The sequence below is a fragment of the Dermacentor albipictus genome, chromosome 1, assembly GCF_038994185.2.
Source record: "Dermacentor albipictus isolate Rhodes 1998 colony chromosome 1, USDA_Dalb.pri_finalv2, whole genome shotgun sequence".
Taxonomy (NCBI): Eukaryota; Metazoa; Arthropoda; class Arachnida; order Ixodida; family Ixodidae; genus Dermacentor; species Dermacentor albipictus.
Genome location: NC_091821.1, coordinates 434,703,170 through 434,847,348, shown reverse-complemented (window position 1 = coordinate 434,847,348; position 144,179 = coordinate 434,703,170). Strand labels below are relative to the sequence as shown.

General features: G+C 47.3%; 2 protein-coding genes across 4 annotated transcripts; one reads left to right on the top strand and one right to left on the bottom strand.

The window, feature by feature from the left end:
* Positions 1–63,187: 63,187 nt before the first annotated feature.
* LOC135908172 (putative ATP-dependent RNA helicase Pl10) lies at positions 63,188–139,310 on the top strand. Of its 3 annotated transcripts, XR_011511470.1 has the most exons (15): positions 63,188–63,346; positions 64,851–64,896; positions 66,009–66,158; positions 66,965–67,067; positions 70,955–71,158; positions 75,985–76,220; positions 81,513–81,592; positions 81,985–82,224; positions 95,528–95,692; positions 97,373–97,535; positions 102,511–102,701; positions 118,867–118,984; positions 129,821–129,992; positions 130,753–131,255; positions 134,464–139,310. XR_011511470.1 is itself a non-coding variant. In XM_065439936.2 (14 exons), the coding sequence occupies exons 1-14, from the start codon at positions 63,302–63,304 to the stop codon at positions 130,997–130,999; spliced, it is 2,160 nt and encodes a 719-aa protein (XP_065296008.1). In that variant the 5' UTR covers positions 63,188–63,301; the 3' UTR covers positions 131,000–139,310. The 3 variants fall into 3 exon arrangements, 2 of the variants coding, with proteins under 2 accessions (XP_065296008.1, XP_065295999.1); XM_065439936.2 differs by having other exon boundaries at positions 130,753–139,310; XM_065439927.2 differs by lacking the exon at positions 63,188–63,346 and adding an exon at positions 63,373–63,552 and having other exon boundaries at positions 130,753–139,310.
* LOC135908193 (semaphorin-1A-like) lies at positions 139,205–143,405 on the bottom strand. The gene is made up of 2 exons (XM_065439947.2): positions 143,034–143,405; positions 139,205–140,905 (listed from the first exon to the last, which is right to left on the bottom strand). Exons 1-2 carry the CDS (start codon positions 143,292–143,294, stop codon positions 139,349–139,351), a joined length of 1,818 nt encoding a protein of 605 aa, XP_065296019.1. The 5' UTR covers positions 143,295–143,405; the 3' UTR covers positions 139,205–139,348.
* Between the last annotated feature and the right edge of the window lie 774 nt (positions 143,406–144,179).

Sequence of the window (144,179 nt, the reverse complement as noted above, 5' to 3'; positions counted from 1 at the left end):
ATCATTCGCCAGTAATTACTTACTGATGCTAACAGAAACGGGGCTTACAAACGAAATCAGTGACGCAGAAGTCCTGGCCGATCTTCCCATCTTCGACGCCTATTGATGCGATTGGAGAAACGCACGTGGAGGAGGTGTTCTAATTGCCATGGAGCAAGAATTCTCATGCACACGAATTACCGTTGACAGCCACTTTGAAACACTGTGATTAAAATGTCAATGTTCCCCACACACAGTACTGTTGGGTGTTTGTTACAGGCCCCCTCACCATCAACCGGACTTTTCTCATATCTTAAACAAGATATTAAACGAAATTCCTTCAAAGCACCCCAATGCTATTATTCTCCTTTTTGGGGACTTTAATTTTCCCGGAAATAACTTGTACAATGGCGCTTCTTTACTTACAAGTAAAACTGAGGTGAGCGACTTAACAGAAGTGTGCTTATATCACAATTTAACGAAGCGACTACTGGAGCCAACCCGTGTGTCGGGGACCTCTGTCAATATTTTAGATATTGTACTAACCAGTCATCCTGAAAGCTTAACATCCCTTTATTCATGGTGCTTTCACTTACGCTCTCCCATCACACGACATGCTCTAGAAGACAATTTATTTATATGAAAAAGGCAACGATGAGGCTATAAATACTGAATTAAACGCATTCTTTTCTATCTTGGCAGATGAATTGCATAACCATCCGATTTACGATAACTGGCTGTTGTTTAAAAACAACCGATGTGAACTAAAGAACCAATTTATGCCCAAGATAACCTTCCCATGCATCCAATCAACAAAAACCATGGTTGACGACATCCTTAAAACGACTAACGTTAAGACAAGCTCAGTTGCGTAGGAGAAATATTACGCTTCGGAAACTGCGTACCTAATTGGAATTCGCGATGCCAAGCGAACCTTTTTTCACTATGACCTGCCACACATTTTACCTACTAATCCAAGGAAACGCTGGCAGGTGATAAACCCCAAAGAAGCGCCTATCAACGCTCTTGCTAACGATCCGGGTAAATCGGTGACAGATTTACCCTGCGCTAACATGTTCAACAACGCGTTTTCTTCAGTCTTCATTAGTGAAATGAAAACACTTCCTCCTCCGCCAACCACAAATAAACAATGCAACATATCAGCCATCACATTCACAGTACGTGGGCTTTGATCTGCGACAGAAAATATTAAGTTATCTTCATCATCTGGCATCGATGGCTTTAACTCTAACCTACTAAAAAACACGAAACGCATTTCTGCAGAGTTTCCCTATTTATTATTTTCGCAGTCGCTTTCCAGAGGCACCATGCCAGACGAGCGGAAGATGGGGTAGGTTATTCCTGTCTACAAATCGCGAAACGAAAATTATCCTCAAAATTAAGGCCCCATCTCATTTACAAGTGTTGCCTGCAATATCATGGAGCATGTAATCTCCTCTCATATTATGAACTTTCTAGACGCTAACAACTTCTTTCATCCTTCGCAGCACGGGTTCCGCAGGGACCGTTCTTGCGAAACCGAGCTTGCACTATTTCTTCATGACGCTCGTGCTAATCTTGACAGTTACATACAAATAGACGCCATATTTTTGGATTACGCGAAAGCGTTTGACAAAATATCTATCCGACGCCTATTACTAAAACTTTCTTGTTTGCACTTGCATCCTGATATCCTAAAATGGCTTGAGCAATTTTTAACCAACCGCTCCAAGTATGTCTCATTTAATAACCACGCTTCAAACATTGCAATCGTCACATCATGCGTACCACAAGGGTCTATCCTTCGCCCCCTTCTTTTCTTCATTTATATTAACGACTTACCCTTGCATGTGTCCTGCCATATCCGTATGTTTGCCGATGACTGCGTTATTTACCGCACCGTCTGTACCATCACTGACCAAACTACCCTTCGATCCGACCTTAACCGGGTACAATAATGGTGTTGATGACACTCAACTCTAATAAATGCAAACTTGTCTCATTTAGCCGTCGTCATCACCCGCTTCGGTTTTCTTATCGAATTGGTGATGTCACCGTGAAATTAGTAGACTCCTACAAATACTTAGGTATCACCTTGGCTAAGGATCTAACCTGGAATGCGCATGTCACTAATGTTACTTCATCGGCTAACAAAACATGGGGATTTTTAAGACGTCACCATCGTCTTGCTCCATTGCATGTACAGTGAAAGCTCGTTAATTCGAACTTCAATAATTCGAATTTATGGGTAATTCGAACTGTACGATTTGGTCCGGCCAAGCTCCACAGAAGTCTATGTATTAAAAAGTCCGTTAATTCGAACGCGAGAAGGTTCCCTCACGGATAATTCGAACTACACTCGCCTGGAACACGGCCAGAGAAACGCGCCTACTGCCTACACACAAGGCTGTATTGCCTCCGAAACGGAGAGAACGGAGAGAGAAGGCAAAATCGGAAAAAAATCTAACCGACGCGGGGTCAGCCAGAAGGCAGCGGCGGCTGCCGCCTCTCCGTTCTACGTAACCTCCGAGACTTCTTGCCCGTTGCAAATCTCGGAGGCTTTGCAAATCTTTTACACCTGCTAATGTTGTGCGGAGATGGCACTGCAAGCTCCAAAACACAGCGAATCAAGTACGTCGCAGCTGCGCTTGCAATCAAGAACCAACGAATCAGGGCTTTCGCCACCTTCACATGTTCAGCGTCTTTGTCTCGGCAGTCTTCATCGGTTGTGCACCTCTGTTTTCAGCGTAGGAGGTATCGGCCGTCGCGATTCATTGTGATGGTGTTAAGCCTCGGCTAACGTTCGTTTCGGTGGACATCGGTGGTGTGGCACAGTCGGACCCAGAGCTTCGACTCGAAGATGGCGTGTGCCGCAGGCACACGCCTTCATTTTCTGACACGCCAAATTTCTGACATGCCCTACTGCTTCCAAATCGCAGTGTACTGTTGCCCTCCTTCACTTTCGTTAGTTCGAACTTTCGTTAATTCGAATTGAAGCGGCTTCCCCTCGCGGTTCGAATTAACGAGCTTTTACTGTAGAACTGTTACCCTGTAGATCACTGGTAAAAAGGAAACTCGAATACGCATCTGCCATCTGGGATCCGCATCAAGCATATCTCGCCAGTGCCCTTGAGGCAGTTCAGAATCGCGCCACCAGGTATATTCATTCCACATACTCTACAAAATCAGCTTATCACCTTTAAAAAAATATTCTTCCTTATCGCTTCTATCCATTCGTCGCCGCATTGCCACCCTATCCCTCGTGCACAGGGTCTACTATGACGTAGTAGTTCTGCGGAAACCCGCAAGGTGGAGAGAAGTAATGAATAAAGGGAAAATGAGACATCCACCCGTTCGTAGCAATTGCTACAAAGGAAACCCATTCGGGTTCCTCGAAAGAAAAACCTCATAGTTGAAGAAAAATTCGTCCTAGTCCGGGACTCGACCACGGGACCACCGCCTTTCCGGGGCAGCCGCTCTACCATCTGAGCTAACCAGGCGGCTAGCAACAGCGGCTGCCCCGGAAAGGCGGTTGTCCCGGGGTCGAGTCCCGGACCAGGACGAATTTTTCTTCAACTATGAGGCCTTTCTTTCGAGGAACCCGAATGGGTTTCCTTTGTAGCAATTGCTACGAACGGGTGGATGTCTGATTTTCCCTTTATTCAGGATCTACTAAGCAACGCTTAATCGACCACCATACATTATTCCCCCAACACGCCTGTCACAACGCATTGGCCATCCCCAGCAAATAGCACAACCACAAATACATTTTCTGCCTCATTTTTGTACCGAGCATCTAAATACTGGAATGGCCTTCATCATCAAATCGCTGCCATCACCTGCTCTTCTAAATTTCTTCAACATGTAACAACTTTTTATTTACAGAATTGAATGCATTATAACACTGGTTTGTATATGTTGTATCCCCACCCCTTATGCAATACCCCTACTACTGGGTCTTTAAAGAAATGAAATGAAATGAAATGGATAAGGCGCTAAAGAGCGATGAAGGCTTATAGCGATGCGAACGTCATCAGCGCACCTGGCGCCTCCACATGCAGAACATCGCTTACGTCATCAATGACCCTTGCCCCGCCGTCGGCCCCAGTTCGTGTCGCCACTACGCTATTGTTAGGGCTGGCCTAATCCAGTTACATAACATTGGTAATGACACCAGGCTGCGTGGAGATGAGCAAGTGGCACAATGCTTACGCATACTTAGTCTAACTCCCAGAGGAGTTTCTGCATGATTTTCCTTTTCTTGTTTGTTCCTGGACTTCGCACGATAGTTTGTTTAGTATGCGCGTCGTGTGTGGCGCCTGTGCCTTGCTACTGTTTCGGTTGGAAGAGAGATAGTGACGTAAAGAAGGAAAGCACCTTTCATTACAGCGATGATATCGCTCGCGGCACGAGAAAACCTCCATGCCCCACGAATATCCCAGCTTAAATTTGTAAATCTAAGCGCCTCGCAAACCACGACCAACTTCTTATCATTCCCAGGTCTTATCCAGACTGAAGAAAATTCGTCCAGTGTTACTTCAACTTCCGCACACAACATTTATTTCGAAATAGCCTAAACGGCGTGTTAACATATTTTCTCCTAGCGACCGCTGGCTGTGCATATCGTGCGCCCAGGCATAAGACCTCCCTAGTCCCACGAAGTACCTAGGAAGATCTAGGGCGCTCACGTAGTACGTAGAAACGTAGTGCATGCGAGCGGCGCCTGACAGCGCAACGGTCGAGCATTGGATAAAGCTTTAGCACTGGGCTTGGGCGTAAATAGAAACGCGCGTCCCGGCTATACCCAGCCCTGACGTCATGCGAGCTCACTCACAGTGCCTCTAGCCGCGCTGTAAAGGAAGTTATGGACGTGCAAAGGCCTTTCCCAGAATGTTTACGTCCTTCCCCCACCTCGCCCTTTTACTGAATCCTGCATTGCACTTGTTCTCTTTTGCATCGTTTTGTCAGTGCTTCACTCAATATCTCTTTTCGAGGTGGTCATGTACACTCTCTCGTGCAATAGATAGATAGATAGATAGATAGATACATAGATAGATAGATAGATAGATAGATAGATAGATAGATAGATAGATAGATAGATAGATAGATAGATAGATAGATAGATAGATAGATAGATAGATAGATAGATAGATAGATAGATAGATAGATAGATAGATAGATAGATAGATAGATAGATAGATAGATAGATGGATGGATGGATGGATGGATGGATGGATGGATGGATGGATGGATGGATGGATGGATGGATGGATGGATGGATGGATGGATAGATAGATAGATAGATAGATAGATAGATAGATAGATAGATAGATAGATAGATAGATAGATAGATAGATAGATAGATAGATAGATAGATAGATAGATAGATAGATAGATAGATAGATAGATAGATAGATAGATAGATAGATAGATAGATAGATAGATAGATAGATAGATAGATAGATAGATAGATAGATAGATAGATAGAAATTTGATTTAACCGCTCTTTCTACGCACTCGTGAGGAGCAGTGGTTGCGAGAAGGAAATGTAGGGACTTCAGACCCTTGAGATTTGTCTTCACCTAAGTACTACGAAGGAGAATGCTGTTAGCTCCGTTCGTCCCTAGCCGAGCACAGAATGGACAGAAAGGTGGCTGGCGCGGCAAGGACGCCGTGTCCGAGGTGAGTTTGTTGCGTTTTGTTGCGATGCTAGCATATTAAATTCTGATAGTCGTAGGGGAATACGTTTGGAAGTGAGGAGCCTTCTCGGACAAATTTAATGGCACAGCATACATCGTGCTGATGCCTTGTTAATTGCGTCCTTGAGCATGCCGCATACTTCAGAAGATTTGCGCGGGAAGGGAGACAGTTTATGAGTTCAACTGCTTGTATGTGAAAGTACGAAGACTTCACGTCGCTAAGCACCTTAATATCCCTAGGTCATTCTCTCAGCTGTGTAGCAACACCGGCAAAGCTATAAGCCGCGCCGACTATTCGTGGAATTGGAACACATTTCGTATCTGTATGTTAAAATGCAAAAAAAATGGACGGCACCATGCGATGTTTTATAGCCGTATAAAGACCCTTGTCAATAATAATAATAATATTTGGGGTTTTACGTGCCAAAACCACTTTCTGATTATGAGGCACGCCGTAGTGGAGGACTCCGGAAATTTTGACCACCTGGGGTTCTTTAACGTGCACCTAAATCTAAGCACACGGGTGTTTTCGCATTTCGCCCCCATCGAAATGCGGCCGCCGTGGCCGGGATTCGATCCCGCGACCTCGTGCTCAGCAGCCCAACACCATAGCCACTGAGCAACCACGGCGGGTGACCCTTGTCAAAGCTGTAAAGCAACAATGATCGACTACATGGCACAGATTCATAGTTATGTTGAGGTGCGTGGTTGCTTGTATATCATTAAGGAGCGCGTACCGAATTCATGTTACTATATTGTGTACAGAGTGCGCTAGGCTGGCGAAACAAGCGCTCACATCACCACAGCTACGTTCGAAATATCTCTGAAAGTCTGCCAGTATATTTATTGGGCGCCTCTGTGTTTTTACTATCACAGGTGACGTGACGGCGTGCGCCTCGAGTATCACGCTATCCGCCGACAGTGGCCCTTTTACACAATTGGTATCATCATCATCATCATCATCATCATCATCATCAGCCTGGTTACGCCCACTGCAGGGCAAAGCCTCTCCCATATTTCTCCAACAACCCCGGTTATGTGCTAATTGTGGCCATGCTGTCCCTGCAAACTTCTTAATCTCATCCGCCCACCTAACTTTCTGCCGTCCCCTACTACGCTTCCCTTCCCTTGCAATCCAGTCCGTAACCCTTAATGACCATCGGTTATCTTCCCTCCTCATTACATGTCCTGCCCATGCCCGTTTGTTTTTCTTGATTTCAACTGAGATGTCATTAACTCGCGTTTGTTCCCTCACCCAATCTGCTCTTTTCTTATCCCTTAACGTTACACCTATCATTCTTCTTTCCATAGCTCGTTGCGTCGTCCTCAATTTGAGTAGAACCCTTTTCGTAAGCCTCCAGGTTTCTGCCCCGTAGGTGAGTACTGGTAAGACACAGCTATTATACACTTTCCTCTTGAGGGATAATGACAACCTGCTGTTCATGATCTGAGAATGCCTGCCAAACGCACCCCAGCCCATTCTTATTCTTCTGATTATTTCCGTCTCATGATCCGGATCCGCCGTCACTACCTGCCCTAAGTAGATGTATTCTCTTACCACTTCCAGTGCCTCGCTACCTATTGTAAATTGCTGTTCTCTTCCGAGACTGTTAAACATTACTTTAGTTTTCTGCAGATTTATTTTTAGACCCACTCTTCTGCTTTGCCTCTCCAGGTCATTGAGCATGCATTGCAATTGGTCCCCTGAGTTAATAAGCAAGGCAATATCATCGTCGAATCGCAAGTTACTAAGGTATTCTCCATTAACTTTTATCCCCAATTCTTCCCAATCCAGGTCTCTGAATACCTCCTGTAAACACGCTGTGAATAGCATTGGAGAGATCGTATCTCCCTGCCTGACGCCTTTCTTTATTGGGATTTTGTGGCTTTTCTTATGGAGGACAATGGTGGCTGTGGAGCCGCTATAGATATCTTTCAGTATTTTTACGTACGGCTCATCTACACCCTGGTTCCGTAATGCCTCCATGACTGCTAAGGTTTCGACAGAATCAAACGCTTTCTCGTAATCAATGAAAGCTATATATAGGGGTTGGTTATATTCCGCACATTTCTCTATTACCTGATTGATAGTGTGAATATGATCTATTGTTGAGTAGCCTTTACGGAAACCTGCCTGGTCCTTTGGTTGACAGAAGTCTAAGGTGTTCCTGATTCTATTTGCGATTACCTTAGTAAATAGTTTGTAGGCAACGGACAGTAAGCTGATCGGCCTATAATTTTTCAAGTCTTTGGCGTCCCCGTTCTTATGGATTAGGATTATGTTAGCGTTTTTCCAAGATTCCGGAACGCTCATGGTCATGAGGCATTGCGTACACACGGTGAACAGTTTCTCTAGAACAATCTGCCCACCATCCTTCAACAAATCTGCTGTTACCTGATCCTTCCCAGCTGCCTTCCCCCTTTGCATATCTCCCAAGGCTTTCTTCACTTCTTCCGGCGTTACCTGTGGGATTTCGGATTCCTCAAGACTATTCTCTCTTCCATTATCGTCGTGGGTGCCACTGGTACTGTATAAATCTCTATAGAACTCCTCAGCCACTTGCACTATCTCATCCATATTAGTAATGATATTGCCGGCTTTGTCTCTTAACGCATACATCTGATTCTTGCCAATTCCTAGTTTCTTCTTCACTGTTTTGAGGCTTCCTCCGTTCCTGAGAGCATGTTCAATTCTATCCATATTATACTTCCTTATGTAAGCTGTCTTACGCTTGTTGATTAACTTCGAAAGTTCTGCCAGTTATATTCTAGCTGTAGGGTTAGAGGCTTTCATACATTGGCGCTTCTTGATCAGATCTTTCGTCTCCTGTGATAGTTTACTGGTATCCTGCCTAACGGAGTTACCACCGACTTCCACTGCACACTCCTTAATGATGCCCGCAAGATGGTCGTTCATTGCTTCAGCACTAAGGTCCTCTTCCTGAGTTAAAGCCGAATACCTGTTCTGTAGCTTGATCAGGAATTCCTCTATTTTCCCTCTTACCGCTAACTCATTGATCGGCTTCCTACGTGCCAGTTTCTTCCTTTCCCTTCTCAGGTCTACGCTAATTCGAGTTCTTACCATCCTGTGGTCACTGCAGCGCACCTTGCAGAGCACGTCCACATCTTGTATTATTCCAGGGTTAGCGCAGAGTATGAGGCCTATTTCATTTCTAGTCTCGCCGTTCGGGCTCCTCCACGTCCACTTTTGGCTATCCCGCTTGCGGAAGAAGGTATTCATTATCCTCATATTACTCTCTTCCGCAAACTTCACTAATGACTCTCCTCTGCTATTCCTAGTGCCTATGCCATATTCCCCTACTGCCTTGTCTCCAGCATGCTTCTTGCCTACCTTGGCATTGAAATCGCCCATCAGTATAGAGTATTTTGTTTTCACTCTACCCATCGCCGATTCCACGTCTTCATAGAAGCTTTCGACTTCCTGGTCATCATGACTGGATGTAGGGGCGTAGACCTGTACAATCTTCATTTTGTATCTCTTATTAAGTTTCACAACAAGACCTGCCACCCTCTCGTTAATGCTATAGAATTCCTGTATGTTACCAGCTATATTCTTATTAATCAGGAATCCGACGCCTAGTTCTCTTCTCTCCGCTAAGCCCCGGTAGCACAGGACGTGCCCGCTTTTTAGCACTGTATATGCTTCTTTTGGCCTCCTAACTTCACTGAGCCCTATTATATCCCATTTAATGCCCTCTAAGTCCTCCAATAGCACTGCTAGACTCGCCTCACTAGATAACGTTCTAGCGTTAAACGTTGCCAGGTTCATATTCCAATGGCGGCCTGTCCGGAGCCAGTGATTCTTAGCACCCTCTGCTGCGTCGCAGGTCTGACCGCCGCCGTGGTCAGCTGCTTCACAGCTGCTGGGGACTGAGGGCCGGGGTTTGATTGTTTGTTCATATAGGAGGTTGTGGCCAAGTACTGCACCAAGGTGGCCAATCCTGCTCTGTTGAGGGAGTGCGTTACCGGTTCTGGTCACCGGGATCAGGCCACACTCCAGGCCTGCTTATGCAATTTTATCAACACGCGGATTTTATTTTTTTTTTTATTCCGGTGGAAAATTGCCGGTACCGGGATTCGACACACCGGCACCGGCGGATTCAGCACCGACACACCGACACACCGGCGGATTCGGCACCGGCACACAATTAGTATGCTTCACTGCAATACACTGCGTCTTGTTGAGTGCGTAACACCGATGTGCTGCGACGAAGGGAAACGGCATTATGCAGGGTTCGAGCATTCTCAGTGTCCGCGGATAGAAAACACAAACAAGTTTAATAGCTTTTCGTCGATCTTTACACCTCTTTATTTAATGAATAGGATAACGTACGCCTCCTGTGTCCGTGAGTTAGAAGATGAATAAAAACTGGGCCCTTGCAGTGTGTAAAAAATGGGAAACTTTATTTACGCAGACGTCCATGCCCCTGTAAAAAACTGCAGCTCAATTGACCCTATGGCGCTGGATACGGCCCAACGGAAACACATACGGGTCATGAGTCGCGAAGTAGGAGCCGAAGAATACAATCTAATGCTGATATATAGACTTCTTTATTAGATAGCCAGTGACAAAGGCACTGCACTAAACATTGAGACTATGTCTTAATACATAGCGTTTATGCGGTGAATAGGAGAGCAAAAAGTAAGAACGATATCTTGAGATGTGCCAGCATTGCCTTCATCTGTGCAGTGCAATCGCGTTTATTACTCATGTATAACGTCAGAGCACGGGCTTTCTTAACTCTAGCGTTTACTACAGCTCACAGCTTTTGTCAGTGCAGGTGCTTCTTTACTGGGAACAAGCTTTGATTTATCAAATAATGTTACCATTTTGTAGGTTTACAAACTTTCCTCTGGTCATTTTAGCCTTTTCTGAATCTGGAATATCTGGCAGAATGCATATGTGTCGGGATTTGTCTTCCATGAGATCCAATGTTACATTAACCACGAGGTAGCCAACACACTTTCAGCACCACACAATAATACACAAGGTTCAGTGCAGGTGAGTACTGCGAATTCAACTATTATTATTAGACACTTAACTCTTCCTTCTGCTCACTTGCCGTCTGCTGTCAATACATGGGCCTATATAAGGGAGGGAAATGGACACTCTTATAATTGTCCGCTAGAATGAAACTCTAGTCATTCCAAGTACCATTGATCTTTATACGTTTACAACCTATTTAACCACGCTAGTTTTCGTGAATGATTGCATGGACCTTGCATCATTGTCTTTCTATTAGCGCATGAAACTCTTCGGTCTGCATGACTTCCTGTCAGTATTTCTTTCGTTCACGTTGCGTTTTCTTCAAACATTATATACCCATATCACAGACGTCGCCGACCGCCTCGATGAACACTTATTGCCACATGCGAATGGTATCGGCAAATACATTTTCTTCATTTCCCAATGCACCGTACTGTCGAGCTTATTTATAGATCACATCACTCTGCCTTGCTTCCCGCTTCGGCGATGACACCAACGCAAATCATATAAGGTAGCCGAAACCCTACACTTACACCCTTCGGGGTAACGCAGTGGCTTGAGGGTTACGCGACTGTGTTGCAGTGGGACGGGTTCGAAGCCCGGCCCCGAAGGCTGCGTGTATATGGAGGATATACGCGAAAACCCTCGTTCACACACCCTGCAGACCTCCACTGTAGGGCTGTATATATTGTATATAGTGTTGAACCGTTGATAAAGTGTGTTGTTATTGTGTGTTGTTAAGTTTCTGTTTGAGGGAAGAGGTTGGGTCGGGACAAACGGACAGACAACGAACTTAATTTAATCCTGAGGAGCTACTGCCAGGACCTCCTAACGAGAGGCCATTGTAGCTGCTGGATTTTTTTTTCTTTCTGAGCTTTTGTCCTTCTTCTACGGACTTTCCCAATGCAGCTCCACGTTACAACTTGCACTATATGTGCCACTAGCTGTGTACACGAAAAGATAACTTGGGTAACTGGGTATTTAGATTTAGGCACGTGCAGTAGAATCCGCCGGCGGGCAAGGAAGTTGGGCCCCTCATCGTGCCCAATTGAGGGAACAAATTGCCTCCACAGGCACTGTTTCGGGCACTTTTTCACCGAATTGCCACAGCACACGCCCTAAATTTTTCTAGGTGTTTGGCTTTGCGTTCCTGGCTGTACCTGGGCGCGCAAACTGCTCGGCCAGCCCGCATTCGCAGAGTTAGGGCGCTGTAGATAATCTTAATTTTAAATGGGTAAGCATTTGTCTGCATATCCAACGCGAAAACCGGTCTTAAGTTATTTGCACGCATATTTGCGTGCAATCTGCGTGCACTTTTCCCCTGCGACGACTGCGTGTTTGTGACCACATGCAGAAAAAGTAAGCGATGAATTCAGCAATCGCAGGATGCGCAAATTGCTCGCGAAATCCGTTAGATTTTAAATACAGGTTCAAAGGAAATTCTGCATGAAGCAAGTTCTCCCCCCCAGTCTACCACCCTTCCCCTCAGCCACTATTAGATTTTTCATGGCAGCAGTTTAAAAAACCGTCATCGCAGTACAAATACTGCGATTTGAAAGTACTGTTCAACGTGGCCTGGCATTACCTTAAATCAGGGGAGAGTGAATTTCATTTTATTTCTAACAATAGCTTAAAGTGAGCCTTTCTTTGCGATCCCTCCCAGGATTGGCAGACCATGGCAGCGGTTCTTTTCTTGGCTACTAGCTTACACATAAAAAATAAAAGAACTGCGTCTTCGATGGTAGGATCGAAGATAGTTCTCTCAGTAGCATTAACAGCCCGATGCTATGACCATTACGCCAGAACGTTATTTATTTTTTCTTTATTGCCGGGAAATTTACAACTCAATAGACATAACTATAGACGCAAGTAGAATCGTCAAAATAAGTTCCACAATCTTCAAATGCCAGCCCTAACGCAGGATCACTTTTCTTTGATTAAAAATCATGTATCACAGTGTGTATGCACGTGGCGCAAACTCTGGAAAACACACTTCTTAGGCATTTCCTGAAAGAATATTACAGCCCAGCTCGCAGACATGGCTTTGCATCAACATCATTCTCGAAAATAGCCTTCCGAGACCTCCATATGCTGAATTTAAGACCAGTAGGACAAACACGTGAAATGGTGCACCACCCTCATTTTCCTATTGCAAAAGAAATGGGCAGGAATCATGCCCGATGATTGTCAATGTATGAGAATAGCTGAAAGCTTCTGGAGACCGTTTCGCATTTTTAAAGAAATGACGTGGTTCTACTTTTGAGTATTTAGACGCGGATGGGTTAGTACGTGTAGCACGCACTAAAGCTTGCTTGCAAGGAACACTGATAGATAACAGCCCCTCCAATTTAATATATACAGGGTGTCCCAACTATCCTGCACCTCTTAAACGGCGTCGTGACTTTGTAAAGCAATCATTTGTTACCGAGAAATTATCGAGTTATAAATAATTAAGTGAGCATTATAAAAAAAATGGCCGGACTGCAGGATTCGAACATACTACCTCTAGCGCAGAATCCCGATATCGAAACCGTTACGCTATGGACGGATTTTTTTTTTGTTTATTTCGTCGCTTGACACAGAGTTTACGAGCTCAGAAGAACAGAATAGCAAGATCATAGTATCGAGAACCATCAGCTGCTTGCTGACTACAAGTCATCAGTATTTCGGCATGTGCAACAACATTTCCAATCTTGGAACCCACTCTGGTACAAACGTCTGCACCTTCTGCACTTCGACAAAATGGGACAGAGATTCGCAAAACTATTCGCGAACTGGTCTAGCGTCGATATACGCATTGTGTACAGCAGTCCGAGTTCGCCATACACTGTGCAGGCCCAGGAGCATAACCAGATCAAAAGGCACACCATCGTCGTTTTCGACCATGAGATAACGTATTCCACGCGACCTTAACGGCAGCTCATAGCAACTCGGCTAGCAGGCATTAGTCTATGAAAGGTGCAATAAATGCCCTTGTGATTGTTTGCACTACTGTGTTTTCGTTCCTTTGTCCCAAGAGCACGGGCAAGAACCCCACAAAGTATACAACGAGGCTTACGTGAACAAATATCTACCGCCGTCCTTTTTGTCTGAAAAAAGGTCCCAATAACAAAAACTGAAGACCCAATCAAATAACGTATTGTCACATCGTATAGACCGATTAGTCTGACAAACATAGACTATAAAGTATTAATGAAAGTATTGTCCTACAGGTAGCAGACAGTAATGAAAGATTTTGTCGGTCCACATCAAACGTGCGGAATAAAAGGAAGGACAATTATGACAAATCTACACTTAACACGATCATTCCTTGAATGCTGTCTCGCAATGAAACTCAGTGTCGCCATGCTGCAAGTTGACTTTGAGAAGGCATTCGACCGCGTGTCGCACGATCTGCTTCTACTTATACTTGAACATGTCAATGTAGGCAATGTGATAAGCGAAGGTGTGCGGATGGCTCACGCCTGATGTACGACGAGGTTGATAATAAACAAATCAGTTGGTGAGTACATTCCAGTACAGCGCTCAGTCAGAGAAGGGTGCCCGTTATCACCGCTTCTTTTTTGCACATACATTGAACTTTTTTGTCTAAGCGTAATTAGGAACAACGCGATACGAGGGGATTTCACTTAAATCATGCCGAGGCAAGCCTTCTTGCTTACGCTGATGACATTGCAGTTTTCTGTGTTGAGTATGAAAGTATATGCATACATTCAATGCTGTAAAAAGTTTTTGTCAAGCAAGTGCTAGTGCAGTCAATGAGGTACTCATTGTTTGTCATGCAAAAAGCAAGAGACGATTAAGCATGTGTTTTTATGTTGTTGGGTGGAATATTTTTCTGGGACATCTTATAGAGAACCTTGAAAAAACGTACTGTCACGCGAACGCTGGCGCGTTCAAACGAGGCCTCGTGAGACGGTCTCACAGAAGCACAGATCGGCGCACACGCGGAACGTCTGTGCAGCTTCCCGAAGCCGAACCAATGAGGCAGCTTCGTCTTCTCCTTCCCGCGCCCAAGTAACCACGCCGTTAGGTGGCGTTAGCAGCGCAACACTCGCGCCATCTCTCGCACTGCGCTTCAACCATACCGACTGCCGCGGGCATCATGCAACGCGGCGAAGCCGGATTACAGGAGACGGGAGCTATGCGGGAAAACAACATATCAGGGGACGCGTGGGAGTCGCGCATCCCCACATCCCCCTTACCTTAAATCACTACATATACCGGCGAAACATTTCACACGGTCTAACATCAACGTGTGCTACGCGAACAAGGTAGTACATGCAACAGTGGCGGCGCCGAGGAAATGTCCACACGCTCTTCATAACATGCGAGCCGACATTGTCCTTGGGGTACACCACTGGCGCCCACTGGACACAGCAGCAGCTCTGCAGACTCGACGGCACGATTTCAGGCCAGGACTCCGAAAACGGCGACGCAGTGATAGGTACGAGAAAGCATCGCTCGCGCCGAAGCACCTTGCTGGCGAGAGTCGCAGTAGCTGTTGATTCCCGCCGGCTCCTTTCTCCGCCGCCGAGGGTTGCGAGCCGGACACAGGCGGCCGCCGAGGGTTGCGAGCCGGACATAGGCGGTCGCCGAAGTCGCTGCACCGAACTGGCCACAGCATCAGTATTGCCTGGGGTGGCTCGATCGTAGTCCGGGGCAGCAGCGCAAACGATGTGCAGGTGACAGCAAACCAGGGGCAAAGCTCCACTCCACTCACGCTGCGTGCACTCAACGCACTCGGCAAACACTAAAGTAGTGCAAGGGAGAGGAATTCTGCATGCGCATCGCCCACGTCGTACGATGTTCAACTCGGCTAGCACAAGATCGGGCGGCTACTCAGGGGCTAAGTTCACGCGAACGAAGCCCGCTTCCTTGAGTCTAACGAGTAATCTCAATTCGTGCGAGGCTAACTAGAATGAGGGAAGCAAAGTGCAACACCTCAACGCCACCATCCACCACGCTGTGTCCTTCCACGTGCGACAGGCAGGTTCGTAAAACCTTAGGCCTAAAGCGTCGCTACCCTGACAACAATCGGCATCCATAAATACAACACCCAAAATAGGCGCAGAACAGGCAGCCGCGAGGAGACGTCATCTTAAGCTGTTAGGTGGTCCTACCCCGCTCGGTGCACACAGCATCCGAGTTGACGGCGCCCACCATTCCAAACCGTGTCGGAGCACCTGGTGCCAGGCCGCAATATCAGTCAACCCGTAGGGGCACCCGTGGCCCGCGGCTACCCGGCTCCCAGAGCCGCGACTTCATCAGCGTCAAAGACATAGAAGCTATTTACATAAGAAATTCGGACCACCCACGAGGCTTCCCTACTCACTCGCTTAAGGCTTGCCAATGCTCCGCGGGCGCTAAGCCTCGCTCTCGCAGGATGTAGACCACGTGGCTCTCGCACCGACAAATGCGATTCTAAAGAAAAAGCACTTGCAAAAACGCTTAGCATGTTGGGAAGTTCAAACGCACTACAGCCACCGTCGCCTCGCTCAAGAAAGGACGCCGCCAACGCTAACGGTGAAAATCCACGCTAGCCCTACGCTTCGGTTAAAACGTCTCGAACGAAACAAAACTGTTAAAAATATCGTCCGATGCCCCAAGAGGTCCACGTTGGGCAGCCAGATGTGGGGTTCTTGCGCGTGCTCTTGGGACAAAGGTACGACAGCACAGTAGCGCAAACAATCACAAGGGCATTTATTGCACCTTTAATAGACTAATGCCTGCTAGCCGAGTTGCTATCTACAAAACATGCCGACGGGCGCTCGAAAAATCGCGGAAGTCTCACCGTGACCGCGAAGACTCAGCGCGATCGGATAGCTAGCGAATATGTTCGCGCCATGCCGGACACCAACGCCAAGTCTTTCGCGCGTACGGTCGCGCGAAGGCTGGCGCGTTCAAACGAGGCCTCGTCAGACGGTCTCACAAAAGCATGGATAGGCGCACGCGCGGAACGTCCCCGCACCGAACCCGAACCAAAGAGCCTTCTCCTTCCCACGCCCAAGTAACCCCGCCGTTAGGTGGCGTTAGCAGCGCAACACTCGCGCCATCTCTCGTATTGCGCTTCAACCAGACCGACTGTCGCGGGCATCCGGCCACGCGGCGAAGCCGGATTACAGGAAACGGGAGTTATGCGGGAAAACAGCATATCAAGGGACGCGTGAGAGTCGCGTTTCCCCACAACTTCAATCAAAAGAGGCGCGATAACACCCTTAAACGCCTTGTACAGGCTCGTCCACTCTTAGGGTGAACACGGCTCACCGTGGCCGCGCTCCGCGGGGCGCCAGTGCATCTGGCGCGGCGGCGCATCGAAGCGAAGCGGCGCAGGCGCACACGGACCCGGGGAGAGGCGCTTCGCGTCGTCTGCTACAGCGCTGGAGCGCGCCGCTCCGGCTTTGCTGCAAAGTAGACTTCGCTAGACCCAGTTGACTGAGCGACCGAGGCGACGTTGCGGGAAGGCGCACTTCACTAACTGGAGCATTTTCCAGCTGGTTCGGTCTACAGCTTGCGAACAGCCTGCTTAATGAATATGCATTAACAGAAACAAGCTTCTCACCACATAAATCACTTAGCATGTTTTTATAAGTGATGAGGGTAAAAATACAGTCATTTTTTCGCGCTCTTTATTAGGCTGGGGCGTAGTGGCGACGCTTGATAGTCGTGCTAGAGACGTCACCCAGCCAGAGGTTATTCTTAATTTCCCGAGCGATGGAGGTCGGGTTTGCAGCAGCCGCCGCAACAATGGTCATGTATTCAGCTTCAGTGGTCACTGTTTGCCGGGCTTTACGGGAAGCCTCCGCAATTCTTCCATCCTTCTTGTAAGCCTGGACGATTCGATTCACAGTTTTCAGTGGCTTTATTGCTATCTACGATGTAACGCGTTGAGAATAGTTTTGTAGGCACAGATCTACAATGTGTCGTCTTTATTTTTCCGGTACCCGCAACATGGCTAGTTTCCGGAAGTGCACCGGGGAAATAAAATCCTGCACTGTTTCAGCGTTTTTATCGCCGAAGTTCCACGGCAACCGGCAACCGAACAAAATGCAATTCATCATGCAAGTCGACAGAAATGCGTGTAATGGAGACACCTCCCGTGTCTTTCGATTTGACGAGTCATCCCAGAATCTTTAACTTGCGAGCGGCCAGTCACTCACTTGAGCAGCCGTTGGCTGCACCGCATCACCATATTAAGCTAAAATGGAGTAGCATGACCTAAGCAAAAAAAAAAAGAAAGATAGAAAAGGTTCGGGGGGGGGGGGGGGGGGGGGCTCGTCGGTAGATCCGACTGACGCCCATGGTCAGTTTAAAGGTAGACTGGCCCGAACATAGCAATCTGGCTTGGGCCGGGCTTGGCTTTTACAAATGTCGAGCCCGTTGGCCGACCACCGGCATGCTGTCGGCAGACGACACCGGGCCGGCCTCATGACCGCCGGTTTAATTATCGTGGCCGCGTTCGTCCTACACACGGACCGGCCACTTCCCCACGAAGACAGCAGCATGGCTTGGTCAAGGCAAGGGTTCCTGTGCTGTATTCATATTTGGGTTTTACCCACTCAGCCTCGCCATCCCCATAACCCCTAAAAAAAACGACAAACCAATTCCTCCTTTTCTCCAAATTTATCCGATGCCCACCTATATGCCGTAACGCAGAGACCATGTGCCGCTTCGGGACGCATACCACGCAATTATATGCTAGTGAGAATATGCATATGACCTATTCTGAGGAAGTACTGAAATGAAATACAAGCGAGTAACGATTTACTTACATGGCAAGACGTAATTTAAGCTAGAAAACAGACATGTAGATTATAGATTTTCCACTTCAATTACCTGTTCAAAACGGACAGAAAGGGCATTCGCATGCGGCGTGCATCGACTCCAAGGAGAAAAAACAAACAACCAGAAAAACGACGGCGCCGCATGTTTCACTTAACGCATGTTTCACGCATGTTCCACGCATGTTAACGCATGTTTCACTTAACTCACAATTAACGTAATCAAATAACTGGCCGACGATTCCTCTAAATAAGAATGCGACTTCTCGCGTCAGGTAGCCGTCAAAGGACCGGCACCACTTCGGCGATTTTAACCAGTCTGTGACAACAAAAATGAAGTTTTTTAATATGATGTAGAATGATGAAAAGGGTGAGTAAAATTGCCGCCAAATCAGTTGCTATGCCGGGGAGAGCCCTTTCCTACATCGCGTAAAGCGCTCCATGCACCCCTACCAGCGAGATTAACGCGTCAATAAGAAAGTCACGAAGTAGCGGATGTCACTTCTTAGTTGCTGTCGAAATAATATTATTGCCCTCCTTGATGGTAAAATCGATGGCAAACATGATGACGCATGCTTCAACAATCGCTCTCTAACTTTCTGTGGAATTTATTGCGGGTTTCGGTCGCTTTCTTAAGTCAATTAAGCAAATTCGTTCTAGCATCAAGACATGCGCGAAATGGCGAAAAAGGCTCATCACATGATGACTCCAACGAAGAAGAGCGCGCCTAATAGGTTTCTCGGTATAGACTACCCAAGCACCGCGAGCGGCGCCACTGCTCCTGACGGGTAGCGCCATCTGTGGCAGAAAAAGTCGAAACTGGGAATATCTACTGCGCATTTCTGCTGCGCCGCGCTGCAGCCGCTCGCTTCTTGTGCACGTGCAGGGCCCTCTCCTCGCTTTGCACGTGCGGCGCGTCACAATGTATCGCCTTCAGCGCGGCTTCAAAAAGATCGGCCAGCTATTTTAGGAAAGCGAACTTGTTAAAAGGAGAAAAGCTCATCAGTCACGTAAACTCTGTGGAGCAGACGATCAACGGCAACGATGCACAGCTCAATGCAAAACGTATTTCCCAAGTGAGCGACAACATCGTGTACGACGTGTGCCTCGAGATGAGTGTCATTCTGTGATATGTTAAAAATACTGATTGTCTATACACACTGCGAAATGAAGCCGCGTACTCTCGATGTTCTTCCTTGTTGAATATGAAACATATGTTTTAGTTGTTTTGATATGGCAGCCTTACAGTTGTTGTCGTCTACTGTCGGGGACGAACGTTTACGGCGTGCGAAAAAAAAATAATTTTACGGCCATGGCATCCCACTGAAAAGCCTGCGAAAATGCACTTTTGCTTCGCCGGTCGGAGCATCACCCACTGACTTGGCGGCGAGGCAGCTGAAATTTAAGCACTGGGAAGCCGGTTGAACTGATCACCTCGTTGATTTCGGCGGTCGCGTCATGCCTGCACTCGAGTTTTGTGAAAGTATCGGCTTTACAGGTGCATAAAACCTGCTGCGCGAAGGCGGTTCAATGTGAGTGGTGCAGAATTAAAGGCGTGATATGGTATCGTGCGCGTGATGCGCTCGCGTAATTAGCACGCTAGTGAACGCACACTCGGAACAGTGTGCTAGTGTTTATATTAGTAAACGTAAGCATATTATGGTGCCTTTATTTTCGCTTTATAGGGCAGCCTGGATTATTGTGGCAGAGCTGCAAACTTGGAGTTAGCTTTGGAAATGCGCACCATGCCATGTTGCTGAATATTTGGGGAGGCAAGTTTGGAAGGCAGCTGCATTTGAAAAGTAGTGACAAATGGCTTCACTGTCACGCCCTTATTTTTTTTCTTTCATAGCTGCAGTGGTCGTGCCATGAAAAGCGGAATTCTTGCGTTCGAGAAGGCAGATGCGCCTGCAAAGCTGGCATTACGGCTCAGTGCAAGCACACAGATACGGTGTGCATTTACGTCAACAATAAAGAAGTAAATTCATGCACCAGCCAGCCCTAGAAATGGGGCAAGCCAAGCGGAAAGCCAAAGAGACGCTTAGAACAAGATGTCTCGGACCTTTTCCCAAATGAGTTAGAAAAACATTCATGCTGTAGAATGCACTGCTTCAGTGAAGTAACTGCACTAGTACTGAAGGTACGAGAATCAGGGGCTCGTTACGACACAGCAGCCCACGACACCGCAATACTTCGGACCGCGCTTTTCCGTTCGGCGGGGCCGCTTTTGCCATAGCGGAAACTCAACTTCGCGCAAGAAGCCTTTTGACAACATTCCCAGCTGGCGACGCGATGCCCCATTGCCTTGGCTCGACTGAATAGCACGGGCGCGCACGTGCAGTGGCCGCCTGCAAACTGGTTGCGCCTGGCTGCGCGGGCGCCATCTATCCCCAGTTTTGCACCGCTCGCTCGCTAGAGCAGCAGTGCGCGCTGTCGTCGCGCGCCCAAACTTGAGCTTGGGTTCCCTATGCACCAACGTTACTAGACTAGCTTCAGTTGTAAAACTCTCCGCCCGCGCGCTTACAGCCGGTGTCGCCACTTCTGTGACAGCCGCCAGATGGCAGCGCCGTTCCATCGGGCTCCACTGCAGACGCCTCGCCGCAGCCTTCAGCCCGTGCGGACGGGCAGTTTGCGCGTGTTTCACGCTCGCTGGCGTTCTCCCTTGTCCGAATTAGTTATACCATAAGAAAGCGGTATCCACCTACAGCAATAAGATTTATCGGGCCAGTTGGTTCATACTGTAATAAGGGTAAACTGCACGAAAGAAAGAAACGCATACAGCGAAGCTCGGAAGCTGTGTTTTTTCCTGCCGTCTTAACGTTTCGCGCAGTTTAGGCTCAGAAGCCTGACTGAACATTTGGCCAAAGTGTATGATTAGGATGATCTTCATCCCCACCGAGGCTTCTCGCCACGCCAAAGAAGCGCAACAAAAAGAAAGATGAGGTCAGTCTTTGAACACACAAGCCACACACACACACACAAAAATATCATCTGCTCTTCCACTCCGTGAAGATGGTTAACCAGCAAAGCTGAAACGTGCGGCCCGTGTTTATCACTGGGTCAATCTAGAGGATTCATTAAAGTATTTCTGAATTATGCGGTAACACACACAATCGGCTGCGACTGAGAGAACGACGTCACTGACGATATGCCCGTAGTCCGCCGTTGTCGCTTGCGTTCGATGTCTCGAGTTTGCTCGGAGGCGTGATTAGCTGCTTTCGCCCGATTTGCGATTATTCAAAATTAAGTTTCTTCAGAAATTAAATCTATCCGTTACGTAAGACAATGAGTGGCTCATACTGCCTTAAGCAATGGCCCCTCCCACCGTAAACGCGGCCTCCCCATTACGATGACAGAAGTGAAATTCTACGCTGGAATGATGAACGGCAACGCAGCCAGCTGTGGAAGACGACGATGAACGTAGGAGCAGTGGCACGAGCGCGTGTGCCGGTCGGCACAAGGAATAGCCGAATTCATGGCCGTGGTGCTAGCATTACGCAAATTAGGACCATCAATTACGTCAGCCGTGATAGTAACTGATTCTTTATCATTGTGCTCATCCCTTACTGCTTCTAGTGATTCTCGCGTGATGAGGACATTTCAATCATTGGTACCTGGTTACTTGAGAAGCGTGCGTTTGATTTGGGTGCCCGGCCATAAAGGACTAATCATTAATGAAATTGCAGACTCTCTAGCCAAGGCATCGATAAGTGGCCCGATTCTTCCTTGCTGCCCTTTGACTACTTATGTAATTGCAGCTAGATTTCGCAGGAGTATCATTATACAGTCAGTATCAGGCTCCGAAATTACTAACTCTGTGGAGTACGGACATCTCCTGCACCCTTGGAACAGAGATTTTTGCCGAACACGGAAAATTGAAGTGTCCATCACGAAGCTGCGCTGCCGTATACCTGCATTGAACTTCTACCTCCACAGGTCTGGTCTGGTCCCCTCACCACTATGCTCATTCTGTGGCGAAGCGGAGACAATCGACCATTTCTTGTAGTCTTGCAGACGTTTTTCTATTATAAGAAAACGACTACTCGAAATCCCGCTTCGCTCTATTGGTCTGACTTTATCAGTGCCTGTGATCCTATCTTTTGGAGCCTCCATTGTTGGGTTCAGCAACAGAAATGTTTGCTTGGCGATCCAAAATTACCTCATTGAAACCAATCGATTTCCATGTTAGATTGATCGTTCTCCCTCCCAACCATAGCTTTCTTTTGTTTCTTATCTTTTATTAATTATTATTATTATTATTATTATTATTGTTATGTTATACCCGGTTTTCATCTGATTATTTCTTTTTTCTCCAAACACAAAACGTTTACTTTTAAACTCACACGCCCAAATTGTTAACTCCCTTGTTATCATTATTATTTTAGGCACCTAATTAAACTGCCCGATTCTTAGCCAATCCCCCACTGTGGGTATGTGCCACGGCCACTCAGGACAACAACAGCAACAACAACAGAATCGCTCTGTTCCACGCCGAGCGAAGCGTCGCATTGCTGGCGGCCCAGAAAAAGCAGCGCGCCGAACTGTCGACATCGTTCCGATAGCCGCCTATGCAGCCAGGTGCGCAGCACCTCGGCATCGTCTGCTTATATTCTCAACAAACTCGGCGAAAGCTACAGTTTCGCGGATTACATGCTTGCTGAAATTCGCCTTCAACAACGAACCACACAATACGCTGCACCGCGCGCTTAGTCCGGCCCGCCCGCGTAGCCGGCTAGTGAGGAAGTGAAGCCGGGCGCGACTGCAGCGCCACGAAGGCGCGGGCGGGTGGCGGTTCCGCGCAACGGCGCCGAGTTTTAAAACTGAAGCTAGTCTAGTAACGTTGGGTATGCACTACACCAAGTGCTGTGAGGAGCAGGAGGGAGGAGAAAAGTAGAAGGGAGGGAGGTTAACCAGAATAACGTCCGGTTGGCTACCCTACACCAGGGGAAGGGGAAAGGGGAAACAAAGATCACAGAGAGAGAGAGCAGGGAAAGAAAGAAGGAAATTGCGGCTGTGAGAGTAAAATGTGAGCAAATGTGAGTGAAGTGCTGTGAGAGTAAAATAAAATGGCCCCAGCCTAATAAAGAGCGTGAAGAAATGACTGTATTTTTACCCTCATCACTTATTAAAAACATGCTAAGTGATTTATGTGGCGATAAGCTTGTTTCTGTTAATGTATATGGATTAAGCAGGCTGTTCGCAAGCTGTAGATCGAACCAGCTGGCAAATGCTCCAGTTAGTGCAGTGCGCCTTCCCGCAACGCCACCTCGGTCGCTCAGTCACCTGGGTCTAGCGAAGTCTACTTTGCAGCAAAGCCGGAGCGGCGCGCTCAAGCGCTGTAGCAGACGACGCGAAGCGCCTCCCCCGGGTCCGTGTGCGCCTGCGCCGCTTCGCTCCGATGCGCCGCCGCGCCGGACGCACTGGCGCCCCGCGGAGCGCGGCCACGGTGAGCCGTGTTCACCCTAAGAGTGGACGAGCCTGTACAATGCAGCGCCTAAGCCGTCTGGTCCCGGGGATTTGCCATTATTTAAATGATCAATCGTATTCTTAACTTCCTCCATTGTTATGGGCCCTTCTAATATTAGAGAGTTTTAGAATAGGGGCCCCAAACGTTTTGGGGCCCCAAAGAAATAACGTCGAAGCCACTGCGCATGCGCGAGACGCAAACTGCGTTTGGGTTTTGCGTTGGGAACGCTATTTCACCGATTTAGCGGGAGCTCAAATAGCGTTCCCAAAAGCTTTGCGTCAACAAACATGGCGGCACCCATCGAAGCGACGGCTCTGACCTAGCACCAAACTGGGTTCGATTCGCGGTAACGCGTGAAGTTCGCAAGCTAGGAGAAGTGACTGCGGTTATCGCTTTCTCTCAACTAGCGTGTGTTATGAAGATTGACTCATTAGACGCCGCGGATTTCGAATTCGATTGTGGATTTTATGGCTCGTAGGCCTAACACGGCTAAGCTTGGCTGGTGAAGGCTAGTAAAGTTGGTTTGCTCAAAACTAAACGTAACTAATTGTTTGCTACTTACAGAATAGCCTCTAAATTGTAATTAAATGCGAATACACGAAAGCCAAAATTATTATTCCTATCATAAAATGGTATATTTTATTTAATTATTTCTAATAGCTTTTCTTTGACGCCGTAGTGGCGCTGTCAACGCAATACGCTATCCGCAAACGTAAAACCCTATTCTAAAACTCTTCACTCCTACGTGCCCCAAGGTTAACACCCGCAAAGCTCTTTGGGGCCCCAAACTATAGGGGCCCCTATTCTAAAACTCCCTATTACCTTAGTTTCGTCATCTAATGTTGGCATCAATGAGATGAAGTCATTTCTAAATCTATCAGTGTAATCTTGGCTACGAGAAAACATTACCTTGTTATATTCCAAAAAAAGAACTTGCTATTGTTTCTTTGTTGTTAGACAGTGACCCATTATGTTCTATTTCTGTTATTGCATTTTGGGAAGCATATTTCTTTTCGACTCCAAAGGTACCTTTTGTTGGCATTTATCATGTGCACCATTTTTCAGCTCTGTCTCGAATCAATGCTCCCTTGTATCGCTCTTGGTCTATCAGCTCAAGTTCTTGCTTTATGCTTTTTATGTCTTCTAAGAAGTAACCGGGTTGTATACTTCCCTCTTATAATATTTGCTTCAGATTCCATGTAAGATGGGACTCGAGTTCTATTTTCGCGTGACTTAAAACACTAGCTCTTTCAAATGCTTTCAATTTAATTGTTTGCTTACAAACTTCCCATTTATGTCCCCAGCTATCTAAGTTTTGAATTGTTGTTTTATCTATAGCCTTGAGAAACTGCTAACAAAACTCGTCGTCTTTCAGCAAGTTTGCATTGAATTTCCAGAGATCCCAAGAAAATTCTTTGTTATTCGTTCTTTCTTTTCCAACACGGAAAGAAACCAAACAATGATCACTAAACCTCAATACTTGATATATATGAAACGCGAGCGTAGACTAACCCTGGCGGGAGATTTCAATTGTGTCTGTGTGGTACGTGACAAAACCAGTGGGAAACACAATGGTGAGAGTACTGCTGTTTTGAAAGATATGGTTGAAGAATTTCATCTAGAAGACGTGGGTGAATGTCCTTGCGGCGGAAAAGCGGTCATCTTTACCCACTTTCAGGGTGCGAGCCATGCTAGACTTGACAGAGCGTACGTGTCGGCTGAACAAATTCATTCGTGTCGAGATTATCCACTCACACCTGTTACGCCAAGGACGCCCGGTCAAGCAGAACCACTCCAAGTAGCGCCGATTATGCGTGTTTGCAGAGTCTTGCCACCTTCTGCATTAAAAAAGTATAAACGTCTTTGAAATTTAGCACAATTTAGGCCCAGCTAAAGCGTGATAAACGAAGCCACAAAAATGTCTGAGGCCCCAAGCTCGAAGGTCAGACAAATTCATGTACTGCCCATCATTCACATGGTGGCTGAAAGGTCGAAGCGCAGGAATTCTCTCGAGCAATAATTGTAAGAAACTTTATGCCACCCTCAATCTGTGTAATATGTGTCATTGTACCGATTTTGGTCACTGGCCACTGACTACTGTCTCTCCTTTTCATAGCCATTGCAAACGTCCCGTCTTTGCACGGAACCATGATGGGGATGAAGATACCTTATTTAAAGAACAAAGCGCCCACTCCCCCTAAAAAAGAAAAAAAAGGAAACAAAAAAAGGAAAAATAAGAAGAACTTGGGCTTCCGATCTCACTGTGAAAAATTATTAGTACCATTTTCGCAGAGGGTCACGTGTCAGCACAGTTGGGCCGAGCACGGCCTACTACTTGACCAAGATCGAGATCCAATATTTAAGCGAATGCCAATAGCGTTAGTAATGTAAAGCTAGTGGGGGGATCGCTGATAGGGGATTTCGAAGTGCGCGATGATATAGCGGCGAGAAATTGAAGTGGCGCCCTCTCGCGAGTGACGTCACGGCGCGGACAGCTTTCGCTCGACTGCAGTGTGCGCGCGCTTCGTGCGTTGAACTAAATACGCGCGATTCACGGGCTGCTTGCTGCTATCAAACCTGAAGTGCAGTCTCATCTTACCGCGAGGCCGTCTATTGCTACCCTCTGACAAAATCGTGGTGGCGAACTAACAACGCCTTGCGGCAAAGCCAACTTTTTCGCGAGTGCTCTGTCACTGTCAGTCTAATGCAGGTAGCTCGGCAAAAACTTATACTGAAGTTGGCCCCAAAGACGACTCTGTCATTACGCCGAGTTTCATTTACTTGTCATAATTGGTTAGTTCACAGTGAAGTTGTAAGCGTTAAGAAATTCCCGTCTGTTGTCAATGCATGGGCATCTACGGAGGGCGTATGGTTACAGAAAAGGGCTGTAACTCTTATTTGATATAAACTAAGCCGAAACAATTATATTGTAACAATACCCGCTAAAATTACTCTAAGAATACGTCGAGCTTCATTTACTATTTCTAATTACGTAGTTCACAGTGAAGTTTTGCATGCTGTGAAATTCCTGTCTGCTGTCAATACATGGGCTTGTATACGGGATCGGAATGGACACACCCAAGTTTTTGCGCTGGACTAAAACTCTACTCCTTCCAAGTTTCATGCAGCTTTGTACATTAACGACGTAGTTAACCACGCTAGTTTTCGTGAATGGTTGCATGGACTTTGCATCATTTTCTTTGTATTAGCCCATGAAAACTCTTCTGTCTGCATGACTTCCTGTGAGTATTTCGCTCGATCGTGTTGCGTTTTCTTTAAACATTGCATACCAGCATCACAAACGTCGCCGAGCGCCTCGATGAATACTTATTGCCACACACGAATGGTATCGGCAAATACATTTTCTTCATTTCCTAATGCACCGTACCGTCGAGGTCATTTATAGATCACATCCCTCTGCCTTGCTTCCCGCTTCGGCGATGACACCAACGTAAATCATATAAGGTAGCCGAAACCCTACACTTACACCCTTCGGGGTAACGCAGTGGCTTGGGGGTTACGCGACTGTGTTGCAGAGGGACGGGTTCGAAGCCCGGCCCCGAAGGCTGCGTGTAAATGGAGGATATACGCGAAAACCCTCGTTCACACACCCTGCAGACCTCCACTGTAGGGCTGTATATATTGTATATAGTGTTGATCCGTTGATAAAGTGTGTTGTTATTGTGTGTTGTTAAGTTTCTGTTTGAGGGAAGAGGTTGGGTCGGGACAGACAGACAGACAACAAACTTTAATCCTGAGGAGCTACTGTCAGGACCTCCTAACGGGAGGCCATTGTAGCTGCTGGATTTTTTTTTTCTTTATGAGCTTTTATCCTTCTTTTACGGACTTTCCCAATGCAGCTGTCACTCGATGCTCTCTCGGCCTCAACGTTACAACTTTGACTATACTGTGTAAGTGCCACTAGCTATGCACACGAAAAGACAACTTGGGTGATTGGGCATTCAGATTTAGGCACGTGCAGTATAAGGTACGCCGGCGGGCAAGGAAGTTGGGCCACTCATCGTGCACAATTGAGGCAGCAAATTGCGCTCACAGCCACCTTTTCGGGTACTCTTTCACCAAAACGCCGTGGCACACGCCCGAGATTCTTCTTGGTATTTGGCTTTGGGTGCCTGGCTGTGCTGGGCGCGCACTCTGCTCGGCCCAGCCCACATTTGCAGAGTGTAGGCGGTGTAGGTAAGCCCTAATTTTTAATGCGTGAGTATTTGTATGCTTACACAACGAGAATACCACTGTGGAGATCGCGCCCGCAGCAGTGAGCGAATTTGCCTTTGCACTGCCTCTCACTTCAACGCCAACGAAACGGCGAAAACACAGCTAGCGCGCGAAGCTATGACCAGTCGGAACTCTGTGGGCATCGCAGATCGCTTTCAAGGTGTGGCCCGCGCCGCAGTGCCATATGAAGCCGCCGCCTGAGTACGTTCACGGTTCAGGATGCTTCCACGCGCATCAACTGCCATCCCGCGTAGTAATCTGCATTTTTCGGAAATCTTCACCAACATACGCAGCTTTCTAGCAAAGCGTGAACACGTATCAAACCTTATGTCATCATCCGCCAGTAATTACTTACTGATGGTAACAGAAACGTGGCTTACAAAAGAAATCAGTGACGCAGAAGTCCTGGTCGATCTTCCCATCTTCGACGCCTATTGATGCGAGTGGAGAAACGCACGTGGAGGAGTTGTTCTAATTGCCATGGACCAACAATTCTCATGCGCACGAATTAACGTTGACAGCCACTTTGAAACACTGTGATTAAAATGTCAATGTTCCCCACACACAGTACTGTTGGGTGTTTGTTACAGGCCCCCTCACCATCAACTGGACTTTTCTGATATCTTAAACAAGATATTAAACGAAATTCCTTCAAAGCACCCCAATGCTATTATTCTCCTTTTTGGGGACCTTAATTTTCCCGGCATTAACTGGTACAATGGCACTGTTTACTTACAAGTAAAACTGAGGCGAACGACTTAATACATGTGTGTTTAAATTACAATTTAACAAAGCGACTACTAGAGCCAACCCTTGTGTCGGGGACCTCTGCCAATATTTCAGATCTTGTACTAGCCAGTGATCCTGAAAGCTGAACATCCCTTACATATCTCCGTAAGATTAGGGATCACAACGTTATTCATGGTGCTTTCACTTACGCTCTCCCACCACACGACATGCTCTAGAAGACAACTTATTTATATGAAAAAGGCAACGATGAGGCTATAAATACAGAATTAAACGCATTCTTTTCTATCTTGGCAGATTAATTGCATAACCATCCGATTTACGATAACTCGCTGTTGTTTAAAAACAACCGATGTGAACTAAAGAACCAATTTATGCCCAAGATAACCTTCCCATCCAATCAACAAAAACCACGGTTTACGACATCCTTAAAACGACTAGAAAATAAAAAAAAACTCTATCGCCACGCTAAAGGCTCAACCAGACGTACGCGTTCCATTGCGCCCGCACGCGCCGTACCACGCCTGGGCGCGTACGGCGTCAGGCGCGGAGGCTGTTTCGCGTGTCGGCGCGCGGCGGCGTGGAGACCTACAACTGCTAGGATTTTTGCGCCTGCGCCGGAAGCTGCCGATCGCGTCAGTAGCATGACGCACCTCACATGACCACGGCAAGCCAACGTCACTTCCGGAACGACTCTTTGCGCGACGTTCAGGTATGGTGTCTAGATAGGCACCCAAGTTCAGGCAAGCCCGGGCAAGCTGCTTCAGTACCTGGTGATGCTATGCCGATGCTGCTGCAGGTTTCGCTGGGCTCACAATATTCATATTAGGTAGCAGTTGAGCTGAATGACCCACAAGGAGTTGTAAAATATGTTTCTGAAATATAAAAACAAATTTTAAGCTAAAGTTATTGTTTTTCCAGCAATATGTAGCACATTGCTTGACGTGGCCGTTAAGCGAAGGCTAGACTGCCTTGAACATGGCAAGCTAGCAACACTGCGCCGCCGCGACGAGACGCGCGGCAACTCGTGCATCGTTTGGGTGCGCGCCCTCTTCCTCCGTCGGGCGCGACGCGACGTCCAGTCAGCGCGGCGTGTGCGGACGCATTGGAACGCGTACGTCTGGTTGACCCTTAACGTTAAGACAAGCTCAGTTGCGTAGGAGAAATATTACGCTTCGCAAACTCCGTACCTAATTGGAATTCGCGATGCCAAGCGAACCTTTTTTCACTACGACCTGCCACACATTTTACCTACTAATCCAAGGAAATTTTGGCAGGTGATAAACCCCAAAGAAGCGCCTATCAACGCTCTTGCTAACGATCTGGGTGAATCGGTGACAGATTTAGCCTGCGCTAATATGTCCAACAACGCGTTTTCTTCAGTCTTCATTAGCGAAACGAAAACACTTCCTCCTCCGCCAACCACAAATATACAATGCAACATGTCAGCCATCGCATTCACACTACGTGGGCTTTGATCTGCAATAGAAAATATTAAGTTATCTTCATCATCTGGCATCGATGGCATTAACTCTAGCCTACTAAAAAAACGAAACACATTTCTGCAGAGTTTCTCTATTTATTATTTTCACAGTCGCTTTCCACAGGCACCATGCCAGACGAGTGGAAGATGGGGCAGGTTATTCCAGTCTACAAATCGCGCAACAAAAATTATCCTCTAAATCACCGCCCCATCTCATTGACAAGTGTTGCCTGCAATATCACGGAGCATGTAATCTACTCTCATATTATGAACTTTCTAGACGCGAACAACTTTAATCCTTCGCATCACGGGTTCCGTAGGGACCATTCTTGCGAAACCGAGCTTGCACTATTTCTTCATGATGCTCGTGCTAATCTTGACAGTTACAAGCAGACGCTATATTTTTGGATTACGCCAAAGCGTTTGACAAAATATCTATGCGACGCCTATTGCTAAAACTTTCTTGTTTGCACTTCCATCCTGATATCCTAAAATGCCTTGAGCAATTTTTAACTAACCGCTTCAGTATGTCTCATTTAATAACCACGCTTCAAACATTGCACTCGTCACATCAGGCGTGCAACAATGGTCTGTCCTTGGCCCCCTTCTTTTCCTAATTTACATTAACGACATTCCCTTGCATGTGTCCTGCCATATCCGTATGTTTGCCGATGACTGCGTTATTTACCGCGCCGTCAGTACCATCACAGACCAAACAACTCTTCAATCCGACCTTAATCTGGTACGAGAATGGTGTGGTCTTTGGTTGATGACACTCAACTCTAATAAATGCAAACTTGCCTCGTTTACCTGTCGTCATCACCCTATTCACTTTTTTATCGGATCGGTGACGTCACCGTGAAATTATGAGACTCCTACACATACTTACGTATCACCTTAGCTAAGGATCGAACCTGGAATGCGCATGTCACTAATGTTATTTCATCGGCTAACAAAACATTGGGATTTCTAAGACGTCACCATCGTCTTGCTGCATTGCATGTAAAACTCTTACCCTATAGATCACTGGTAAAAATGAAACTGGGATCCGCATCAAGCATATCTCGCCAGTGCCCTCGAGGCAGTTCGGAATGGCGCCACCAGGTGTATTCATTCCACATACTCTAACAAAATCAGCGTATCACCTTTAAGAACAGAATCTTCCTTATCGCTTCTATCCTTTCGTCGCCGCATTGCCACCCTATCCCTCCTCCACAGGTTCTACTATTCAACGCTTAATCGACCACCATACTTTGTTCCCCCAACGCGCCTGTCACGACGCATTGGCCATCCCCAGCAGATAGCACAACCACAAATACATTTTCAACCTCATTTTTCTACCGAGCATCTAAAGACTGGAATTGCCTTCCTCATCAAATCGCTGACATCACCTGCTCTTCACAATTTGTTCGACATGTAACAACTTCTTTAATTACAGTATTGAATGCATTATAACACTGGTTCGCATATGTTGTATCCCCACCCCCAGTGGCGTAGCCGGGCGTGGGGGGGGGGGGAGGGGGGCTTATTGGGCTTCAGCCCCCCCACCCCCAAATTTTTTGTGCTGTCTATGCACCGCCCACCCAAGTAATTGCCGGTTCCGGAAGTCATTCTGAATTTTCTCTAGAATGTCTTTACTTTACTAGAATATCTTTTCTGTAGAAGGACATTTCAGCGCGAACCGTGCGAACTTGGGCTGGATTTCGCGGCAGCACCCATGCCCCGCGAGTCACATAACGCCAAGCATCCCCATCCGAGCACAAAGTTTCAAGGGTGTTTTGATGGCGAACGGGCTCTCCACGGTATCTGACGGAGGCCGTGGAATCTACGCAGCGCATGGATGTCAATTCCAAAATTTATGGGTACAAAGTTCTCATAAACTTTTGATGTGAAAGGTGCATTGACATTTCCAAAGTTGCGCTTTATACTTTCAATTGCGGAACTTTGTGGGTTTTATGTTACTTTAAATATTGAACGCCAAAGCTACATTGACTTTTCTAAAGTCTTGCATCGGACCATACAACGAGACAAGCCAAATCAACACACTATCAGACAAGTTGACAAAGCCAGCAGCGAGCTCGGATGAGATGAAGCGTTCCGGTGGGTCATTTGTGCCGTCATGGCACATAAAAATATATCAACATTTTTATTTTTCACCTACGCGAAAGCATACGTGTCAAGACACTAAAGTCAGCCAAGGTAACTACGTTCTTATTTATTTTCGCCACTTAGACTTTTATTCGTGAGGACACATTGAGCCTCTTAAATTTTTTTGTCCTCGCTACCCTACCGCGGGCTGCCAGAGGATTTTTCTCGTGTTGCACCGACCATCGCGTGGCGCTGCGCGTTCACTTTTTTCTGGCCGAGTGGATTTTCCCGTGGCAGAGTTGGGCACTTTCTGGCTAGCAGACGAGAAAAAGAAACTATCGTCGCTCGCCGCCATCACTGTGGGGACTTGACGAATTGCACCACGTTCCCTTGAGCGCAACCTCTCCGGAAAGTCTTGTCTCGCCAGTGTGATACCGAGCAGTATGCGTATGGTTCTTGGTGGACCAAGCGTCTCACGTTTTCTTCGATATTATTTCGGTAGGTACATTAGGTGCCCAAAGTAGGCATTCAATTGTGGCTAACAAACTTCGCGCTTTTTCATTTCGGTGACCCCGCCCCACAAAAAAAGAAAAGAAACGTTGTGGCGAAGCGAATTGTCGTATGGTGAAAGTTCGATTTTGTCACTTCTTCTGTTTCGGACAGTAATGGGTCACAGGACACTTCAGTTACCGGATAGTCTTATTATATAGTACTGCGACAGCAATTATATGGACACTCCAGGCGCATTCCTGCCGTTGCCGTCGCCCCCATGTTTCGTATAATGTCCAAGGGCGATAACATCGTGACCGCGCGCCGCATGCTGTATGTGCCAGTGAAAGCGTAGAGAGGACGGTGGGGATGGGGGAGGGCGGGCGGCTGGGAAGGCTGAGACGACGATGGTGGATCAGTATTGTGTGCGCAAAAGAGAAAAGCGGAGAGCAAACGCGCCGCCTTCCGTTGCGTGCGATACATCAGGGGGATTGGATGGAATTAGGGCGGGATCTAGGATTCTGTGAATCTCTAATTGCGTAACATGTTTATTTGCCTTGTTTGACGCATTGTATACAGTGACTTTTCTTTAGATACGTAGATTTATTGGAGACTTATACGTATACTTAAATATCTTGTTGCGGGGTTTTGTGTATACGTGCAGTGAACTTTGTTTTCAGTTACACTGAAATCAAGCTGTATCTTCGCATTGGTATATTCCATTGTATCTTCGCATTTCTAATGTACGAAGGCGAGACAAATGAAAGTGAGCCAACCCACCCCGCGCAATTATGGTTTTGTTCATTATCTGCAAGGCCTGCTCGTAGCACACAGGCATCTCTTATTTACAAAAGTGACACGCAGATGTGAGTACCAAGGTTGTTTAATGCTTTCATACACTGGGTTGACATGGTTGCGCGAATAATGCACGCTCTAGAAGTAGAGCACCGTGGTACCCTGGGGTTTTTGACAGCTGAATGTATTTCCCAAAATGAAATTAGTCGCCGTATGGCTGCCGTGTACCTTGAACATTGCATTTCATTGGCCACTGTGAAGTGTTCGAACAAACGGTTCAAAGAAGGACGTGAAAGTTGCAAAGACGATCCAAGGCCGGGCCAAAACCATCGTGCAATCACCCCTTACAAAATTGCAAAGGTTGATGAGCCGATCAGACAAGAACGCAGGATAAGCATCGATGAACTGGCAGAGCGTGTGAACATCAGTCACGGTTCGGTTCACGCCATAATTCATGAACATCTCAGTTATCCGCTATTGTGGGCGCAATGGTTGCCCAAGATTTTGAACTACCGCGAGAAGACGGGGAAGTTCAGCGCTGCCTTGACTCATCTGATCCGGTATCACAATAAGGGCGACGACTTCTTGTCTACAATTGTGATCGGGGACGAACCACGGTGCCACTTCTACGAGCCTAAAACACAACAGCAAAGCTTACAGTGGAAACATTTGAATTCACCACCCCCAAGAAAGGAAAGGCCGTCATTTGCGCCGGAAAGGTGTTGTTGACTTTTTTTTTTCGATCGTCAGGGGCCATTACTGATAAAATTTGCTAAATCTTGAGAGACTATCAATTTGTTTCGTCATTGTAAAACGCCAGATCGGTTGCGTGTCACAATCAAGAACAAACTACGTGGAAAATTGACGAATGGGGGCATCTTGTTCCACGACAATGCCGTCCCCACGTCGCTGATGTGGTTAATACGAAACTGGAAATGTTCAAGTGGGAAACGCTGCAACATCCGCCATACAGCCCAGACCTGTCGCCATGCGACTTCCACTTTTTGTAGGATTTGAAAAAACAGCTCAAGCGAACCAGATTCGTGTAGGACGATGACGTGAAAGAGTCAGTTGCAGACTTTTTGAATCAGCAACCCAAGCAATCTAATGAGGCGGGAATCATGTGACGCGTTAGACAACGGGACAAATGTCTAAATGATCATGGAGACTACTTTTAAATAAGGTATCACGTTTGTCGTATATTCGCATTGGTTCACTTTCATTTACATACGAGCACCCGAGCTGAATCTTCCTCTTGAGGAGGAGACCAAGCTGCAATGTGAGCACCCCCCCCCCCCCCCGAACGAAATTTCTGGCTACGCCACTGCCCACCCCTTATGTAATACCCCTACTACTGGGTCTTTAAAGAAATGAAATGAAATGAAATGGATAAGGCGCTAAAGAGCGATGAAGGCTTATAATGATGGGAACCTCATCAGCGCATCTGGCGCCTCCGCCTGCAGAACATCGCTTGCGTCATCAATGATCCTTGCCCCGCCGTCGGCACCATTTCGTGTCGCCACTACGCTATTGTTAGGGCTGGCCTAATCCAGTTACATAACATTGGTAATGACACCGGGCTGCGTGGAGATGAGCAAGTGGCACAATGCTTACGCTGATTACGCATACTTAGTCTAACTCCCAGAGGGAGTTTCAGCGTTATTTCTCTTTTCTTGTTTGTTCCTGGACATCGCGCGATGATTTGTTTAGTATGCGTCGTGTGTGGCGCCTGTGCCTTGCTACTGTATTGGTTGGAAGAGAGATAGTGACGTAAAGAATGAAAGCACCTTTCATTGCAGCAATGGTATGGCTCGCGGCGCGAGAAAACCTCCATGCCCTACTAATATCCCAACTTAAATTTGTAGAACGAAGCGCCTCGCACACCACGACCAACTTCTTATCACATCCAGACCTTATCCAGACCGAAGCAATTTCGTCCAATGTTACATCAGCTTCCGCACACAACTTTTATTTCGAAATAGCCTAGGCGGCGTCTTTTAAAAAACATATTTTCCCTTAGCGACAGCTGGCTGTGCAGATCGTGCGCCCAGGCATAACATCTCCCTAGTCCCACGAAGTATCTAGGAAGATCTAGGGCGCTCACCGTGGCGCTATGGGAAAACGTACCTAGAAACGTACTACACGCGAGCGGCGCATGACGGCGCAACGGTCGAGCACTGGGTAAAGCTTTAGCACGGAGCTTGGGCGTAAATAGAAACGCGTGTCCCGGCTATATCCGGCCCTGACGCCATTCGAGCGGCATCACAGTGCCTCTAGCCGCGCTAGTGAGGACGTTGTGAACGTGCGAAGGCCTTTTCCAGGATGTTTACGTCCTTCCCTCACCTCGTCCTCTTACTGAATCCTGCCTTGCATTTGTTCTCTTTTGCCCCGTTTTGTCAGTGCTTCCCTCATTATCTCTTTTCGAGGTGGTCATGTACACTCGCTCGTGCAATAGATAGATAGATAGATAGATAGATAGATAGATAGATAGATAGATAGATAGATAGATAGATAGATAGATAGATAGATAGATAGATAGATAGGTAGATAGATAGATAGATAGATAGATAGATAGATAGATAGATAGATAGATAGATAGATAGATAGATAGATAGATAGATAGATAGATAGATAGATAGATAGACAGACAGACAGACAGACAGACAGACAGACAGACAGACAGACAGACAGACAGACAGACAGACAGACAGACAGATAGATAGATAGATAGATAGATAGATAGATAGATAGATAGATAGATAGATAGATAGATAGATAGATAGATAGATAGATAGATAGATAGATAGATAGATAGATAGATAGATAGATAGATAGATAGATAGATAGATAGATAGATAGATAGATAGATAGATAGATAGATAGATAGATAGATAGATAGATAGATAGATAGATAGATAGATAGATAGATAGATAGATAGATAGATATCAATGTGACAACGTTAATGGCCATCTGAAACGAAATTTTCGACCACCTAAAAAGCTTAGTTGCAGATAACTTAGACATGCAGTAGCCTCTGTGCAAAATGTTACGCTTTAAATGCAGCTCAATCCGTCACAAAGAGCTAGCAAAAATCGATGTTTTTCATAACGAAACTGAAAAAAAAACGACGCCATTATCGCCCAGTGGAAGTCACATACAGTGAACAATGTGGAGAACCGTCCCCGTTGTGTCAACGAGCACATCAAAATTTGATTTAACCGCTCTTTGTACGTACGCCTGATGAGCAGTGGTTGCGAGAAGGAAATGTGGGGACTTCGGACCCTTGAGATTTGTCTTCACCTAAATACTACGAAGGAGAAAGTTGTTAGCTCCATTTGTCCCTAGCCGAGCACAGAATGGACAGAATGCGTGGCTGGCGCGGCGAGGAAGCCGTGTACTAGCTGAATTTGTTGCGTTTTGTGGCGAAGGTAGCATATTGAATTCTTAGAGTGGCCGCGGGATACGTTTGGAAGTGAGGTATCTTCTCGGACAAATTTAATGGCACAGCGTGCACGTGCCGGTGCATTGTTCATTGTGTCGTTGAGCGTACCGCATACTTCAGAAGATTTACGCAAGAAAGGAAACAGCTTATGAGTTGAACTGTTTGTATGTGAAAGTAAGAAAACTGAACGTCATTAAGCACCTTTTTTTTATTGATATGACATAAGGAGATGTTGGCGCGCAATTTAAGACGCCGGCTACTCCTTATCTCTTGGATGGTTCCGTCATACATCATTCAGGGTTCACGGTTACATATCAAATAATCTTTTCACACAAGCACCAGGACTTATAAAGCAACGTTTCCACAGGAAGACTATGGCAAATGTCTCCACACCTATGTAGTCGAAAGTCTCAAAATTACAAACGATACTGTCGCCTAATAACACATTTTCTAGTCAGCGAGTCAGCGGGTACATACAATATACATGGCAAATGTCTCCACACTTATGTAGTCTAAAGTCTCAAAAGTACAAACGATACTGTCGCCTAATAACACATTGTCTAGTCAGCGGGTGGTATATACATCGTGTAAATATATTAGCACATACAGTAACAACAGAGCAGTCAACATAACATAATTCCCAAACGGATGGATATATAGAGTGACATTGAAATGAACAGAACAATGAAAGCACTAATAACGTCCAACGATGCCGCTGTCTTCAAAAGAAGTCTTTAGTGCTTTTAAAGCGCTCTTCTGCAAGGCCGTTGTTGGCCAAGGGTCCAAAAGCTTCCTTAAACTGAAAGGTCTGCGGTCTAATTTACTTAGCGCTGATTTAAGTCGGCATCTTGGTGTGTCGTGATGTGGGCAGTCTAGAAGGAGGTGATATATATCTTCATCTACAAATCCACAATCACACTCGGGGGTTTTCGCTCGGCCAATTCTGTGTAAGAAATGCTTTGTGTAGGCAGTGCCTAGCCTTAATCGATGAATAAGCGTTTCCATAGTTCTATCTAATGACAATGAAAATTTGAATTCAATAAATGGATCAATATGATATAAGTCAGAGCTCTTAGAATTCTGGTCAAACCAAATGTTTCTAGACATGTTGAAAGACGTTGTCCTTATAATGCAGCGTAATTCATTCTTTGTTATTGGGAGCGGAGCCGTATCATCTTTCAGGTGCGCTTGTCGTGCTGCTTCATCGGCTGCTGTGTTGCCAGGAATATTGCAATGCCCTGGTATCCACTGGAATGCTATCGCATGTTTCGCTTCGCTTGCCTTTGTGAGGTTTTTAAGTGTTTCATATATTATACTGTCGCTGAATGTTTTCCCCTTTGTGCTGCAGAGTGATGTTAGAGCCGCCTGTGAATCGCTGAAAATTACCCATTTTTGCGCTTCTGTTACTGACAATATAAATTTTACCGCACATAGGATTGCGAACAGTTCAGCCGTTGTTTCCCGCTCAAGGCCCTAGCACTATTCCAGCGGATTGCGAACAGTTCAGCCGTTGTTTCCCGTTTAAGGCCCTAGCACTATTCCAGCGCCGACAAGACTTTGATGTGGCGGAAGACTTCTGTGCTATGATTGCGGGCCAGCCAATTCGCACAGGTTCGCTTACAATGAACCGTATTCCATATTCACGCGATTCACGCATGGATCTGCCTTTCACGACGGGGGAGCTTGACGCGGCGCTCGCCCTATGTAATCGGTCGTCGTCGCCTGGTCCGGATGACATATCTTACCGCATGCTATGTCACCTTGGTGAACGGGCACGAAGTGCACTCCTTAATATCTATAACGAGTCCTGGCAAGAGGGCAAAGTTCCTCAAGATTGGAAGCTCAGCCGCCTGGTACCGCTTCTTAAGCCTGGCAAGTCTCCCTTAGAGATTACTTCACACAGACCAATTGCGCTGGCAAGTTGCGTTGGGAAGGTAATGGAGCGAATGATCCTCGCCAGACTTGAGTGGTATCTTGAACATTACGAAATCTACCCGGACGCCATGGCTGGTTTTCGACGTCACCGATGTTCTATCGACAACGTTATCGACCTGGTAACCTATGTTCAACACCAAAAGACGTGTAATAGGTTATCTGTCGCAATGTTCTTAGATATAAAGGGAGCCTACGACAACGTTCTTCATGACGCCATACTTGAAGCATTGGAATCGGTGGGCCTAGGCGGTCCATTATATCGTTGGACTCGCAGTTATTTACCTAGGCGGTCTCTATTTCTTAACACTGAAGCTGGCCCAACCTCGCAATATTATACGCACCATGGAGTTCCACAAGGTGGTGTCTTGAGTCCCACGCTTTTCAACCTTGTACTCATTGGTCTCGTGGAACGACTTCCGAACACAGTTAAAATTTCAATGTATGCCGATGACATCTGCGTGTGGGCATCTGGTATGACACGGCCGCAAGTACGCGCCAGGCTTCAAAAAGCTGCCACGTCAACATCGGCCTACTTAAATGAACAAGGCCTCAAGATCTCGCCAGAAAAATGCGCATTGGTCGCGTTTAGCCGGAAGCCAATGAGATCATACGATGTCTCTATCGACGGTCAAACCATTCCTTATGTCAGGACGCACCGATTCTTAGGAGTAATCATTGATCGCGACCTCTGCTGGAGTCCTCATGTGGCCTACCTAAAGAAGCGCCTGACGGATATAATGTGTTTAAGTTTCTTTGAGGAAATGTCTGGGGTACTTCAGTACATGCAATGATGCAACTGTACAGGACGCTCTTTCTTGGGTATTTGCGATGCAGCTTGCCTGTGCTGACCAACACCTGCAGAAGTAATATCCTTACACTCGAAAGCGTCCAGGCCCAGGCACTTAGAGTGTGTCTTGGATTGCCGCGGTGTTCGTCAACGGCTGAAACCATTGCGATTGAACACGATTTCCCAGCCAAGACCCATATAGTCATGGAAGCACTCAGAGCACACGTAAGACATCTTGCTCGAGCCCCTGCCCATCATCTAGCCTCACTGCCAGAGGATCGACCACGTGCTTCCTTTTGTGAAACTGTCCTGCCCTATCGTGCATTCCTTGCACCAGGTTGTACAGCTCCAGCGAAAGTTCCGTTTCCACCATGGTGCTTGGCTCAAGCAAAGGTTCGACTTATCGTACCAGGCATACGAACAAAAGCCCAACTCTCGTCTCCAGCACTCAAGCAGCTTTCACAGCTCCTGCTGTACGAGACGTACAACGATCATCATCATCTGTATACTGACGCTTCAACCACGTCTGCAGGATCGGTGATCTTTCCTGCAAAACCTTCCACCATAAAGATTCGACTCTCTCACCAGACTACATCGACTGCCGCGGAGCTTGCTGCTATTCGTTGTGCACTTCGTGTAATTTCTGAAGAACTACCCAAGAAATGGAGCGTGTTCACTGACTCCAAGGCTGCACTTCATTGTTTGGTTTCTGCCTTACGCCGAGGACCCCACGAACAACTAGTTCTAGAAAACAGACTGCTGCTTCACCACCTCGTCGAGCAAGGACACGACATCACGTTGCAGCGGATTCCAAGCCACTGTGGCATAATGGGCAATGAACTTGCCGACGCAGCAGCACGATCAGCACATGAGGACGGCTTGCAAGACTCCTTTCCATTCTCAAGAATAGACGCTGCAACGAAAATTCGCGTGCTTGCAAATGAAGCCATCAAAAGTTTATGGAACACGCCAAGCTTAAAGCATACACGTCTACACCGACTGGACCCATCCCTTCGACTTCGACCCCCATCTGGACTCTCTCGACTAGAAACAGCAGTACTTTGCCGACTGTGGCTTGGTGTCGCCTACACAACATCCTTCGCCTTCCGGGTCGGTATGGACGACAGCGCGGCTTGCAGACAAATATCTATCTTCGAGGTGGTGACAGACAGACAGACAGACAGACAGACAGACAGACAGACAGACAGACAGACAGACAGACAGACAGACAGACAGACAGACAGACAGACAGACAGACAGACAGACAGACAGACAGACAGACAGACAGACAGACAGACAGACAGACAGACAGACAGACAGACAGACAGACAGACAGACAGACAGACAGACAGACAGACAGACAGACAGACAGACAGACAGACAGACAGACAGACAGACAGACAGACAGACAGACAGACAGACAGACAGACAGACAGACAGACAGACAGACAGACAGACAGACAGACAGACAGACAGACAGACAGACAGACAGACAGACAGACAGACAGACAGACAGACAGACAGACAGACAGACAGACAGACAGACAGACAGACAGACAGACAGACAGACAGACAGACAGACAGACAGACAGACAGACAGACAGACAGACAGACAGACAGACAGACAGACAGACAGACAGACAGACAGACAGACAGACAGACAGACAGACAGACAGACAGACAGACAGACAGACAGACAGACAGACAGACAGACAGACAGACAGACAGACAGACAGACAGACAGACAGACAGACAGACAGACAGACAGACAGACAGACAGACAGACAGACAGACAGACAGACAGACAGACAGACAGACAGACAGACAGACAGACAGACAGACAGACAGACGGACGGACGGACGGACGGACGGACGGACGGACGGACGGACGGACGGACGGACGGACGGACGGACGGACGGACGGACGGACGGACGGACGGACGGACGGACGGACGGACAGACAGACAGACAGACAGACAGACAGATAGATAGATAGATAGATAGATAGATAGATAGATAGATAGATAGATAGATAGATAGATAGATAGATAGATAGATAGATAGATAGATAGATAGATAGATAGATAGATAGATAGATAGATATTAACGTGACAGCGTTAAAGGCCAACTTCAACGAAATTTTCGACCCGCTAAAAAGCCCAGTTGCAGATAATTTAGACATGGAGTAGCCTCTGCGCGATATCTTACACTTGAAATGCAGCTCAATCCGTCACAAGGAGCTCGCAAACGCTGTTTTTCATACTGAAACTGAAAAAATTGACGCCATTATCGCCCGCCGGAAGTGACGTACAGTGAAGAATGTGGAAAACCGGCGTCCGTGCTATCAACGAGCAGATCAAAATTGGATATAACCGCTCTTTCTGCGCACGCGTGAGGAGCAATAGTTGCAAGAAGTAAATCTGGGAACTTTCGATCTTTGAGATTTGTTTTCACCTAGGTACAACGAGGGAGAGCGTTGTTTCCTCCGTTCGTTCCAAGCCGAGCACAGAATCGACAGCATAATTCAGAAGATTTGCGCGGGAACGGAAACAGTTTGTGAGTTTAACTGTTTGTACGTGAAAGTAAGGAAACTGAACGTCACTAAGCACCTTGATAGCCGTAGATCAATGTGTCAGCTGTGCAGCAACACTGGCAAAGCATTATAAGCCGCGCCGACGCTTCCTTGAATTGGAACACATTTCGTATCTGTATGTTAAAATGCAACAAATGGAGGTCGCCATGCGAAGTTTAATAGCCGTATGTAGACCCATGTCACAGCTGTACAGCAACAATAATCGAATACGTGGTACAGATTCGCAGTTACATTGAGGTGCGTGCTTTCTTGTATATCACTAAGGAGGACGTACCGAATTCCCGTTACTATATTGTATACAAAGCGTGCTAGGCTGCCGAAACAAGCGCTCATATCACCACAGCTACGTTTGAAATATCTCTGAAAGTCTGCCAGTATATTTATTGGGCGCCTGTGTGTTTTTACTGTGGGAGGGGACGTGACGGCGAGCGCCGCGAGTATCACACTATCCGGTGACAGTGGCCTCCTTACACTATTGGTATAGGAGGAGATGTCAATGTCAAGTAAACAGAAAGATACTGATATCGTTTTGTGAGCACAACCAGAACACAACGGACATATTGGAGGCCCTATATTGAAAGGCAAGAGGACAAGTACACTAGGAAGCTCAAAGCTGCATTTAGTGGAAAAGAATTGCGGTTTATACAAAGCACACTTTTCTTTACCTTGGATTTCTCTCCAGATATTGTTCTGTTTACTAGTTCTTTTTTTTTCTTCATTTCTGTGACCTTTGACAAGGAACCTGCCATGCCAAAAACATGGGCCATCTTGAGACGCATGATGGACTCCACAAACACCAAAATGGTAGTGAAAGTCACCCTCTAACAAGTAAGCAATGAGTTAGAGGCAACAGACGCGGAACTCGTAGAACACCTCAAGACTTGTCTTAACACAGAACAGACACTACATACAGACGCCGTGTCGTGGACATACTGGTGCATCAAAAATGAGAAACTCGATAGCCCCATAACAGTGGCAGAGGTTTATGCAGCGGCAGTCATTCAAAAAGAACGCCACCCCAGGTAGCGATCAAATCACGAACGCTATCATTTGTAGCTTAAATCACAACACATTAGCTCAACTAAAGGTCTTCTTTAACAACATATGGTGCCCTGGTACAGTGACACGGGAATGGAAGGAAACTAACGCAATCCTCGTACCAAAACCAGCAAATTAATAAAGGGAAAATCAGACATCCACCAGCAAAACCCAAGACCATCCAAAATCTACGACCTATATCAATTACGTCATGTATAGGAAAACTTTTCGAGAAGGTAGTCCAAACATGCCTTAACAGGCATATCAAAGATTGGGGAGTCTTTCCAAACTCGACGTTCGGCTTTCAACCACGCATTTCAGTGCAAGACGTCTTCCTACTATTAAAAGAGAAATCACACAATACATCAAACCGAGGCGAGGATAGTATAATCCCACCACTAGACATCAAAAAGCTTTCGATACTATTTCCGCCATCTCACTATTCTCGAAGAACGTGAGTAACTGGGTGTGGAGAACGAACATACAATAAGGTCGTTCTTATCGAATAGAATAGCAACGATACGTACAGGGTCGATATCCGCACACATCACAATAACCAACGAAGGAACCCCACAAGTCATCATCCTACCGAGAGGTTGGAGGCGCTTGTTATTTACGACACATCGGAAGAACGTGCCACGGCGGTCGTTGCGGCACAGAGAGAATGTCTGAATTCGACAGAACAAAAAAAGGCCCTGCTGCAGATGGTGGGAGATCTGCTTAGAGTGCAGTACAGCGGGGACGAAACAGTTTTGCTACTCAAACACGAGAGAAAATTCTAGCTTCACCAATCCCAAATAATATAAGCACGGAACACCACCAAAGCAGAAAAAAAAAGCGTTGTCAAAGGCTTTACAAAACAAATATGGAAGTAATCCAGACACATACTACATAGACATGTGTATAGTGGCAACAGACAAATTCACAATGGTGGCCATCAATCAGTCCACAGCGATAACGGCCTCCATTTGAACCTCTTACACCTGCACCGCGGAGGTAGCAGCCACAGCACTGGCCCTTCGAGATGCAGAGCCAAAAGAACAATCCGCATTGGTCATGACAGACTCCCAGGCAGCATGCCGTTTGTTCATGACGGGCACCATCCCACACAAAGTTCATAGAACGCTAGACACCGCCCTAGAATTGCACCATGCGATGATGTGGTGGTGCCTGGCGCACTCCGGACTCGTGGGAAACAAAAGGGCGACCGAACGGTTCGAGGAATGAGCATCCAAGCAATAGTCGATCCTTTCCCGAGTAGCCCCCCATCCACCCACATGATATCCTCTAAAACCAAAGAAAAGAAAGACAAAAATACAGCCGGCCGCACGCCTACATTACAGGAGAACAGGCCAGGGGCTGGCGCCGTATACAGACTAACACAAATCCACACCTCCAAATACTCATATCAAAACAAACTAACAAACAAAGACGCCAAGGACAACATAAGCGGAATTACTTGTACTTACTGAGTTAAAGAAATGATAAATTAATGGAAATGAAAGTGGATGAAAGAACAACTGACCGCAGGTGGGACCCACGTCTTCGCATCATGTGCTACGCTTTTCATCTCAAATGCCACATGCAGCAGACACAGAAACATGCAACTGTCATGCGTAGATTGACTGTGCAAAGGTGAACTGGCTTTTCTGTCTTTTTTAAATTGCAGACATATATATTTCTCATTTATTTAACTCAAATAAGCAACAATTGTATTACTGAGAATGTTCTCGCTATCATGAAAGCAGCCAATAGATATTGTGGGTGCAGCTGCTTACGATGACAATGCATGCCGAAATTGCGGAAGCGAGAGCAAGTGACTTTTTACTATTTTTTACATGTGATTGTAACTTCCTTTTCGGCATGCAGTGCAATCATATTTGGCTTTCATGCTCTCCGGAGCCTTGTTACCAGATCAAAAATGTTTTCTTATCTTTAAAAAGCGTTGAAGTACCCCTTTAAGTCACAGGCTTAATGCAGACTTGTACATGACGCAGAAAAAAACGTAACCAATTACAAATAATTGAATTCCCGGGTTTCACGCGCCAAAACCACGATCTGATTATGAGGCACGCCGTAGTGGGGGACTCCGGATTAATTTTAACCCTTGGGGGTCTTTAACGTGCCCCCAACGCTTTACTGACATTTACTGTGCCTTTTTGCATTTCGCCCCCATGAAAATGCAGCCGCCGCGGCCGGGATTTGATCCCGCGACCTTTTGCTTAGCAGCGCAACTCCATAGCCGCTAAGCCACCACGGCGGGTATCAGTTACAATTACCTCACAGAAGAATGTAATTTATCACAGTTGCCAATTACTGCCCCATGAAAGTTTTGGAGCAACATCTCAAACGTAACCAATTATTTAGAGGCTACTGTCCTCAGAACTTTGATAACATTACACAGATACCGTATTCAGAAGCTGGCCTGACACATTTAATGTGTCCTCTGCAGCCCTTCACATTACTTAGCTTTACTCACAATCGCTTTTTAAAAATTTCGCCAGTCATATTCCCTAGTTTTTGTATTAAGACATCAGCAGTGACGCTGAAAACTTGCTCTATGCGTGCTCTGGGGAGTAAAGCGGCGCAGTAACGTACGGACATCTAGCACACAAGAGTTTAATTGCTCAGCATCTGGGTGCTCTCTGAAGCTCAGGTCTTGAAGACACTCCCTGTTGGGCCAATGAAAACCAGTAAAAATCGTCCATAGCTCATAGAGCAGGCAAAGATGAAAAGAAAAATGAGCAGTTCAGTTTTCTAGCATTGAAAGTGTTTTTCGGTGTTTAGGTCTGAGAAGAAAAACTTCTCACATTATATGTTGCTTGGTCTTGCTTGCGGCTTTTTTTCCTTCTTATGTGACATCTGCAATGATACTTCAGCAGACGTGACGGCCCATAGACACTAGCCATTGAGTGATGGTTTGTGACCAAGAATTGTGCTCACAAATGCACACCCTTCCAGAAATTCTAGGAAATATGGAAGTGGTGGTTGTCAAACGCTCCTTTTCCTTAAAGCTAGAACATTGTCTGAGTACTGCTGCCGATATACGTCCCTTTTGTTTACATTTACTGTCATTGCACAAGTACTGGTCGAGAGCATCACTACATACATCTTACCAACACCATCTAGAAGCCCATAGGCTGTTCTAGCCACTAGCGTACCAATAAAAAGACAACCTCTAGCACCAACTCCGGCACTTCAGTCATTGTTTACCTTACACCAACCTGCTCTCATTATGCATTATAACATTATACATTATACATTATACATTGTAATAATGAAAGAGAAAATAGTCTAGAGGAATTCGAAATCCCACAGGTAACGCCGGGAGAAGTAAAGAAAGCCTTGGGAGATATGCAAAGGGAGAAGGCAGCTGGGGAGGATCAGGTGGTGGGCAGATTGTTCTAGAGAAACTGGCCACCCTGTATACGCAATGCCTCATAACGTCGAGCGTACCGGAATCTTGGAAAAACGCTAACATAATCCTAATCCATAAGAAAGGGGACGCCAACGACTTGAAAAATTATAGACCGATCAGCTTACTGTCCGTTGCCTACAAACTATTTACTAAGGTAATCGCAAATAGAATCAGGAACACCTTAGACTTCTGTCAAGCAAAGGACCAGGCAGGATTCCGTAAAGGCTACTCAACAATAGATCATATTCACACTATAAATCAGGTGATAGAGAAATGTGCGGAATACAACCAACCCTTATATATAGCCTATATTGATTACGAGAAAGCATTTGATTCTGTCGAAACCTCAGCAGTCATGGAGGCATTACGGAATCAGGGTGTAGACGAGCCATATGTAAAATTACTGAAAAATATCTATAGCGGCTCCACAGCCACCGTAGTCCTCCATAAAGAAAGCAACAAAATCCCAATAAAGAAAGGCGTCAGGCAGGGAGATACGATCTCTCCAATGCTATTCACAGCGTGCTTACAGGAGGTATTCAGAGACCTGGATTGGGAAGAAACGGGGATAAAAGTTAATGGAGAATACCTTAGTAACTTGCGATTCGCTGATGATATTGCCTTGCTTAGTAACTCAGGGGACCAACTGCAATGCATGCTCACTGACCTGGAGAGGCAAAGCAGAAGAGTGGGTCTAAAAATTAATCTGCAGAAAACTAAAGTAATGTTTAACAGTCTCGGAAGAGAACAGCAGTTTACAATAGGCAGCGAGGCACTGGAAGTCGTAAGGGAATACATCTACTTAGGGCAGGTAGTGACTGCGGATCCGGATCATGAGACAGAAATAATCAGAAGAATAAGAATGGGCTGGGGTGCGTTTGGCAGGCATTCTCAGATCATGAACAGCAGGTTGCCATTATCCCTCAAAAGAAAAGTGTATAATAGCTGTGTCTTACCAGTACTCACCTACGGGGCAGAAACCTGGAGGCTTACGAAAAGGGTTCTACTCAAATTGAGGACGACGCAACGAGCTATGGAAAGAAGAATGATAGGTGTAACGTTAAGGGATAAGAAAAGAGCAGATTGGGTGAGGGAACAAACGCGAGTCAATGACATCTTAGTTGAAATCAAGAAAAAGAAATGGGCATGGGCAGGACATGTAATGAGGAGGGAAGATAACCGATGGTCATTAAGAGTTACGGACTGGATTCCAAGGGAAGGGAAGCGTAGCAGGGGACGGCAGAAAGTTAGGTGGGCGGATGAGATTAAGAAATTTGCAGGGACGGCATGGCCACAATTAGTACATGACCGGGGTTGTTGGAGAAATATGGGAGAGGCCTTTGCCCTGCAGTGGGCGTAACCAGGCTGATGATGATGATGATGAACCTGCTCTCATCTAATATGTCAGCACCAGCTTTTTGTAGCTGTGCTACCACTGATCTTACACGAGGTGAGTATCCGCAAATATTATTCCAATCTGAGAACCAGAACATTTTGCCAACTGCAATCGACAACTCAACGATACCTGCTGCATGACTGCGCCACAGAATAAGTGGGCACTTCACTGTGCTTTTGCATCAAGCTTGTACTGTCCAGCGAACAGTGGTATACTACAAGAAACTACATCGACGCTACCAAGTCCATGCACATGTGCACGAATACTTTGTTGAAGACATTTTGTGCGTACCTCATGCAGACTTTCAACAGGCAGCGAGAACACCATAACGCACCTGCAAGCTTCTCTGACGGTGAGGTGTGCGTTATACGGCGACAATTTTCTCAGACAATCAAACAGAGCCAACATGCTTAGTAAATAACCGACGATGCGAACCGAAGTCAAACGAGAGCTGAAGCAATAACTGGGGTTTGAATTTCACTTTTCGTCATGCGCTCAAAGAAGGACAATGTTGGTCATATGCAGCCTTATGCCGGTAAAGCACGTCATTAACTAAGATTAACAATCAATGCTGGCCTTGCCACGAAGGTTACGGCAAGTTGGCGCAGAAGACAGTGGCGGTTTGCTTAACTCCCAGTATGACGCGTATACAAAGATTCGCACAAGTATCAATGCAAGACTTTCTAGAGGTTCCCAAACGGTTTCTAGAGTGGACCCATATATATTTAATAGCACCTTGTTGTGAATAACAGCCCAAGAAAGCTTCGAGCCACAGCTACTTCAACTCTGAAAGTCTAGGAAGACGCCATGACACTTTCCTACAGAAAGCAGGTTACGCTTCGAGCAGTAGAAAACCGAAACAGAAACTATTTTTTGCATCAGTTTGCAGTATAGTGAACTCGAATTTTCTAGTTCTCTGTAGTTTGCAGCAAGTATTTCAATACGGTGTCAATGCAAAAGCGGCCGATGCTGGCAAAACGTTCCCTGCAGACATGTGCTTTCGCCGAGCAGGGCACGATGCCGGCAATTTGAAATGCCTGGACTAGCAGAGCTATGCTGCGTAGCTGCTGAGAAGCTACGAGTTAAACAAGACATCGGGGTGACATGCAAAACTGAGATATATTTCTTCATTGCTCGTTTCTTTAGGTACATAAGCACGTATAAGTGACGAATACACATGCTGTCAGCAGATAGTTGCTTAGAGCCATCTGCCCGACGAGGCATGCACAAAATAAAGACATGTCGCTTTGCGGTCTTGGCCCCAACACAGCACACATAAATACAAAGTATATACCTCTTAATAGTTTTCTGGGGAAAAAGAAGAAAAAAAGGGTAACATTAAATCCAAAGCACATTGAACACGTTTGAAACTAACCTGTGTAGTATCGTGAATAATAATGTTGCTGTGGAATGAAACCTAATACTGATAAAAGCATATTACTTCGCATGATGTGTATAAGAAATAGTGCTACATTATAAGTATTAGTTAGATTTATCACGTCATCTAAGAGAAAGCAACTGCAAATATCCAGAGAAAAGCGGCTAGATTAATACAGAACATCTCACTCCCCCACTTATATAAGTACAATAAAGGACATCCAACTGTTCAAGGTAAGAGTAAAGGAAGTTCCAGAAAACTTATAATACTTATGAGATTTTTTGTGCCCATCCGCATACCACAAGTGGGCAAACCACAAGTGGGCAATTCCGGTGAGGTAGAAAGGGACGGTGGTCAATTTCGTGATGTCATCCCATTTGTTGTTCAGACTGACGCGTCCGTATAATGAGAGCCAGTCATCAACGCCGTGGTTGTCAGTGCCGCTGAAGATGGGAGGGTCCCGCTGGCGGAATGTGCCGGGGCATACGTTGGACTGGGGAGCAGGTGGTGGTGAGCTCGTGGCGCTTTCGGTGGTCATGATGGCAGGGAGAGTCCGGCTGCGCAATTCCAGAATTGGAGGAGACACAGAAAGCCTCCACCAATTATAGCAAAGAAGTCCGGCACGACTGTGGACGACACGAAGGACGCCGACAGGAAGACGCAACAGCGTAGCCTTAGCCAGTCACACAGGAACAGTGTCTAGCCCGAGCCCCACTTCAGTAGCGCTGGCGATCCGGCTGCGGAGCTCCGCGCAGCGCACTTTATCTTCCTCACAATGCTAACATTATCAATATGTATGCTTAACCTGTTTGTCACAGATGTGCCTCATACTGTACTGTCATCCCAATCAACAAGCATTATGTCATTGGTACATGGTACCTCTACACTAGTACATTCACAGGGACAGCTAAGTACCCAAGTGAAGCTCTGTTTGATGATGTTTGGCTGAATTGTGCAAAGCAAATCAACTAATTAGTCTGATGCCATAGCACATACAAGCACAAGTACGCAACAGGAGTACCTGTCAAATATGTCGGGTTCACAAAAATGATACGACACCAGGCACAGCGATTTTCAGCGAATTTTAATAGAAAAAGTGACTGAAGTTTCTGCGCTAAGTACCAAAAACACTGCCTTAGAATTATAAGCATATAAATCCCAACGTGTCATGTAGGCCTGCTAGCCAAACATCACATGGGGATTTTTTTTACTGCGAAGCAGATAGAAAACCAACATTCATCTTTCTAGGAAACACCTATTGAAGCAATGGCTTCTAAGAAAGCCTGTGCGACTATCCTATTAGTCAGGAAACAGCAATATTGAAAAATGCAACTAAAAGATGACATCGAATTAGCTCAGAGCATCAAAAATTTACCAACAGTGCCAGGCCTTCCTGCCGTAAGATGTCTTGCAGCATTTGGATGGAGCTTTCATAAATTCCATTCTGACTGCCATTCTTCTGACTACTACTGTGGTTTCCCAGAAAATTGGCCGTCGTGGCAGTTCAAGAGGTCGGGACAACACCATTGTAGCAGTTTCAAGTTAGTATACTCTCTTTCACTTACGCTCTCTGACATCAACAATTCAAGTCACTTGACAGCAAACATTTTCCGACATATTAGCAACTACGGTATTTGATGAGACCTTTAAACAGTCAAGAAGTGTGGAAAAATGGCGGAGGCAGAACCAGTTCATTTATTCAAGTGACTGAGCTTTCAACTCCGCACGGCTTGCGTGTGTGGTTATGTCCTCGTCATATCTAAATTTGTACTGGGTGAACACTGTACTTCCGATAGAGAGGTCAGATCAAAATGACACATTGGCGTGATGCGGCAAGTGAACAGCACAGTGCGTGGTTTTAAAGCACTGTTTCATGCTGAGTACTATGTCGTAACTTCGGTATAGCCAAAAATTTTCCAGGTCAACAAGGTCAACAATGGACATAAAATGACAAATTAAGCGGCAAAAGTATGAAAGAAGACCTATAAAGTTGTGAAGTTGTTACACAGCTGTTAGACCAGTGCTTGTCCGGTCTTTCTCGTGTTTCGTTTGTGTGTGCACTGCCCAAAAATGGATAGGTTCCAACTCGTCCGCTTTTCAAAGGAAAAGTTGATGGTGATTCCAAAGGCGCAGAAAAAAACCTTTCAAGTTAAATGCCGATAAGCTAGCTACGCATGGACAATAAAACTTATAATACATACTGTAAGGCATCTAACACAGTCGTGACATATGCGCCAGACAGCTACAGAAGAAAAAATGCTTACGCGTTAACAACAAGCCTCATTCCTCGGTGGACATTCATCTCCTAACAGAACATGGATAAATCCCGAAATACATAACAAAGAAGTTTTTAAAGACATCAAACAGTACAAAATATTGGGGACGAGGACTTACGGAGTCGCCATCTGTCGGAAGCGCCTCCCTTGCGTATATATAGTATGAGGGATCACGCGGCGCGCTCCTCACAGGTTTCGCCTTACGGCGCTCAATAAAAGCACCACGCGACAGCCCTCCTCAACATGTCTGTAACTACTCACAAAACGAGGGTACTAATTTATTCTTGAAATAATAATCTTGGGCCAACTGAAAGCCTACAATCATTTACAGAAGCTATATCTTTACCGAATATCTATAGAGTGGACGCCACTGCGCACGGTCACCTCAATGAAGTCTCCCGAACGGGCTTCTTGCGTGAAAGGTAGGCAAAATGGTGTGAGCAAACCATGTGGCATATGTTGTTATAGTGGGCTGTCTGTATAACTAAATGGAGTATAACAGAATGAGGCCTCAATACAGCGATCGCATGGTTTTCGCTGACCGACTACGCGCCTGCATCCATGTATATATGCGCACAATGCTTCCCTTTCGCTGTGAGCGCGCTTTCGCATCGTGCCGTGACGTTTAGGCAGCAGCATATGAGCATTTGACAGTACATAAGCAACCAGTGTTGCGTGGAAACTATCAGAGCTGTTCAAAAATAATTTCGTTATAACTACGGACTTCGACACCAACCAGGGCGACTTGGGATGCCCGTCGCAATGATTGAATCTTTTTTTTTTCTAAGGTCTTGGACGTTTAAATACCATTATTTCCCAAGTTCCCATTCCATTAATGTGAACTTGCCAGTATCTCGCATCAACAAGTTCATAGACCAAAACTTTATGACATTAGCCGGGCAGCCCGCGGGCGAGCGTCTCAGTGTGCGCTTTGTGCTACTCACCGGACATCGCAGCCCCGACGCCCTATTACCTTCCTCGCGTCTGTGCTTGCTGCACACTGGAGTTGTAGCCGATGGCTGTTTGCCGGTTATAAGTTTCGCGAGCCAAGCTTCACGCAGCTTCTTTTCCTGCGGCTGCGTGTGAATAAGGCTGACACCGGGCTCCGTTGCGTACGTACGTGCGGCACCGCGGCACCGAGCAGTAGCCTACCATGCATGCTGCACGCCTCTTAAGGCAGTCACTACCTATTATAGTGCTTTCAAATGTTGTCAAGCAGACACCCAAGGCGGGAAAGCCTCGCCACTTAATCAGAACCGCATATATATATATAATATATATATATATATATATATATATATATATATATATATATATATATATATATATATATATATATATATATATATATATATATATATATATATATATATATATATCGCAGGAAAGACACGACGAACTTTTTGGAAGACTTCTTTTACTTAACGTTTTCGGCTGGTGGACCAGCCTTCGTCAGAGTACAGGGATGTACAGGGATGTACAGGGATGTTTTACTGTACTCTGACGAAGGCTGGTCCACCAGCCGAAAACGGTAAGTAAAAGAAGTCTTCCAAAAAGTTCGTCGTGTCTTTCCTGCGTATGCTACGTCGGGTCCTGCGTGCTGAACTTTGAAGAAAACCCCTATATATATATATATATATATATATATATATATATATATATATATATATATATATATATGTATGTATGTATTATGTATATATTACACACCAAGGCAATAACCGATCCCCCTTTATCGACACAACATACGAGGGTGAATCGCAGTTTTTGCCCCTATTTTTTTTTGTTAGCCATAATAAGGTACATACAGGTAATTACAAATACGACATACTATTCTACGTACCTTACACTATTTTTCCACATAGTCCCCGCACTGGTTCGCAGGTTTGACCCATCGCAGCACTAAATTTGAGATGCCCCTGCGGTAGAATTCGTCGGACTTAAACCACCGTCATTGTCATGCAAGTCTTCACGGCCTTTTGGGAAATCACACCGCCACCACCTCACACTTCTCAAAGCGAGACACCTATACCCAAACGTGGGGCTGCATTTCCCTGTGGATTTCGATGGGTGTTCCTCCCTTGCTGCGTAGAACGCGAATCCCACTTTGTTGCTCGGGCGCCGCGAACGTGTGAAGTACAACCGCCATCTTCAACAACCGACCGCAGCGCCGTGCCGCGGAGCTACCGGCAGATAAAGCCGGGCTGCGCGGTCCAAGAAAGGTCCACCGCTGGAAATGGATGTGTTGCCTGACTAAACAAAAGAAATAAATGAAAATAATAAAAAGGAATAAAAAATTCCGATTCGCTCTCGTATATATAAGATCACAATCAAAATGTGCATTAACTGTGGAAAAGTATGAACTGCAAGCAGTGAGCTTCCCTGTGGAATATCTGACTCTTCAACCAAGGCACAGTTAATACCAGTATGTGTTCTGGGATAAGCGGCAATCGAATGAAACAGGATAGTGAAATACAATCATGGAAAACGACTCGCGCTTGTGGGAACTCGTTAGAGAGATTTAGGTTAGGGGGACACAAGCGTTGGGGCCCGGCAGCTCTTGGGGCCATGGTACAGCACATGCGTGGACCCCTACGTAGGATATGCGCATGCACATGTGGAGGATAGGCAACGAACTGGGTGGTAATATAATAAAAAAACTGAAAAAAAATGATCGGAGATGTGAAAAAAACGATAATAAATCAATCAGTGTGTAATAAAGTAGTCAGCCTTACATAAGCAGGAAGGGTAACAAGTACCTAATGCTAAAAATACCGTAATGGTCGACGTAGAGAATATGTAAGTTAAATTTTGAATAATATCAACGGTAAAATTATTTATATTATTTCGAACCCAGGAGGTCAACGACGATTCATAAAGTCGGAGCCATCTAGCGTGACAACGCCTGAAAGTATCTCAGAGCATATATGCGATCTGATTTATTCAGCGCTGGTCAGGACTGAGTTATCTAAAAATGTTCCATGTTTTACGCTGAACCCTGTAGAATGAAAAAAAAAAGAAAACCGCGATAAGAAAAGAGCGTAAATATTCATTGTGTAAAGGGGGTTTTATTCGGGTCGTAGAGGAGCAGCGACCAACGCGGCAACAGCAGGTAGGGCGCAGCCAGCGAGCGAACAGGGTACGAGCCACGCGATGGCAATGGGGCTTTTCAGCCTGCCGATCTTCTTCGTCACAATCACCCCGGAATTGAAGAGTAGCCATCCTGGCGACCTAGGAAGAGGTGGGCGGATCGTAGTACTGCTTCAGCCGGTCAATGTGTACAGTCTCTCGCCCTCGTCGACGGAGATCGGGAGATGGCGATACGGGTTCGACCACGTAGTTCACTGGTGATGTTTGTGCAACCACGCGGTAGGGCCCGTGGTACTTCGGGAGGAGCTTGGACGAAAGGCCAGGAGCAGCAACAGGTGGGACCCAAAGCCACACGAGTGAGTCGACGGGGAAGGGGTGAGGGGGAGGATTGAGGTCATGGCGCTCTTTTTGGCGGCACTGTTGAGCAGACGTCAAAGAACGGGCCAGTTGTCGGCATTTCTCGGCGTGCTGAGCAATCGCAGAAACAGGTGAGCATTCAGCAGGGTCCGGCCGGTACGGGAGAACAGTATCAATGGTGCTGGAGGGATGGCGGCCGTAAAGCAGGAAGAATGGCGAGAATCCAGTAGTGGCTTGAGAGGCAGTGTTATATGCGTAAGTGACGAACGGAAGTACAAGATCCCAGTTGGAGTGGTCAGATGCAACATACATAGATAGCATGTCACCAAGAGTTCTGTTGAATCGTTCTGTTAAGCCATTGGTCTGTGGATGATAAGCAGTAGTAGTGCGGTGAATAATTTGGCATTCAAATAGGAGTGACTGCAGGACGTCTGAGAGGAATACGCGGCCCCGATCGCTCAACAGTTCGCGAGGGGCGCCATGGCGGAGAACGAAGTTGTTTAGTATGAACGAGGCGATGTCTTTTGCTGATGCAGCAGGCAAGGCGGCGGTTTCGGCATACCGTGTCAGATGATCGACGGCCACAACAATCCATCGGTTGCCAGCGCCAGTAGATGGAAGAGGCCCGTATATATCAATGCCGACGCGGTCGAATGGTTCAGCTGGGCAGGGAAGTGGTTGAAGAGGTGCGGTGGAGAGATGCGGGACACATTTGCGTCGCTGGCAGGCAATACAGGAGCGCACGTATTTGTGGACGAAGGTGTACATCCCTCGCCAATAATATCGTAGGCGAAGCCGTGCGTAAGTTTTTGACACTCCGCCGTGACCACACTGCGGGTCAGAATGAAAAGCGGAGCATAAATCGTGTCGTAGGTGGCGAGGCACTACTAAGAGCCATTTGCGGCCGTCATTTTGGTAGTTGCGGCGGTATAAAAGTCCGTCGCGGATTGTGAAATGCTGCGCTTGTCGGCGTAACGCTCGAGGTGCCGAAGTTGCCGGAGGATTTGATAAAAAGTCGAATATCATGACGATCCATGGGTCTTTGCGTTGCTCCGATGCCATGTCCAGGATGTCAAGTGGTGAGATGTCATGTCTATAAGTAGAAGGGCTGCTGTCTTAAGTAACTGGGGAGCGCGAGAGGGCATAGGCGTCAGAGTGTTTGCGTCCAGAACGATAGACGACTCGGATATCGTATTCCTGGATTCGGAGGGCCCACCGAGCGAGGCGGCCCGACGGGTCTTTTAGGTTGGACAACCAGCAAAGAGCGTGATGATCCGTCACCACGTCGAAGCGTCGACCGTAGAGATATGGACGAAATTTTTGAAGAGCCCATACGATAGCTAGGCACTCTTTTTCTGTGACTGAGTAATAGGCCTCAGGTTTCGTGAGGGCACGACTAGCATAAGCGACGACGTATTCGGCATTAGTGTTCTTGCGTTGTGCGAGCACGGCACCAAGGCCGACACCACTGGCGTCAGTGTGAAGTTCTGTAGGTGCGCAAGACTGGTGGAGACGTGAGGAGGTGACGAAGAGTCGTAAAGGCATCATCAGAGGCTTCCGACCAACCAGAAAGTTCATTGTCGCCTTGAAGAAGTTGGTTAAGTGGTGCGATCACTGTAGCGAAATTGCGAACGAAACGTCGAAAATAGGAGCATAGGCCAATGAAGCTGCGCAGTGCTTTCAAATTAGTGGGCTTCGGAAATTCGGATACGGCGCGAAGTTTATCAGGATCAGGAAGAATGCCTTCTTTGGAGACAACGTGACCTAATATAGTCAGTTTTCGAGCTGCAAATCGGCACTTTCTTAAGTTAAGCTGGAGACCAGCATTCCGGAGACAGGTCAAAACTTGATGTAAACGCCGAAGATGGGTCGGAAAATCAGGGGAAAAGACGACAACGTCGTCGAGGTAGCAGAGGCAAGTATGCCACTTTAGGCCACGTAGGATGCCGTCCATCATGCGTTCGAAGGTGGCGGGTGCATTGCACAGACCGAACGGCATCGCAGTGAATTCATACAAGCCATCTGGTGTTACAAATGCGGTTTTAGAACAGTCAGCGTCCGCCATGGGCACCTGCCAGTAGCCAGAGCGGAGATCTAAGGAGGAAAAGAACTCCGCTCCTTGCAAACAGTCAAGTGCGTCGTCAATACGTGGCAACGGGTAGACATCCTTTCGGGTAATCTTGTTAAGCCTTCGATAGTCGACGCAAAATCGTATGGAGCCGTCTTTCTTTTTAACTAGGACGACTGGTGATGCCCAAGGACTACTAGAAGGCTGGATGACACCGCGATTGAGCATATCGTTCACCTGGTCATTGATAACTTGTCTTTCAGTCGCCGATACCCGGTAGGGACGCTGTCGAATCGGTGCGTGGCTCCCAGTGTCGATAGTGTGCGAAACAGTCGTTGTGCGGCCGAGTGATGTTGCTTGGCAATCAAAGGAGGAAGAGAAGCCTTGGAGCAAGCGAAGAAGTTCGTCGCGCTGCGTCGTCGTAAGGTCACTGGCAATAGCTGGCGTAAAAGAACCCGGTAGGGACTGTGGACGCAATTCCTCGAGAGCAGCAATAAAAGTGGAGTCGTCCATCGTGTCAAATATTGAAGATGAAGTCAGTGGCTCCGCTCTGCCAAGGCTTTCACGGCGGCGTAAAGTAATTGGTTCAGCCGAAGGGTTGGAGACGCACATGAGAGAGGCGCCAGCTTTGAACTCGAGGACGGCGAACGGCAGTGGTAGTGAACGGCGGCGAACTAAGAGTTCAGACGGAGCGAAGAGTACTGTGCCGTCATTTACATAGTCACAAGAGATACTGACAAGGGTGGAAGACCAGGCCGGTATAATGGTGTCTTCTGAAACAGAGATTTTGCGGCAATGGTCCTTATGGTCAGTGATAATATCAGTCGAAAACTGAAACAGCTCGATTTCGGCGCGGGCGCAGTCAATGATCGCATGATGTGTGGAGAGAAAGTCCCAACCTAATATGACGTCGTGTGAACATGATGGCAACACGACGAATTCTATGATATAGAGGACGTCCTGAATGACGACACGAGCAGTGCAGGCGCCGGATGGCTCGACGTGCTGCGCGTTGGCAGTTCGAAGAGACAGTCCAGAAAGCGGTGTCGTCACTTTTCCGATCTTGCGGCAAATACGGGCATCTATCGCTGAAAGTGCAGCGCCGGTGTCGACAAGTGCTAGCGTCAATGTTCCTTCTATGGAGACTTCAATAACGTTCTTCGGGGAAGTGTGAGGCCTTGTACATTTCGCTGGCACCGCAGTTCTCGCCTCCTGAACTGCGATATTTAGTTTTCCTGGCGCAATGGGCTCCGACGCCGGTGCATAGGTGAAAGCGAGCGGCGGCGAGGAGTAGGTGAACGGCGAGCAGCGGAGAATGCGGTGTCGACAACAGGAGGAGAGTCAAAGGTGTCTGAATAGTTGCGGCGTTGGTGGAAACGTGGCGCATATGGACGCACATTGTTGGGGACGTTGGGGGTAAGGAGGCGACAGTGACGTGCTACGTGTCCAGCACGGCCACAATAAAAACAAATCGGCCGATTATCTTCCGTGCGCCAATGATCTTGAGGTCGTGCATACTGCACCAGTGGCCGGACCGGAGCGGATACGGGCGGGCGTAAAGGCGGGCGAAGGGGACCGTAGGTCTGTGGTGCAGGCCTCGAAGCGACTTCGGCGTACGTCAGGGGAGCGGCAACCGGAGCCTGCAGGAGAGAAGGTGGAATGTGGTCGGCTACCTGCTCCTTGATGACAGATTGGAGAGCGGGCGCCAACGGAGAATTCGACTGGCCGTGTGTGAGGGGAATCAGAGAAAGCTGACGAGCCACCTCTTCACGGACGAACTCCTTGATCTGTAGCAGTAGTGACGTATTATCCGGGGAAACAGCCAAGCTCGACATTGAAGTCGCCTGAGGAGAAGATTGGCGGGTGGCTAGGCGTTGTTTGCGGAGTTCGTCGAAGCTTTGGCAGAGACTGACGAGTTCAGAGACTGTCGCCGGATTTTTCGCCAACAGCATCTGGAAGGCGTCGTCTTCAATTCCTTTTAAGATATGGCGAATCTTCTCGGCATCAGCCATTGTGACGTCAACGCGGTTGCAGAGGTCGACAACATCTTCTATATAACTTGTAAATGTCTCCCCGCACTGTTGCGCACGACTGCGCAAACGTTGCTCGGCGCGAAGCTTGCGAACGGCGGGGCGCCCGAATACCTCCGTCACGTTAGTTTTGAAGGCTGGCCACGTCGTGAGATCACGTTCATGGTTGCGGTGCCACACGCTGGCGACACCGCTCAAATAAAACGATACGTAATTCAGTTTTTTGGTGTCGTCCCAGTGGTTGTGGATGCTCACCCGGTCGTAGTCAGCGAGCCAGTCTTCTACGTCATGGTCTTCGGTACCGCTGAAGATGGGTGGGTCGCGTTGACGCAGCGGGCCGGGGCAGACCACGGTAGTCACCGGGGCAGCGGGTTGTGGTTGCGGTGGTCCTTCTTCCGGCATAATGAAGACAGGCTGCAGTGTCCGGTTGCGAAGTTCCAGAATTCCGGTTGTACCCAGCAGCTCCACCAATTGTAAAGGGGGTTTTATTCGGGTCGTAGAGGAGCAGCGACCAACGCGGCAACAGCAGGTAGGGCGCAGCCAGCGAGCGAACAGGGTACGAGCCACGCGATGGCAATGGGGCTTTTCAGCCTGCCGATCTTCTTCGCCACAATTGGAACGCTTTTAAATGATAATTAAATACAACAGTGAGATCTCCTGGTTTCTCTGCGATGCTTGGAATGTACACTACCAGCGCCACTAAGGCAATTCTAGGCTTAGATATTCAAAAGGCCTTTGACAATGTTAAGCACGAAGCGATCTTAAAAACAATTAGAAAATTAGGACTTGACTAAAGAATGTATAATTACGTTAGAGATTTCCTCACGGGCAGGCGCGCATGCGTCGTCGTCGGCGACGAGGAATCACCGGAATTTCAGACGGGTCCGTGCGGCACGCCCCAAGGATCCGTCATAGCACCATTACTCTTTAATTTAGTTCTACTTGGTCTACCCGAGAAATTAACAGAAATAGAAGGATTACATCACAGTCTCTACGCGGATGACATCACCCTCTGGGTTCCCGGGGGAGGATGTGACGGTCACGTCGAGCGAACGCTTATGCGGTCCAGAATTACTTGCGTGGAACGGGCCTCGAGTGCTCGGCTACCAAGTCCGAACTCTTACTCTACAAACCCACAAGGAGAGGTCGTAAAACCCTGCGCGAAGAGGAATGGGAATATTCCAAAATACGCATTACATTGGCAGATGGTACTCCCGTCCCGCACGCAGAGAAAATTAGAATCCTAGGGTTACACCTGCAGGCAAACGGCCATAACGGAGAGACGGTGCGAATACTTCGTCGTTCGGTAGATGACACGATCCGACTCTTGCGTCGCATCACGAACAGACGCAATGGTATGCGTGAAGAGTGCGCGATCCGTCTCGTGCAGGCGTACGCGATAAGCCGCATAACGTATGTTGCCCCCTACCTGAGGTGGATCAGGTCCGAAAAAAACAAACTCGAATGCATGATCCGAAAGGCTTTCAAGAGGGCGGTCGGCGTTCCACTCAACGCGAGCACCGACAAGTTTCTATAGCTCGGAGTTCACAGCTCTCTCAACGAGTTAATCGAGGCGCACGACATTGCGCAATACGAACGATTATCGAGGTCAAAGGCAGGTCGATGCATCCTCGAGTCGCTCAGCATCGCGTACCACACTCAGCATGGAGAAAAGATGGCGGTTCCCGCCTCTGTTCGCGACCGCCTGATCATCCCGCCGCTTCCCAAGAACATGCACCCGACGCACCACGCCGGGAGACGCAACAAACGAGCAAGCGACCTTCAGAAGAAGTTTGGTAACAGCAACGAGGCGGTGTACGTAGACGCGGCACGATATGGAGGAGGGAGAAGCGCGCACGCGATAGCGGTATAGACCGCTCGGGTAGGCGCCTCGCGAGCGCCACGGTGACCACGGGACACACGGAGGCGGCCGAAGAAGCCGCGATAGCCCTAGCGCTCGTCGCGGTGCCGAACGCTGCGTTCGTGATCAGCGACTCACAGGCGGCAATCCGCGGCTTCGCGCGCGGTCGTGTCTCGCGGGAAGCGGCCCGCATACTCCAAATTTCTGACGACGGCGACTCGTCATCGCCCTCGCAACCCCAAAATTCTACGGTCTTCCTCCTCTGGACCCCGGCACACACCGATGTTCCGCTCGCGGGAAACGAGGCGGCCCACGCCACGGCTCGAGGTCTCACACGCCGAGCCGCCGCTGATTATGTGGCCGCCTCCGCCCCCGAGAGCGGGGCATCGGATCTGCCGGATCGGGACACTACAACAGAAACACAGCAACAAGAAACACACTGGGCGTGGGGCGATCGCTTAACCACGTTCAGAGACCTCACCCAACACTACAGACTCGAAAGACGCATATTCCCGCCACCGCACGATAAACTGAACAGGAACGAGGCCGTGACATTACGCTTGCTCCAGACACACACCTACCCTAGCCCCGCTATCTTACACCACTGCTATCCGCGTTTGTACCCAACAGACGCGTGTAAAACATGCGGACACAGAGCAACGCTGCGACACATGCTCTGGGAGTGTACCGGCAGCAACGGTAATCAAAGCAGCTCCGTTGGCGACGCGTCCATAATCGCGGCTGTTGCCAGAGTAGGAGAAGGCTCGAGCTCCGTTCTTCCCGACGCCGCCCCGGATGCGGGAGCCGCCGGGGACCTTCTCCGTAGGCGTCGCCGCCGCTGGGAGGCGGCTATCAGAAGTTCAGCGCTGGCAGAACAGCTCTGGGCCGTTCGGCAAGCCGAAGATGCCGCTCGAGTCCAAGAACTTCGAGCCGTCACCTGAGGCCACCACATCAAGAACTGCCGGACTATTCTTTACTAAAGTTTCTTCTTCTTCTTGGAATGTACCCAAAGGTACTGAAAAGAAAGAAAGAAAGAACTACAAATTTTTCTGTTGTATTATTGGGCGAGACTACCGCACAAACAACTTGACAGGTATCAAGAAACAGATTGGAGATGGTTGCAAACCTGAACCTTCCGAAACCCAGCACACTTGAACAGAGTAAATTTTAGACAATGCCTAGGCTCAAGCTGTAAGCTCTACAAGCACGAACACGCAGACATGGCACACATCTTATGGAAATGCATAGAGATCAGAACAACCGGACTTTCTCGAGGAGCGATGGCTAAGCGCCCTATTTCGGATCTACACGTCCGATATCAACCATGGGCAATCCAGCGGGCTCGGGCAGCAGGTGGAAAGGCTATGCTTCACCCCACATAATGCCCGGGTGGCCTGAGCCCTGGCTGGCAACCTCGCAGGTGGCTTTCGTAATATTTTTCTGTCCATCCGTTGAGTTAGCGAATTTGAAAAGTCAAATTTCCCCGCGCACTGAGCAGACCATTTTTTTTCGTAGCGATAGTAGCGCCAAAGTGATCTTTCAATAATACAAACCTATCCACTGACGTGTCTAGTTCTAGAAACATTTTTATTAATAAAAAATAAAGCATAATACAGTACACTAAGCAATACACAATTTTAAAGTGTAACTGTTATAAAATTTATTAATAATTTTGTAATATTTTTTCGGTAAGTGGCGCCACGTTTGGCTGGTACTTTTCCAAGACGAATATGGCCAAGACAACTGCGATACAAGGACATGACATCACTGCGGCCTCTGCTTTGTTGCAAGAGGAACTGATTATTCCTGTGGTTGAGTCGCACGTATTATTCGTGAACTATCCATTTGTTTTGTGTAATATGATTAATGAATCCAACCAAAATGGGAAGGGTCTAGAGCAGCAGGTAAATTTCAGCCAATTTGGCCTTTTCTACCGGGCAGTTTTTTTTATTATTTCGGCATAAAACAAACTGCAGGATTCCAAGTTAGGGTTAGCTCTCGTTAGCACGGTGTTTCTGTCAAGAAGATGGCGCATTGGGATAAAAGTTTACCGTTGTGGAATCCTTCCGTGCCTCTGGATTTTGCATCGTGTTGGGTCCTCTGCAACAATGTAATAACCTTTCTCTTTCACGAGTGACACCCACTGTTTGTGATCAGAGCGTAACTCTCATGAGGAGGACGACAGCAAACTAGTCTTAGCGACAAGCCCGCCGACAGGCTGCCTGCCCGTGCCCTCGATTCACCTTTGTTCGCTTTCGTCGGAAGAGGAGGAAAAATTTCGCTGCCGCCGACCAACTGTGCGCCCGCCTTGCTTGACCGATGGTCCAAAACCCCCTGTGGCTGCCCCTGCGATCGGTAATGCTGACACGGCTTGGGGCCCTCTTCCGGGAGGGCCCCTTCGTGACTATTTTAGAGCGCTCGCCAAAAGTGACACCGGCAGCTTGCCGGTTTCAGGCTTAGCAAGCTCCGCTTTCATTCAGTGCGCCGAAACGTCATCTCGTGTGTCTCGCTAACTTGCTAGTGGTCCTTACGCTGTTCGTTTTGCGTGACCCGTTTCATTGGAACACGTTGTCGTGGGCCGCCCGTTTTTCGTGCTCGATTCAAGGTCTTTCGGCGCTTTGGTGCAAGTTCAGCCCCGTCTCTCGCCCATTGGCGTGCGGCCGACCGCTGACTGCGTCTAGGTTTAAACGCGACGTAACGACGATATCTTCAGTGTTTCCTGCGGAGTGACATGTTGAGCACGCTTGGATTAACTCGCTTCCGCGCGCAGCCCAGAGCTAGTAGCCGCCGCTGCCGAATACCTGCAGTTTGCTTGCCTCTTATTTGTACTACGTTTTCTTCCCGTAGTGGCTAGCGTGTAGTGACTGCATCGCCGTGGCAGCTCGCGAGGCAATATCGCCCGAGCCGTTGCTACCGATGTCTTTGATTAGTTTGCTCTTGGTTCCTCTCAAGAAAAAAAAAAAAAAAACTTGTTCACTATTGGCTGAGGCAGCAATGGCAGGTGCTTGGTTTTCAGCACATGCCATTGTCGTGTCTGAAAGTTTGCATGAGCATTTTATTTGGTTTCGCTCTTTTGTTCGTTTTTTTTTATTATTGTTGCAATTATTTTTTGTTGCAGTGCACCTGAAACCTTAACAGCGTTATTGCGGGACACGAATTTCAATGCCGGATCGAAGGGCGAGCCGCTTTTGTTAAGACGTTAACCGAGGGAGCTGCATACGTGCTCTCTCTTTTCATGTGCACGACTCGATTCTTGTCCCCAAAAGTGCACTTTTTTCTTTCGTTTTGAATGATTTGATACTGCATTCGAAGGTGCTGTAACTGTTGTAAGATAAAATTAGGGCGATTTTTTGTTGCATGCAGTAAGTTGTGGCATTCTGGAGTTTTTTGTTTTTTCTTGTTCCATAGTTTGCTGGTCTAGACTTGAACTCCGGTTCTCAAGGAAACAAGACCGGTAAGCCATCTTTGACCTGTTGCTTGCATGTGAACTAGGAATTAACATTTCTGCAAAACACTAGCAGTCTTGTGTAATGATCATTGCCTAAATTGATCGTGCCTTGAAGCTTACCTTGCCTACAGTGCAAGTCTAAGGGTCCATTCCATTTGCCTGCACTTACTGAACTAATAGAGGAGGCTCTGTGCCCTCTTATTTGTTTCACTGTTGTAGCATGGTGTCAGCATGTTGTCTTTTACCCAGTTCAGGTCATGCAGAACTGATTGTGCAAAATTCCACGCACTTGCTGAAATGGTAGTACAGGGCTCGGGGCAGGTAGTGCAAGGCCTGTTCTGCACTAGCACAGAACTTTCACTGAACTGCAGTGAACTAGTTTGCGAAGTACAGGATGAATCGAATTCACCTATGGGCAGCACAGTCGCCATCCAAGCTGCTTTGTACTCATTAAAGCTTTGGCAATACACATGCTTGTTAAAACAGTGCTAAGATGTCGAAGGAAACTGGAATGTGATTGCTGCCAGTAGTGTTTTGGCTATTGCAAGAGAGGTTATATTGTTGCTTTGCGAACCCCAGCTTATTGCAGGGTTATGTTAACAGCGTAGCTAAATGTATTTGTAAATTATAAATCATGGGCGTTGTGGACTAGACAATTGTTGCATAGACAGCTGCTCTATCAGCAGTGGCAGCCGTGTGCAGGGTCGTGAACCGGCTTGCCGCAGCTAGCATCAGTGCTACCAGCAGTTGCTTTCTGCAGTCCAGTCCCGAAAGTGGCAGTGCCCATACAGCTATTTGTAGAATGGTCTGTAAGCACTCGTTTATGTGCAGTGGTGAGGTGGTGGCGTGCATATTTGGTAGACACAGTGCATCTGGAGCTTATGCAGTAGTTACTGCTTTGTTCTCTGGTAGTTGAGGCACAGTAGAAACTCAAGTTGCTGTTATGCATATCAAACTTGGTATGAAATGGTGCCTCACAACTTTGTATTTCTATTTCGTGATATGTCAAAACTAAAGGTGCATAAAGCAAGGTTGTGCAGTATTGTAGGTGCGTAGTGTGTTGCGTGCACTGTTCTGTCAACAGTTTGAAAAGTTTCCCTGTCCCAATGAATTTGCAGGTCCAAGTCGCTACGTGCCCCCGCACCTGCGCAACAACCGGTCTGTGTTGCCTGGTCCTCCTCAGGGGAACGCCCAGAGTTATAACCAGAAGTCATCGTACCCTGAGCCACAGGGAGGTGACGACTGGGGAGCAAGGGACGGCTTCAGAGGTGTGTGTCGTCCTCATATTTATTTAGCCTCTGTGACGTACTTTACAGAAGTCTTCTGTTAAAGCAGGTGTGCTTCAGAAGCTGAGCCGCCATCCCATTCATTCATTGGGAAAGTGAGCCTAGCATTGTATTTAAAGCACTACTGACAAGAAATTTGCCCATGTTTTTTTTTTTTTTTTTAAATGAGTTGCAGTAGACTGTAATTATGTTAGGGAGTGCAGGTTCATTGAGCTTGCAGCAAATAATTACATCTTTTATTAATCTAACCAGTCCATGATGCGTACAATGTTGAAGAGCTTACATTCACCTGTGAACGAGGCCATGGGTGACATTGCAGTGGGAAGCAGTGATCGTATTACACAAACCTCTGGCGCGTGCCAAGTGTGTCAGTGCGTGCAGGTCTGCAGTTGATGGATTTGGAGCTGTGCAGGCTTTGTGTGATGCCCTTTTACATTTTTATGCATATATTTTGAAAAGCATTCAGTAACATTTTTTTTATAATAGCTATGTGCAGAAAACAAGTCCGAACCTTGTAGATGTGAGTGGGTAATTCAAAATAAGGCCACAAGTGTTCAAGTGCACATTCATCATGGTAACAGTCATTGTCTGCTGAAACAGTTATTGTCTGCGGAAACAAAGCGGGTCTTCATATATTTTGTGCCGAGTGAATGCAATAATTTCTCTTGGTAGCGTTGCACTCTCTATGCCATTTGATGCTGCATCTTCCTCTTCGCTGTGCCACTCGAACACGTCAGCGGTTGCTGGCGAAAAATTACCTGCTTGGGGGCGTCTCTTGCTGTGCGCAGGTGACCGTGGAGGTGGCCGTGGAGGTGCTGATTTTTCAAATTTTGGTGGCCGCAACAAGAGGAACGATGGCCCCGTTCGCAACAATGCTTTCCCACCACGCCAGTTAGTACATACACATTCTCCTGTGTCCTCATCAGATAGGCTCAGTGTCAATTATGCTGTTAAAATCTGCTTTAAAAATGTGCCGCGGTGCTCTAGTGAAGATTGTCCCGAACTGTTAGAAGCATGCTTTTGGTAAACTTGAACGACAATGTATCTTGTATTGCATTTTCAGGTCACCCATCTCGAAAGTGTTGTTGTCCTTGGATTTATGCCAAGCAGACGACTTCACTACTCCTCGTCTTCAATTTCACTATTACATCACATTGCCGAAGTTCGTAATTAAAAAAGTTAACTAGCCAAATTATTGTTGGAAGCTCTCTTGATGCCGACGTCTACCTAGCCGTCTAGTGAAATGTGATGCCTGCTGTTAATCTTGTGTCCATTTGTAGACGCTGGCTGAATTTGTAAGCTGGGGCATTAGCCTCTTAATCTTATTTAAAATGTTTTACCTCTTATAGGACAAGGGGAGGGGGCAGGTCTTGGAAATAGACATATTTTTAAAAATCTGTTTGAAATTTCTGTGATTTCTTAAGCTAATATTGTGGGACACCTGCTGGCAAAAATTCACAGTTCAAGAAATCAACACAGTCTTGTCCGCTGGTAAACAGACTGCACCCGGCCCTGACGGAATACACTATCAAATGCTGTCCCACCTCTCTGAACCTGCCGTAGAGGCACTGTTAAGTTTCTTTAATTAGGTGTGGGTATCGGGTAAACTACCCGAAGCCTGGAAGAAGGCCATCATTGTTCCATTTTTAAAGCCCGAAAAACCACCAACCTCTCCGAGTAGTTACAGGCCCATAGCGCTCACCAGCTGCCTCGCAAAATCCTTTGAAAGTATAGTGAATATGAGATTAACCTTCGTGCTAGAAGCCCGTGAGCTTCTCGATGCCCATCAGTGCGGTTTCAAAAAGGCATGCTCCACAACAGACCACCTAGTTCGTCTTGAAAATACTGTCCGTGAAGCCTTTATACACAAACAACAATGTCTCGCTGTTTTCTTCGATTTAGAGAAAGCTTACGACACGACCTGGAGGTACGGAATTCTTCACGATTTGGCTGAACTTGGCATTCGTGGCAGGATGCTGAACTGCCTAAAAGACTTCCTGTCAAACCGTTCATTCCATGTACGCCTCGGTTCAACCCTGTCGAGAAATTTCATTCAAGAAAATGGAGTGCCCCAAGGGAGTGTTTTAAGCACGACCCTCTTTGTTGTTAAAATGAATTCAGTCAGCAAAATAATTCCAAGGTCAATTATGTATTCAATCTATGTCGACGATCTTCAGATAGCTTGCACATCCTCAAACATAGCAACATGCGAAAGACAAGTGCAGTTAACAATAAATAAACTTTCAACGTGGGCCAACCGAAATGGTTTCCGGTTCTCCCCACAGAAAACAGTGGCCATCCTTTTTTCACTCAAACGTGGCCTACAGACAGATCCTAGACTATACCTGAACGAAGCGGAATTGCCGGTAAAAAGTGAACACAAATTTCTGGGCATCACTTTCGACAGAAAACTGACCTTCTTGCCGCACATAAAAAACCTGAAGAAGAAAACGTCCCAATCATTAAACATATTAAAGGTTCTTTCACATAAACGCTGGGGGGCTGATAGGACCTGCCTTTTACACATCTACCGTAGTATAGTTCGCTCTTGCCTCGATTACGGGTGCATAGTCTACAACTCAGCTCGACCGTCCTACCTGAAGCAATTAGATCCAGTTCATAACTCAGGTCTGCGCCTTGCAAGTGGGGCATACAGGACATCACCGATAAACAGCCTATATATGTCGAATGTAACGAATCAGCCCTCGCAGATAGAAGAGCCATGCTCACATGTGCATATGTCCTAAAAACACGCTCACTACCAAAACATCTCTGCTACTCCATAGTTACGAAGTGCCCGTCTAAGCAGCTTTTCAACAACAAACCGAATGCGACGAGACCTCTTATTCTCAGATTTGAAGAAATTTGCCAGGAATTAGGTATTCTAGACACGCTGCCTGATGTTGCCCAGAGATCCGAACCACTACCACCTTGGCACACCTTTCCCAGTGTAGGTGACTACACACTGACACAATTTCATAAAAAGCAAACTCCACGTGAACATATAATACAAGAATTTTTGGCGCTAGACAAAAAGTACGAAGAACACACAGCATTTTATACCGACGGTTCTAAAACACCACTTTACGTCGGAAGTGCTGTAGTGCAAGATAAATGGGAAAAGGTAGTCAGGTTGCCTCAGTGCACGTCAATTTTCTCAGCCGAATGTCATGCCATTTCGGTGGCTGTATCAAAAATAGTCGAGATGAACATTCAAAACAGCATTATCTACACGGACTCGCTAAGTGCAAGCACGGCACTGAAAGCCAGGAACGTAAGGGAACCTTTAATAGGAAATATAATCCATAACATAATAACTGCTCAAAAGCGAGGACACGAAATGAAGCTCTGTTGGGTACCAAGCCATCAAGGAATTAGAGGCAACGAGAGAGCTGACGCGTGCGCCGCTCAAGCCTGCCATAAGGATATCAGTACTGTAAATATACCCTATGCAGATTGCATGAAGTTAGTAAAAAACAAGCTTAAAGAAAAATGGCAGCGTACATGGAATAGCGAAGAAAATAACAAACTACATTTAGTAAAACCTATTCTAGGAGAATGGAGATCATGCAGGCATCAGGAACGTTTTATTGAAGTAATTTTATGCCGCCTGCGCATCGGACACACCCACTTAACACACAACTTTCTACTGAAAAAACAAGACAAACCCTTATGTGAGAAATGTGGCAATGAACTCACTGTAAATCACATTTTATTCTCGTGCACACAACTCGAACGACTAAGGAAAAAACATTTTACTGTATTTTACAATGAACACATTCCCTTCCATCCCAGTCTGCTTTTAGGAGATAACCCACTAGTAGAAACTTCATCTGTTTTTAGTTTTTTGAAAGACGCAGCGATCCTAAACGCAATATAATACATCACAGAATTACTAATTCTAAAATTTATTAGCCGTTTTTTGCATGCATTTTATGATGCACCTCACCCATTTTCTCAGTCCTGAGAAGAAGGCTGAGGTCTTCAATTGGTTTGTTGGGCTCCTCAGAGTCCTTGTCTGGACAAGGACCTCGATAAGGATACCCAATTTTTGAAATAAGTTAGACCATTTGTTTGGCGCATGATAGCCTAAGTTGCTTATGCGCCATAAAACCCAATACAATACAATACAATACAATTCATACTAGTTTTATCGTCCTCCCCCCCCCCCTCAGAAAAAAAATACATATATATATTGCAAGTTGCAAATTCGAGAGCGGCACTCTCTGCTACTCATTCAGTTTCTTTCATTTTTGCTTTCTTTTTTTCCCCTGGGTTATCGCCAGAGCCTCTTCGAGGTTAGGACCACTATGAAATTGTCTTTTAGGCATTGCACCATTTTGAAATGTAATAGAACTCACCAATGAAAATTCCACCCACGCCGTTGCAACCTTAAAATATTAGAAAACAGACGCAAATGTTAAAATGACAAGTTAAAGTTAATGTTAAAATGACAGAGTGCTACTAGTTACACTCTTTGGAAGTTCAAAAACAAACCTGCTTAATTTTAACTATCCTGCTGCCGTACATATTTTGCAACTCGCTGCCAAAAATCATAATTCAAGCTTTTTATGCAATTCACTTGGAGAAAAGCTAATAGCATATTTGCAGTCGACACACAAGATTGGATATTTGCTGAAAAGTTGAGATGCCTGGAGTAAATAACAGATATTTGTCATGGAATCCATGTGCCCCCTTAAGTATCTCTTTGATGTGATGTACGTACCATGATGTTGGGTAGCTCTCTGCAAACTTTCAACTGACACTCCTTGCTGCAGGGGTGGAGGCTCAAACTGGCGCAGCCCAGATGAAGTGGCCCAAGAGGCGGCCCCTCGCGAAGGCTCACGCGATGGTGGCGGCGGCGGAGGCTGGGGTCGGGATGACCGTGGCGGCAACTGGGACCGCCGCAATGGGGGGCGGCGCAACGCTGACGTTGACGAGGACTGGACCAGACCGCTTCCTAGGGACGAACGGATAGAGAGGTACATGTTACAGCTTGTTTGGTGTCTTGGCTTAGGAGTTCGTTATAAAATGGCAGTTAGTACAGACAAACAAAGGCACAGGCAAGCGGCTTGTTTGTTGTTCCTTTCACTTGTGTCTTTTGTATGCGCTGCTAACAATGAGTGTATCAACTTGGCCAGTTCTGATTGAATGGACCTTCGTTGATAGGTTCCTTGCTGTTGCATTTTCACGGCTGTTATGTCACGTTTTCGTGATCTCAACCTCAATCCCATTGACTCCTATGTATTATGCCCCCATTTGCTACAGCGCCATTCTCTTTTCTAATGTTCCCACAACTTACGTTGCATTCGAATGTAGCCACCATGTAAATATAACGGCACAGGGAAAAATTGGCTCTCGCATGTTGCAACAAGCTACGAATTTGTTATAACAAGCGACTGAAGTTTGCAGTAAATGAACAAAGTTGCAGAAGCCAGTCGCACTAGCGTTGGGAGAAAGCATGCACAGAGAAGGTGGCGAAGCAACTGCAAAAGTAGTGCGCATTGATTAAAACCTACCAGGAACCACACCCACTGGGCTTATACTGCCAAGTGCCGGGCTACATTTACATTGGGGCCCTGCAATGGCCTTATTTGCATGTCACAATTGCCGATTCTCTATTCAGTTTCGGCGCAGTAGAGCCATGTTGTGCAGCGAAGTGTACACAAAATATTGCGGTAGGAGCCACTGTCACGGAACACTGTACATGTTGCTTAAACCCTCAAAATTGTCGTCGGCGAAGCTTGCATCGGCCGGGAGCAGCATCGAGGTTGTTGCATCCCTAGCAGAGGAGGCAGTCTCTCGCTTATAGCCACAGTGCTTGAACGAGTTAGCGATTGTGCTTCGCGACACTGCGTTCCCAGAACTGGCAATATAATGCATGATGTCAAGCACAGTGATCTTCTCTTACGACTCGGTGCGCTGCATAGCTGCCAGCCGATGCTGCACTAACCGCTCCCGGTACCCTTGCTTGACGCACTTAATGATGCCGAAGATTCGGGTATTCCTAGGCAATGCTGGCTTTCATGGCTCCATGCCACTTTTCCGCTTCCTCGGTAATATTCAGCTTATTGCCAAGCGAGCGAACTGCCTGATTTCGGGACGTTGTGCGTCACGGTGCTCCACACAGCTGAAAACCTCCGCTGAACGCTGGCTGCTAGGATTATGACAAAGAACACGTGCGATAAACCTAGGCCTCTCGCGCTACCTTGTCGCCGATCTGCTGCTGAGAAACTGGAAGGAGCGAAACGCTTCCCCAACGCGGCGAGAGCAGACTCCGCCGAGAAGAGAGGGAGAAAGTGATTGTGGAGAAGAAAAGGCACTATTTCAGCACAGCAGGCGTTGCGGGCAGCTGCTGGTGGGTGGGAAAGAAAGCTTCACGAGGGTCTTTGTAGAATGTGGGTCAGGCTTAAAGTTCCGTCGGATAACTAGGGTTTTTAATGCATTGCTTCTATGGGGACTTCGCCGGGACTGCTAATCCGTCGCAAAATAGGGGTATGTATAACCAGGGTTCCACTGTAGACCGTTTCAATTGCCACTTCCTCCCGTAACGGAAACTGCAGTTAGATGCTCATACCTGCCAGGTCTCCCGAATTGTCCGGGAGACTCCCGAATTCTAATGGTTTTGTACGATTGTACGACCGAGACAGAAATCTCCCGAAAACGCGCCCGTGTTCGGCCGAATCCTTCTCCTAGTCTGGCCACATAGCGCCGGAGCTTCGTGACACCGATTGACATCGTGATCAGTGAAGAGTCTAAAAAGCGTAGCGGGTCAAGCGCAGAATTGAAGCTCGTAGTATCGCTTCTGCTTTGCTATTTATGCGAACGAAGCGCCGCGGTCGTTTTCATCTACTCATAAGGAGATTTCTACGCAGCTGCCCAGGGTATCGCAAGCGTGGCGCTGGGGTCTGATTCTCCCTGTAGTTTCTCTCCACTTGTGCCGGTATTTCCTGTAGGTAGCACTAGGCTGCCTCCACACGCTCATCGGATGTTTTCTTACGTTCTTTGTTGGCTTCGGCGCTCCGGTGCCTGGTGTAGTGTGTCCGTCATCGGCAATGGCGTTGAGTAAAGAGCGCAAGAAATACCTTCAAGTCTTTTTAAAGCAGTATACCGCAGACTTTGGCTGTATTGTGGCGTCGCGGAAAGGCGAGCATCATGCATTTTGCACTGTTTGCAATTGCGACATCAGCATCTCGCACGGCGGCAGAACCGACTTGGCAACGCACATTTCGTCGAAGAAGCACGCCAGCAGCCTTCAGTGCCAAGAGAACCAGCAACGTCTCCAACAATTTTTCGTGAGACAAGACGACAGTGATGTCATCCGAGCGGAGTGCCTGTTCACGGATTTCTTGCTGGAGCACAACATCCCGCTGAGCGCCTCTGAACACGTGGGACCTCTGCTGCGGAAAATGTTCCCGAAGTCGGATATTGCGAAGCGCTACGCATGTTCTCGGACTAAAACTACAGCAATTGTCGGTGAGATGGCTCGCTACGCACAGGAAAGCACGGTGAGTGCCCTGAAAGAAAGGGTGTTTGCGGTTGCCATAGATGGTAGTAACGACAGCCAAGCACAACTGTACCCGATCGTGGTCACCTATTTTGCCAAAGAATCGGGCTTAATCGAGAGCAGACTGCTTGCGCTAAGCACTCTGGAGGGCCATTCAACTGGACGCAACATTGCCAGATTGATTATAGATACCCTCACTTCGTTCAACATACCGCTATCCAATTGCATAGCCTTTGGTTCTGACAACGCCAACGTGATGTTGGGGAAAAAAAATGGCGTGGCGGCAGTGCTGACAGAGGCCCATGAAAACGTTATAAAAATTGGTTGTCCATGCCATTTGATCAACATTGCGGCTGAAAAAGTGGCGTCTTGCCTCCCGTCGAAAGTGGACGAAGTCCTCGTGGACATTTTTTTTTATTTGGAAAAGAGTGCTAAAAGAAAATTTACCCTTAAACAGTTTCACAAAATGCACGATGTTGAGTTCCGAAAAATCCTCAAGCACGCGCCAACTCGATGGCTGTCGCTTGGGAAGTGCCTGCAAAGGCTACTAGACCAGTGGGCACCTCTGTTGAGCTTTTTCCTTCATGAGGTGAAGAAAGAAGGCACAAGCCCGCAGTTTCTGTCGTATTATCAAATTCCGAAGACAACAGTGGTGTCAACGGTAACTGCACAACCGGAGCCCATCATGTGCAAACAGAAGAGAAAGATGCCAGCAGAAAGTACACCAGTGACGGTGAAAAAGGCTAAGGGTGCTGATGTGGAAGGCAAGGCTCGGGGGGCACCATGTATAACACGTGAGGAACGGCTGTTTGTGTTCCTGAGTTCTGATCTCAATAAAGCTTGCTGTCTTTTTTTAAAGACTATTATCCCTGCCTTTGACACATTGAACTCCCGCCTGCAAGCGCAAGCTCCTCAAATACACTTGCTGCAACCACTGCTCTTTGGGCTTCTTGAGGACCTCCTTTCAAGGTTTGTGAGGCCAGGCCTGCTAAAGGAGCACAAGGACCTGCTTACGATTGACTACAAGAGCCAAGATGCACAGAAGCATGATCGAGACATTGTGATCGGACAAGAAGCGAAACACATTGTTGAAAAACTCAAGCCAAGTGAACAAGAACAATTTTTTGAGGCTGTTCGGAAATACATGGTCACTGCCTGTGATTACATTCGGATCAAATTTCCTTTAGCTGACAGTGCACTGATTAATGCACGAGTTGCGGATGTCAAATCCATTGACACCATGTCATTTTGTAACGTCCTCTTCTTTGTGGAGAGGTTTCCGGCCTTGTTACCACAGGAGCCGCAAGAGTCTAAAGATGAAGCTCTCAACTTTCTGGAAATGGAGTTTGTGAAGTTGCAGGCTTTTGTCATTCCTCCAGATGTGCTGCAAGAGGAACGGGCTGATGCCCAGTGGAATGCCATCTCCCAGCTCAGAGGCGCAGACGGCCTTCTGAAATTTGGGCGCATCTCAGCGGTGATGCTCGGAATCCTCTCTATACCGCACAGCAACGCTGAATGCGAGAGACAGTTCAGCACTGTAAAAAAAAATCGTACCCAGTTCCGAGCGTCCATGTCTGACACGACCCTCGGACACATTCTTTTAGCGAAGTGTCGCAGTGGCGCACATTGTTACGCACGACAGTACTCTAAGGACTTCTTGAATAGGGCGGCATCAGCCACATCGAAGATTTAGTGATGGTGACCAGTTGTGTAGGTTGTTGGTGGTCTTGAAACAAAAACTATACAATTCCTGCTCTGTCGCAACTAAATAAAAAATTCAGTTATGGAAAATGCGTGTGAACTATTGACTCCGAGCCCCCCCCCTCACCCCCCCCCCCGGTCAAATCTCCCTAATGTCTTCCCTGCGAACCTGGCAGCTATGGATGCTGAAAAGTGCCAGGAATAAAAATGAAGTTACTGAAAATCCTATTTACAGATCAAAGTGGTGTCAAATTGGAACTGTTGACACTGGCTAGCGTCATTGATTTTTTTCGCATTTTGAAGGGCAAGTCCACAATAACTACCGATAAAGCTACTGCCGAGATCGTTATAAAAGGGTTTGACTGTGTTGCATCAGTTTTCAATTTTAGGCCCTGTTGCGTCAAGGCAAGGAATCCACCGAGCCGATTGACAAATACATCCGGTAATAGGAATGAAGAAAAATAGATTTAATGGATTCCTTGCCCTAACACCACCCTAAGAAGCGCAACAACCCATTGTGCGCTTTGGTTTAGCAGCATGTGCGTGCGGTGCACTCTATTTGTCCTTTGCTGATGACTCGGCCCTTGTGCTGTTGTGCAGAGAGCTGTTCTCGCAAGGACACACAGGCATAAACTTTGAGAAGTATGAGGACATTCCTGTGGAGGCGACCGGTGATGATTCACCCAAGCACATCAGCTCGTTTGACGACTGCTCCCTGACGGAGATCATTCGCATGAACATCGAGCTGGCGCACTACACCTCGCCCACACCCGTGCAGAAGCACGCCATTCCCATCATCCTCTCCAAGCGAGACCTGATGGCTTGCGCCCAGACAGGTACAGTGTGCTCTTTTCCTTTTGCACGAGTGATCTCGTGCTCTCAAGTGATTTTGGAATGTCAGGGCCCGTTAGTCTTGGCTGTCCAGAACGTCTGCACGAGCGAGTCTCCAAGGGAAGAATGCACATTAGAAAATGCTCTGTTGCAGCTTTGTAGTCACAAATGCTTCCAAACAATTTTGAACTGACATAAATGTTGATGTCATATGGCGTTTGTTGCCACAGTGTTGCTGCAACATTTGTACTTGCATTCCGCACCACATGCAAACCAGTTCTGTACCTCCTGTGGCCTAGTTCAGCCTTGATATGCATTTGACGTTACCTAGTGGTTTGATTCTTTGGCAGGTGTGTCCTCCTCAGTGTTTCTTGTGCCCTTGTTACACAGGCAGCCATAAGGGGATATGCAAGTCCTAAAACTAATTTCGTTAATGTTTTGTGTGTGTGTGTGTGTGTGTGTGTGTGTGTGTGTGTGTGTGTGTGTGTGTGTGTGTGTGTGTGTGTGTGTGTGTGTGTGTGTGTGTGTGTGTGTGTGTGTGTGTGTGTGTTCGGTGATATCTAAGGGGAGACACTGGTGTTTGATTTTTTTCTTAAATTTTTGTCATATACAAATAAAATTTTCAGGCAAAGTTTACTTTAGCCTGCTAGAAGCATATATACAATTTATTTTTTCTTATTTTATGTAGTTTTAAGATAATTAATACCTTCTTAAAATCAATTTGCCCAACTTTTCAACAATTTTACCACTGAATATCAGAGCAAATTTGTATGTACACATTCTAGAACTATCAGAGACCACAATTAGACCATCACTGTAATTTTAGCTTTATTATTACAAAAGTTATTGCCATATCTAATGTGGGGGTTATGAAGCTCAAAATTCTTGTGTTGTATTGGCACATAAAAAATTCTAGCATTAGGGATATCATATTTTATTAGTTTTATTGTGTGTAGGAACTCATAAGCTTTTGACTGCAACAAGAATAATTGAAATCGGACGATTACATCAAAACATACTGTGGGTAACAGCACGTGTCATAGGAGAAATGCAGTTTTTGAGAAAACGCAAAACGAAGTTCCAGGACATGATCTAGATTTATTATTAGCAATTACAGCAAGCAATTAAAGTCCACCTTGCACTAGAAGCCACCAGGCACATAATCACTATCGCTCTCTTTCATGTGCCTCTTTATGGCATGCATGAACTTTTCTGCTCTGGCGTGCTTCTTGTCAGACGCCACTAGCCGATGCTGGTCTTTTTCAGCTGTATTCCCCTCTTCTTGGCGAGCTCCATCCGGTGCTTATGTTGTCGCAAATGGCACAGTTCACCACTAGTTTCACGGCCACTTCATATTCCCGGTCGCCCTTTAATGTGTTCAAAGGGCCACGGCAGAATTCACATTTCATGCACCGAAGCAGGCGCTTTAGAGCCGCTAGGCTTAGAATCGTAAACACGGTCCCGCTCGCCGCCGCTTCCGGGGAATCCCCGATAAGTGACTGCTTTCGGTGTGTAGCTGATAATGAAGACAGCTTCTGTCGTTCCTCCTCCGAGCAACGTTTAATTGCCACTTGTTCGGCTTCTGTGACGAGAAGCGTGTCGACGCGCATTGCCCTCGACGTGTTGCTGGCCGCAGGCATTGCATGCGCGGCCGTAGCTTCGGTAGCTGCCGTTCGCTCGCTGGCGCATGTCGCTGTGCTGGTTGCCATCACTGCTGATTCATCCGACGCCATTTGGATATCCGAAAATGTCGCTTGCGTTTTTCCCCGAAAGCATGAGCCGTTGTGAACTTCCGTCGACCACCAGCCATGATTGCGTTGCTATGGCGCACTAGACTGCGTGCAAACCATGTCTAACATGGCGTCTCGCATTGTCACAGAGAGGAGCTGTTCACCGAGATCGCGCCGCGTTTTCACGTGTACGAGCCTTGCCGCACTGTCTTCACATGCGTGAGCGTGCAGACGTGAGCTTGCGTGCATCTGCAAGCATACAAACGTATGAAGCTAGCAGCGATGACGACGTTGAGTGAGCTCGGCATGCTCATATTAAATAACGCATTCACTCGCATAATGATCGCACTCGCGTAATGATCACATCCCTGAATTTTGTCGTCAAAATTCGCTTTTTTATTCCTTGTGTAATCGCGCTTACCATCTGTCGAATGCTACGCGAACGACTCTTCAAGACAAACCAAGCGGTCTGCACACACCAAACATTCTTAAGCAGATGCTCCATTTCATTCCTTTCATCACATTCCGCACTTTCATGATAAAAAAAAAAGCTACAACCAAACTTGCCTTTATTATGTGTAGGCTTATAATGCTTGTGGTCAACAACAACAAAAAGGGCGCCTTTCGATTCTTCTCGTCTGCACTCGTGGGCATGCAACAAATCACGAGCGGCAATGATAGGAGCCACATTTACACTGATACGTTAAATGTGTACCCTATTCATATGCCGGCGCTTGTAACACAGCTAAGATATTTGCCCACCCTTAGCGAAAACGTACCGTATTCGGATAGTAGTGAAGGCAAATGCCGCGGTTTCCGCAGCATGCAGCTAAGCGCGCCCATCTGTTTCTGTCCCCTCAAAGTGAACATGGCTATGTTATTGCCGCAAAATTGGCGATATTAACAATATTATTCATTACTGATTTGGAAGAAACATTTAATGCACATAATGTACTCACAAGAAGAAAAAATGCGTTCAGCTTGCTCCGCTGGTCGCCATTTTTGTTTTAGTGTCCCGCACTACATACAGCGGCAGCTGCCTATTTGTTGGCCTGTAGTGATCCCACACCAAATGCGAAATGAAAATAATAATAGTAATAAAAATTCGGGAAATTTAGCTTGCGTAATGATTGCACCCCTGAATTTGCGTCACATTTTTTGACAGTGTGATCATTATCCGAGTAAATATGGTAAATGCTGTTTTCATTTTGGAAACGCTGTCCTCACTTTTTGTTCAGCTAACATTCGAGATAAGTTTTCTTATTTTTTCGGGTTTCGGACATGCGTGGGTCGGCTTAGAATCGGGTGGCCTAGCTTGCAAGTAAATAGGGTATCAATTACAAAAGTTGCACATTATTTGCCCAAATTTTCGGTAGAGTTACTGCTCACAATAATAGGTGATGAGCGTCAAAAAAAAATCATTACAACAAGGTCAATTGCCATAATGCCTTCGTTACGTGGGGGTCGGAGATACATGGGCTTCTATCAGGATGGTGTTGGGGAATGAAAGAATTTTGATAATTCCAGTTTCATTGCAGTTTAACAGTATTGACGTTAATTATATTGAGATTTAACATACACATATTTTCAAGCTGATAACACCTAAATGGCCCGACTTTGCCAGCTGCTGCCTTACTGGTAGCGTGTTTACATTTATCTCGTGGCTAGCTGCTTCAGCATTCGATTTTGCAAGCTTCAGGTTGTCTTGGGATCCCAGCCCACGTGACTTCCTGTCAAGACTCGAACTAGCTGGCTGCCGTCTGGATGCCAGCGGGATGCCAGAACTGTGTAAATTGAAGCAGTCCAGTATGAGCAAGTAATACTGGTAACTGCCTACACCATTTAAGTTACAAGCGAGGCACGATTTAGAAAACCTGCATAACTAATTATGTGCATGAAAACCCGCAGTGACGATGAGTCTGCTTCAGTGTTCTGCATAGAGGCACCTGACCAGTTGTCAAGCGGGCAGTGTCTGTGGGCCATATTTTCTTGTTCACACTGTACTGGTCTGCGGTCAAAACAAAGGTCAATTTTGAACCTTGATTTATTAATTTTGCACCGCAGTGTGCTGGAATTCTAACAGAAATTGAAACTAAGGACATGCCTGATTCATTGCCACAGTTAACCATGATGTGAATGCCGTTCATAACACTGGCGTGAACGGCGTTATGAATGAAACACTGTTCAAGGCCACTTGGGCATCCATTGCCGGGATTATGGCTGTGTTGGCTGCGTGCCCCTCTTTGAAGATATGGAAGCTTTAGTTTAGTTTTAGACACAGGTCACAGCTCATGTGGGAAATTATAGAAGCAGATTTCATCAGAAAACTGGGTAGTTTGTGCGTTAGTGCCCCTCTATCGCGCTTGCACCTGGTGAAGTCATATATCTGAACAGATATTATTAGTAATGGGCATTTTTTTTTTTTTTTTCCAAGTGACCATGTACTTAGTACAATGACTTGCTGTTAGAACACCCCTTGTGACTGCCTTTCATTTCCTGTGCATGCCTCCTCTTGTATATTGTTCACATGATGTGGTAATGCAATAAAATATTGTAAGTCAGTGCAGGGTTCTCTCACCGTCCTTGTCCTTCACGATGTACGTCGTTTTTATCGACACATGGAGAGGGTGCATATCGCCACAGAAAACAGATGCAAACAACGGAGATTAAAAGCTCCGACAAGACGCGCAAAGGAGAGGACAGACAGAGAGAGAGCATGTCGAAACACGCGACAAACAGAGCAAGGAGGAGGAGGGCAACAGCCAGAGCATGCGCTGACGAATGAGTCACCACTCTCCTTGAAGACATTTCTGTGGCCGTGGCAAAAAATGCGAGAAATGTCTACGATACTTCCCAGGCTTTGTTCATGCTATGGGAGCACGATTCCGTCAGAAAGTTCGGGAAATGCCGGCGGAGGCGATCAAAACGCCGTGCTGGAATCAAGGGAATCAGTCTGTGCCGGTGAAGAGATGTGACGTGTAGACCGAATTTCTGCAGAAGGGGATTCCTCGACAAGCTAGCCGGCAAGTTCCTTGGGCGCCTGCATTTCCGGAAGAAGGCCCTTCAGGATTTGTCTCAAGTTACGTGATGACGTCTGGCTCAAAACCAGCACGGGTGAATCCGAGTGGTCATTTGCTACTCCTATTCATTATGTATTGCACATGTTCAACTCTTAGTGCTTGTTGTTCATTGTTTTCTAGAGTTTTGTTAACACCCATCTGAGTTGCATTGTGATGTGCCTAGCCAAAGCGTGCATGTGCGTATGTGATGCCTTATCTGAAAACTATATTTTGTTGAGTTTCGATGACTCTGGGCCCTGACTGGACCACAACTGGACTCTTTGGACCACAACTGGTGTTTGCTGGCGTACCAGGAGGCCTCTTATTGATTGTCCATGCTCTCGTGCGGTTATTTTTGAAAGTTGATAAGACTGCCTTGGAATTTGGCCTGGCGTTTGAACCTCGTTAACGGAGTAGGCTCGCTTGGCTTATTTTGTGTGGGCCAAAGTGTGGGCCAAAGCAAGTCTAGGCAGGCATTAAAGTGTTCTGTGTTTCGTTTGCCTTGCAGGGTCTGGAAAAACAGCGGCTTTCCTGGTGCCCATATTGAACCAGGTGTTTGAGGAGGGACCTCCCAAGAATGTGCCTGCGGTGAGTGGTGCATTCAGTTCAGCACTTTCCAGATGGTCGATGCAGGTGGCTTCAGATTAATGTCAAACAATAACTTTTATCCCAGAGGGTGCTTTCAACTGGCATTGCAGCAGTTCAATGCCCAATTTTTAGACCTTAGATCTTGTTTACCATTGTATTGACACCAGTAATTTTGCTGTGTATTGACACCAGTGTATTGACACCAGTAATCTGGTGTGTCAGAGTGACTCATTGAACCAACCCCTGGGCAAAATTCAAAACCGCTCGGAATCTGGAAACGAGTTCTCCATTCGTCTTCAATGCTTTCCGTTCTTTTTTGTCACAGCATGCCACTATAGCCATTCAGGAATAAGTTGTGCTCTAGCTCGCTGAGCCTTGTTTGCCCTGTGCAGCCCCACCGGTACTCGAGTCGGCCCAAGCAGTACCCGCTGGCGCTGATCCTGAGCCCGACGCGTGAGCTGGCTTGCCAGATCTACGAGGAGGCCTGCAAGTTTGCGTATCGCTCGCGCGTGCGGCCTTGCGTGGTGTACGGGGGTGCTGATCCTGTGCAGCAAATGAAGGACCTGGACCGAGGGTGCCACCTGCTGGTGGCCACGCCAGGGCGTCTGGTGGACATGATGGAGCGCGGCAAGGTGGGCACAGTTTTCTCTGGCAGCCTGCTTCCCTTTCAATTGAATTGGCCCTTTCTGGTCTACACCCCAATTACAACACCCCTGAAAGGAAGAAATAAAAAATGTGCGTATATATCCCGTGGAAGGAATTACATGCAACAATGCTGAAATCTGTGAAAACAATTACAGTTGAAATGCGCAATAATGAAATTGCCAGGGAAAGCAAAAAATTTGGCTTTAGGGGGAATTTCATTAGTCATTTCAATTCAAAAAGTCTAAGCTTATCGTATTTATTCTAATCTAGGCCGATAGTGTGTATATATATATAATCACATAATCATGCACCAAACTCTAGGATTGGATTAAGGGGGGAGGAGGGGATCAGAATTAACTTTTGTTTCTTGACAGAAAGGGCTGAAATTTGGCACACACACTGCACATTGCAATAAAGAGACATATAAAATTTCATTAGGATATCTTAATTAGTTTTTGTTTTATAAGAATTTATAAGTTCCTTGCTTGCGGAATGCCTGGCACAGTAACGAAACATGATAGGGAGCTGGGAATACTTTGCATGTACAGTGAAAGCTCGTTAATTCGAACTTCAATAATTCGAATTTATGGATAATTCGAACTGTACGATTTGGTCCGGCCAAGCTCCACAGAAGTCTATGTATAAAAAAGTCCGTTAATACGAACGTGAGAAGGTTCCCTCACGGATAATTCGAACTACGCTCGCCTGGCACACGGCCAGAGAAACGCGCCTACTGCCTACACACAAGGCTGTATTGCCTCCGAAACGGAGAAAACGGCTAGAGAAGGCAAAATCGGAAAAAAATCTAACCGACGCAGGGTCAGCCAGAAGGCAGCGGCGGCTGCCGCCTCTCCGTTCTACGTAACCTCCGAGACTTCTTGCCCATTGCGAATCTCGGAGGCTTTGCGAATCTTGTACAGCTGCTAATGTTGTGCGGAGATGGCACGGCAAGCGCCAAAACACAGCGAATCAAGTACGTCGCAGCTGCGCTTGCAATCAAGAACCAACGAATCAGGGCCTTCGCCACCTTCACATGTTCAGCGTCTTTGTCTCGGCAGTCTTCATCGGTTGTGCACCTCTGTTTTCAGCTTAGGAGGTATCGGCCGTCGCGATTCATTGTGATGGTGTTAAGGGGGGATGAGGGTCTTGAAAACTTTTTTTTATTTCTTAACGTATCTTCCTGAAAATTCGCATGCAGATATATCTTTCAATGCTGATTCCAAATATATATTCAGATTTGATATATCTCATTTAGAAATGAAGATATCGCAAAATAACTTATCCCACATAGGTCTTTTGTTACGGGCCATTATGGTAATTTCTTAATTAAAAAAACTAGTTTTAAAGAATAGCTGTCATTTCCAAGGACCTACTGCACATCCTAAAGCTAAAGAAATTTTTTAAAAGTCATCATATAGGTCATGAATGAATATCAAAGTAGGAAGAAAAAAACAATGCAGGAGTAATTAGCTTACACCTGACCTAATTGCTAGTCTATTTGGTTTAATGAAAAATGGAAAGCTTTAGGATGCAGCTGAGGTTTCACTGAAAAAAATGATACCTAATTCAATAAAATCAGTTGATGCAAACATTATGAAAAGTTCCGTAAGGCAAAGGCATTTGATCGAAAAAGCAAAGCTGAGAAAATTGCATTCAAAGTTTTGCTTACTCTGCCACTTTTGTTTACCTATCACATGGAAAAATTTAATGCTTTAGCATGCAGCCCAGTCATTACTGAACACAATAACACCAAACTCACAGAAATCTGTTCATGTAAAGATTGTGAAAACTTCTGTATTGCGTTGGCCTTTGACCAAAAAAAAGCTCAAAAAGTCACCTGCTATTTTCTATGAATCTGCCACACATTCACAAAAGTCCTGGGCAGTAGTCCTGGGTTCTGTCAGGCTTGTGTTTCTTGGCCATCCTCTTCTTCACCTTTTCAGCGTTGGTGTGACTTTTATCAGACCTGCACAGCCTCTGCTTATCTTTCTCAAGGCTCCTACGAATGAGGCAGCTCCCAGGACTGTAACCAAGCTGTGCTGCAACAGCTCTGCTGGTTGCTGCCATTCCTTGGTTGAAGCGAGAAACTGCTTCTGCAACAGCTCTTTCATCAGCCAGCAAAGAGTCATGCGTGTTCTTGGAGCTTTGGCTCCAAATGACAGAGTGTAGGCACTCAATGGCGTTCTGTGTCATGCCATCTTTGCAGCGCTCCAAGAGGGCCTCGTCGCCCAGCCTTGCAAAGATTGGCTCAAGAGCAGTGCGAACGTGGCCTGGCAGAGGGTTTTTGTGTGGTGACGGCTCCACTTGGTTCTCCAAAGCACGATTGAAGGCACACCACGAATCAACCCCTTGAGGACAGCAACTGTGGTCTGGGGCTTCATCTGTCGAGGTCATGTGCAACAGCGTGGCATGCACTGCCTTTTTCATGCCTGCAACGTCGTGGCTGTGGCTCCGCAAGGCATACCCATAGTAGTTTGCAATTTTCTTTATCTTATCTTGGGTGAGGTTGCCCTTTCCGCCAAGAGATTCTCCTTGTGCCTTCTTCTTCTCCACCAAGTTGCGAAGAGCCGTCCCCATCCGCTTGTGGACATGGTTCAAGCAGTCTTTCTTTTCAATGGATATATATCCATACACTTCTCCTGAGGTCAATGCATGAAAGGTGCGGCTATCACCATCAGAAAGTATAGTTGTGTACCGCAACCCATTTTTTTCCAGAGACCTGTTGAACAAAATGATAGCTGCTTCAGTCTCCATCCGGCCGGCATTGCAGTCGATGTTTTTCATGCACTTGTGGTTCACAGCCCAGTCACCGTACCCATCATCACTGGGATCAGGTGCCCCTTGGCACCCACGACAGTACCTCGAGAGCACAACATGGTCCAGTACTAGGCCAGTGTATAGCTCTATGATGCAGCCTACTGCAATATTTGAATTGTGACCACGTGTTTTCCATGTGCCATCAAATATGACATCTACATTTCCTGGTGGATTCAGGAAGTTCTTGTACATGTCCTTCACCACTTTGACGCTTGCTGCTTCTGTAGCAGTAGCTACTGCCTGGCAAGCTTTCACCATGGTGTCCATATGCCCCCTGAAAGTCTTGTGGTGAAGTCCTTGGTGAGAGAGGTTCATGGTGGCACAAAAATCTGCTAGGGCAGTCGCTCCCTTGCCTATACTTTGAATTCCCTTCATTGCCCGCAAATTGACTTCAAAGGGCGTGATGTTGGATTTCCCGGGCACTCGTGGCGACGAGAAGTGCCGCTCGGCGAAATCGCAATTTGAGCATGTGAGCTCCAACTTCACTGCTAGGCCGTATTCTCTCTCACTGCACTTTGCGAGTTGGAGAGTGGTCATCCCACACTTGCTGCAGCTTGTGGACACAAACATCTTCTTTAGCACTGAGAGATCAACGATGATGTACTCTGTGCCGCGATCGTCATCTTCACTTGCTGTGCCGACGTTCATTAGCTCGAACTTGCGGGAAGTCGCGGACTGCTTCGCCAATGAAGTTTTAATGTTGTCTGCGTAATTTTCGCGCCCCGCGCACTCCGCCTCCGTGAAAAACACTGTGTCGAAGCGTTGAGCACGCGAGCTCGGTTCAGCCGCGTCCGCCGGCACCGAAGCGGCGTGCGGAAACGCCGAAGTCAACGTTAGGCTTAGGTCAGCCGGCTCGGCCGCTTCCGACGACACGGAATCCGAAGCGACTTGCAGCGTCTCAAAAGTTGGCATTTTCGACGGGCTTAGTCCAGGCGCATCCACCGGCACTGCACAGACTTGCGGTAACGAAGTTGACACTGATCGGCACTGTCCAGCCGCGTCCACAGGCGAAGCTGTTGTTGGCGAGCTCAGTCCTGCCGCATCCACCAAGGGCACAGCAGCTTGCGGCATCACCGAAGCTGTAGTTCTCGACGATGTAGCGCTGTTCTTATTCCATGCGCGTCTCTTTTTGCCGACTGCTTTTCGCGTGCTTGCTTTCAAGCGCGCGTCTCGCGCCATCGTGACACGCGGAACAAAGCCACCAGGCACGCAAAAGCAAGAAATTCGTGGTTAAAAGAAGCGACCCAATAGCCAAAATATCTAGAAGAACGATAAAGAAAAAGGCAGAACGAAAAATACTAGGAAACAAAGAGGAGCTCGAAAAATGACGTGCGCGCAGGCGAAAGCAGACGACGTGAAGGAGTCGAACAACGCGGCCGCGGAAGGCGAAGCATACGTCACGGCCAATCAGAGGGCTGCGCCTCGAGGAGGCGCCCGGTTCACCCAATCAGCGGCTGTCTCGCGACGATTTCCCGCTTGAGAACGGGTGCCAATCCCTCCGCTGCACGAGGGTCTACAGCGTGCCGAGGGGCGCCAGAATGGAGAGGGGGAAACCAGCTTTCAAACGAGACCAAGATGGCGCCGATCGGTTCGCGTCGCGCGGAGCTACGGCAGCTTGAAAATGAGGCAAATCTTCGCGCTTGGCGTTCAATTTCGGCTCACCGACGTTTATAAATTGCCGTTTATTTTATACTTCGAGTAGGAATTGCGCCATAATATTTTGTAGAGGCATAGTTGGGACATTAAAGACTTCAAAAACGCAATTTTTGAAAATTGCCATTTTTGACCATTTTTCGCGATTTCAAGACCCGCGTCCCCCCTTAAGCCTCGGCTAACGTTCGTTTCGGTGGACATTGGTGGTGTGGCACAGTCGGACCCAGAGCTTCGACTTGAAGATGGCGTGTGCCCGCGGCACACGGCATCACTTTCTGACACGCAAAATTTCTGACATGCCCTACTACTTCCAAATCGCAGTGTACTGTTGCTCTCCTTCACTTTCGTTAGTTCGAACTTTCGTTAATTCGAACTGAAGCGGCTTCCCCTTGCGGTTCGAATTAACAAGCTTTTACTGTATCAGGACATCAAGACAGTGTTCGAATTTTTTTTTAGTGTGCTAATAATTTTTTGCTCAACATAACGTGCACATGACTGTGCTTCACTGCATGGAGCCATGTAGTAATTGTGAAATAATTAAATAATGGGAAGATAAAGAAACATTTCAAGACTGTCTTTAAGGGGGGACGCGGCCCTTGAAAACCGAAAAATCGCGAAAAAGTCAATTTTTGAAAAACCATATTTTTGGGTAGTATGTCTCATAAACTACCTGTTCAGTAATTATCAGCACCTAATTCAACCGTAAAGTACCAAAAATAACGCTACTTTTGAGGCCACCGTGGCCCAAAAAACACGCGCAAATGCCGAAATGAAGTCAAACTTCGCGCGCGCGTCATTCCCGGCCCATGCGGCATGCCCGCGCCATCTTGGTGTCGTTTTGACCGTGGATTCTTTGTCTCTATTTTCCCGCCTTGCAAAATGGCATCGTCAGCGCGGAAGAGGCGCTATTGGCATATTCCCGCGATGTGATACGGAGCGCTGATTGGCCGGAGCAGCGCGTTCAAATCTCGCGGGCGCGGCGGCTGCTCAAATCCCGCGGGCTAAAGCGCGCCTGCCATTGGCTGCTGCGCGGGCGGCGGGGGCTGCTCCTTCTGATGCCGCGCTCGCGTCGCTGTTGCCCCTTGCTCCGTCCGCCTCAACATGAGGTTGCGTGCTGCTCATCGCCTTGCGCTATCTTTTAGATTATTTGCTCAGCAACTTTTCTTTTTTTTTTTCGCTAGTTCTTCGCTGCATGCGATGCCGACAAAGCCCAAGACAGTGCAGATGTTCGGTGCACGGGAGCGCGATATGCGTCTTGTACGAATATCGAACTTCCGATCTCCCGCAGCTAGTGCCGACTGCGTAGACGCTTTTCAGCGGCAAAACTGTGTTTTCGGCTGTCGCCAGTCGAAAATCCAACGCACTGAGTGTGCCTGGAGCCACAAGAGCTGATTAAAAGCTCCGCAGGAGCTTTCTAATAAAAAAACGCATGGGTTCAACTTTAAGGCCTGTTTTCTCGGAATGGATTTTTTCGCTAGTAGTGGTGCTGGGGAAGGCGATATCTCAAGAACCGCTCTTCAGATTTGTACGCCGTTTTTTTTTTATTCTGTTCCTGAATGACTTTGCCAGGGGGTAACAGGCTCCTTTTTTTGAAAGCTGGTGCAGTTAATTTATATTCAGCAATTAATTTTTGATGAATGTGGTCATTACTGGCTACATCAAATTCAAAGTTGTCTTAAAATTTTTTGGAGGGGAAATTAAAGAAAAGGGCTCTTTAGCCTCCTGGGATATCTATCAAGGGATCATCACAGTGAATTTCAGCTTCCTACGATGTCCTGGCATTTCTCCAGGCTCTTCCTCAGGCATATACATGAATCACCTAGTTAGACCTCAATAACTCTGGAACTAATAAACATATCTCCATGAAACTTCACAGTTCCTCATAGTTCGGTGGTGTGAACGTACCCTGAAAGTTTCATCTGGATATCTTAAAAAATAAGAAAGTTCGGTCTCCAGGGTAGCCTCCCCCCTTAATAAAGTTGCGGAGAGTTCGTGGCCAGAACAAAACATGTTCTTTTCAGAAAGTTTAGTGCTGCAGCAAAATATCTGGATCAAATCCCAGTGGTGGCAGCCTTATTTCAATGTAGGCAAAATGCAAAAAGTTCATGAACAGTCGACTCCCGTTAATACGAAGTTCACGGGGACCGCAAAAAACTTTGAATTAAATGATCTTCCAATTAAGCACAAAACACAAAAAACACCACTTTATTTGTGGCGAAATCTAGTATTTTCTCTAAGAAAAATAGTCGGTCATCTTGCTTTGCTTCTTCCTGCTGAATCTCGCTGCTGAAAGCAAGTTCTGCAGGCTGTAGATGCGGCGGCACGCTTCTTCCGCGTAACCTTCAGCGGCAAAGAAACGCTCCGCGAGAGCAAGGCCCGCAGCTACACCGGCAGCCTTAGGTTGCAGCTTGCCTTCAACGTCGTTCTCAAATGCATCCATTATTGTGCGCTTGTTCTTGATGTAGTTTGAGAACGTGTTCGGCTTGATCCCGTACTTCCGCGCTATGTCTTGTTTGGCGGCACCTCCCTTCTCAACTTCCTTCAAAACCTCGACTTTCGTGGCCAGGTCGAGCGTGCGATAAGAGCCACGGTTTGCCATGGCTTTAAACTGCGCGACTAAGTACAGTCAATTCCGAATTACCCGTGGAACAACCTAGCCTACGAGCTTCCCGCACAAAGGCGCTCGACCAACACACGCCTCGCCATACGCTGCGCACGCTGCAAGACTAATCTCGCACAATCTCGCCACTGCCAGTATGCAGCGCTGCTTGCACCTATGGCACCCGCGTGGCCTCCGTGATCAGCTTCGGCCACGTGTGGCCTCCGGCGGGAACCACTTCGCCCTCCGTCGGAGTTGATCGCAGAGGCCACGGCAGCCGTAGCAATGAATAATCGCGCCGCTCCAAGAAAGATGGCGTTGCGGGCGGCTGCGGTGGCGATGACACCAATGCGAAGCACGGAACTGTTGCAACACTTGAAAAATTGCACATTCTACCAAAGAATGACAGTCACCTCGAGGATCCCGGCTGGAAATTAACTTCCAATTAAACAATATTACTGGATGAGGACTTCTAGTTATTGAGCGATTTCTTCTATAGGATTACATGCAGAACTGACGGGACCAGCACTTCACTTCGAATTATCGGGAGTCGACTGTACTTGTTTTGTGCACGCCTGGTGGCCAAAATTAATCCAGAATCATGTTGTGGTTCTGGCGCATAAAATCTCAAATTCAAATTTACAAAATATATTTTGCACATTCACACAATTGTGCATCAGCGCAGGTCACACCTAGACCTATAGTAGCCCAGCACTGTAGGCAGTCTGTTGCTGGCTTGTGCCTTTTGGCAAACTTGCTTGACACAGCATTTCTATTCGTGTGATCCTTATCGGACATGTGAGAAAGCTCTGATGAGCTGTTTCAAGGTTTCGGCGCATCGTTCGCGCATGCCACAGGTGGAGCACTCCAGCACCAGCTTCTCATTTTCCCGGGGTAGCAGTAGGGGCCGTAGCAGAGACCGGGCCTCTTCTCCTGGAGCAGTATCTTCACTCGTGCCAGGCTTTTCAATTGCTTTGAGCTAAATAAATGTCCTTTAAAAACATATGCAAAAATCTGTAGACAGGAGCCACGGAGCTATCGAAACGGAAGCAAAGCAAGCACGTCGACGTACCTTTAGACACGAAAAAAGAGCCCATGCTCCTTGGTGGGGTCCTTTGAAAGCATCACCGCTTTCTTGCCACACCCGGGACACAGCACAAATCCAAGGAACTCTTGTACGACAAATGAATCCACGATTGCAAATTCAGTTCCGCTGTCGTTGGCGTCCTCTTTCGTGTCAACACCCAGCTGCTGAAACTTTCGCTCCATTGCAGACTGCGATGCCAGGCACGTTTTCCAGCAAACGCTACGCGCTCACTACTTTCTTTGGTCGTGAAGAAAACGGTGTCTACACGATCTGTGCCAACATGCCAGGCGTGGGCGGACGAAGTGTTGACATTAGACATGCCAAGTTGCAGCTCTGAACTCGGTCTGGCAAAATCACCAGGCAGACCAGCAACCGGCATCCAGGAGTATGACATTCTTAGCCGCCTTCCGTCACACATTCCACGGCTGCTTCACATGTAGTAGCCTTGAGACGGCAATCTCCTCCAACCATTCAGTTAGCGAAATTGACACCTTATCAAAGTTGTCATGAAGCGAACGGCTGAACAAGCGTAGACGGCGGCGCGATGAAACTACAGATACACAAATGTAGTGAAACACGCATGCAGGGGTGTGCGTGCTTTGGCCAATTAGCAGCACAGATGCATCCTTCAGAAATGATGCGATACCGGTGGTTTCCCTTCACCAGCGCCGTTTTGAACCAGCGCAAAATGCACACAAAGAAAACAGCTCCAAAACAAGCACAAATGGCGGCCGCTGGCCGCCGTGTTTGCAAATGGCGATGGTGCGAAGTTCGAACATTTTTGGCCAACTTTTGCTAATTTCGCATCCACCCTGGCACCTATAAGCACGATTCTTTATTATTTTCCGTTTAAATTTAGGTTCTAGATTTCACGGAGGGAGTCTTGATTGTTTAAAGGGACACTAAAGGTTACCAGAAAGTCAAGTTAAAGTGGTAGAGCAATGTTCTAGAACGTCTAAGGCGTCAATATAATCGCGAACAGAGCTTTAGTAACCGAGAAATTGAGGTAAATGCATGACACGATTTGAGACCCCCCAGCGACATTCCGGTACTAAACCGATGACGTAAGGTCTCCCCGTAATTTATGTTACTAATACTCAACTACTCGTATTAAAAATATCATTTCATTCGATTATAAAACGGGAAAAAATGCTACTTGTCTACGTCTATTCGATTCTAAGAAAAAATAACATTTTGACGTTGCCCTTCAGTAATATGGGCGTTCGAAAGGTTTCGTTTTCGCTCGACTCTGCGCGCTCGACCCTGCGCCGCGCACGCTTTGGAGTTTCAGTACTTTCGTTATCGCGTCGTGCTGTGAGGGTTCTGCTGGCTCGCGAAACTTTCATTTGGAACAAGCAGCGAGAATGCCACGTCCATGTGATGTCGTGGGAAGCCCTCGTTGCTTTCCCGCTCCGGAGCCGGTGTCGAGGCCACCGTCGTAGTACGCAACGACGCCGGCAGTGCGAGCCCTCAGCAGCAGGTTGCGCTCGTCGGTGCTCAAATCGCTGAAGTTGAGCCCACCATCGCGAGCCAATCTGTCGGTGTCAGGGTCCATTGCGACGAGCGTCGAAGTTAGCGTCATAAAATGAAGTACCAGCTTATGGGCGTATTGCGGTATAGTAGCGGCGCCTGGTGGCGGTGCGGGAAACGACATCTGGGTCATGCCAGCTTGGCTGTGGCGAAGCACGTTTCTAGGCCGAGTTTTGCGTCGATTCGCACTTTTTTATGCCCTGTTGCGAGTGCGAAAAGGCTCACAGACCAAGCCGACCACGCTGCGAGCTCGCCGCAGCCTATAGTTTAACGAAAACGGACTCTCCGTGTGCCGTGGGACGTAATGCGTTCCTCCTTCCGCTAGCCACCATACTCCCGCTTTCGCACTGCTGTCGGCTCTGTCTTGGCTCTGTTTCTGGCCGCGCGTTTGCGTTTTGCGCAGAAAAGCCGTAGCGCCGTCTGCGGACGCCGTTCTACTCACCGATGGCGCAACGTCACTATGAGACCATGATGTCAGATCTCCTCGATCGGAGGGCGGGCGATTTGAACTGCGCTAGAGGTACGCGGACGCTTCAGAACGCATTTTCTCTTAAAATAAGTCTCTCCTTGGCACGAAACAAGCGTTTCGAGGTTTCTGTGATGGTATTTCAACAGTCCACGTTGACTTAATAGTAACCTTTAGTGTCCCTTTAAGGGGGGAGGCTACCCTGGAGACCGAACTTTCTTATTTTTTAAGATATCCAGATGAAACTTTCAGGGTATGTTCACACCACCGAACTATGAGGAACTGCAAAGTTTCATGAAGATATGTTTATTAGTTCCAGAGTTATTGAGGTCTAACTAGGTGATTCATGAATATGCCTGAGGAAGAGCCTGGAGAAATGCCAGGACATCATAGGAAGCTGAAATTCACTGTGATGATCCCTTGATAGATATCCCAGGGGGCTAAAGAGCCCTTTTCTTTAATTTCCCCTCCAAAAAATTTTAAGACAACTTTGAATTTGATGTAGCCAGTAATGACCGCATTCATCAAAAATTAATTGCTTATTATAAATTAACTGCACCAACTTTCAAAAAAAGAAGCCTGTTACCCCCTGGCAAAGTCACTCGGGAACAGAATAAAAAAAAAATGGCATACAAATCTGAAAAGCGGTTCTTGAGATATCGCCTTCCCCAGCACCACTACTAGCAAAAAAATACATTTCGAGAAAACAGGCCTTAAAGTTGAACACGTGTTTTTTTTTTATTAGAAAGCTCCTGCGGAGCTTCTAATTAGCTCTTGCTGCTTCAGGCACACTCAGTGTGTCGAATTTTCGACCGGCGATCGCCGAAAGCACAGTTTCGCCGCTGAAAAGCGTCTACGCAGTCGGCACTCGCTGCGGAAGATAGGAAGTTCGATGCTCGTACAAGACGCATATCGCGCTCCCGTGCACCGAACATCTGCAATGTGTTGGGCTTTGCCGGCATCGGGTGCAGCGAAGAACTAGCGAAAAAAAAAAAAGCTGGGCAAATAATCTAAAATTTAGCGCTAGGCGATGAACAGCTCGAAAGCAGGCGAGCAAGGGACGCGAGCGCGCCATCACAGGGAGGAGCCGCCGCCGCCCGCGCAGCAGCCAATGGCAGGCGCGCTTTAGCCCGCGGGATTTGAGCAGCCGCCGCCGCCCGCGCAGCAGCCAATGGTAGGCGCGCTTTACCCCGCGGGATTTGAACGCGCTGCTCCGGCCAATCAGCGCTCCGCATCACATCGCGGGAAAACGCCAATAGCGCCTCAACCGCGTCGACGATGCCATTTTGCAAGGCGGCAAAATAGAGACAAAGAAACCACGATCAAAACGACACCAAGATGGCGAGGGCAGGCCACATGGTCCGGGAATGGCGCGCGCGCGAAGTTTGACTTCATTTCGGCATCTGCGCGTGTTTTGTGGGCCGCGGTGGCCTCAAAAGTAGCGTTTTTTCTGTACTTTACGGTTGAATTAGGTGCTGATAATTACAGAACGGGTAGTTTATGAGACATACAACCCAAAAATATGGTTTTTAAAAAATCGACTTTTTCGCGATTTTTCGGTTTTCAAGGGCCGCGTCCCCCCTTAACTTAGCAAAAATGCACTTTTCCGAAAATCTACTTTTTGCGATTTTTTTGCCGTTTCAAGACCCAAGTCTCCCCTGGATTTTAAAAAACATGCCAGTTTGTTATTGAAAATATGGTACATAGCTAGCGCCATCTAGAGAAGTCAGTATTCCAGCCGCTAATAGCTGCACCAGTAGCCGACTGAAGTACATGAGTAATGTCGGCATTTTTACCTGTCGTATCAGCATGCGACGTATTATTATAATGGCACCAAACAGGCAATGCCACTATGCTGCCACTTTCAAACGAAAAGTTGTGCTAGCCGCAGAGGCGCACCCTCAAATGTTCTAGCCGAACTGGACTTTGGCATTGATGAGAAAAATGACTGGCGTTGGAGGGGGCAGCAGGAGGCGCTTTTTGTGTGTGCCGGCCACGAGGAGATCACAGCGATGAAGATAAGCACGCGATCATGGGGAGGAGCTGTTCAGAGATCGCGCCGCGTTACGACGAATATGGACAATGCTGCACTATCTACTCATGTATGGGCACGCGTATGCAAGTGTACAAGGGTAGCAGCGATGATGACGTAGAGTGAGCTCGGCATCCTCATATTAACCCTTTGAGGGTCGAATTATTTTGAAGAAAACTTTCCCAGGTGGTCAAATTACTTTATTGCGGATCTTGAATGTACAAGATGTATAAGGTCGGGAATAAATAGTAAAAAAAAAATTAGGAACAGTACTTTGGTGTCGGCATCACTCAGAACTGCAAAATGTTCCAATAGTATTTCAGAGTGTGGTATCTTTGAAACACGAGTCTCCGCACAGCCGCAGAGAGCGAGAATACCTTATGAGCGGCGGTGATAAACGAGCCAAGAGCAGTGCCAATCAAGATAGAAATCAACTTTCACGGCATCTGCAAGAGAGTGCCGACAAAGAGAAAAATGACGTTTCGCGCGCCTTCGTTACGATCACGCGGCGAAACCGAAACCGCAAAAGGGGCGTTGCCGCAGTCTGCGCGACGACGCGCTGAAGCTAGAATATCTCCCTAAGAAGGTAGCACAAATTTCAAACACTTTTTGTAAATCCTAAGAGGTGGCAGCTCCTCCCAGTGAGCGTGCATCGTCATTATGGCGCGAAATTTCAAACGGAGGGTCGAAACCGTACCCGTACGGCAAAGACCTTGCGGGACAGAAAACCGCCGCCGACGGCAAAAACCGTCAAAGGGTTAAATAAATGCTGTTTTCATTTTGTGAACACTCTCCTCACTTTTTTCTTCGGCCTGTATTCGAGACAAGTTTAATTTTTTCTTGCTTCGTACATTTGACAGTCGGCTTAAAATGGGGGCTGCCTACATTCGAGTAGATATGGTGAGTAATGTGAAACAATACCCACTTGGCTCTAGTGACAAGCTGGCAGATTTGGCATGAAAATTTGCAGGGCATCTTCACTTCTCGTCAATATTATTACATTCTGGTAATGCTTGCACCACAAGTCATGCTGTATTGCACAGGAGCTTGTGTAGCTAAATCTTTGAATGGGCAGCTTGATTGAGCAACACTGACGCTTGTTGCAGGTGAGCCTGGAGCTAGTGCGGTACCTGGTTCTGGACGAGGCAGACCGTATGCTGGACATGGGTTTTGAGCCCCAAATCCGGCGCATCGTGCTCGAAGACAACATGCCCCCTGTTGGCCAGCGGCAGACACTCATGTTTTCTGCCACCTTCCCCAAGAAAGTGCAGGTGAGTGTTGCAATGCATGGGACCACCTCGTACTACTATCCTGGGCATTTGGGAAGGTCCAATTGCATAATGTTGCAAAGCGCATATTGTGCCCGCTCTAATGTACAACCTTCAGAATTTATTTTCAGAGGATGTAAATTTAGTATTCACACTTAAAACGTCTAGGCTTTACACCTTCCCAATCAACTCCAAGTAGGCCTAACTGCGGGTAGGTGACGGTGTGCATTTTCTTGCGAGACATCCTGAATCTGACGTTCTCAAAAGCCTCCAGTATTGAGCACTTGTCTCTGAAGAAGTTCAAGAGGTCGTTATGCTTAAAGCTTGTCCCTGTCCCCAGAAAAGTGAGCATGTGCTACAAGTGGCCAGAAATACTTGTGTAGCGCATTGATGCACGCGTGCATCGGCACAGAAAAGTATGTTGCGGTTACACCATATTGTAGACATAATTTGTCCCGAGAGTTTGTCTGTTCTAGACAGTCCGTTAAAAGCCACATTGGTTGCATTGATAATATCTTTAGGCAGACCCATTTGTGTGGATTCATTGTGACAGGCGGGGACTGTATATACAGCTTTATAAGCTCACAAAAGTGCTTCTTTTTCCACCCTACAGCAATGCTGACCTAGAATGGGGCTTCAGTGAAAATAAGCACTTTCTAGGCGGACGGAACTCACTGAGCATGGCTAGCAATAATGGGATGCACCATGTTAAGTGTCCTTCACTGCTATGATGGGGAGGCAACTAACCTGCCTCTCAGCCTTGACCTTTTGAGGAGTGTGAAGCATTCTTGTGCAAAGTACGCACAGAGGATGAGTGCTGAAGAAAGTACAAACAAGCGGATGGCAACAGAGGCGCCTGCCTCAGAGCAACCCTTTCTTGAAGCAGAAAAGAGAGCTTTAGAGTGCCAATCAACAAGGCATTGCTCACTAGTGCTGAAGAAATTATCAGCTCAGGTGCGAAGCAAAAAGACATGAACAATTAAAGTGGCTGTGTGCTTTAAACAAAAGGAAATGCAAGCCTTGAGCAAGCATTTAAGCTTCGGAAACTCGAAAGAAAAATGTTGAAAAGGCAAAGGTTTGATGCCATGTCAATTACGTCTGGACTAGTCGTGTATAAGTTGCCTATTAGCTTAGTCATATGTAGCAGTAATTTGGTCTTGCCTTATATGTACCTGGTGTAGTTGGAAGCTGCCCCAAAACTTGCTCCATATCATGTTTCAGTTGTTCCACCCCTGTAAAAGTTATTTTCGAGCAGCAAAATTATCAAAGCATTTGTGCCGGGACAACATTCTAGCGATTTCTTCATAAATGCTAACTGGCAAGATACCATCCACCAGAATTCAAAGTTTTAAGAATTTATAAAATTATTTTTACTGTTGCAACTTTAAAACCTCAAATAAATGGAATTTCTCGCTGCAAGTACAAGTTCGTTGTGTTGAGGTTTGCCTGTATAGGATTCATGTATGCAAATATTCGAATGTTCACGATTCAATTCGGTAGTATTCGTGTATATGCAAGCACCTAGTAAGCCCAGTATGTAGCGCTGTCCTTCCAAGGCAGCACGGGTGTTTTAGCTGTGAAGCGGTGCTCCGTGGCAGCAGAAAGGAGCGTGTTTGGAAAGTTAGAAGTGTTGTGATTTAGTTTGCCTGCACCTCCATGCCGATTGTACTCGTATTTCTGTAGGAACTCGCACGCAAGTTCCTGGACAACTACATCTTCCTGGCCGTGGGGCGTGTGGGCAGCACATCGGAGAACATCACCCAGAAGGTGGTGTGGGTTGAGGAGCACGACAAGCGGTCCTTCCTGCTGGACCTGCTGAATGCTGCGGGCCTTAGAAATGGAGGCCGTGAGTGGTTTCACTTTGTTGCCTGTCCAGGCTTGTTTCATGTTAAGGGGGGATGAGGTTCTTGAAAATGTTTTTTTTTTTTATTTCTTAACGTATCTTTCTGATAATTGGCATGCAGATATATCTTTGAATGCTGATCCCAAATATATATTCAGATTTTACCGTAAAAACCCGCGTATAGTACGAGGTTTTTTTCCTGTTATTAGCGTCCCAAATTTCCGCCTCGTACTATATGCGGATCCGGACAAAAATTTCAAAGTTCGGCTCGAAGTTTTGGTTTCGTTATTGCTCTGTGGCTACGGCTTGGCTTCGTAATATCTGCATGGCTACGACTTGGCTTTGTTATTGCTGCCTGGCTACGGCTTGCCTTCGCTATTGCAGCGTGGCTACGGCATCATTTCTTTCTTTGTTGAGTGCGGACCTTGGCAGTTCACGTGTTAACCGCGCTTCGCGAAGTGCATCGTTTTTAGTGAAGGAGCACGATGTCGGGGGCACGGAAGCAGTACTCGGCAGCTTTCAAGCGAAATGTGATTTTAGCGGTAGAGGAAATCGGCAACAGTGCGGCCGGGAGGCAGTTTGGCGTCACCGAGGGAAGTATCCGCGGATGGCGACGGCAAAAAGAAGCACTTTTCGAGTGCAGCGGAAAGCAAAGAAGCTTTCGTGGCCCGAAGAATGGGGCATTCCCTGAAATTGAACTCAAACTGACGGAATTCGTCCGAGAACAGCGAGCCGCGCATCTTGCTGTGAGCGTGGAGCTCATGCAGGCAAAAGCCAGGGAGCTTGCGAGAGAAAAAGGCCTAACGAGCTCCACCTTCAAAGCAAGCAAGCATTGGGTTTATCGGTATATGTGCCGTGCAGGATTTTCATTGCGCCGGAGAACTTCAATTTCACAAAAGCTGCCGGAATCGTTTGAAGAGTTACTGGTGGCTTTCCAGCGCCGCGTTATTTCGTTGCGCAAGTTGAAGAACTTTCAGCTAGGGCAAATCGGCAATGCTGACCAAACACCAGTTTATCTGGACATGCCATCGCCCCTCACCGTGCACGAAAAGGGCTCGAAACAAGTTTGTGTCCGGTCCACTGGGAACGAGAAGACGCGTGTTACCGTCATGTTGTCATGCACGGCAGACGGCCGCAAGCTCCCGCCCTATGTCGTCTTCAAGCGCAAGACAATGCCGAAAGGTGAGCTGCCGAAAAATGTCATCGTTAAATGCCATGAGAAAGGGTGGATGAATGAGAGTCTTGTGCTCGACTGGATAAAGTCCGTTTGGTGTAGGCGGCCCGGTGCACTGTTGTCGTTCCCGTCCATCCTCGTGCTGGACGCGTTTCGTGGCCATTTGGCCGACTCGGTGAAGAAGCTGTTGCGTGATTGTAATACTGAACTCGTCGTTATCCCTGGTGGGATGACGTCTCAGCTGCAGCCTCTAGATGTTTGCGTCAACAAGCCTTTCAAGGATGCGGTGAAGCGGTGCTACGCAGAGTGGATGCGGTCAGGTGAACCTGCAGTGACGCCAACTGGGCGGCTGAAGCGGGCATCGCCAGCCACGCTGTGCAAGTGCATCGTGGACGCATGGGCGAGCATCCCAGAAGACCTTGTGCGTCGCGCTTTCAAGAAGTGCGGGATCTCGAACGCGCTCGATGGCACCGAGGACGAGTACCTCTGGGAGGATATGTCAGACAAGGAATTGTCCGATGAAAGCGCAGCGGAGGACGACAGTGAATGAAGTGCTGAGTCCGATTTCAATATATGTTTTCCCCGAGTTTCTCTCACTCGTATTATACGCGGGTAAACCTTTTTTTTTCCATTTCTCGTCCCAGAAATTTCACCTCGTATTATATTCGGGTTTGTATTATACGCGGGTTTTTACGGTATATATCTCATCTAGAAATGAAGATATTGCAAAATAATTTATCCCACATAGGTCTTTTCTTACGGGCCATTATGATAATTTCTTAATTAAAAAAATTTGTTTTAAAGAATAGCTGTCATTTCCAAGGGCCCACTGCACATCCTAAAGCTTGAGAACAGGTGCTGATCGCTCCGCTGCACGAGGGTCTACAGCATTCCTCCGTGGTCTACAGCGTGCCGAGGGGCGCCAGAATGGAGAGCGGGAAACCAGCTTTCAAACGAGACCAAGATGGCGCCGTTCGGTTCGCGTCGCGCGAAGCTACGGCAGCTTGAAAATGAGCCAAACCTTCGCGCTTGGCGTTCAATTTCGGCTCACCGACGTTTCTTAATTGCCGTTTTTTTTTTTTTTGTACTTCGAGTAGAAATTGGGCCACAATATTTTGTAGAGCCAAAGCTGGGACATTAAGGGGGGACGCGGGGATCAGATCGCGAAAATCGCAAAAAAGATCGATTTGTGGCAACGACTCGTTTCGGTATCTGCAATGCCTAATCTACATTGTATCAATATGGTTTGACTGAAAACGCACTAAAAGTGTCTGAAAAAATTAATTTATCAGTGCGTAGGGCGAGAAAACAGCTTTAAATCGCGTAAAATCACCGCAGTTCGCGGAGCCCTAACTCGTCTTTCCCGCCACCGAACGCCGCCATCTTAGTATCGTTCGAAAGCTCGAAGTTTCGCCATTCCGTTTCTGAATTCTTTGGTTGTCGCCATCTTGTAACAAACACACAAACACAGAGGAAGCGCGGGTCTGCTAGAGGCGGTCACACGGGCCCTGCGATGAAAGCGGGCCTCCGATTGGTTGCCGTACTGAAAGGCGTCTCGCCATTGGTTGCTGCTGCAGCAGCGTGCAAGCTGGCAACCACAGCGGACCGCAGTTGTCTGCTTTGAAAACCACGCCGGCGTCTTTCTTCGTTTGACACTCGCAGAATTCAGATTTATGAAAGCTCCCAGGTCAGTGATGGATCGTCGCTTGTTCGAAAAGAACTTTTAAATGAAGCATGCCTTCGGAAAATGGAAGCGCAAGCCTCCTACGGCGAGGAAAAGACGACGGCCAGCGGGAGAAGTGGAGAACCCGACTGAACACGCGGATAACGTGCAGCATTATCTCGCACCGTGCGATTCCAGCAGCGAAGCCGACAATCGCCATGTGACATCGACACTGATAACCAAGCTACCGGAAGACGTGCCAACGGAGGCTCTCGCACCTGTACCTACGGCCGCGCGAGTCAGCAACCGAGATCGTGTTGTTAGAGGCGACGCGGGTCGAAGGTCTTCATCGCCGGCAGAGACGGTGTGCGTTTCCGATGCATTCTGGACAGGGGCACGCAGCCTGTGAGTGAGCCCCAACCGTCAACGAGCTGCATTCTGCATGGTGACTCAAGGCTCACCAGACGAATCGTCGCACGATTCAGACACGCCTCGAGCTGCGTTTTGTGTCAGCGGTGACTGCAGAAGCGCAGGCATGCAGCGTTCGCGACTCCCTTCACGCAGTGTCTGCGACTGAGCGGAAGCAGTAATGCCAAGAACAAATTTCGGCCCCTTGTGACTGAGTTCATTATTATGCCTGTTTCCGCGATAAACTCTTGATCGCTAAAACTCTGTGCCCAAGATGCCAACAGCGTTCTGTGGGTGTACACTGCGATACCAGGCTCGGTCTGGCAGTGAAAATGGTGGTCATGCACTGCTCCAGACGGCGCAAGAAAAGGACAAAGAACGCCTGAAGAAGGCATCCAAAGCCCACCAAACGATGAGGCAAAGGTGTAAGATGATGCCTGACAGCAATGATTCAAAATATTACAGCCCTGGTGCTTTTTAATAAATTCGCAGTGCTCCTAAAACTATGCAGGCAGTTTTCTAAATTGCATTTCTTTTTTAGTCAATCGCCTCGCTCGTGGAAAGCGTAGCACAACAATGGCTGGACCGATTTTTGGCCCAGCTCGTTTTGCTGTGATCCACAAGCTGTGCTGTACTTAAAGACAGTCTTGAAATGTTTCTTTATCTTTCCATTATTTATTTCACAATTACTGCATGGCTCCATGCAGTGAAGCACAGTCATGTGCATGTTGAGCAAAAAATTATTAGCGCACTAAAAAAAAAAATCAAACACTGTCTTGATATAGATTAGACATCTGGGCAAACATGCAAAGTATTCCCAGCTTCCTATCATGTTTTGTTACTGTGCCAGGCTTTCCACAAGCAAGGAACTTATGAATTCTTATAAAACAAACTAATTAAGATATCCTAATGAAACTTTAGATTTGTCTCATTATTGCAATGTGCAGTGTGTGTGCCAAATTTCAGCCCTTTCTGTCAAGAAACAAAAAAGTTAATTCTGATCCCCTCCTCCCCCCTTAAAGACTTCAAAAACGCATTTTTTGAATATAGGCATTTTTGACCATTTTTAGCGATTTCAAGACCTGCGTCCCCCCTTAAAGACAGTCTTGAAATGTTAATCTTTCCATTATTTATTTCACAATGACTACATGGCTCTATGCAGTGAAGCAGTCATGTGCATGTTATGTTGAGCAAAAAATTATTAGCACACTAAAAAAAAAAAATTGAACACCGTCTTAGTGTAGATTAAAAATTTGGGCAAACATGCAATTTCCAGCTCCCTATGGTGTTTCATTACTGTTCCAGGCTTTCCACAAGCAAGGAACTTATATATTCTTATAAAACAAAAACAAATGAAGATGTCTTTATCAAAAATTTAGATTTGTCTCTTTATTGGAATGTGCAGTGTGTGTGTGCCAAATATCAGCCATATCTGTCAAGAAACAGAAAAGTTAGTTGTGATCCCCTCTTCCTCCCTGAAAGTTCATAATTTGCACACCTAGTTCTGAAATGCATGGTAGCTCTTCGTGTAGACTGTAATGTGAACAACCTGGTGTAACAGTTGTCCTAGTCATTTGATCAGATAACTGCCAGCACGACTATCCAGTGATGCCATTATATGCATGCACAGCACACTCGCAACATGCAGGTGATGTTGGTTGGGAGTTAAGTAGCTCTCCTAAAGCAACACAGGTTTAGGAGTAGTCACATTTTGGGGGCCGTTTGTCTTCTAGATGCGACGGCATCGGACTCGCTGACACTGAGCTTTGTGGAGACAAAGAAAGGTGCGGATTCGCTGGAGCACTTCCTGCTCAAGGAGGGCTACCCAGTGACCAGCATTCACGGGGACCGGACCCAGCGGGAGCGTGAGGAGGCCCTTTGGTCCTTCCGTACAGGGCGCACCCCGATCCTGGTGGCCACAGCTGTGAGTATCGACACCTCTTCTTGCGCACTCTATGGTTGCACAAATGTTGCTGCATTGGCCTGGAATTAAATGTAGGAGAGTTCGGCATGTTGTCCCTAGAGGTGTAACAGGAGTACCAACTCCCCTCCTCTATTGTCTGTGTATCCTTATGCGTCTTGTAATTTAGTGTGCAGTATCCCTCAATGCCGTGTGCTCAGCCACAAGGTGTCTTGACCAGCGCTGTCTTCGTAACCTTGCTAGCTTTGTACCTTCGTGCATCAGCATCCTTGGTAACATGGAGTGCATGTGTGAATCATTTGTTGCGGCTGTTTTGCAATTAAAGGAGTAGCTTGGCTATGGCAAATTGCTGGGTTATACCGTAAAAACCGGAATATAGGTCGAACTTTTTTTCAAAAAACCATCGCGAAAAGTCGACCCTCGACTTATGTACCGGACATTGGCGGAAAAACTACGGAAGTCTTGCAACAATGGGCGGATGAAGTGAACAGCCGCCATCGCCATCAGCAGCAGCGCAGCGTCTATGGCGGTGTGGCGACGTTGTGGCACCGGCATTTTGCGTTTCCATTGTCGCAAAGTTACATTAATTAAAGGCTGCATTTTCATTTTGTTTCAAAATGAGCGGAAGCCGACGTCAATTCACCGTCGCCTTGAAGAAAAAGGCGATTGAGTACGTGGAAGCCCACGGCAACCTGGCGGCACAGCGCGAACTTGAAGTATCCGAAAAGAGCATTCGGTAGTGGCGGAGGCAAAAGCAACGTATTACAACTTGCAGCAACCAAAAGGAAAAGTAATTTCGTGCCGGATCGCAGCGGACTGCAGAACTGGAAGGCAAGGTAGCGGAGTCCGTCCGAGAGCTGCGTGTAAGATTGCTGCCTGTGACTGCCGAATGCATCCGTTTGAAAGCGGTAGAGATCGCACACGCCTATGGATTGGGCAGCGAGAAGCACTCGTCATCCGACTCTGATCAAAGGCGTTGCTCTGATTCAGAGTAGTGCTTGCGCACTTCATGCCCTTCTGTGTACTGTACACCCGACGAATTTTTAACAGTATCGCACAGCCATCGACCCGCGTGTTTGTCAGCACCTTGTCATCACGGCACGGAGCGGCGAAATAGCGAAAGTAAGGGCATGTGTACATATGCGCGTATCTCATTTGTTTCGCTGCTCAGCGCCGTTAATAAGGTGCTGACAAGCACGCTGGTCGATGGTCGCGCGATATCGCTAAAAACTTGGCCAGGTGCACATGCGAGCAGCATTTAAATAAATACTGTCACCATTGTGCAACCCCCTGAGTCGCATTTGTTTCGCGGTAAGGGTGTCCTGTCTTTCGGTACTTTTGCCATTGAAAAATATATATATGTATTTTTTTTCATTTTGAGAATTCGTTAGTTGGGGGATTGACCTATATTCCGGTCCGACCTATAGTCCGGTTTTTACGGTAACTTGCGCTCCTTCGCTGGTTGTGGTAGTTTTTGGCAATATTCGGGTCTCTTATTATGCAGTTGTGCATGTGATTTTCTTGTCGCAAACTCCTCACGTACCTGCCATGGTAGCCCAGTGGCTATGACATTGCACTGCCAAGCTTGCAGTCACGAGTGCTCTCTCATATGTGGTGGCCACGTTTATAAGAGGAGCAGAATGCAAAAAATCTCATGTACCATGCAACCCCAGGTGTTTATATCATATTTTTACTCGTATCTAATGTGCACTTTTTTCCTGATAAAACGGGTCCAGAAATTGCCTGTGCATTAGAATCGAGTACGACCCTAAATCATCGTTATCATATCACCGTCGGCATTCCAAGATGCCTGCCTCGTATGCGCTGTGGTACGTGGGCTTTGGTTAGTGCACCGTCCGTCTTACTTTTTCCTGTGTTTGATCTATCAGCTTGGAAGTGCCGACTATGAACACACAGTGTTCATCACGATGCCGCAATTAAAAGGAAAGTGATCGTGCGTGTGGAGATAGGCAGGAAACGGGCTGCATCATGGGTGAAACTTGCGTGCGGGTCCGACGCAAACTGGAGAGACGTTCTACTCCGGTGGCTTCCGTGTGGGCACGGCCATGCAGCCGCTACACTCTTAAACAGTTGTACACCCTTTGGGGTGTATATTTGCCACACAACAATTGTCATCTGTCTTGCTTGCGTTTGCTTTCTTGAAAATCCATACGCTACTTTCCTGTCGAGAATGCTCTGCCATGCTGATACAGCCGAACCCAGCTATATCAAGCTCGCAAAAAAACGCCTATTAGTTCGATATAGAGCATAATTCGATATAGGCCTGCTAAAGAATTGGGCGTCATAAAAGCACTCTATCAATAAAACTAGCTTAGTTTTGCATGAAATAGTCCTGTATTTTCTTCTGCCTGCCACGCACGCACTTCTCCACATTGTCTAAAGAGTCGGAGCTGGTGAGGCCACAGCCTTCCACATTCGCACAGAAGCACCGGAGGATGTGGGCAAAGGATCGTTGTTACTTTTTTTGCCCACTTCACTTGTGCTCGGTATGATGTGTGCAATGTAGTCTTCGTTTTCGGGCTCTCCCGTGGTCGCGACAGCATCGGCACTCACAAACTCGTCGACCATTGGTGCGCCCACGAATTCCGGAAATTCTGACAGCTCGCTCCAAACTTTGGCAACACTGGAGCGGCTTCGTCGCACTCATCAGAATTTAGTCATCACTGGGCCAGCAGAAGCTGGTACGTCTGAAGCAATTTCGGATGAACCACTTGTACATGGCCCTGCAGACGCGTCGGCCACGGGCATCGGGTCGCGAGTTAGTCCGCTTTAGCCCTAATCTCCCCCTTATTCTTCAAGACCGTGCTGAGAGTGCTCCTCGGAATCTTGCATGCTGCGGGGACATCCCACTTCTCACCGGGTTCGACCCGATTTACGATTTCAAGCTTCACGGTGAACAGCAAATTCTTCCGCTTCATCACGGCAACACTGCGAGAGAAAGCCCACAAGGTGCAAACAAAATGAACCAGAAAAGCAGCGGAACACCTTGCACTTCTGCAGAAATTGGCACGACGAAAGCACAAGAGCCTCTGATTGGCTGTGAGCAAGCACTGTAGGCGAGCCAGGATCATTTTTTGCAGGGGGGTGTCGACGGCTCGCCCAACGCAATGCGGTCACTGTAGGGAGAGTGGTTGGATGGTGCCGTGACGGAAAGCCAACTTCTGGTGGCACTCTTGTGCTGCTTGGCGTTCAATATACTGGTAGTCGCTGCTATTTTTGTTCGATGTAAGCATAAGTTTTTGCTATGTATATAGCAAAAGCATAAGCGATGTAAGCATAAGTTTTTGCTATGTAATTATAGTGTTCAGAAATTGGTCAATATACAGAATAATTATATAAACGGGTTCGATATAGTATGGTTCGATTGTAATGCACATGCCGTTCGTGCTTAATTGTTTAATTATTGTTTAGTTATTGTTTAATTATGTGAACGGTGTAATTGTGCTTTTGAAAGTGATCTCCATTAGACAGTCTACGCATCTAGACACCTCGCAATGTTCACGTCGCTTAGTTCCTGTTGAAGCTAGAGTCTGCATAAAGGTCAATTCGCTCGCTCCTGCTACCGCACTTTCTCACTCCAGTGTTCTGATAAAAAGGTTTCCGGGGTCACTGAGTGAGACGAGTTCGTGTTTGCTTGTGCGTGTGTGGCACCACGCTAAACTCTTTCGTTACCACGGCTATTCAAATGGATCACCGGTTAATAATGCTTTAGATCACCTATTTCAACATGTTGAAGCTGTTTTTTATCCACTTAAGGCCATCCAGTAGTTAGTACAGGCAGTGAACTTTTAGGATCAGTTTAAATAATCACGCTCCGGCAACGTTGTGATTTTTGAGCTTTTTACGTACTAATGTGCATATGTTGTAGCGAAAAGAGGCATGGCTGTCACCTCCTGCTGCGCTCAAGCAAAAAAGTATGCCACTCACGATTACACTGCACTAGTATCAAAAGTTCATAATCAAACGACTCCAAACAAGTCAAGAATTAAATTATATTGCCTGCTTTGCCATCCATCACTACTGAGCGGTGATAATTAACCGAAAATGGCGCCAGCTGTTCACTAGTGAGCTTTGGTTTGGGTCGGAGTCGTTTCATTCCGGCAAAGTGTATTTCTGAAGGTCCACCGCATGTTAACATGTGGACCTGGCATTTTCAACCAGTTTCCAAAAGGTTCGATTTTGCTTCTGTTGTAAAATCCTGGCAAGGGGTGCGGCCGGTGTCACTGTGCTGTCATTGAAAGTCGCACCCATGGCTTCATCCCGTGCGGCTGCGTTGCAAGAAAAGCGTCGTGCTCGAAACTATGTTGCACCCGCACTTCAATTTGGTGGTAAGGGCCCGTACATGGTCGCTCCGCACGTCCGTTCCGCCCTCGACCGGCCGCGTGCGGATAGCTCTCTACTGGTGAGCGAGGAGCGGACGCAAGTTTCCCGTCCGGCCGCCTGCTCGTCTCTCATTGGCTGGTCCGAAGCGGATAGTTCGGCTGTCGTCACAGCAAACATGGCGCGTGCTCGAAGCGAAGCGAAGTGGGGACGCAAGGCCTAGGCTACAGCCGCGTCAGAAACAGTCTATTTTTTTCTCCTTTTTGTGATTTTTACTCGAGATATGTGGCACCCACGGAGATAGCCATCTGAAGAAGCAAGCCGGTGTACCCTTCCAGACCTCATCAGTGCGTGCGATCGCCAACAGAAACAGACGGAGCGCAGGAAGTGTGTGTTGTGTTCACAAGAGCGTCGGAAGAAATATTTGAAGCTGTCGACTTCGTGATTTCTTGTGCCATGCTTTGCGTGTGCGTCGCAGACGAGAACTCCATCACATACACGTGCATTCTGAGCAGCACACACGTTCAAGGCGTAGCGAAATAAGTAGCGTCCGATTGGCGCACCCAGCGTACACGTTTGGTTTCTGCTCTGTGTATGCGGATCGTTGCCGCGGAGTGGTGAACGCCAGCCCTTCGCAACTTTCAGAAGTAACGATACGATCAGTAGCGATAAGTTTTTATCGCCTAGTTATCGCTGTCATTCTGCGTGTGCTATACTGCGTATGAGCCGTTTTGCCGGCTGCGATGCGCCGTGGTGACCGCGACCTTCGAGCTGTGCTCTTGCTGTTATGAAGTGCGTTTGCGAGCTACAAATCGTGATATATATGTGCGATGTGTTGCAGCGTTACTGGGTGTAGAAGTGGTCGTACTACGCGATGTTCGTGTGCTCAGAAGTGAGCTGAGCATAAGTGTTGCCGATTGCGTTTTCTTATGTAGTAGCCCGATAGAGAAGCCCTATCACACCGGCCTTTTCTGCTTCGTACATCTATCGTTTGTTTCAAAAGTTGTTACTGCACGGTTAAAGATGCTTCTATCGGTGGGGGGGAAATTAGGGAACATTATAATTGCATACGTCAAGACGTTCAGCGCTGTCGTGAAATGTGGACGCGCCTGAGAGCACTAATGTCATGAATGCAATTAAAAATTCCCAAGACAGTGTTAAGAGAACGGTTAAAAAAGAAAACATATGAGAAGGTAAGCACAGCAGCTTGTGAACCCGCTCCTATAGTACCTCGACCCGCGTCTGCTTGTAAATGTATGTTTTCTTGCGTTTGTCAATTTTTTTTCTATTTCCCACATTTCTTTACGTTGGAGTTTTTCTTAGTTCTCGCATTTATGTGTGAATACGCGCCTGCTTCCATGCGTGCTTGCGCTTACCATTATTTCTGTCCTTTTATATTACATTAGCATTTGCTTTTGCTAGTTTTCTTTCAGCGAAGTCATTACACATTTTCATTAACCAATCTCATTCAAAGCACTAACTCATGTACACGGCAGGGCTGGCCTCTTCCATCTCATTAAAACCTTTCTCACTGGTCTACCTCGTCTTCTCAATCTGCCTACTCGCTGTGTTTTCTGTCCTTGCTTCTTGTGTTGTTGCTGCAATGTGATTAACCAACTTGCTCAAAACAGATTTTGATCGCCTATGAAAACAGAAAGGTTTAGACATAGATTTTCTTAAAAGCGTCATTGGGGTTGCACAGCAACTTAGCCTCTTACCTCTGTTCATGCTTATGCATCAATGCATGTGGCAGCTCGCCAGAAGTGCACATGAAAGGGTGCCATATTGTGAAACTACACCTTGCTATGCTGTTGCATTGTTCATGCAATCAGTCTTAGTAAACGGATGGTTTCGCTGCCCATCACATATGATGGCAAAAAAGCTCAACACGAATAACATTGTGCAGTGGGGTGTCATTTCCTGTCTGATGCTTTTGTCGTTGCAAATACATTTTTCAGTAAATGGAGCCCAGCAAAGCAGTGCACTGATAGCTTTTGCAACTTTCACCATTTATTACTTCACAAATGTCATTGTTTGAACCTGGCCGTCGATCACTATGCCGATGGCTTGTGAATTAAATAATTGCCTCAATAAAACACATTCAACTTCACTCAGAATTTTTTAGTACAAACAATGCTAGCAAAGCTATTCAGGGTGAATAATTGTGCTTACATTGGTGTTACTTGCCGTGAGATAAACAAATACAACAATGGCTGCGACATGACTGTGATTTGACGTGCAGACTGCTAATGGTGCATTTCAAGCGTGCCCTCGACTACTGCTATTAATAGTTGCCCGACTGAGTATTTTGGGCCTAACTAAGCTAATGATGTTTGATAATTGTTCTCCTATTCGGATTACTTGCCTGGGCCAGGTAACCAAAATAAACAATGCCACCACATGAATGTGTGTTTGCATTGTAGGGGTTGGAGGACGGGACTTCGGGATGGAAACCACAAACTTGGGAGGAATTTATTCTACATTATTTACAAGAGGGGTGAGCGACAAGTATCAGTCGTACAGACATTACGGGCCGGCAGCAACTCGGACGCTGCGGCCCGCGGCAAGAAGTTCGAGAGAGGTGTAACAGGGAATCAGGGCATGTCCCAGAATGCTCAGGTCTCTCTGGAAGGCTTCTTATAAACCCTTCGAGCACTGCAAGTCACGTCATGTTTGACCAATGGGAGAGTCCACTCCGATGACGCCACTTTCAGCCAATGGTAGGCGCCCGTGTCGTGGTGTCACACCTGGCGGCTTGCTGCGGTCTTGCATCGCAGACTGGCAAGGCACTTCGAACAAAGAGAAGGGGAGGGCTGCACCTGCTTCATTGTCGGATGCCCACCTGCTAATCCCGGCGGCGCACGAACTTGTTGGCATGTAAACTCGTTGCCTTAAACTTGTCTGCTCGGCCGCTTCTCTGGAATGCGCTTCCCTGCTTCTGCATTCCTCAATTAGCTGTGCTGCAATCCGATGTGGTCTGGGGAACTCGAAGTAATCGCAGGAACCAGCTCCATATCTAACAGCTCGTCCTCGCCCCGGTTGTTCTGAATGGCCGGTGAAATCAATTCGCTGGCCATGAGGAACGCTGATAGAAGCTGCAGGGTACTGGGGTCGAGCCACGTTTGACAACCCTCGGGATCCTGGGCCCTGGAGAACAAACGTCAAACAAACAAAACAGCACAGCGCTGCACCACGCGTAAGCGCAGGCTCTTCACCCCTGACTCGCCAGACTATTACTGAGTCAAAATCAACCCTGATCTTTTATTTCCCCAATTTCGACAAAACAGTTCCAACCACCCTTCCAAACCGCTATCCATTTCTCCCCGAATGCCGACAAGACCAGAGCACTATTGTTGTTGCAAAACAAAAGGGTCGTTGATGATGCAAACAACAAATGAAAACAGCCGAACATAACATAAGTGGCCTAACTACACGAACAGCATGTTTCCAATCTATCGCAGTGGCGTACTTATCGCACGTATTGGTGCCACTGAACAATCTGGTCAACCTCACAAGTACGTAATCACAAGCGCACTAGCCTTGTGGTCACTAAACAAAACGCGTACTTGCGTTGTAGGCAAACTTTTCACTTACGCTTACTCACGTTTCTTCCCTGAAAGTCCTACAGGACACGTGACATAAACGGACAATTAAACTTGCGGGACTTACACACTCCGCAGAACTCTTAAAATAATGCGTCTTCTACTAACTCTTTCCACGCACGCTCACTAAAGAAGTCAGAATACGGCTGCCCTCCACACACACTAGCAACCCAGTCATAAAGTCTGCTTCCTTCCGTCCACACAGGACACGCGCTAATGGAACTAAGAACGCTTCTCCGTGCAAATCAGGCACTCACTGAAAATCTACGCGCTTAACCTTGCAAAATTCAAAAACACTTAAAAAGAAAGAAGGTTAAATAACACACGCGCTTTACCATAGGCCTTTCGACGATAACCTTGACCTTCAGGTTACTCACACACACACAAAAAAAAGCCTATCTACTTATTAATGAGCATCTCGCGAGACTACACGTTTACTTAAAACGCATCTTTCAAATCTCGAGCTTTTCAAACGAAAACACAAACAAAGCTCATACCTTTACATATTGAAAGAAAACCTAGTCTCAAATCGCGAAAACTTTCCGATGCTCAAAAATAAAACAAAATAACATTTCACTTCTACGGAAGCTCTCTTGGCTTCCCGTTCCCGATTGCTTACGACTGACTCATACTTTGAGTCGAACCCGTGGTGGGCGTGGTCTGAAAGCTACTCTGGCTGCCGAGAGACAACAAAAGGGCTGATTCACTATCAGCTCCCCCAAGACGTTACGGTCTCCTGCCAATTTGCGTCCTCCCGCCCCGCTTTCAACAGGACCTCGACTGACCGCGTCGCTACTCCCCACCTGGTCTCGTCCTGCCACCTTGCGTTTCTTCGAACTGCACGCTGAGCTATGAAAAGAACTACGGAACGACGAGGAGATTAACTGCCCCGTGCCCTTTGTCCGCGTCCGTGCAGAACATTCTTCGCGGTCCCCCTTTGACCTGTAGCTCGAACGTTTAGGATGCGTCAACATCGTCAGTGACGACCGCACCTTTCTTCTCCTCGCGCCCTGCCCATTTGGGTTTCTCGCCATTTTTGGCGGCGCTAAATTATTTCCCGACTTTCGGTCTTTACCGCGCTTTCTTTTTGCACTCGCTTTCATGTCGCCTCGTGCCTCGTGCTGGCCGGTACACATTTCGTCGGCCCAGATCGGCCTCTTACCCGCACAGTCTGAGTGATTTACATTTAAATCGACCCTCTCTCTGCCTCGACTGGCGGACAGCTCAACCGACTCTGGCACAATGCAGCAGGCTTTACTCGAGTAAGACAACTCGCACTCTTGCGAACTGCCCTCTACTACATTGCCCAGCGCACGCTGTGCATCGGCACACAGCCCGTCGGTATCGCTCGCTGTCTCACGCGCACAGTCCGAATGATTATTAACTGAACCATCCCTCTCTAGGCTATCTAGACTGGCGGAGAGCCGCACCGATCCCTGAACAATGCAGTTGTTCTCTCGTGAGCTACGGAGCTCGCCACCCCGAGAACTATTCTCAACTGCATCGTCCAGCTCGCACTTCACCTCTGCACGCACCTCTGGCCTGACATGGGTGCTCGCTTCTGTCGGGTCACCAGTACCCTTTCCTTCGCTAGCAACCTCGCTAACATTACCAGCGACGCACACACGCGGTGACTGTGCCAATTTGTTCGCAGCTGGCCTAGCTGTCTCCACAGTCATCTGTTGGCACAGCACCTCGTCGCTCTCACTCTGGCCATTAACGGCCTCTGTTGCCACTAAGGCATCGTTAGCAGCTAGCCTTTTCCCTTTACTTATGAATCTGCAGCTAATCTCACAGGCACTACTCTTTTCGTCGGCTTCTGGCAAAAATCCGCTCGATGCTTCCTCATCCTTTCGCTCTGTACTACGTACAGAATTCTCAGACAGCCGTTGTCTCTGTGCCAATAACTGATCACAATACTGTATCTCTTTGATCAGTGCTGCCTTCTCTCTCTCATACTTTTCCTCTCGCTCAAGCTTACGTTGATTCTCACGTCCGTGACGCTCACACCTAAGAGTAAGTTCTTGAAGCTCCTGCTTCCGTTCATTCTCGCGTTCTTCACGCTGACGCTCACTCCTAAGCTCACGACGCTCTCGCAAACGTACACGACGCACACGCTCCCGTGGCTCCTGTATCACCTCCCAAGCGAGCTCAATGCTTTTGTCATCGTTGCCACTATCTTCAATCGCCTTTATGATAGCTGGCGTTTTCATCCGTTCGTCCGCCTCAACTCCCAAATCGTCGCACACCAACAACAAGTCCAACCTCGTCAACCTTCTAAGATCCATGGCAGCTGCCCCGACAGGTGGTTAAAACTGTTTTCCTTAATTAATTTGTGCAAACACACAATGCATCAAACTCCCGATTCCCAGAACTATCAAAATTGAACACACAACCTTTGAGTCTGGCGAATCATAAGGAAAAAAACCACGCGCTCACTTACGGTTACAGCACCCTGCCATCCGGTTCATTTGTCCGCTGTTGCCGGTTCCTCCGGACTCCCTGGGTCGAAGGCTCGCTCCTTCTTCGCTACTCCCAGTTTCTTCGGACCTCTTTCGACGAAGGCTTTCTCTTCTTCGCTCTTCCCGGTTCCTTAGGATCTCTCTTGACGAAGGTTTATCCGTAGCGCTGCCACCAGCTGATGCATTCGGAGGCGATCCCACCGCTGCCACCAGATGTAGGGGTTGGAGGACGGGACTTCGGGATGGAAACCACAAACTTGGGAGGAATTTATTCTACATTATTTACAAGAGGGGTGAGCGACAAGTATCAGTCGTACAGACATTACGGGCCGGCAGCAACTCGGACGCTGCGGCCCGCGGCAAGAAGTTCGAGAGAGGTGTAACAGGGAATCAGGGCATGTCCCAGAATGCTCAGGTCTCTCTGGAAGGCTTCTTATAAACCCTTCGAGCACTGCAAGTCACGTCATGTTTGACCAATGGGAGAGTCCACTCCGATGACGCCACTTTCAGCCAATGGTAGGCGCCCGTGTCGTGGTGTCACACCTGGCGGCTTGCTGCGGTCTTGCATCGCAGACTGGCAAGGCACTTCGAACAAAGAGAAGGGGAGGGCTGCACCTGCTTCATTGTCGGATGCCCACCTGCTAATCCCGGCGGCGCACGAACTTGTTGGCATGTAAACTCGTTGCCTTAAACTTGTCTGCTCGGCCGCTTCTCTGGAATGCGCTTCCCTGCTTCTGCATTCCTCAATTAGCTGTGCTGCAATCCGATGTGGTCTGGGGAACTCGAAGTAATCGCAGGAACCAGCTCCATATCTAACAGCATGCAAGCTGCCAACAGTAGCTGTCATTTTCGCATTGAGTGCTGCCATTTCACCAACAGTGGCGACGACTTGACTGCGCTTTGACGTGCAGACTGCTAATGATGCCTTTCAAGCGTGCCCTCGGCTACTGCTATTAATAGTTACACGAATTAGTATTTTGGGCCTCACTAAGCTAATGATGTTTCATAATTGTTCTCTTATTCACATTACTTGCCTGGGCCAGGTAACCAAAATAAACAATGCCACCACATGAATGTGTGTTTGCATGCAAACTGCTAAAGTGGCGGTCAATTTCGCGTTGACTACTGCTGTTTCACCTACAATGGCTACGACATAGCTGCGGTTTGAAGTGCAGATGCTGAAGGTGCCTTTCAAGCATACCCCGATGACTGTTATTTCATGGTGTACTTGATGTACACAAACGTGTACAGCTATTTTAAAAATTAAAATAGCATTACAACATTGGCTCATGTCATTTAGAACATACTCAAAATTTTTTAGAAGTGGAAACAAAGTTTCTACTTACCATATGCTCATCGGATACAAAGGCTCAACTCTTTGTATCCCAGCTGCAACACATGTTGCCATTAGGAAGTGCTGCACCACAACTTCTGTGCGGTAGTTAGACCCCACTGAAACACGTGTTACATCAGTGCTTTGATACAGCCACACAGATTGCACAACCTGAGGAGCAGTTACCCGCCGTGATTGCTTAGTGGTTGTGGTGTTGGGCTGCTAAGCATGAGGCTACGGGATCGACTGCCAGCCACAGCCGCTGCATGCAGAGGAAGATGATTTACATATGTAACAGTTACTCATCCCTTGAAATGTGAATGACCCAAACCTTCGCGAGCATATCAGTTGCAACCATCCAGCAGCACAAGTGGGAACACTTGTGCTATCACAAACGAAAACAAGTAGAATAGTACCACCATCTCAGCTGGTTTGTTGTGATTACCTTGCCTGCAAGTTTCTTGTTTATATTGGATAGGCTTCCTACTTCCTACAAATAGCTTGCATACATATTTGACCTGCACCGCAAAGAGCTGATGTGACAAAAAAATGTGTACACCGTAGTGTTATGTTGCTTTTCATGGTGTCTCAGTTTACTTAATACAGTTTTGAATTTACAGATTGCTTCACATGTTTATAGCTAAACACCACTGAAAACTACTTGCATTGTGACTGCAAGGTCACAACACGAGGATTTGTGTGGTATCCTTCCTGTTCATCGGTGTGTCCTTGCACTATAAATGTAAAATGTCACACCTGCAAACCTGAGCATCCACCCTTACATTTCAAACACTTTTTTGAATGCTCGGCAGTTATGCTTACAAGCACATTGTGACAGCAAATCTACACCACCTTAATTTAAGTGCGATGTAAAGGATTATTTGTGCATATCCAAGCTGTTCTAGCGTGCCTGCAGGGATACAGCATTGTCCAGTGGCACCGTATAGTTCAGGCGTAACAGTGAACTAGTAAACGAAGCGGCTGATAATACTAAGCTGACCCATATGTAGAAGCATTATTTTATCTAACCCACACGCAAAGTTGCTTTCAGTGTACTGAATAACTGCAGCTTTGATTTACCAAGTTATATTACTGCACACACAGAACGCTGAAACAAAGTCTGTACAATGGTGAGAAATGTGCCAAAGAATGAAAGATTACTTGTGATGTGTGGATTTGAATAGCAGATGTGAATGCATACCCAATTCACCAGTATGCATGTTTTCTTTTGGAACAATTTTACATTTGGCACAGAGGCTGAGCCACTGTGGCCTCTTGACTGCAAATTTCTGTGCTCTCACAGTGCTAATGGGAGTATCGTTCATTTGGCTACCCAAATAGTGTATAGGTAATAGAGCACTACAATCTTTCAGTTTTACGCAGAACACCTTGTGCATTATTCACAAAACTGAACCTAAGGAACTATTCGCTGGTTTGTTATAAAAATAAAAAAATGACAATGAATGTTTCCTCGCTTTTTGTGTGGCCCTGTCTTCTGCCCTACGCACCTTCATTTCATTGTCATGTGCATGTTAAAACAGCAACTAAGTAAGAAAGACAAACACAAAACTACTAACTACATCAACCTTTTCACACCACAAGAGGTCACTGAGCTCACTGCTAAGCTACACTTGATAATGTCGGTTTGCTTTCAAATAAATACAGGCACTGGCCAGCTGTTTATGTTATGCTATGCATTTTTCATTTTCCTAAAATATGGCTGTGCATGAGCTAGCAAGGTTGTTACTACATAAATACATAAACAACATGCAGCTCATGCCCAACTAACTCATATAACCTAATTAGAGCTTATTTTTTATATGTAGAGTAATCAAAATAGAACACGCATGTATGATGCCTACAGTATCAAACAATCTCAAGTCGAACATCCTTGTTTGGTGCCATGGGTGAGAAAGGGAGCATGCCTGTCAAGGTACTGCTTAATTTTGTGTGCTTTGGTAATGTTTGTACATTGTTGAAATGTTAAATTAGGTATGTTAAGTAGTAAGGTGGCAACATATTGGGTAACCAGGCTGGCAAGAAAGAATGCAATTGTTTGATTTCACTCAAAATAAGTTTTCCTATCAGCAATGTAAATTATATGCTTTCAAAGAAGTACTCCCCTTGGAAACATATCTCATGAGTATGCATATATCTGCATAAGGTCACCGCAATACATACACATTGCTTTAAGCCAGTCATAATGAATTGTACACTAACTGCTTAACCTTCAATTCCTTGCTGCATGAAGTTAACCACTCATGCACAACTTTTTCTGCACACGGTGAGAACTTCAGTCATCGCTGAGCATATCATTTAAGGAAAAGGCATTCCATGCATCCAACTGCTTTAAGCACCCTCTTAAAATTGGCAGAGTGAAAAAAAAAGCACGAGCAAGCGTATCAGCAAGCTGTACTCGGGGCCTCACACGCGTGCTCAGTGGTAGAAATGTGCGTCTTGGCGACCTACGCAAATGCATTCCGCGACAGATGTGCGTGTGTTCTGTATTCTTGCAAGCTGTCACTAACACTATAGAAACCGCGCCACCGCGCTTCCGGCGACAATATCAGTTTCGCGTGTCGCAGAACGCATCACGTTGGATAATTAGAGAGGTTTTGTTCAACCAGCCAAGGCAGCGTGCACTGAAAGTAATCATCCGAGAATACGTCGCGTGCTGCGACGTGATGCGATTGCAATACATCTGTAAAAGGTGGCGCAGATAAGACGACTGTGCAATGTTTCGAAGAAGGATGACGGTGCCAATGCAACACATACGGCTGCAGAACAGAATGTGGCAGCCTAGAGTCGCATTTTCGCCGGAACGCGGAAAATTGAAATCACATCTGCAAAAATATGCCAGTGTCGTCTGCTGTCAAAGGTCGTTGCCAACCTTGAACACCTTTGCTCCGCCGAACGGTTGCCAGCTGTCAACAGACCGCGTCGCCCAATAGGAGTGCGCGTGCGTTCCGCTCGTGCGGATTGAGCGTGCATCGAATTTTGCGACACCTTCCGCCTTTCGGGCTTCCGCTCGCGACCGGACGAGGGCGGAACGGACGTGCGGAGCGACCATGTACGGGCCCTAAGGACTCGAGTTACGATTCCAAAAATGACAGCAAAGCAGCTTCAAGCTCTGATGGCGACAATGTTCAGAGTCGCATGGGACATCCGCAGCTCTTCACCGGCGAGTTTACGGCCTTGAGTGGTCTCCTTTCTTGTGCGCACTTATCTGCCGATGTTCTTCGCTTGGCTACGATGTGCTGCCATTTGCACCAAAGAAACTCAAGTTCATGCCAAGAAGGCCGCCCGTAGCACATGTCGGCCCAGCACTACGGAGCAGCGCAAGACAATGGGATTTCTTTCTACTCTTCTTCTTGGCAGAGGTGATAGACAATCTGCAAAAATGCAAACAGATATGCTTGGATGCATAATCCTCTAGCTGCCCAGCTACGTTGCGAGCGATAGGTCCTGGAAGAGGTGTATGAATAGAAACGGAACTATTGAAGTACTCCCTGGACTTCTCATCGGACCATCCTCAGAAGATGTCGAAAAGTTGGAACTGCAAAATGTATTATGAGAACCACGAAGCTTAACAAAAACCAGACGTTTTGTGGGAAAAGGGCGGAGTGCACCTATGCTTCACAAAATCCAGGGGCTGCTTCACCGCATGGCATGAACGAACAACTGGTCTTAGTTTCTTTTTCTGTATCTGAAGAACGGCAGCATACTTCACTGTTCACTGTTAGACACTTCCTTGGTTATTTATCTTTGAAATGTATATTCTGAATTCCCTTTGATATTAATGTTTTTGTAGATATGTTTTGATTGTTTTGATCAAGTGGAAGCAAAAATGGCACTTTCTATTTTTGTTCACCTAATAAATTTTTTTTGTTTTGCGACACATGTTTATGGAAAAAGCACTTAATTATGCACAATATGCTATGCTGCAATGTGTGTTGGAACATTATCTATTGTGGTAAATTTTTTCTGGGACTTATAATAACGACCATTTTCTCGCCATATAAACGATTTAGTAAGTGAAAATTTAAAAGTTTATGCAGCCGATGAAACTGCTATCCTTGCTTTCCGTATAGCTGTACACTAATTTGCTATTGTAATCGATGCTTTGCCTTTCGGGCAAAACTGACTTTTTACATTTATCGCAGCTTTAATACATTGGCAGTAAATCTTTGTTTTTTCAAATGAGAGAAAGATGTATTTCTGTATGAAATAATGAGGTGCGTGATACTGTAAGGGACTTTTCTTTTTTTAGGTCACGGAAAATTGGTGCAATCAAACTTTTGAGGGGGGGGGGGGGGGGAAGGGGTTGCCGCTTATTTTGAGCTGGATCCGTTCCAGAAATGAAATGTCCTTCTTCAGCTTGAGCACTGGTGTATTTTGCACATGTTAAAAATGAGCTCTACATGTTGCAGGTTGCAGCAAGAGGTTTGGACATTCCAAATGTGAAGCATGTAATCAACTTCGACTTGCCCAGTGACATCGAGGAGTATGTCCACCGAATCGGCCGTACAGGCCGTGTGGGCAACCTGGGTAAGTATTTACAATTTTCCTGTCCCCCCCCCCCTTTTTTTTTTTCCTCTCTTGCTCAGCACGTGCGCAGTATTTCTATCTGCAAAATGTGCCCTGCCAAAAGCCCCCCTAAACAAACTACAGTAAGATCTCGTTACTACGAACACTACATTAACGAACTTTTCAGGTTTTACGTTTTTTTTTTTTTTTTTTTTTTTTTAGTCCTCGCCAAAATGCCTATATTTTCAATGTAAAACACTTTCAGTACTATGAATTTCAGATTACCGAATATTTCAAAATAACGTATGCAATTTAATCCCGTAATCACCAGTATGGTTCGTTATTAAGAAGTTCCATTAAGTTTTGGTACCGAATCCCTGAGGCTTACACTTATCATCATCGTCCGTTGCAGCAGCAGCCATGCGCTAGGGAACCCGTTTCAACGGGTACAGCCCCAGCAGCATCAGCGTGAGCGTCGCATATAGTCATGCTCGGACTCTCCTACTACGTCGTAGGCCTAGGGTCACCACATTGATAACAATCGGCAGGCTGAAGTTGTCGGTGCTGTGATTGTGTTTTGCATTCGCTTTGCTGACAATAAGTTCTCCTGGCCCCCGCGTTAAGAAGTGATGCCAGTTTTCACTTTAAAAAAAAGTGGACATTTTTGACCCAGCTGAATGCTGGAAGAAAGCAAGTTTACCTCTGTAGGGAGCGTGATATTCCCCTGTCAACAATGGCTACGATGCTTAAGGATCGGGAAAAGATAATGAAATTGCATCAAGAGTCGCTGCTGGCTCCCTCAAGGAAATGCTTGCGGCTTGGCAACTACCAGAACGTCGACGACGCCGTCCTCACGTGGTTTAAGGATGCCAGACAAAACGATCTGCCCTTGTCAGGCCCAATTATTCAAGGCGCTACAGTTCGCGGCCGCCTTGGACATCTCCAGTTTAGAGGCAAGTGCCGGATGGCTTTACCGCTCCCGGCAAAGGAATGGCATTGTGTGGCTGGTTGCTTGTGGCAAAGAAAAGGCAGCAGATGCCGAGAGTGTGGTTGCCTGGCGGAACGAGTGCTTTCAAGAGATTAAGTCTTTCTCTCCAGACGACGTTTTGAACAGCGATGAAATGGCATTCTTTTATCAGTTGTTGCCTGAATAAACAATGATCTTCAAAGGTGATAGATGCAAGGGTAGAAAGAAATCACGTCTCCGCGTATCGGTTCTGTTCTGCTGCAACTCTACGGGCACGGAAAAACTCAAGCCGTTAGTTGTCGGCAAGTCTGCTAAGCCGCGCTGCTTGAAAAACGTCTCGTTGCCTTGCAACTATCGAGCCAACAAAAAAGCGTGGATGACGCGAGAATTGTTCATTCAGTGGCTGCTGCAGCTCGATGACACAATGAAGAAGACAGAAAAATTCTCCTCATCATTGACAATTGCTCGGCGCATATCATGAATGTGTGATTGAGCAATGTGCAACTTGAATATATGCCCAGAATTGTACTTCTTTGCTCCAACCTTTGGACCAGGGCATCATCAGATGTGTGAAGGCCAAATTTCGGAAGAGTCTTGTGCAGCGGCTCCTGATGAATATTCGACTGAAGCTGCCCACACAGGTGGGCAGCTTCAGTCGAATATTCAGTCGAGTACGTCAAGCTGCAGAAATGCTTACAGGGTCATGGTGGAACATGAAGGCAAGCACGATCAGCAACTGCTGGCGAAAGAGGCTTCTAAGGGGGGGGGGGAGGCTACCCTGGAGACCGAACTTTCTTATTTGTTTAAGATATCCAGATGAAACTTTCAGGGTATGTTCACACCACCGAACTATGAGGAACTGCAAAGTTTCATGAAGATATGTTTATTAGTTCCAGAGTTATTGAGGTCTAACTAGGTGATTCATGTATATGCCTGAGGAAGAGCCTGGAGAAATGCCAGGACATTGTAGGAAGCTGGAATTCACTGTGATGATCCCTTGATAGATATCCCACGGGGCTAAAGACCCCTTTTCTGTAATTTCCCCTCCAAAAAATTTTAAGACTACCTTGAATTTGATGTAGCCAGTAATGACCACATTAATCAAAAATTAATTGCTTATTATAAATTAACTGCACCAGCTTTCAAAAAAAGAAGCCTGTTACCCCCTGGCAAAGTCATTCAGGAACAGAATAAAAATAACGGCATACAAATCTGAAGAGCGGTTCTTGAGATATTGCCTTCCCCAGCACCACTACTAGCGAAAAAATCCATTCTGAGAAAACGGGCCTTAAAGTTGAACACATTTTTTTTTTATTATTAGAAAGCTCATGCGGAGCTTTTAATTAGCTCTTGCGGCTCCTGGCACACTCAGTGTGTCGGATTTTCGACTGGCGACAGCCGAAAGCACAGTTCAGCCGCTGAAAAGCGTCTACGCAGTCAGCACTCGCTGCGGGAGATGACTACTGACTGACCATGAAATGGGGGGGTGGGGGGATGTTCGGTAGAGAAATTTCTGAATGCATATACCGTATTTACTCACATAATGATCGCACGCCTAAATTTTGTCGTCAAAATTTGGGGGGGGGGTCTTTTCTTTTTTCTTTCCCACATAATGATCGCACCCCGAACTTGTTGGAGTGATATATCCTGTGCGAAGTCTAGATAATGACAATCGCGCTTACCATCTGTCGAATGCTACGCGAATGACTCTTAAAGACATACCAAACGGTCTGCACGCACCAAGAATTCTTAAGAGGTGACAATGGTGTATAGAGCTATTTTATTTACTTTTTGACCAAATTAAATAAAGGACATTGTCTTATTCAGCTTTCTGATCTGAATACGAGAATCTAATTAGTGTTTGATAGAGTAAATACATAGAGATAATTAAAAGGTTGTATTGTTTATGTCGACAATAGGTAAAAAATGATATTCTGCAGAAAGCAATAAGAATGCATGAGTGGACCGCAGAATGTTTAAGGAGTGAAGTGCTGCAAGCAGTTTTAGAATCCACAACTGGCAATTTAGCAGCTCATTGAAGTTGTGTTTACAGTATGGCTACTAGGGAACAAAAGCAAATAACGAATTAAAGAAAAACTTCTTGCACCATTCATTATGCATTATGCATTTAGCTCCATAGGAAAAAAAATTACAGCTGTAGCTGATCTGGATCTTCAGATATTGTTGCCACAAACAAGCAAGCTACGTGATAAGTTTGTTTTGAGAAAAACACAGAGAACTCAATTTATTCAGGAAGATAATAAAGTATGTAGATGTCACCAGTTGTAACAATCTAGCGTGCAGCCTTGGCACATGCACCAGTACAGTCGCCGGCCGTTTATTCGGACCTCACGGGGACTGCGAAAATGTCCGAATAAACAGGTGTCCGAAAAACAGATTAAGAACAAAAAATTAAATCCTTTATTTCCACGCACTTATTCGGGCTCGGCAGTAGGCTCGGAAGAAATCGTGAATGCGCCGTTGCACGCTGTTCCGTTTACGCGCAATCAGATAAGCCTGAAAGCACAGTCACTACTTGTACACGCTCCGCATGCGACGGCAGTGTAGCACATGGTGCGTCATCTTCCGACTCAGTCATCGTCCAGCGGTGCAGCAGAAACCTCTCGAATGATCTTGCCGTCGTAGAGTTCTGCGCATGTCAATACACAGTGTCAGCACCTATGAAACTGTCAAATGAGACGGTGTCCGGAATCGCAATGCAACCACTGCGCAGGTCTCGGCAGAACATTTTCCGCGTCAGTAGGGAGCACATCGGAAGGCGACAAGTCTTAGGCCTCCCGGCACCCGCTTGCCGGCATTCCCCGGCGCAGTCTGCGCGGGCACTGTCGGCGCCATTAGACCTTTGACGCGTTGTTTACGTATGCCGCGTTGGATCACCAAAACCTCGACACGGCACACAAAGCAAACACCACCATGCCAACACCAGTCGCACAAACGAAAAACGCGGCCTGCTCGCAGCATCTTGCGCGAAGAAACAAATCGGCTGCTGGATTTTCTTGACATGGCTTACTAAGCTGAAACCGGAACTGCTGTAGAGCCACTCTATCGAACCAGGCAGAAACGATGATGATTAGCGGGGATTTCCAGTAGCGCCACTTCGTGGGGCAGCAAGGAGGCTCCATTCAAAACAAAAATGGCGTTCAGCAAGTCGAACCATGCACCGGTCAGAGTCGGTGCATGGTGCTGCTGACCGAGTTGGCTCAAGGAGTGTCCGAACTTTCGGCAGTTGTTATACATTATGGTCTATGGGGAGAATGGCGGTGCCGCGAGGCTGACCGAATAATCGGGCATGTCCGAATTTTTGGAGTCCAGAAAATCGTTTGGCGACTGTGTTTTTTGCCAATTACCAGTGCTCCGCACTTTGCGCACTGCAGACTGTCCACTGCTCAACACTGCATTACCGCAGAGCGCTCGGGAGATTAATATCTTTAATCGCAAAAAAAGAAATTTCATTTATTGCCTTTTGCCAATTATTGGTGCTTTGCATTTCATGCACAGCAAGATTGTTCACGAGGAATGAGGTGCAAGTTTGGCCGCCGCTCACGCACGGCAAAACTTGGCACCTACGCGGCATCGCCATAGATTGCACTCGAGAGGACTATCTCTATGGCAAGACTGCAGTCAGTTTGCCTTTACCCGCTGCTGCACTGCAACGTGCATTTCACAGAAGACAGCAGGGCATTTATAGAATCGCAGCTTGGGATAACGAAGTACATCTGCATGGCGTCCGAACCAGCCACAGCGGCATCAGCGTGAACGAGAAAATCTGATTTTTGCATGTGTTGAAGAAGGGAAGTCTTGCAGTTTTTCTTGTGCCTTCTTCAATTTGTAAGGTTGCAGTAGTTGTGTTGGAATGCTGCATGAACACCAGCCGCTGCCAGAATCACGTTCATCTGCTAAGCCTATTCCGCAGTCACCGAGGGAAGCTTCGGCGGCGGGAGTGAGGCATGGGTAGCAGACTATTGCAGGCATCTGCTTGGGGGCAGTTAAAGTGCACGGTTGGTTTAACTGCACACTTTCGAAAGTTTAACGCCGATCATTTCTTCTTCTGTACGCTGAATTTACAGTTGGTAGCTAACTGAATTTGACGCCGTTTTGTGCCGCGTTGCGCACACCCAAGTGGCCAGGGCAGACGATGGAAAAAATCCACCAATGACATGGAGTTCTTACGGTCGCATGTCTCGGTCGACGAATGGATTTGTGCATCAGGACAACTCTGTCACGGGCTTTTTCTTCGTAGCCATTCTGCACACAGAGTAGCGGTGGCGCGAAAACTAAACGAGAGGAGTCGCTCTTTCAAACAAGACCAGGATGGCCGCGATCGGAAACTTAGAATGGCAAGTGCGCGTAACGGTAAAAGGGCCCTTTTTTGCGCATTTATCAGTAAAGATACAGCTTGCCAACCTGATATAAAACTCCATTACGACTAAAATATTGGTACAAGATGCGTGCAAATTTCTGAGATAATACATCGGACACTGTAACATCCAAATATCTCTTCGAAAAGTGATTTTTCCACGGTTTGTCGGCCTCGAGGACCTTTGTTACCCATTAGGGGGGATACTGCTATTGAATAAATGTTTATAATCTTTTTCATCAATATAAATGAAACTTTCGTCTTGAGGTTTTGTGCCGATTTCAAATATGTAATAAGTTTTCTTGTAGGTCAATTAGCTTCTACGATAATTAACATTTCACTGCCATTGTTATAGAAATTGTAGCAAAATAATTTCCCTAGTGAAAACAAAAAAAAAATTGCTATACTTCATAGAGTACACATTAGCTCCGTTCTGCAAAAAAAATTTTTTCTATCTGTTGTTGTTGGGGTATCGGCACTTTGTTATTACATGGAGCCCAAAATTGGTGTTTTGAAAAAAGTAAAAAAAAAACAGCATTAAATGTGACGGGACCTGGTATCCAGATCAGCCAGTTTTGATACTCGCTCTAGACACATGCAAGGACACATCAGCATTTTTAGGACATATCCAATCTTGTGTGCTGCTTATAAATATGCAATTAACTTTTTCTGAGGTCAATAAAAAAATCAGTTACACTTCTTCTTGTGTTAAAAATTTAGGATATGATTTGCAAGAAATGTAGTGCAACGACATAGCTAAAGTTAAGCAGGTGTGTTCCTCGTTGTTCAAATACTGCAAGTTAATACTTAAATTTTTGTATTTGTGCTTTAGCCAAAGTTACGAAATTCTAAAGTTGCAGCTTTACAGATGTGAATTCTTGTTGATATTTTACAGGATTTCAAAATATTTCAGTGTTGTAGAACTCTATATCATAGTTTTTGTGCGCACTCTGACTCACCTGCATTCAGGGGAAGAAAGAATGACTTGAATGAGTAGAAGGGACACAGTGCTGATCCCATAATTTGAGACTAGAAAAGCTATACTTGACAAAAAAAACTAAAACTAGGAAAATGTAGATTTCAAGCTTCAAAAGCGAGAAATAATAATTACAATATAAAAAAAGACTCAAAATTCTCCTGCTGATATAGACATTAGGCTCAGTTATAAGCTCATAGCAGAATCTGGAATGTACAAGAGGCACGGAAATAGGCATTGACACATTGTCTGCGGTCTCCAAAGTAAACCTACTAGTGGGGGTAAAGGGCAATGGTTAGCTTTGCTGTATTAGATAGCGCAATGCATTGATTAAGGGGGGATGAGGATCTTGAAAACTTTTTTTTTTATTTCTTAACATATCTTCCTGAAAATTGGCATGCAGATATATCTTTGAATGCTGATCCCAAATATATATTCAGATTTTATATATCTCATCTAGAAATGAAGATATTGCAAAATAATTTATCCCACATAGATCTTTTCTTACGGGCCATTATCATTATTTCTTAATTAAAAAACTAGTTTCAAAGAATAGCTGTCATTTCCAAGGGCCCACTGCACATCCTAAAGCTAAAGAAATTTTCAATATGTCATCATATAGGTCATGAATGAATAACAAAGTAGGAAGAAAAGGACAATGCAGGAGTAATTAGCTTACATCTGACTTAATTGCTAGTCTATTGGGTTTAATGAAAAATGGAAAGCTTTAGGATGTAGCTGAGGTTTTACTGAAAAAAATTATACCTAATTCAATAAAATCGGTTCATGCAAACATTATGAAAAGTTCTGTAAGGCAAAGGCATTTGATCGAAAAAGCAAAGCTGAGAGAATTGCATTCAAAGTTTTGCTTACTCTGCCACTTTTGTTTACCTATCACATGGAAAAATTTAATGCTTTAGCATGCAGCCCAGTCATTACTGAACACAATAACACCAAACTCACAGAAATCTGTTCATGTAAAGATTGTGAAAACCTCTGTATTGCATTGGCACTTGACAAAAAAAAAAAAAAGCTCAGAAAGTAGTTTTCACTTGCTGTGCCGACGTTCATTAGTTCGAACTTGCGGGAAGCTGCGGACTTCTTCGCCAATAAAGTTTTAATGTTGTCTGCGTACTTTTCACGCCCTGCGCACTCCGCGCAAAACACAGTGTCGAAGCGTTGAGCACGGAAGCTCGGTTCAGCCGCGTCCGTCGGCACCGAAGCGGCGTGCAAAAACGCCGACGTCGACGTTAGGCTTCGGTAAGCTGGCTCGGCCGCTTCCGACGACACGGAATCTGAAGCGACTTGCAGCGTCTCAAAAGTTAGCATTTTCGACGGGCTTAGTCCAGGCGCATCCACCAGCACTGCAGAGACTTGCGGTAACACCGAAGTTGACACCGATCGGCACTGTCCAGCCGCATCCACCAAGGGCACAGCAGCTTGCGGCATCACTGAAGCTGTAGTTCTCGACGATGTAGCGCTTTTCTTATTCCATGCGCGCCTCTTTTTGCTGACTGCTTTTCGCGTGCTTGCTTTCAAGCCCGCGTCTCGCGCCATCGTGACACGCGGAAATTCCCCCCTCCATCGCCTGCATCGAGGAGGCATCATCTTTCAAGACTGCAATAACTGATTATCTTTTGAACTTATCACCTTAATACTAATAATTGTTTGAGCATGTATTTTTTATTATTATTGTACCCACCCCCCTCTGTAACGCCCTTTTGGGCCCTGAGGGTACTGTAAATAAAGACACCAGGCACGCAAAAGCAAGAAATTCGTGGTTAAAAGAAGCGATTCAATAGCCAAAATATCTACAAGAACGATAAAGAAAAAGGCAGAACGAAAAATACTAGGAAACAAAGAGGAATGCGAAAAATGACGTGCGCGCCGGCGAGAGCAGACGACGCGAAGGAGTCGAACAACGCGGCCGCGGGGCCGCGGCAGGCGAAGCATGCGTCACGGCCAGAGGGCTGCGCCTCGGGGAGGCGCCCGTTTCACCCAATCAGCGGCTGTCTCGCGGCGATTTCGCGCTTGAGAACGGGTGCCTGGGGTGCCGATCGCTCTGCTACACGAGAGTCTACAGCGTGCCGAGGGGCGCCAGAATGGAGAGCGGGAAACCAGCTTTCAAACGAGACCAAGATGGCGCCGATCGGTTCGCGTCGCGCGGAGCTACGGCAGCTTGAAAATGAGGCAAACCTTTGCTCTTGGCGTTCAATTTCGGCTCACCGACGTTTCTAAATTGCCGTTTTTTTATACTACGAGTAGGAATTGAGCCATAATATTTTGTAGAGGCATAGTTGGGACATTAAAGACTTCAAAAACTCGATTTTTGAAAATTGCTATTTTTGACCATTTTTCGCGATTTCAAGACCCGCGTCCCCCCTTAATCTCCGGCGCAATCTTGTGGGCTCGGCTGAACCTTGGGATAACCTCCTCTTCTTTCTTCCCGTACGAAGCAGACGACTTCTGCTTCGCTTTTTGTAGACACATGTTCGGTTTAAAAGTTTATAATCGACAGGGTCGATTTGCCGCTTACGTTCGCAATACGATGAACAAATAAACGGCGTATCAGTGGTTTTCGAGGCGACCGACTGCCAGGCGTAGCAGGCGAACTCGTCTGTTAGGCTTAGTTGCCATAGCCAACAGTCAATTGGAAGGCGCCTCAACACACAGGCGCACTGAACCAATAGGTAGGGCTGCGTGCATCCTAAGCTTCATCAGGCCGGCCCCCAATTGTTTCACGTTTGCGCTTTTTCTGTGTGGCCATTGTCGGCGAGGATGCGGGGAGCTGAAAAGTGTAACTTGCAAATGATATCAAGATGGTGGTGCTCAGTGGCGGGAAAGGCGAGAAATAGCTCCATGAACTCCAGTGTTTCTACGCAATTTTGGGGTTTGTTTCTCGCCATCCGCACTGACATTTATTTCGGACACTTAGGGTCTCCTAGAGTCGTCCGCGTAGCATTCGACAGGTGGTAAGCGCAATCATCATTAAAGGGCCCCTGAAACGGTTCGGACAAATTTTGTAGGCGCGTAGGGTACAGCTTAAGTAGAACATCCGCGCCCCAATTTAAGTGAAGCGTTACGTATTAATGGAGCTGCAAGCGATTAGAAGTTACCCTCCTCCCTAGCTATGCTTTTCCTCCTCAACTCGCCCGCCGAGCGAGCGGCGTTAAGCTCCGCCTTCACTGGTTCAGCGTCACGATGCGACGTCACATCGCTCACTTCCGGTTGTTTAGGAGCACGCCCCCTCCCGCGCGAGACCTCTCCGCTAGCCGCTTGGCCGTCGACCGAGAGCTATCGAAGCAGCGTGCGTTGCGAGCATTCTGTCGTAGCGCCGAACGTGTCCGGTGCTCCGCTAAAAACAGGCAAGCTGGTCATTTCGCCAAATGACTGGAGGCATAAACTCAAGCTAATGAAGGAACTTTAGCGTAGACGTACGTGAGCAGCCTGATCGGTCTGCACGGTCCAGACACTTGCTGGCGCATCGCTTAACCAGTCAAACAAAGCGCTAATATTGCTCTAACCAAGTGTAAAGCATTTTAAACATTTATAAATCAACGTGTTGATGATTACACTCCTGCGAAAAATACACACCACCAGCAAAGAATACACTTCGTTGCTGCTACTGTGTATGGTTGAGCTCTGTGCCACCAGGTGGCTGCACCGTGCAGACCGTTCACATTTGCCCTTCTGCTCATCTCGTGGCTCATCCCGGCACAGTCAAGCGGCCAGACCCTGTCCCCTTGCGCTTGCGTTTGCCCTAATACTGGACTCGCGGTTTGCAGGTCGCTAGGTTTGCAGTCCACAAGGCAACAAAGTCGAATCATAGTGCTCGCGAAAAGACTGAGACCAAGCATGACCGCGGAGCTCTCGTCAAAATGGAGTACGTTGTAACACAAGCAGACGACACTTGCTGTTTGCCGGAAGTGCTGAAGTGTACTAAAAAACTATTCTTGTGTATTCTCTTTAAGTTATTTTCTTTTTACAAAAACAAAGTAACTAACATTCCAACTATTACGAGCATCATTTGTTCACCATAAAGTTGGAAAAATTATCGACCACGCGCCCTGGTCAGCCAATCAGTAGCTCGCCCATGTGACGTAATATGGGTTATTTGCATCATATGGGTAGGGGCGGCTTAAAATTCCGCCGAGCAGTGCGCTGCGATCGGCAGCGATGAGTATTTTTAAAACCTTATAATAAATTACACGATTTACGCAGAGCACTTAGATGCATCAATTAATGATCAGAAGAACCTACTCTAACGACTCAGTACGTTTGTAGAAAATCGCCAAAATCGTTTCAGGGTCCCTTTAACTAGACTTCGCACACGACATATCGCTGCGACAAGTTCAGAGTGCGATCATTACACGGGAAAGGAAAAAAAAATTGAGATTTTGACTACAGAATTCAGGGGTGCGCTCATTATGAGAGTACGATCATTATGCGAGTAAATACGGTAATACTTCTGCATTACACACCCCTAGATATTCTTGCACTCACCCTCATGGCATTCTTGTTTTGCTGCTACTGCAGGTTTGGCCACGTCTTTCTTTAATGAGAAGAACCGCAACATGGCCCTGGACCTTGTGGAGCTGATAACGGAAACCAAGCAGGAACTGCCGGACTGGCTAGCCTGCCTGGCCAAGGAAGTGCAAGCAGAGCAACGTTCCTCCAACCAGCGCCGCTTTGGCTCTGGGGGACGCAGGTGAGACCTTCATAACTGCAGTGCACATCCTGTAGCCGAGCCATGGCTCCATGCTTGCGTGCAAACTGTTGTTTTATAGGCAGTTAAAGGGAACGCTAACCCAGGCCTTTTAAAGAAACATGTCTCGTAGAGCAGGTGCAAAAGGTCTATTTTTACAGGTGCTAGGCTTACGCAAGGCAAGCTTACAGCCACTCACTGAAGCCTTAAACTGTACTCTGACTGTTATGCCGAATAATTTAACCACTAGGAGTAGACAGTAACATATTTATTCAGTCATCCTCGTCACTTTATGAGCTTGCTTCATAGGTGCTTTCCCAGAGCTGGTCGTCCTCCGTGCCCTCCAATACTGTTCGAGATTCTCATCACCTTGAAGCTCTTGACGACAGTCTCAATCGAATATGCATGGCACGCATTGAAATACACACTCATGCGTACAGCAGTGCTCTCTCATTGCACCTGAAACATATGCAGCTAAACCTGCTAACAACATTCCTCAGTACAGTGAATACCATCCATGCTATGGCATGATTGTGATCCCACAGGATATAGTGGTGATGACCTTTGTCGGGTCAGTAAGACACCTGTCCAACCAGTTTATCACAAACTCGATAGAATGCCTGCTTGGGGAACAGCATGCTCGCTTATTCTATTTATCAGCTGTGTGAATAAGTGGAAGTGTCAGGGTGCCTACATTAGGTTCCCTGGAACTAAGTTATGGAGTCTTCTCTCTAACTGGCTGCACTTTTTTTCTTTTGCACAGTTCCCGGTATTCCTCAGGTGGCTTTGGCAGCCGCGACTACCGTCAGTACGGAGGCAGCACAGGTCGCGATCGTCCCATGGGCGGACCTCCCATGGGAGGCGGTATGGGCGGCCGCAGCGGTGGGCCCGGCGGCTACGGCGGCGCACCCCAGTATGGTGGATCGAGCAGCCAGTTTGTGGGCGGCTACAGGCCCAACAGCTACGGGGGCAACTACAGCAGCGCCTCCAATGACTGGTGGGGCAACTGAGGGGCGCACTGCGCGGCCTCCCTCCACCAGCCGACACGCCTCCCCACGCCAGTTTCTCCTCCTCTTCTTCCACCCGTCTCTGCGGTCAGCGCATCTCCCTCCCCCTCAACCACGACTGCTGCGCACGGGCCGTTCTTCTTGAGCCAGTGGTGGGCAGCACAGGAGAGAAAAAGAAAAGAAAGAGCGCGCAACTTCGGGGCTGGAGCCAGCATGTCTTTTTCGGTGCTGCGTGACAGGGGCAACAAATGGAACATTGGTATGGGAGAAAGAAAGGCATGGCCTTCCTTTTACTTGTCTCTCGATGATACACGTATGTTGCAGCAAGGCCTCATTGCCCAGACATGCTGCCATCTCCCGCCCACCCATTTTGTTGCTATCTCAATCAGTAGCTGTGATCCCTGTGTAGTTTGTGGTCATTGCTGCGGCCGTTTCTCTGTAGGCTTTGCGAAGCAACTACCCCTTGGTCGTGTTGAGGAGAGGAGGACCCCCGAACATAGTTTTTTTCTTCGCTGACTTTTTTTATGTTCTTTATTTTATTTTTGCGTTGCACCACCCACTGTTGTCTAGGCATACACGTATATATAGTCTTTTTATGTGTGCGTATTTGTGTGTTAGATAGCCCATTCCCTTTCTTGTTCACACCGGTGTGCGGACCCACAAGTTTCCCAACGCATGTCACTCCCTTTTTACTTCCTAAAACCTCTCTATTCTTGCTCATTGTCACTTTTTCTTTCCTTTTATTTTTTTCTTCCTGCTCGGATTTTCTGTCTTGATCAAGTCTGCATTCTTCACTTGTTTTATTTACCCTGAAGTGTGAAGGCTTTCTTGCTTTCCCCCCTCCTTTAGCTTAGGTGCTAGCTATTACAGCCTGGTTTTAGGGAAGAAGTTGCGGGACCTAGTTTTGCAAGTGAGGCATCTGTCATCCCGGGCAGTGAGCAGCAAATTGCCATTCCTAGGCATTTTCGGGATGCTGCTTTTGAAACGTTCAGCACTGTCCTGGGGCACGAGAACACTTCGTATGGCAGTCTCTCCTGCCAGGGAAAGGAGTATTACTGCAGATTTTCTGGGCAGCAGTAGCAGCCACCTTTTGCAGACCAATAATGTAATGCAGCTGGCCACAAAGTAGCTTGTTTCTAATTTAAGGTATTGTTATTTTTTTCTTTGTGCTGTTGTACCTGGAACACACATTTGAAAGGCTCCTTTTTACACCAGGGAAAAAAAAAGAACCTGAACATGCTCATTGGCATGTTACCAATAAAAGCTTTTTTTCTCAAATAGTTTGCCCATTTTTAGCATACCGTATATACTCGTGTAAGGGCCGCACTTTTTCTTCGAAAATTTTGCTAGGTGCGGCCCTTACACGAATCAGGCCGATTTAGTACAGGCAGTACAGGCCAAAGGTCTGTACTGTTTATGCAACAGTAGCAGAGTGCAAGAGTCACAAATGACATGCCAGAAATGTTTTTATTCGGATTCCATTTCGCTGTCCTCGTTCTCGGAGGAGCTCGCCTCGGCGTCCGCGTCTTCCCAGAGACGGTCATCTTCGGTGCCGTTCATGGAGTTCGAAATTCCCGTTACCTTGAAGCTTTTAGCAACTACTTCTACTGACATGGCACGCCACGCATTCAAAATCCATTCACACACCTGTTGGAGCGACGCCCGCTTCAGCCGTCCTGTAGGGGTCTTCTCGTGGACGCCTCCAGCCATCCATTCAGAGTAACATCGGCGAAATTCCACTTTGAATGGTCTGTTGACGCATACGTCGAGCGGCTGCAGCACACTCGTCAGGCCACCGGGAATGACGGCCAAGTCCGTACGAGTTGCGGCAACTCGGTTCTTGACGCGGTCGGTCAAGTGGCCCCTAAAGCTGTCCAAAACAAGGAGGGCTTTCCGTTGTAACAGCCCTCCAGGTCTGTTTGCCCAGACGGTCTTAATCCAGTCAACGACCAGTTCCTCGGACATCCAGCCCTTCTCTTGCGCACGTACGACGATTCCCTGAGGGAACTTCTCTTTTGGGAGAGTCTTCCTTTTAAATACGACGTACGGCGGAAGCCTCCTGCCGTCTGCCGTGATGCACAACATCACAGTGCACCTTTGGCGTTCTGCACCAGTCGTGCGCACAGACACACTTTTCGCACCTTTTAAATCCACTGTGGTGCTTTCCGGTGCATCGAACCACACAGGTGTCTGGTCCGCATTCCCAATTTGGGACAGGTCGTATTCATGCTCCCTCCTGAGAGCATTCACGAAGCGATGAAACTTAATGACGTGGTCTTCGTACTCGCGCGGCAGTTTTTGGCAAATCGTCGTTCGGCGCCGAATAGAAAGCTGGTTACGGTTCATAAACCGCGTAGCCCAGCCCCGACTTGCCTTGAATTGTGCCGGGGGTATTTCCATGTGGCGAGCGATGCTGAGGGCTTTGACGCGTATCATGTCAGTCGATACGGCGTAGCCGTCCCTTCGTGTGTCGACGACGTAGTTGACGAGCTCGCTTTCGAGTTGCGGGTACTTGCACTTTTTCCCGCGAAACGCCTTTCGGCTCCTGTTAGTAGCGGCGAGGGCATCTTTCTGATTCATCCAGTAACGCACGCGCTTCTCATCGACGTCGTACTTTCGTCCAGCTTCCCGCTTCCCGTGCTCCTCGGCATAGTCAATCACTTGCAGCTTAAATGCTGCAGTGAATGATCTCAGATGCCGGCCCATCGTCCGTCACGTGCGCTGGCTTCTGCAGGGTTCACTACAACCAACAAAGTGACACCGACGACACCGATCTGAAGTCGCGCTGCCAACGTATCGACACGATGCTAGGAACGATGCCAACAAAGAGGCCGCACAAGGCAAATATGGCGGCGCGCTGTCAACAGCGTGGTCGGCGCGTCGGCGGAAGTAGAATAAAAGCGGAAAAGCGTGCAGCGCCATCTGGCTGTAAATGAACTAACTACACTTTTCTGGCGGGACATTTTGAACTTTTGTTTTTTTTTTTTCGAAATATCCGCTTTCAAAGTTGGGGTGCGGCCCTTACACGAGGGCGGCCCTTACACGAGTATATACGGTAGCCTTGCGACTCTGGATCTCATGGTCACAGCGATGCACTCTGTAAGACCCATTGGCCCTTTGCTATTTCTTTGAAGGCCCTGTAGAAACTGGGCTCGTTATTACTGTTTATTGTTAATTGCACGTTCTTGGTACTCACGTGCTTCTAATACACTATCCCGAAGCTTGTTTGGCTCCCTAGGACGCGTTACACGAGTATGCGAATTCCAATGTTGTGGGCTTGTCTTCCATCTGAAATGCAAGGTTACACTTCTGTTTATTTATTCTGTATGTGTGTTCTGGGTGTGCATGCCGACTGCACTTGTTTGTAATGTTCAGAGCTTCTGTGTTTCATATTTGCAAGTCTTACGCGAGACTCTTACTTGGAATGCATTGGATTCATTTCTTGTGCCCTGGCGTCGTACGTGCAGTGGCGCGTCTTTCCAGGTAATCCCGACCAACTGTGCAAGACTCTGCTGCCAATTTGGCCCCAATGGGATGCGCAGATGTTTAGGAAGTGACAAGAAGTGTTGAACTTGTGGCTACACCTTTTGAGATTCACATCGGCAGGCATTGCTCCGAAGCTTCAAGTATGAGCGTCACCTAGCTGCATTATTGGAGTTATAAGAAACCAAGAATCCCGCATACGTAGCTTTGTCAATTGCACACCACTAAATCTCCCCATGTACAATGATGGAGAGTCCTTGCTTCTCTATCCTTGCCTAGTAGATTGTGCACCTAAATTTTTTCTTTATTTTTCCTGCGCGTCTTTTTAATGTGCAACGTTCGAAAAGCAAGGCGTCGCAGCTTTCAGCTGCTGCTGTGGTTCTACTTTTTTAAAATCTTCAAGCACAGGTTATGAGGCTCCGTGTCTGCTGTAGGAGTTGAGCGATTAACTGACTTGAGGTAGCCATGTTTGCCCTTTGAGCAAAACATAGTGATGTAAGCATTGAATATTTATTTCAACAATGCAGCAATGGATGGTATGCTATCGTAAACCAGTTGCCCAGTGTGGTGCGATGGTTAACCAAGAGTGTACACTGAGTGAACAAGAGGCACCTCTTCGGGTGCCAGAAATGCTTTATTAATAACCTTGCGCTCTACACATTCACTTGTAAGCCACACATAGTCATGTCTTGTGCTACGAAAGCTGTTTTTTATTGAATGCTTAGTAATGTTGCTGTTTGGTGCGTATGCTCTCGATTTTTTATTTTTATTGGTGCAGCGCAGTTACCTATTTGGGGGGGACACTTTTTTTTTTTTTTTTCACCTGCTTTTGCAATATTTGCTGGAGGCTCAAAGAGAGCTTGTTTTGCAAGGGGACTGTTCCGACAGTCGGGAGAAATTAAACGGGCTCTCCTTGTGCCTTGAATGTTGCGAGTGCACTTGATAAAACAAAGAAAGCCTGGTGCCTGCATTACGCTAGTGGACACACGTGCACGTGGTTCCAGTGTGATAGATGTTCCTTGCATTCTTTTCCTTAGACTGTATGTAGCATTTTATAGGTGTCTTGTTTCCAGCGCTGCTATGTGGCTGTGCACCTTTTTTTTCTTTACTGTGTGTGTGTGTGTTTGAGTGTGCTCTAACAGTGCTGCGAGCCTCTCGTAATCGAGACTCGCACTGTGAGCGAGGCAGGTGCCACACATAGTACAGTCAGCACACTCCAGAGGGACACACACCCGCAAACTTGTGTGTCTGTGGGGTGCCAAGACTTGTGGTGCAAGTGTGCGGCACATCCGTCAGGCACGCCTTGCCTGCCAGAAAGTGCATTGTATCCAAGGCGACCGACCGACTGTAAGTTGGGAACGGTGGAGGGACGAAGAACGTCCCAGTTAGGTTGCAGTGAGGGTGTCGGAGCTTGGTATTTCTGGGGGACCTTATTCCCAGTCCCTCCCGTGTTGAAGGGTGGAGAGAGTCGGCCAAGATTCGTCTCGATGGATTTGCCGTTTTTCTTGCTAGGTGTACAGTAAAGCTAGGAATATTTTTTTTTTAATTGGCACTATGAACAAAGATTGTATGTACGTCTTAGTAGTGGTGCAGTCTTCGAGGTCGCTGCATTCTTGGCATTTGAAGGGATGATTTGTTCAAACTTCAATGCAAGAAATGGGTACCCACTGTAGTTAGAACTTTTGGTGCCCTTATTGCCAAGAGCTCTGCCGCTTGTGGTTGAGTAGCTCGGGCGGCAAACTCGTTTAACGGCGAGTATAGCTTTAATTTAATGTCTTTCAACTTCTGTTGTGACTAAATTATGACTTAATTCCACGAGGCATAGTGACTGAGTGAAAGTTTTTGAGAGAGAAAGAGTTTGTGGGCTGGGTTGGGAGAGAAAAAAAAAACTCGTTCTGTCCGTCGATGCAGCGCAAAGCATCAGAGCAGAGACCTTCCGTGACCAAAGAAAAAAAAATGATCCACGCGCACACTAAGGCGGCGTCTTTCTTTTTTTGTGGCCAGGACAAGCAGGTTTCTCCTTCTGCGAAGAGGAGGGGGCTAGGGACCATGACAGTGGGGAAGTATTCCCGGGGCTGCGCTTACGTACACAGACACATGTACCCCTCTCTTCCTTTGGGTTTTACTTTTTTTGTTATTCCTTTCCCGACTAGTGCTGTCTTGTGGCGGATGACGGGAAGTGGATGAGGGCTGGAAAAATGTGGGCCAGCTGTGCAACAACAGCCGCCCTCTTCCTCTGAAGCCTGTTGAGAGCCAAGCAGTCTGTTCGCTTTGCTGTCTTAGGACTATCGACATGTAGCTGCAGCAACTTCAGTCTGTGGCGTCTCTTTGTCTAGCGGTGCTGCTGTACCCAAAGCAATTGTTGCTCTGCAGGCAGCACAGTGGGGCACTCGAGAACTTCTCCTGCCTCCCGCGTAACCTGAGCTTCTAGATAGGTTTCAAGGGAAGGGGGGGGGGGGTGAGCAGTTGGTTTATGGAGGAGCGCTGTTTGTTGGCGTGTTTTCAGGGGAGCCACATGCTGCACACTTGTTTGACTTGACTCTGCATCCAAGGCGAATGAGTCCCTAGGGATCACTGCTGTTATTTGCATCCTCATTTAGCAAGAAAACTCCCATTCCCATCCTCCTCTTTGTAATATATGTATGTACGTCACTGCGCCTTCATTCGTGCAGGTGGTCACGTGTCGCCTTCGTGCGGTTGTATGTATGTATATATGATATATATATATATATGTATGGCCCAAACAGCCTGCAGGTGATTTCTCGTTGCATTTTCTCTGGGTGGTTTCCATATTTTAAATTTTTTTTCTCCCTTGTCTGCCATCAAGTCTGTGATCACACGGTGAGCAAGCTTCAGTTGCTGCCGTGTGCAGGGAGGAACAGGCGATTGCATTCTAGATTGAGTGGAATGCCACATCAAACCCACATTAGTATGGTTTTCGCTTGTTGGGTCCAGTGATGAACTGATGCAACTCTCTCAGAGAGTGGTGTTCCAAGCCATGACGAGCAGAGTGTTTTCGATCTAGTCTTCGCCCTTCCTGTTTGGCAAGGGGCTGTGGCCTTGCTTTGTGAATGCCGTGCCTTTTGGGTCGAGGTGTCTTCTGAAAATTGCACCTTTTTCGATTTCTTTAGCCCCCTTTTGTCAAAGTGATCTTTCGCAGCTACTCCAGGACTCGCCCGTGTTTATTACGAGATATTTGAAGCATTTTTTTATCTTCCCTTCGACGCTGTGCTGACCACAATTTGCACTTGCAGAACTTATTTTCCTTTGGTTGTACGAGGGACTGAAGTGGCGAGACGCTAGAAGTTGTGTTTAGGAGGAGGCAAGAGCGCACTTCCATCGACCATCGCTGGTGCATTGTGGTTATTTTTGCTCTTGATGCCAAGAATGTGCCTTACCTATTGCTTGAGAGTTTGTGTGTGTCTGGAAGGACCTTGGGACCTTGCAGTGTTTGGATGGCAAAGGCACCTACTCCCCCACCTTTTGTTTTACCATCATTTGTGTTCCTCGTAACTCTGGGCGGCACCTGTACATACAGTCCATCGGGAGAGGGAAAAGAGGTCTCATTGACAGCGACTCTGTCTCGACGCCCACATCACATAATTTATACGCAAGTAGGTTCATTCAATCTGCGGCGGATGTTTTCACGGGAGTAATAACTGTGCCTGCATATTTGCCTGCTGGTACATCTGTGGGACGTTGTACATAACGCAAACTGGGAATGAGTGTGCAGGACAGCCTTGTCTTGTACTGCAGTGAGCAGGAGGTGCGTACGTGATGTGGCTCCCAATGTTTCATTCCTCTCTACACTATGATGCCACCAGTCAGTCGCTGGGCATCATTTTGAGAAACGCATACTTGGCGATTTGCTTGGAATGCACAATGGAAAGTACAATACTGGGTGGAATATCTTTTCGTAAGGCAGTGTTTTTATTCGGGGTGGCTTGTATGGCGGGTTTTGGCAGTCAAGACACTGGGTTGGGTAGGCAATTGTTGGCGTAAGTTCATGTTTCTGCTTTTTTAAGTCGTTTCCATTATGAGGTCGCTAAAAACACTGCCAGAATTTGTGGGTGTTAAGTACCAATCAGTAGTTTAGGCTAATGAGGTTACTTCCTCTGGTGGTTTTCCGTTCCAGATTCCTTCTTTTGCAGTCATTTCTTTGTTCTTTCCTTGCGGAACTTAAACATGCGTCAGCCTTGGGAGATTCCATTGCCAAACTCCCTCTCAGTCCTGGCGTTAAGTGGGGGGAAGACGCCGACAAACTCAAATTTCTTTATGCCGGAGGTCTCTGCGTTTCGGCGGTGACGGCACGTGAAAAATACTGTCCACCTTAGAACAAATGACCGAAGCACATAGCACTTTTTACTCGCGGCAAAACGTAATTGATGCGCAGTGTAGCGTTTTCCCTAGTGTGGAAGGTGCGCTATACCCCAAATGTTCTTCACGCATGTGCAAAACCGGTTCTGAAGGACAAACGGCGCGCTTGTTTGTTTCCCGAAACGAGAGAACAATTAGACATCCCGCCAGTTATGGCTTGACAGCATAGTCTGGTCAAACGAAATAAAATGATGAAAGGCATGCCGGGCGGGCCTGGCGATTTCGCGACGTACACACAAGTTTAAAAACAAAGGCTGACTCCCTGTACTCTAGATTCTTTTGTAGTCTCGTCTTTTTTGCCTTTTGGGTATAGCAAAAGCATGTTTTTGATTTGTAACCGTACGTGGGGAGGATTGTTTGGCCCAGAGTTTCTGGGCGTTTTTATTGTCGATGCATTAATGTGACTTGTTCCAAAACTGAGAAATAAAGAAAGATTGGTAGTCACACATGCGCATGCAGCTGTCTTTGTCTCTTTTGAGTGGTGGCTTTGCTTCAGCGGTAGTTGAAGTAAGCCATGTCCTTTCGCTGGTTGTGCCTGTACCAGTAGCCGACACCGAAGCCAATCACTATGGAACCCATGATGCAGAAGGTGATCGCAAAGCCCAGCGTGTGGGCGCTGTACAGGTGAGGCATTCCACGACCACTGGTAGCCGCGTTGTCGATGGTCCACGGGTCACTGCCATGTGGGAACTTCATGTTGTTCATGTGCTTGGCAAACTCGTCTGGACACTCCAGGCTGTGGCCTCTGACCACTTCCTGCACTGCATTCTTTGGCGCCGGCCGGTCCACGAGGCTCTCGCACTTGGTCGTGTCCTTGTTCCAGGCACAGTACGGGTCTTGGAGCCCGACGCACTGTGTGCACGTGCGCACCGTCCAGTTGCAGTTGTCCAGTGGCACAGAGACAAGCTCGTGGTACGTAGTCACTAGAAGAGTGACCAGGCCGGGTCGTCGCACGATTTTCAGGTCCAGGACTGGGTCTTCTCCAGGAAAGACTATGATGTCCTCAATGACAACTGTCGAAATGGAGTTCTGGCCAACATTGATGGCCTTGATGACGTGTCCGTGGCTAGTCCCGATGAAAAACACGTCGTAGCGCTTCCCGCTTACGGTGCGTACTTGCGGGTCGATCCAGAGGCTGGTGTAGTGGTAGTCGAAACCCACGTGTGCCAACATGGGTTCGCTAAGGTAGTTGTGCACCTCGTTGTTGGACAGCGGCCTGTTGTTCTGGAGGAACTGTGTGTCGTTACCGACAACGGTTGGCTGAGCCGGGCACTTCTCGCGGCCGGGCTTCCCGTCGTTGATGTTGGCGATCAGGTCGTCCACACTGAAGGCGCACACGGCCGACCCTCTGAAGGGGCTGCCCTGAATCCGGAAGAGTGCGTAGAACACGAACGCCTTGTTCCAGCGGGTCATGATCGGGCTGACGGCTGCGACGTCGGTGAAGACAAATGGGTTGGTGCCGTTCAGCGAACAGTGAAGCCGGACCTTCTGCAGCGTCGTCCACATCCATTCGTGCGGCGGGGCGCCGCCGGGGTCGTTGACGCACACTCGGGCCACTGTGGCCGAGGTGCGAGGACCGCAGTGGTCCTTCTCGGACGCTGTCTCCGTGAGGAAGAAGTAGGCGTGCTCGTCGAACGCGAAAGCGCCCACGAACTCCGCGTCGGCGGCCAGCTGCGTCGCTTCCTCTGGCCTGGTTCGCAGGCGTTGCGCCGCCAGCACGGCGGGCGACTTCGGTACGCCGGCTCGCGCGGACAGGCCGGCGATTTGCCTGTTGCTGACGAACAGAACCGCGGCGCTGCTGTTGCGGTCCTGCGGGATGATGGCCTGGCCGTCCACGTCCGTCTTCCAGGTGTAGTTTCGATGCACCGGGTCGTACTTGTACTCGCGGCAGCGCGGCGAGTACGCGTTTGTGCCGCACACGAGGAGGCTCTGCGGCGACAGGTGCCGCGCCACGCGGATGAAGTTGGCGCAGTTGAGGTCGGTCGGCACTGCCCGGTCTGTGCACGCGGGGTTGCTCGAACCGGACGCTGGCCAGCTGATGTTGCCCGCCTGCGAGGTATTTGGGCGCGTTATCTCGCGGCGGACCGCGCTGCTGCAGCCGCGTGCAGTACACAGTAGATTCGCGTAAATGCGGGCCTCGATGCGCAATCCCGGATGAAACGTCGCTGAAGCCTCGTTACAGCAGCCACGTGAAAAGCGTCAACTGTTCCGAGTAGTTTGCAGGCGCACGTATTCTTCTACGTGGTCCGCCCTTACAGAGAAGCGAAAGAATGTTGAACTGTGGAGATGATAAGTGCAACGGTCTAAAATCCGGCGCTAACCCCGACAAACCCTGCGACCTGGTTCCGTTCGGTGGGTAGCGCGCAGCCCGCGCCCATACCGTTGACCTTCACTGCGCGTTTATGTATCCAATCGCACATAGAGAATGATGCCGCTGGCCTACACGCTTTCGTATCCATGTGCCCGCCAATCAAATGAGCCTTCGTTGTGCTGGAAAATTGAAAAAAAAAAGGTTAATCGACGCCGTCGTGTCAGCACTGTACAATTATATTTAGTTATATAAGAACTTGCAACGCCGAATATGCATGTATTAACTAGTACTCGCATTTTTTAACTATCGCGGGCCTCTTGGCGAGGTCCCTTGCCCTGATATAAGAACTTGCAACGCCGAATATGCATATATTAACTAGTACTCGCATTTTTTAACTATCGCGGGCCTCTTGGCGCGGTCCCTTGCCCTGACCGCGCCCTTAGCTCCTGTATTTTTTTCTTTTATGCGAAAGTGTTGAATGCTTCATTGAGCGAAAAAGCCGGCGTCTGTCGTCTGTAGGAGCGAAACGGCGCCTAATTTCCCATTGGCTGCGACGCCACTTCGCGAGCGCGCCAGGCCTTGCGTGAGGGGAGAGGGCACCGCCGCGACGCCACGTCACCTTCGCTCTACGAAGCCTGTGTTATCCGCGCGAGCTCTCGCCTGCTTTCTAACTGCGCCTCGGTTAGGCGAAATCAAAGCGCGCTTGTTTGCCCGCGAGGAGTTCATAACTCGAAGGACCGCTCAGCGACGTTCAGTTGGGCACTAATGCTTGCGCATTCACAACTCGTACGAAATGCTTAGGTATCCTCACATCCCCCCCCCCCCATCTGCCTGAAAAAATCTACAGGCACTCCCCGTGAGCCCATGTATAGAAGAAGAGACTGCATAGCCTACAGTATGTCTTGACCTAACCAAACTTTACATTTGCCAAGATTGAAACACGAGTCATTGGTAGTCTACAATCCCCGAGAAATGGCTGTTCTAGGCTTGTTTTCTCGCCTTCACCTAAATCGATCCGGAGGCCAGTACTTCACGCATGCAGATCATTGCAAATGTATTTGCAATCTTCTCGGTCTTGAGTAATGCTCGTCACAGGTCCGCGTCTAGAGCGGCCACGATTATAGGGCGCTCCGCCAGATCTCGGAGACCATGCTCCGAAACCTCTTGCACTTTGAGTAAAACAGTCCGCGCGGACTACACGGTTCCAGAAATACCGGTGCCGAGAACAAAAAAGAAAAAAAGTCTCGAAGAAACCTCGAGGCAGTTGTGCTCTCGGAAGGAACAGACTGAACGTGAGGAGAGAGCGGCCCGCAGTTCTGACATCGAGAAGGGACGCCCTGCGCTTGCACGACCTTGGTAACAGCGCGGTATGAACAACAGTTACGTGAAAAGTATCTGAAGAGCGGATCAAGTGATCATCACAATCGTCAGGTTCATTGCTGCGTAGCCCGCTGTGGTGCCTCAGATGGCTATGGCGTTCTGCTGTACTCGGCACGAGGTCGCGGGTTCGAATATCAGCCGCGACAGCCGTACTTCGTACGCAGAAAGGCTCTTGTACTGCGCTTTGCACGTACGTGAAAACGAGCCCACGTGGTGGTAGACGTGCGCGTAGCCCACTGCACTCGTCGTCACCAGCGCTAAGCCCAAGCTGCCACTTCAGTGGCAGCCCCAACTGGTCGAAATTAATGCGCAGCCCTCCACTGCGACGTGCCCCATATCCCAGTTGTGAAGCTTCTGGCCGTTATACCAAATCATTCGGGACGAGGGGACGCTCGATCCTCGCGACGTAAACAGTCCAGTCGCAAAGTGCGCGACGCCGAGGCGCCCGGGTTCTAGCCGAAGCGCACTATCGGGATTCGGTCTCACCTGATCGAGAGTGTGAACGCTCAGGTTGTAAAGGTAGTTCCGGCCCCCAACGAGCACGAAGTCGCCGTCCAGAAGGAGGAGTCTCAGGTACTCTCCCGCCGCGGCGGTTATGTTGTCGGCGGGGAACACTCGAACTAGCTGGTGCGGGTACTCCTCGATGAACAGTTTGGGCTCCAGCTGGCGCTCCCAGGTGGCCGCCGCCAACGGAACGAGAGCCGCCGCGACAAAGAGCGGCCAGAGGATGCTCGACGCGGCACGCATGGCTGTACTTACGCCTTGGCTTCTTTATTGTTTCACGATTCCTGCAGCGTTGTCGCCATTAGATGTGCGGTCATTACTCGCTGGTGCTGCCACCGCGTTGATGAGATGCTCCTCGTCGTCTTCCTTGGTGGTGGTGATAAACTTTATTGAAAGGGGGAAGGGTAAAGAGGGACGTGGCTGAGCGTTAGGGCTCTAGTAAGGCCCTGGGCCTGCTTGGCCTTTTCCGCCCAGAGTACAGAGGGGCCTTTCGACCCTTGTACTATCCCCCGTAGTGGGCCGTGCTTTTTCTTGGAATCAGTGCGGCAGGTAACCTGTTCACCCTCCAACGTACTCTCCCGAATTTTCCTTAGAGTTTATATGAGTTTGGGCTTGTACGATTTTACCGATTCCCCATGTTTCGTCAAGATTATATATATATATATATGTATATATGCATTCGCGGGCACAAGTTGGAATCGGCTATCGCAAGACTAAGGTAATAGGGGATCGCTGGAAGCGGCCTTCGTCCTGCAGTGGACATAACAAAAGAAAAAGAGGTCGATGATGATACAAAAGGTGACACAAGACAAGACAAGGTGTGTTCTCAGGGCAAACTTACTTTAAAGAGAATGCAGGTTATTCTTTCTGCTTCCCCCTTCCTCGGAAAAACAGCACTAAAAAACAAGAGAAAGGAATGCCAAGATTTCATACGATGGCAAGGAAGGCGGATACAGTGCTGCCTTCATTCTTCCTTGGCTTCGTATTACGGTTATTTATTTATTTATCTATTGTTGTTTTGCGGTGCTCGCCTCAAGAATGGAATGCCAACTCGCCCCCCACCCATTTCTATTTCCGGCGTTGTTTCCGCGGGAGTTTCACAAATAGTAGTGTTCCCACGTTAGTAGT

What these genes read in the sequence shown, in the direction of transcription:
- LOC135908193 (XM_065439947.2), bottom strand. Translation starts at nt 143,294, where the DNA reads ATGCGTGCCGCGTCGAGCATCCTCTGGCCGCTCTTTGTCGCGGCGGCT. An exon ending in GCGTTCACACTCTCGATCAG is followed by an intron (nt 140,906 to 143,033) that starts GTGAGACCGAAT and finishes AATACCTCGCAG; the next exon opens with GCGGGCAACATCAGCTGGCC.
- LOC135908172 (XM_065439927.2), top strand. Translation starts at nt 63,469, where the DNA reads ATGGCGCATTGGGATAAAAGTTTACCGTTGTGGAATCCTTCCGTGCCT. An exon ending in GTTGGGTCCTCTGCAACAAT is followed by an intron (nt 63,553 to 64,850) that starts GTAATAACCTTT and finishes CTTGTTCCATAG; the next exon opens with TTTGCTGGTCTAGACTTGAA. An exon ending in TTCTCAAGGAAACAAGACCG is followed by an intron (nt 64,897 to 66,008) that starts GTAAGCCATCTT and finishes ATGAATTTGCAG; the next exon opens with GTCCAAGTCGCTACGTGCCC.